At 37.7% G+C, this 144,179-nt stretch overlaps 1 protein-coding gene across 1 annotated transcript; it reads left to right on the forward strand.

The window, feature by feature from the left end:
- Positions 1 to 614: 614 nt before the first annotated feature.
- KIF20B (kinesin family member 20B) lies at positions 615 to 69,852 on the forward strand (the record flags this gene model as incomplete). The annotated part of the gene is made up of 31 exons (XM_079712601.1): positions 615 to 761; positions 6,730 to 6,816; positions 6,918 to 7,034; positions 7,805 to 7,943; positions 8,862 to 9,046; positions 10,827 to 10,863; positions 11,327 to 11,554; positions 13,107 to 13,218; positions 14,238 to 14,309; positions 14,398 to 14,544; positions 15,201 to 15,363; positions 15,919 to 16,209; positions 20,057 to 20,196; positions 20,480 to 20,618; positions 21,708 to 21,936; positions 22,953 to 23,005; positions 25,957 to 26,110; positions 35,292 to 36,528; positions 36,869 to 37,007; positions 44,006 to 44,125; positions 46,392 to 46,452; positions 51,330 to 51,455; positions 52,092 to 52,219; positions 53,952 to 54,107; positions 58,024 to 58,200; positions 59,980 to 60,090; positions 61,717 to 61,914; positions 64,473 to 64,574; positions 64,981 to 65,131; positions 68,425 to 68,567; positions 69,718 to 69,852. 31 exons carry the CDS (start codon positions 615 to 617, stop codon positions 69,793 to 69,795), a joined length of 5,367 nt encoding a protein of 1,788 aa, XP_079568727.1. The 3' UTR covers positions 69,796 to 69,852.
- Between the last annotated feature and the right edge of the window lie 74,327 nt (positions 69,853 to 144,179).

Here is a 144,179-nt window from a genome sequence, read left to right on the forward strand (position 1 = left end):
ATTTTAATGTTAATATTTTATCAGTGAAGGTTACCCCTAAGTTTACCTTTAAATTTAGTGACTTGATGTTTAATTTAGTTGTAATAGTTTACTGATGCATTATTCCATGTTCACCTTAATTTTTAAGACCTGTGATGTATCAGGTACTGTTTTGAATATGTTCACATACGTTATTTCAGTTTTTACTTGCATTATTTGGAAGAATTCAGTTGAAAGTAATTGTCCAGAAGACACTAAATAACTAAAATAACACAAGGTTATAATTTACTCCGCCCTTACTGTTTGATTTCTGAGAGGATTTCAGGCAGAGTCTGAATGTTTTATATTCTCTTACTTTATGGGTTACCTTTACTCATGAAATCTCTTTGGTTGCAGCACATGAATAGTAGTGGTAGGCTGTATCCAGTATTATTTGATTTAAATCTGTAAATAATTGTCTTTTGTCTTTTCCATGCGTCATCATGTTATAGATGAAATAGTCTAATGTTTTCCTTTTGGAAATGTAGTTACATGGCAAGAAGTAGTGGGCTGGACTCACAGACTTTATAAACTATGGATAGCTTATATGCTGATTTATTAAGGTTATCTAAGGAAGTTACTGTTATTCTTGCAGAATGGAATCTAATGTAAATCAAGATGGGGTGCCTAGACCATCTTATGTTTTCAGTGCTGACCCAGTTGCAAGGCCTTCGGAAATAAATTTTGATGGCATTAAGCTTGACCTCTCTCGCGAATTTTCCTTAGTTGCTTCAAGCACTGAGGTAAGTACAAGAAAAGTATTATGTTGATTATCATGATTGAGAGCAAATGGGCAAACACACACATACACACACACACACTTGTGGACAGGTACAACTAGAGCAGAGCTTTCCAAACTTTGTAGCTTTAAGGCAAACTTCTATCTCAGCAATTTTTTCATGGTGCCCTAAATACATAACAGTTCCTTTTCACATAGTAGGTGGAGACATCTTAATGACTATTTATGCCCTGACCTAGTAGCCATTTGAGAAAAAATAACTTATGAAATTTTTAAATATTAGTTTTCAATAACCACGGTTACTTACTAATGGGCTATGTGTGCATTTTGGGTGCTGCACAACTTCTCAAGCTTTGGAATCAAATTAGACACTGCCACCTGCATTTCCTGTTCTTCATTGTTTTGGGGTCGTACTTGCTTTTTATCACAACCACCACTGGAAAATCCAGCTTCACTAAGATATGACATCATCAAAAGAGATAGTGTGATCTAAGGTTGAAACTGAACTTTTTCAAGCTAATAGTTTGTGGTGTTCAACATGTGTCAGGTACTGCTGTGGTTCCCTCAGAAATGTAAAATATTCAACTATGCTGCTAGGAATTTCAGGCCTTAGTTTAAAAAATAATGCAGATTAAAAAAAATTAACTTAGTAGTGTTTAAGAAATAAGTCTTTCTACTACCCTACCTACTGTCACTGTTTGCTGTGTTTATAGACTTTTTCTTATACATTTACTTTCAATCCATTTATATTCTATTTATTACAGATTAGATTATTAATTTCGATATCTTAGAGAGATGGACTAACCCATTTTATAAAGAAAGATGGAGGGGGAAAGAGGAGTATAGGAAACATAGATAAAATGATAATAATTATTTAATACCCATCATGTGCTAGGCTCTTTTACTTTAGCTCATTTAATCATAGATAAAGAAGAGAGGAAGGGATAAATGCCTCTTGGTGTATAAATGGAATTATACATTACTAGACTTTTGTGTGTGCCTTCCTTCACATAATACAAGGGTTGGTAAATAATGGCCTGGTTTTGTATTTCCTGTTTTTGTATTGCTTACAAGCTAAGAATGGTTTTTATATTTTTAAATGGTTGAAGAAAAAGAATCAAAAGAAAAATCATGTTTCATGATGTAAAAATTATATGAAATTCAAATATCACAAGTCATATTCATTGGTTTACTTATTTTCTTTTTTTTTTTTTTTGTTTTTTTTGTTTTTTTTGCGGTATGTGGGCCTCTCACCGCTGTGGCCTCTCCCGTCGCGGAGCACAGGCTCCGGACGCGCAGGCCCAACGGCCATGGCTCACGGGCCCAGCCGCTCCGCGGCACGTGGGATCCTCCCAGACCGGGGCACGAACCCGCGTCCCCTGCATCGGCAGGCGGACTCTCAACCACTGCGCCACCAGGGAAGCCCTGGTTTACTTATTTTCTAGGTCTGCTTTTGCAACAGAGTGGCAGAGTTGAGTAGTTGTGACAGACTGTAGAGCCTATAGAGCCTAAAATATTAAGTGTTTCTTTACACACAAAAAAATTTGCTGATCCCTACTTAGCACGATGTTTCTGAGATCCATCACGCACCATGTGTCAGTAATTTGTTACTTTTTATTGCTGAATAGTAGTTCATTGTACAGATATGCCACATATCCATTTATAGTTTGATGGACATATGAGTGATTTCCATTTTGGGGCCATTATAAATAATGCTTCTGTGAACGTTTATGTGCAAGCCTCTCTGTGAACTTATGTTTTCATTGCTCTTGGGTAGATACTTAGGAGTAATTGTGGGTCACATGGTAAGTGCATATTTAACTTCATAGGAAAACTGAAACTGTTTTCCAAAGGGACTGTACCAGCACCAGCAACGTATGCAGGTTCCAGTTCTTCCACCTCTTTGCCAACCCTTGGTAATTTTATGAGTGTGTAGTAGTACCTTGTTGTGGTTCTAGTCTGCATTTCCCGAAATGAGCACTTTTTCAAGTATTTCTTGGCTATTCCTATACCTTCTCTTGTAAAATGTCTCTTCAAATAATTTCCCTACTTAAAAAAATTAGGTTGTTTGTCTTATTACTGATTTGTGAGAGTTCTTCATGCATTGTAGATACATATCCTTTATCAGATCAATAGTGTCTTGATTAATAGAGGTTTTTAATTTTAAAGAAGTCTAATTTAACTTTTTTTTCTTTTACAGTGATTTCTTTTGTAAGTCCTAAGAAATCTTTGCCCAAGGTGGTGAAGGTTTTTTAAAACATTTTCTTCTAGAAATGGTTAGAGCTTTTGTTTTAATGGTTATATTTGTTATCCATCTTGAATTAGTTTTTGTGTATAGTTGATGTAGGGATCCAGGTTGATTGGTTGGTTGATTTTTTTTTTTTTAACCTCCATTTATCTAGTTACTTTAACATTATGTGTTGAAGAGACTTTCTTTTCCCCATTAAATTGTTTTGGTGTCTTTATTGATAATCAAATGGCTGGGTATCTATGTGTGGATCTATTTCTGGATTATTCTCTTTCATTGACCTATTTGCTTATCCTTATGCCTATACTTCACTGTCTATTTCTATAGGTTTATAATAATACATGAAATCAGGTAGTATGAATTCTCTAACTTTGCTTTTCTTTTTTAGGAATATTTTGCCTTTTCTAGGTTCTTTGTAAATATATTCATAAATTTTAGAATTGACTTACCAGTTTCTACAAAACAGCCTACTGGGATTTTTGACTGGGTTTGCATTGAATCTATGAATCAGTTTGGAGAGAATTGATAGTTTAATAATATTGGAGAGTTTTTTTTTTTTTTTTTTTGCGGTATGCGGGCCTCTCACTGCTGTGGCCTCTCCCGCCGCGGAGCACAGGCTCCGGACGCACAGGCTCAGCGGCCATGGCTCACGGGCCCAGCCGCTCCACGGCATGTGGGATCCTCCCGGACCAGGGCACGAACCCGTGTCCCCTGCATAGGCAGGCGGACTCCCAACCACTGTGCCACCAGGGAAGCCCATATTGGAGAGTTTTAATTCATGATTGTGGTATATTTCTCAATTTATTTAGTTCTTTAAGGTTTTAGCAATGTTTTATACTTCTTTTGTTGAAGGCCAGTGTAGGAGCCTTCAATATCTTTTGTTAAATATATTCTTAAGCATTTCATGACATTTGATGCTATTGTAAATTATATATTTAACAGCTTTATTGAAGTAAAATTAAGATACAATAAACTGTACATATTTGAAGTATAGTCTTTGACAAGTTTTGACATAATGCATATGCTTGTGAGACTGTCACTACAGTCAAGATAGTGAATATTTCCATTACTCCTAAAAGTTTCTTTGTGCCTCCTTGTAATCCCTCCCTCCCATCACACCTCCAAGTAACCGCTGATCAAACATTAGTTTGTACTTCTAGAGCTTTATATAAATGTAATCATAAAGTATGTACTCTTTTCTTACTAAGCATAATTATTTTGAGTTTTATGCATGTTGTATGTATCAATAGGTAATTCCTTTTTATTGTCCATTATTTAGATATGCTACAATTCGTTTATCCGTTTATCCGTTCACTTGCTGAGGGACATTTGTGTTTATAGTTTCTGGCTATTACAAAACTTCTAGGAACTTCTGTGTACAAATCTTTATATGGACATATATTTCCTTTATTTTTTTTTCCCTTGGATAAATACCTAGGATTGGAATGGCTGGATCATTTTTAAGAAACTATCAAACTTTTCCCAAGTGATAATAGCATTTTATATTCACAGCAGCAGTGTAGGAGAGTTGAGTTTCTCCACGTCCTCACCAACACTTGGTGTCATCAATCTATTTATTTATTTATTTGTTTTTGAACAGACTATTTTTTAGAACAGTTTTATGTTTACAGCAAAAATGAGCAGAAGGTACAGTGAAGGTACAGTAACCTTCTGGTTACTTGTGATTTATTCTACACTTCTGTGTTTTAGTGACTTAGAGCCTTGTTATTTGTATTGTTTTTGGTTTTTTTGCTTCACATTGGTGTATTACTTTCTGCTTTATAACAAAGTGAATCAGTTAGACATATACATCTGTTCCCATATCCCTTCCATCTTGTGTCTCCCTCCCTCCCACCCTCCCTATCCCACCCCTCCAGTAGGTCACAAAGCACCAAGCTGATCTCCCTGTGCTATGTGGCTGCTTCCCACTAGCTACCTACCTTACGTTTGGTAGTATATATATATGTCCATGCCTCTCTCTTGCTTTATCACAGCTTACCCTTCCCCCTCCCCATATCCTCAAGTCCATTCTCAAGTAGATCTGTGTCTTTATTCCTGTTTAACCCCTAGGTTCTTCATGACATTTTTTTTTTCTTAAATTCCATATATACGGGTTAGCATACGGTACTTGTCTTTCTCTTTCTGACTTACTTCACTCTGTATGACAGACTCTAGGTGTATCCACCTCATTACAAATAGCTCAATTTCGTTTCTTTTATGGCTGAGTAATATTCCATTGTATATATGTGCCACATCTTCTTTATCCATTCATCGGATGATGGACACTTAGGTTGTTTCCATCTCCGGGCTATTGTAAATAGAGCTGCAATGAACATTTTGGTACATGACTCTTTTTGAAATATGGTTTTCTCAGGGTATATGCCCAGTAGTGGGATTGCTGGGTCATATGGTAGTTCTATTTGTAGTTTTTTAAGGAACCTCCATACTGTTCTCCATAGTGGCTGTACCAATTCACATTCCCACCAGCAGTGCAAGAGTGTTCCCTTTTCCCACACCCTCTCCAGCATTTATTGTTTCTAGATTTTTTGATGATGGCCGTTCTGACTGGTGTGAGATGATATCTCATTGTAGTTTTGATTTGCAATTCTCTAATGATTAATGATGTTGAGCATTCTTTCATGTGTTTGTTGGCAGTCTGTATATCTTCTTTGGAGAAATGTCTATTTAGGTCTTCTGCCCATTTTTGGATTGGGTTGTTTTTTTTTTTTGATATTGAGCTGCATGAGCTGCTTGTAAATTTTGGAGATTAATCCTTTGTCAGTTGCTTCATTTGCAAATATTTTCTCCCATTCTGAGGGTTGTCTTTTGGTCTTGTTTATGGTTTCCTTTGCTGTGCAAAAGCTTTGGAGAAGTTTCATTAGGTCCCATTTGTTTATTTTTGTTTTTATTTCCATTTCTCTTGGAGGTGGGTCAAAAAGGATCTTGTTGTGATTTATGTCATAGAGTGTTCTGCCTATGTTTTCCTCTAAGAGTTTGATAGTTTCTGACCTTACATTTAGGTCTTTAATCCATTTTGAGCTTATTTTTGTGTATGGTGTTAGGGAGTGATCTAATCTCATACTTTTACACGTACCTGTCCAGTTTTCCCAGCACCACTTATTGAAGAGGCTGTCCTTTCTCCACTGTACATTGCTGCCTCCTTTATCAAAGATAAGTTGACCATATGTGCGTGGGTTTATCTCTGGGTTTTCTATCCTGTTCCATTGATCTATCTTTCTGTTTTTGTGCCAGTACCATACTGTCTTGATTACTGTAGCTTTGTAGTATAGTCTGAAGTCAGGGAGGCTGATTCCTCCAGCTCCGTTTTTCGTTCTCAAGATTGCTTTGGCTATTCAGGATCTTTTGTTTTTCCAAACAAATTTTGAAATTTTTTGTTCTAGTTCTGTGAAAAATGCCAGTGGTAGTTTGATAGGGATTGCTGTATTGGTTTTAAAGGTTAGGATCTTATGGCAAAGAAGCATATTGTAAACTTCAAGTATAAATATAGAAGACAGAGGAAATTGAGTCTTTTGTGGTATTTTTGTTTTTTTAGAAACAGATTTGTTTTTCTTTAAACATATAAAATGGTTAAAAACAGAAGAGTCACTGTTTGCTTAGAGGTTTTGTATAATCTCAGATTGTTTTATAGCAATCAGCCACTTTAAAGAAAGATGATCTCTGAAAAGCCATATTTTTCATTTTTTAAATATTTTCTCCTTTTAAGGCAAACAGTTTGGAATCCAAAGATTATCTCCAGGTTTGTCTTCGACTAAGACCATTCACACAGTCAGAAAAAGAACATGAGTCTGAGGTTTGTGTTGAATTTAATATGTTTTACTTCCATTAAATGGGCAAAATACCATTGTTTTAATTTACTTATTGTTAGTTTTTATTTATTTATTTGTGTTCTAGGCCTGCGTGTATATTCTGGATTCACAGACCATTGTGCTGAAGGATCCTCAAAGTATCCTTGGTCGCTTAAGTGAGAAAAGCTCTGGGCAGATGGCACAGACATTCAGTTTTTCCAAGGTAGGTACCCATGTGAAATGGAAGATTTTTCTTTTCAGGAAAAGAAACTTGGCTTGGGCTAAATTGCTACCTAATTGTATATAATGAACTATATACATCTTGTGCTTATGAAACTTAGATCTTAGGTACTGGTATTTTTTTCTTAATGGTAGGACTCAAATTTCAGGTGTGTACATATATAATTGGAAGTGAGAAAATCTTTGTAGAGTTCTTGCAATCTTTTTTTGGTGGAGGGAAGTATCCTTTTCAAAATCTACATGAAAAGTTATTGGTTGGGGGCTTCCCTGATGGCGCAGTGGTTGAGAATCTGCCTGCCAGTGCAGGGGACACGGGTTCGAGCCCTGGTCTGGGAAGATCCCACACGCCGCGGAGCAACTGGGCCCGTGAGCCACAACTACTGAGCCTGCGCGTCTGGAGCCTGTGCTCCGCAACAAGAGAGGAAGCAACAGTGAAAGGCCCGCGCACCGCGATGAAGAGTGGCCCCCACTTGCCACAACTAGAGAAAGCCCTCGCATAGAAACAAAGACCCAACACAGCCAAAAAAAAAAAAAAAAAAAGTTATTGGTTGAGTCAGATTTCTATCCTGAAAGCTTTCTGAAAGTAGTTAAACTAGCAGGTGTATTTGTGGGAATTGGGGATATGGCAACTATTTTAAGAATGAATCTTGTAGGACAAATCTTTTAAATATTAAAAACATGAAAGGGTAGAACTCATTGTGAATATTAACTTGAATATTCTAAAAAGATTTTATTTTTTAAATGCTTGTTTAGGTTTTTGGCGCAGAAACTACACAGAAGGAATTCTTCCAGGGTTGCATTCTACAGCCAGTTAAAGACCTCTTGAAAGGACAGAGTCGGCTGATTTTTACTTATGGGCTAACCAATTCAGGAAAAACTTATACATTTCAAGGTAAATAGTTTTATTTTTGCTAGAAAGGAAAAAAGAGGCACTAATAATGTACTCATTTTCATAATACTTCTTATAGTTATGTTTCCATTGCCTAGCACATTTGCTCCATTTTTAATAGTAATAGCATATTGAATGTGTATTGCCAATGGCTTTTAATTCAGATCGACTACTTTACCCATATGTAGAGAATTACATGATGATAGAAATTCAGAAGGGGGCTTCCCTGGTGGTGCAGTGGTTAAGAATCCGCCTGCCAATGCAGGGGACACAGCTTCAAGCTCTGGTCTGGGAAGATCCCACATGCCACGAAGCAGCTAACCCTGTGTGCCACAACTACTGAGGCTGCTCTCAAGAGCCCGTGAGCCACAACTACTGAGCCAGTGTGCCAGAACTAAGGAAGCCCATGCACCTAGAGCCCATGCTCTGCAGCAAGAGAAGCCACTTCAATGAGAAGCCCACGCACCACAGCGAAGAGTAGCCCCCGCTTGTAGCAACTAGAGAAAGCCCGTGTGCAGCAACGAAGACCCAACGCAGCCAAAAATAAATAAATAAGTAAATTTTAAAAAAACCTTAGAAAAAGGGTTGATGTGACATAGGGAACTAAGCATGGATAACCAGGGAAACACTTTATATTTTATTTTACTTTTATACTTTGTGATAATGAATGATAGCCAATCTTAAAGCCTGATCTGAATGTAAAATTTCAGGTTTTGCATCAGAATAATAGTTGATAAAATGTCAATTATACAGTGAAGACCAAAATGATGGAAAACCGAGTAATCCTTCAACTTCTCTCACTTTTGTCTCAGCTTTTTACTCTTGCCTGTTAGTGGTATAAAAGGAGCCTTGGTAGTTCAAGAATGTTTTTTTCCTCTTTTCTTGTACTCTAAGAGTATAAAACAAAAATTCTTTTCATAGGCACAGAAGAAAATATTGGCATTCTACCTCGAACTTTGAATGTATTATTTGATAGTCTTCAGGAAAGACTGTGTACAAAGATGACCCTTAAACCACATAGGTCCAGAGAATACTTACGTTTATCACCAGACCAAGAGAAAGAAGAAGTAGCTAGCAAAAGTGCATTGCTTCGACAAATTAAAGAGGTATGGGAGTATTTTAGTATGTAAAATATACATAATCCTGACCTTTGAGTAGCTCTTTAGTTTGTTTCAGCCTGTATTGGACTGTTTTGTGGTGCTTGTGGCTATTGTCTTTTCTTTTTGAGAAAAGTATTAAAAGCTTTTTTGAAGTCATCTCTTCTTATTTCATACTGTACAAACAGCAGAAATGTTTAAACAATACAAATGTAAATGGTTCTTAAATCTTTTTTGGTTGCTGTAGAAACAGCAACTTTCTATATAATGATTTTTTAAAATTCTTTTTTTTAATTGTAAAAGTAATATGTATACACAAAATCTAAACAAGAGGATGTGAAAAATAAAAGTGAAAATTTCCTATAATTCCATTCCTGAAGAGAAAACCAATATCAGCAGATATGAACATATCCTTTTTGATCTTTTTCTCTCTGTACACACAAAAAAATCTATGTACAGAGCTTTCTGTATGTGTCTATATATACACACACAAACATAGTCATATATAGTTGCATATATCTTCATATCTTTTTCTCTATATGTAGGATATGGTCTATTTTTTTTTTTAACAAAAATGAGATTTTATTATACAGACATTCTGTAACTTGCTCTTTCATTTAACATGTCGTAAATCTCTTACTACCTTAATTCACGTGTCTTATCTGTTAGGTTATGTTTTTTCCTCTTTTCTTTCTTCTTTTTAATGGTTTTTTATTTAAAAAAATGTTTTATAAAGTATACTTGTCTATTCCTTCTTTGCCTTGTGGATTTTGTGTTATGCTTTCAGATATTTATCTATTTAAAACTGTTAAAAACTATTAACAGTCTTTATAAATATATTCAAAACACTGATGGGGATTTTCTTCTTAAAGTAATTTAGAAATCAGTGTTTCAAGGTAGTAAAATATTGTTGCTCAGTGGAGAGCAAAGTTCAGAATCCATGATCATGGTCTCTGCAAGTAAAATAATGAGTATTTCAAAAAAATTTATGGAGATTGGTGGATAATTGCATGGATAATTCATAGAGGAAATTAAAGTCATTAATAATGAAAAAAACTTTCCCTAACAAGTTACCTAGTTAAAACAAAATATTATTTTGCCTATGAAATTATTAAAATTTTAAAAACTTGAGATATGCACTTTTTTTAAAAGTTCTTTTTATTGAGGCATAGTCGATGTACAATATTATAGAAGTTTCAGGTGTACGATGTGAGATACACACTTTCACTTTCATATATTGATTGTAAAATGTGTCTCTCCAAAGCAATTTGGCAATACTATACTAAGAGTGAGAACTTTAAAAAAAGTTCATATTTTCATCCACCAATTCAGATTTAGGTATATAGCCTAAGGGAACAATTAAATTACAGAAGAAAAAAATAATATATTAAGATGTTTATCTTAGTATTATTTAGTTAAGTCATTTCACATCACATCTCTTCAGTTAGGCAGCCACCAAATGTTTACAAATAATTTTTAATTATAGAGAGAAAAAGCTTACAATGGAATAAGTGTGGGGAAAAATATAGAAAGGAATATATTGAAAGTTTACTAGTAATTGCCTCTGAGTGGCAGTGATTATATATGATGATATTCTTTTTAATATTTTCTGTAGTTTCCCAAATTTCCTATTATTAGAATGTATTATTTCACTAGGAAGGAAATTAATAGAGGTCGTTGAATTGAGTAGATGAAAGGCAGGTGACTTACTTGGATAGGTAATTAATAAACTGGTTATTTAATCTTAACTAACAATGTTTTTTAACTTTTTTAAAAAAATCTTTTTCAGGTTGTTATGCATAATGATAGTTATGATACTCTTTATGGTAAGGTTTCCTTTCTCATTTACTTTTAAAATGTTGATTATTTGGAAAGCTTTTAATTTTTGAATCACTTCTGGTGATTTAATTTCTTTAATAAACAGTAACACTTGGAAAATGGTACATAACTATATGAAATATCAGTCATTGTAAAGTTTTATTTTGACAATAAATAAGTCCCTTTCACTGGTTAACTTTCATGTTGTTTCGAGAGAGACACTATTTTTCCTTTGTCCTTTATGTTTAATTTTTACGTAAAATTATTTTTACGTTTATTAGTGTATTTGCAGAAAAGAAAAGAAAGATAAGCAGATTTTGGTTAATACAAATATTTATATCTGCTTTGGTCCAAAAAATTTTTAACATTGCTGGTCAAAAAATTAAGGATACTTAGTTTTTCAAGTCTAGGAGTCTTGATCTATCCTATTGTCTCATTTAATTTTGTGATTATCTTTTTTATTTTCTGTAGGAAGTTTAACAAACTCTTTGAATATCCCAGAGTTTGAAGAGTCCATGAGAGACTGTGAACACGCGAGCTTGAATATGGATAATAATATAAAATTTTCTGTGTGGGTTTCTTTCTTTGAGATTTACAATGAATGTATTTATGATTTGTTTGTTCCTGTCTCATCTAAATTCCAAAAGAGAAAGATGCTACGCCTTTCCCAAGATGTAAAGGGCTATTCTTTTATAAAAGGTATACTAATGAGTATTTTTTACTTTATTGCTCTGAAATTCCTTTCTAGGCTTTGTTATAGGAAAGCAGACTGGAAATTGAAAATTTTTATACTAATTATTTTTTATTTTTTTATTTTTTATCTATTTATTTTTGGCCACATTGGGTCTTTGTTGCTGTGCACGGGCTTTCTCTAGTTGTGGCGAGCAGGGGCTGCTCTTCGTTGCAGTGCATGGGTTTCTCATTGCGGTGGCTTCTCTTGTTGCAGAGCATGGGCTCTAGGCACGTGGGCTTGTGTAGTTGTGGCACACGGGCTCAGTAGTTGTGGCTCGTGGGCTCTAGAGCACAGGCTGAGTAGTTGTGGCGCTCGGGCTTAGTTGCTCTGCGGCATGTGGGATCTTCCTGGACCAGGGCTCGAACCCGTATCCCCTGCATTGGCAGGCGGATTCTTAACCACTTCACCACCAGGGAAGTCCTGTATACTGATTATTAACATCAAGATAATAGTTTGTGCTTTGAAAGTATGTTTTGGTATGTTAATTAAACTTGAAGGTAAAGGGGTCTAGTTTAATGTTGTATTTGCTAGAGTATTATTGATTGGATTTTAGGGGATGGGAAAAGCTGTGTGTGTGAGTATTCACATTATTCTGCTGCTTTGTAACAGTATTCAAACTTCGGAGCCATGTATCAATAAATGTTTCTGTTCCATAGTGCTGTTTTTCCAACCTTTTAAAAATCACTACCCCACAGTAGGAAATACATATTAATAACATCATGATCCTGTACCTGCATATGTATATATATATGTATATACAATTGAAAAGCTTCATTAATTATACTTACCCTTACTACAAGGAATGTACTTTGTTGTTTTCTATATTGTACTTCATTTTTACAAAATGCTAGTTGTGACTCAATAAATTTGACTTCATGGCTCACAAATGAATTGCAGTCTATAATGTCTCATAGCTAGGTAATTTTCTAGGTTTAATCTGTAATGTATTTTGTCTTTTTTTTTTTTCTGGATGTCTAATTCTAAAGAATCTTACCTATTTTTAATTTTCCCTTTGGCAGATTCTGTTGAAGAACATTTACTTTCTGTGTTTGTACTACTTAAATACTGGAAAATCATTATAATATCCTCTTCTTGCGTACTTCTTTTTATATATATATTTATTTATTTATTTGGCTCCATTGGGTCTTAATTGCGGCATGCGAGATCTTCGTTGCAGCGCGTGGGCTTCTTTCTAGTTGGGGCGCGTGGGCTCTAGAGCGTGCGGGCTTAGTTGCCCCATGGCATTTGGGATCTGAGTACCCCGACCAGAGATCGAAACCATGTCCCCTGCATTGGAAGGCGGATCCTTAACCACTACACCACCAGGGAAGTCCCTTGTGTACTTCTTTTCTAATGGAGTATGGAATAGCTGAGTTGACTATACCTAGGGCGTGTTATTAAAAGAAAGATTTTATTATATGTCTTTGGAAAAGAGATTACATATCTTCAAAGAGATTACATTGTACTGCAAATGCTGTGTTTTTATAAATTGATATGTGTCCTCTTTATTTTTTAAAGATCTACAGTGGGTTCAAGTATCTGATTCCAAAGAAGCATATAGACTTTTAAAACTAGGAATAAAGCACCAGAGTGTTGCTTTCACAAAACTGAACAATGCTTCCAGTAGAAGGTAAGGAGTAAACCCTGTGGTGTAAGCCTGAGGTGTGCTAATTTAAACACAACTAATTTAAGATTAAAGTGGACAGTAGGTTCTCTGATATATTAAATGAATTCATAGGCATAAAAACATTCTGTAAACTGAAGAGCACTAAACACATAAGATTATCAGGACTGTTTCTTGTTCTAAAGTAAGATTTACTAATTTACACTCAGTCTGAGGTATTTTTACTCTTTCTGTATGTGAATATCTAAGCTCAGTATTTTAGTTACCTCAAACGGTGGACTTGTCTCTGTGTTTTTCCTACTTACCCCATGAACACAGACACTGTATGCATACTGAGTTGGGCCAGAATCTCAAAGGGCTAAGGTAGGATTTTTTTTTAATGTTTATGATATATGATATGATATACATATCATGTATCATATGTGATATACATATCATATATATGTATGATATATGTTTTTGTATAGCTAAAAAAAAGGAAGGATGTTTTTGATGGAAGGGATTGGTGGATGGGAGACAAAAGAAAATAAGTGTAAGTTTATACTTAAAACAGGTTTTCTCTTAAGGGGGAAAGAGCCCTGTCCCCCATGTGTGTAGTGAAGGTAATATATAATCCAGATAAGCCTGTATTTAGGCCAGATATATACTTTGCTTTAGCTATATATTCAAAGTAGATTAGCTGTAAATAATACCATTTTAATTAGTAATATCTTTGCAAGCAAATTGAGACTTTATTATAAATGATTTCATTAATAGAAATAAGAAGAGGAGTAGGTTTGAAGGATTTGGGGCTAAGTGCAAGAAAGATAAGATATTTGGTTTTAGGTAGTTGGGTGGTATGTAGGGGATAGTGGAACACTGAATTGAAATATCTGACAGCTAGTTGGAGAATGCAGCGCTGGAGCTGTGGCTAGTATTAGGATATAAATAGATGTTGATTTAGATGCTTGACGCTTGACTCTCCTATTTAGAATGCAGAAATTAAAAGTGAACGATAATATTTGATCTTTGTTTACTTCTTTTAGTCACAGCATATTCACTATTAGAGTATTACAGATTGAAGAATCGGAAATGCCTCGTGTAATGCGAGTCAGTGAGTAAGTTGAGCATTCTTTAAATCGTAATTATTCTGAATTGTTTTGTTTTGAAGAATTTTTTAAGGTTTTTTTTTTTTTTTTTTTTTAGATTGTCTTTATGTGATCTTGCTGGTTCAGAACGAAGCATGAAGACACAGAATGAAGGCGAAAGGTTAAGAGAGACTGGGAACATCAACACTTCTTTATTGACTCTGGGAAAGTGTATCAATGTTTTGAAGAACAGTGAAAAGTCAAAGTAAGAGTTACTGAACATGTTATTAGCATATTAAGTATTATAATATTTAGACCTTCAGCTTTGCTGGTTTTAGAAAGTTCTCTTGTTTTTAACTTGCTTCTTATGACTATATATAGATTGTAATTAAAATTACTTAGAGATCTTGGATTAAAAAAATGATAGAAATAAAAAAAAAAGTCAGTCAATGCCAATGGCTCATCAAGTAAACACAATATTTTCCATAGCAAATATATATCAACAGACATCTTGGATAGTAAGCTTCTGATGATGCTGGTTTAGCATCGAAAACCATGTTATTCTTATTAATGCATTCTGGTTTTCTAGATGTGATAGATTTCTGCATTAATTATGAATCAGCCTATACCATTTCTGGTTAAGATGTATATATTGCATAATTGGCCTACACTAGAAAACACAACCCAATTCAATGTGACTTTCTTTACATTTTGCCTAGTATTAGAATTACTATTATAACTAGTAGTAGTATTTAAAGAAAACAACATGAATAAACAGAAAATGATTATTATAGGTGGAACTAATTATTAACCTAGAATTTAAGTCCATGATAGCTATATTATTTCTTTGTAAAATTTATCAGCATACTGACTTCATGAGATTTGTTTTAACTTACAGTTTTTTGAAAAATTTTTCCATAGGTTTCAACAGCATGTGCCTTTCCGGGAAAGTAAACTGACCCACTATTTTCAAAGTTTTTTCAATGGTAAAGGGAAAATATGTATGATTGTCAACATCAGCCAATGTTTTCTTGCCTACGATGAGACACTCAATGTGTTGAAGTTCTCAGCCATTGCACAAAAAGTAAATATAATTAAATTTCTGCACAATTTATTAAGCTTCTTATCATTAGAGTATTAATTATTTTTTTCTTGGAGTAGGTAATGCATTTTGCACTAGCTCTAAACCTAGAAAATAATTGAAAATTTAAAATGTAATATTTGATCAAGTAGTAGGACATAGGAAAAATATTGAACGTAACCCCTGCTTAAGAGTAAAATGACCTCAGTAATAAATAAATGTACCCATTACAAATTTCGACTAATTCTTGCAGCAAATTGTCAGCTCTGCTGTCCATCTGGTTCATTTAGTGGCTAATCAGGAAACCCCCTGCTAGGAATAGTACTGATACTAAGAACTTAACCCAGGAAAGTAAATTTATCTGTAGTATACATGTGTAATTAGCTTTTTTCTTATCAAATATTTATTTAAGGATGCTAATTCCTTCTTGCATGTTTGTTTGCATTGTTTTTGTTTTTTAATTCTCAAGTTGTCATTTGACTTAAATTTATAAAATTTTTGTTTTGTGTGGACAGTTCTTGCCTTTTCTGTTTTAAGTTACATTGCATATTTTAACAGGTTTGTGTTCCAGACACTTTAAATTCCTCTCAAGAGAAATCATTTGGACCTGTCAAATCTTCTCAAGATGTATCACTAGATATTAATAGTTCAGATAATAAAATACTAAATGAAAAAAGATCCACAATTTCATGGGAAAGTAGTCTAGAAGATGTGGTGGAAGATGAAGATTTGGTTGAGGATCTAGAAAAAGCTGAAGAAAAGCAAAATGTGGAAAGTGAATTTACTGATGAAGATCTAGATAAAACATTAGAGGATGATAAGACTTTCAGTAGCCATGAGGAGAAGAGAGTATGTATTAAGAACTCATACTTCTAAAGTTGGCTTATTTATTATTCTGAAGTTAGGGTTAATAATTCTTAAGGCTGTTTCTCTCATTTTTTTAACAATACACTAATTTTGTCTTTCATCTTCATGTTTTGAAAATTTTCACATCCACAGAAAGAATAATACAATGAATACACATTTGCACTTCACCTGAATTTGCCAGTTGTTAACATTTTATTATATTTACTTTAATTCTCTTTCTGTGAGTGTGTGAATACACGTCTTTTTGGTGTATCATTTGAAAACAAGATGCAGACACAATGGCACCTTGCAAATAACTACTTCAGCATGTTTCCCAAGAACATGGACATTCTCCTCATGATCAAAAGACCATTTTCATACCTAAGCAATTTCACATTGATACATTAACATAATGTTATATTGTCCATATTGAGATTTATCCAGTGGTCAGTATTTCCTTTATAGCCACTTTGTTATTGATCTGCAACCAAAGTTAATACATTGCTTTTGATGATCATGTTTCTTTAGTTAATCTCTAATCTAGTGTCGATGTTTTTGAAAAATTGTGGTTAGTTGTCTTGTAGAATATCTCCAGTCTGGATCTGTCTTATTATTTCCTGATTCAGGTTTAACACTTTAGGTAAGCCTATTATATAGGTGAAGTTGTGAATTTCCCATTACATCACATCAGGAGGCAGCTGATGTCTGATTTCCCCATTTTTGGTGATGCCAAATTTTGCTCATTTGGTTAAGGTTTTGTGTTTAGATCTCTTTTCATTGTAAAAGCGTATCATCTGTGAAGATGCTTTGACACCATGTGAATATCTTGTTCCCCAGTATCCTTTCAGCCAGTGATTTTAGCATACTCCACCAAACTTTTACTTTGCGGTCTTAAGTACAAGTGTTCAAAATATCTGCCCAGTACTGATTATCCTATTTATTCAAAAACAAAAATTGTTTGGTTGTCTTATATTTATGGCAAACAAATAAGATTTAATGGCGGTTCTTTTATTTATTTTTTTAATTTTTGGCTGCGTTTTGTCTTGGTTGCGGCACGCGGGCTTTCTTTAGTTGTGGCGAGCGGGGGCTACTCTTAGTTGTCGTGTGTGGGCTTATTGCGGTAGCTTCTCTTGTTGCGGAGCATGGACTCTAGCCGCGCAGGCTCAGTAGTTATGGCTCACGGGCTCTAGAGCACAGGCTCAGTAGTTGTGGCTTATGGGCTTAGTTGCTCCGTGGCATGTGGGATCTTCCCGGACCCGGGCCTGAACCGGTGTCCCCTGCCTTGGCAGGCGGATTCTTAACCACTGTGCCACCAGGGAAGCCCAGTGGCGGTTCTTTTATCCTCTGTCCAAATACAATTCACACATATATTTAAGTTGTATTAATCCTGAAATGTAGATCATGTCCACAGTACCAGTTCCCCTCATTAACTGGTCATAACTATTACATATGTATACATGGAGTCTTCTTACCAGCGTCACAGGAACACTAGTAACCCTGTGCTCATGGATGTGCTTCAGTGGTATTGCCACATCTGACATCATAGTACTCTTTTGGACTGTAGAAGTCTTAAGTAGCTGGATGACGTATTGAGTTAAATACTCTCATTTTAATAGTTTATTTCAGTGTCCCTGAAAGCTATAGTTGTGCCTGTGTTGTTTGGAGATGAAAATGAAAGCTTCAGATGCCACTAGTCTCAGTTTATCTGGTTACTATGGGATTGGACCTTGTTTACCTTGGATCTCTGTAATGTAGTACTTCCCTCAGTGACAAAATGAGCCATTGATAGTCCTATGTTAGTTTTTATTGATCTTCTCAAAACTGAAGTCTATATAGAATATCCATTAAACTTAAAATGTTAGTAGAATTTCAGAATTTATTAGGGAAAAATAATGTTGTAGTTTATAAAGGATTATATAGTATAAATGCATATCTTATAATGTTGACTAGGTACTTTATTTTTATTTATTTATTTTATGACTAGGTACTTTAAAATTAACATTTCATCAAAGTTTTTTCTAATATTTTTAAAAATGAAAATGATTATAGACTTTGCATGCTTTACATTATTAGCGTTTTAATTAGAGGGTTGTATTAAAGATCATTATGAAATATATTGATATTAGCATATTTACACTTACAATTCATTTAACTAGGCTAACCAGCCAGAAGTTTTTTCACCAAAAACTTTATCAGATGCTAACAATGATAGAAAACTAATTGTTGTTGAGAATTATTGAAAGAAACCAGTTTTCCAAGGTATTCCCACATTCATGCAGATTTCTCTAAGTCTCCCACATTTCTTCTTCAGTAGTTATTATTTATTATTTGAAACAGTGGGAAAGTCTGTGGTTATTTAAAATTATAAAAGTATTATATAATCATGGTGGAATCTAGAAAAAGAAAAAGAGGAAAATAATTAAATATAAATCTCTCTCTAATCTGCTCACGTTAGTAGGTTTTTACTATACATTATACTATTGTAACCTAATTTTCTTCACTTAAAAATAAATTATGAAAAGTATGAATTATAAATATCTCATCATAATTCATTACAGTAGTTTACTGTATGATGGTACCATAGTTGAACCCATCTCTTTGATTGTTGAGCTGGGTTTCACTTTTTCTTTATTTACATACAACCACTCACTGTTGCAAAAAACACAATGACCATTCTTACAGCCAAAACGCTGGGTCCTATTATATAATTAATTCCTCAGTATAAGTTCTTAGAAGCAGAATTTCAAAGTCAGGATATCTATAGAAATATTTTCAAATACAAAATCGAAAAACTGAAAGATTTGTAACTTTGAGAGAGTTTATTAATTATTATTGAGAAACTTTAATCAAAAACCTTAAAAAAGAATATTAGGCTTTTTTCTTGAATGCTATAATTTATTACATATCTATACAGGCTATGATGTCAAGTTGTAATTGCCTTATTGTTCATTGTCTGTATTACGTGATTAATTATGTATGTGCTTTCAAAGACAGAGTTGTTGCTCACATTTGAATAGTTATAAAAGCCCAATAGGATAAGTTTTAAAATTTATTTTATTTATTTATTTTTGGCTGTGTTGGGTCTTTGTTGCTGTGCGCGGGCTTTCTCTAGTTGCAGTGAGCGGTGGCTGCAGAGCATGGGCTCTAAGCGCATGGCCTCAGTAGTTGTGGCTCGCGGGCTCTAGAGTGCAGGCTCAGAAGTTGTGGCGCACGGGCTTAGTTCTGCGCCATGTGGGATCTTCCCGGACCAGGGCTCGAACCCATGTCCCCAGCATTGGCAGGCGGATTCTTAACCACTGCACCACCAGGGAAGTCCCCAATAGGTTAAGTTATGTAACATCCTCTTTGTCATTTTGGAACGTGTTTGGGGGTTCTTACTAACTACTCCATATAATACTTCAACTTTATATTTTGACAGACTAATTTTAAACTCAAACTTAAGCATGTACCACAGACCTGGTCTTTACTTTCTCCACCTAAGAAATGTGGATGCTGCTACCAAGCTTACAGAGGGTTGTGTGGATTAAATGAAATAAAATATGAACTCCCCAAAGGAGTTTCCAGTAGATAATAGATGCTCAAATTTTATTTTCTCTTCTTTCTTTGTGTAGCTAGACAGTGAGACATTCGAATTACTGTATATCTGTTTCTAAAACGTGGAGAGGCGTACTTGATTTTTCAGATTAGTGAATCTCTGCAAATACATAATTTTCAGTGAAAATATCATCTCTAATAAAAGGGTGCATAATTACAGTCTAAATGAAAAAAGTTTTATTTTTGAACACTTGGACAGTCTTTCTCTTGGAATATATTTGTTTTTTTAATTAGAATTTTAATATTTATATTTTAGAAACTTTTGGATTTAATAGAAGACTTGAAAAAAAAACTAATAAATGAAAGAAAAGAAAAGTTAACATTGGAATTTAAAATCCGTGAAGAAGTTACACAGGAGTTTACTCAGTATTTGGCTCAACGGGAAGCTGACTTTAAGTAAGTTTTTTTGTTCATGTCCTGGTAAAAATTGAGAATTTTATTTACTTGTTTAAATTATTATTTTTTGGCTTTTTATTTTATATTAGGTGACTTCTGAATTCTGACCTTCATGCAGGCTTGAAAATAGCTGTTACTAATCCCCATGGTGATTGTGAATTATACACAAATGATTATTTAAACTGACTTTTAATTTATAATGTACTTAATCTTAGAAATTTAAAATAAAAGCACAAAGTAGTGCTTTTTCTGTTTCTTAATGGGATTAATTTCTGTTATGAAGGGAAACCCTCCTTCAGGAACGAGAGATATTAGAAGAAAATGCCGAATGTCGTTTGGCTATCTTCAAGGATTTGGTTGGTAAATGTGACACTCAAGAAGAACCAAACAATGAAGATAGTGCCGTGAAAGCTGAAACTGAAGTATGTTAACTGAAATATTAAATCCATGAGGTTTAGGTACCAGGATTTAGTATACCACATCAATGATGAGAAACATTAATATACTTTAGAATTAAAACAAAAAACTTAATTTGTAGCTTTATTATAATTAAGCATGCTTTGTTAAGAATGTAAGCACAAATAGTTTAAATATAGCTATTGAACTTAGAAAATATATATATCTGTTACATTTATATCTCAGTTTGGTGTTGATTGAGTCATTGTGTTGATTGTAGGTAGATTCCTTTTTGTCTGATTATGGGATACCCCTCTCAGATTTGTCTTAAACTTAAAGAATTTTAAATGGCTGAGAGACCTAAAGGGTCATTTAGTTCTGTTCTGATTAAAACAAAAACATTTATATATAGAAAGATCACTCTTGCTTGGCTGACTGACCATTCCCTACTGTTCAGGAAACATTATTCTTTCCTGCTGCTCCTACTGAAGCTGAAATTAATCTCATCTTTTTGGAAAGTTTGTTTTTGTTTTCCTTTGCTTTTTAATTACTCAGTTCAGGGGGTCTGGGATGGTGATGTCCAAGCTCTTGCTTTCAAACCATCATTATGTGTCCTTGACGTAGTTTGGGATTTGGTCTGAATTATGAAACTGGAAATTTGTTTCCTCAGCTAGCTGAAAAAAGCCTTTGAAGGCTCATTATATAACTGAAAGTATACCTGAAACATTATTTCTCCATAAAAACAATGTCATAAACTATGATAAGTCATTACAGAACAATTACGATTACCTAGTTCAGGTATACTTTCAGTTATATAATGAGCCTTCACAGGCTTTGTTCAGCTAGCTGAGGAAACAAATTTCTAGTTTCATAATTCAGACCAAATCCCAAACTATGTCAGGGACACATAATGTTTCATGTTCCATAGAACAGAAAATGAGTAATGGAGCACAACTTTTTCATACTTGGAGGTAGTTCTATATAATCTATTAAAAATTTTTTAAGTTGTGAATTTTTTTGCTGTTTATTTTTAAAACTATCTCAAACAGATGATACCACACTGAAATAGTGAAAGCCACTGTTAACATTAGGTATGTGGTTTTTGCTATTTTTAGGAAGGACAGAATTATGTAGGAATTGAAGATATTATTGGTTCTCTTCAAGATGATGTCACTGATATTAAGAAACAGGCTGAAATTGCTCACTTATGTATTACATCTCTTGCTGACCCCCAGGAAGCTATTGCTTGTTTAGAATTAAAGTTTAATCAAGTTAAAGCTGAATTAGCTAAAACCAAAGAAGAATTAATCAAAACCCAGGAAGAGTTAAAAAAGAGAGAAAATGGTAAGTAGATGTATTTTACCCCTATGTAGATGTTATAAATTCATAAAAAGACAGTTGGTAAGTATGAGATTTATGCAGCTTATTTACCAAGTGGCCAGAAAATGATGGCGGTAATGTATTTAATATTTTACCATTTGTATGAGTTTATAGTAACTTACTAGTAAAAATATATATATATATATATTTTTTTTTTTTTTTGCATTACGCAGGCCTCTCACTGTTGTGTCGTCTCCTGCTGCGGAGCACAGGCTCCGGACACTCAGGCCCAGCAGCCATGGCTCACGGGCCCAGCTGCTCCACGGCATGTGGGATCCTCCCAGACTGGGGCACTAACCCATGTCCCCTGCATTGGCAGGCAGACTCTCAACCACTGCGCCACCAGGGAAGCCCCTAAAAATATTTTTTTGCTTTTCTTTACTTTTAGACCAATATTACTAGAAAACGGGCTTCTCAAAAAAAAACAAAAGCTGAGTATAGCTTTATCAGCAAATTAAGAGATATCATAGAAAATTGTAAAGCTGTAAATTTTGTTTATATATATATTATATATATATATGTATTATATATATATTTTTTATATAAATATATATATATTTTATATATATATATAATATTATATATGGATTGTTTGTCACATCTGAGTTTCAAGTGTTAGATGAAATACTCTGCCCTTTTCTGTGTGAAACAAGATGGGTGGAAAATAACAGGTAAGTGATGTCTCATTCTGAAGTGTATCAGAAAGGTACCAGCTAATTCTTTTCTGACATTATACCAGAAATTTTTTACTATTGAGCATACGTCGTTCATTTTTACCCTGAGTTTTGAAAGTGGCTTTTTCAGAAACATTACTCTCTGGTGGTAGAATTTGTAGCTAAGTGCTTAATGTGCTTCTAGTGCTGTGAAAATTCTTTTTCCTGAGTATAACAATAAAGCGTCTACTATAGCAGCTTATGTTTCATGATTATTCAGTGATATATTTTTTTAGGTATTTATTTTTAATATTCTTATTTTTTCAGAATCAGAAATTAATTTAAATTCATTGGTTCAAGAGCTTGAGAAATCTATTAAGGTAATACTTTTAAGCTTTGTCTTGATAAGGAAATTAATAATTAAGTAAAATAAGCAGTGTGAATTATGAGTAGGTATGTCTACTTTAAAAATAAAGTAATAAATGAATATGATAAAAAAAATTGACGAGCATAAATGCCTTCACCCTCATACCTCTTTCCAAAGATGGCCTCTGGAAAGTTTCTTTAGTCTTTCCAGAAAAGATTTGTGTGTGTGTGTGTGTGTGTGTGTGTGTGTGTATATATATATATACATATATATATATGTGAAACAAACACACTTTTTAAAAAATTTGTACAAATGGGATTGTGGTTCTGTGTCTTGCTTTCTTCCCTTAGAAGACATCTTAGAGATAATTCTATGGCAGCACATACGGATCTATGTCATTCTTTTACTAGGTGCATTGTGTTGACTAGATATATTTAAATGGTGTTTATTTTGTCTGAAGTTACTGAGTGTTTTAAAATTTAGGATATGGCCTGAGCAGTGTGCAGCATTGGAATCCTGAAAATCTCTAGCACTTTGTACCTTCAGATCAGATAATTACTCTAAATGGTTGTAGATAAATTTGACATTGATAGATATAAATATAAAATTGCAGGTATACATAGAGGTGAAGTGAATTTAAAATTCTAAACTTAATATTTTTCCTGACCTTCTCTTAACTTACACTTGTCCTTCTAAAGAGCTGGATATTTTAATATATGATCAGATATAAATAATTCAAGATCTTGGTATCTAACATCCAGTACTTAAAAAGGTAACCAAAATAATGTACTTAGTACCAGACATTACAGCTATTGTTTAGACAATTCGTGATCTTTTCCTTTTCCTTTATTTTTTCTAGTTACAAAAATAGCTGCTAGTTGTAAAAATTCAGCTATATTAAACTATGTAAAGTAGAAAGTACAATAGTACCCCATAATGTCTCTCCTACATCAAAAACAAAACAAAACCAACTTGGCTGGTAGCCCTTTGAGACTTTTATATATATATCCATTTTTATAGAACATTTACTATGAACTCTTTTAAGTTCTTTACATATATTTACTTGTTTAAATCTCAGAACAATCCTATGTAGATACTGTTATTTTTTATTTTTATGGAGGTGTCAAATAACTTGCCTAGGGTTAAGAGAACTACTTAACCTCACGGTGCTGATTAACTGTTGATCTAGGGTCACTGTTCCAAAGGTTGTTTTGAAAGCAGACTCTTTTAATGATTAAAAGTTTGTTTTGCATGGTTCTTTAGCATCCTTCCTACCAAGCATACCCTAGGCAGAAAACATTCCTTTGAATAACTGAGATTTGTGGAGGATGGATTTTCTTGGTGAAGACTGTATAATTTGAAGGAGGAAAAAAATGACTAGGTGATTATGATAGGTCTGAGAGTGGAAGAGGAGACAAATTGTCATGGTCTGTTTGAAAACTCAAACTTTGTCAGAGGTCTGATCCCTCTATCCCAGAATTTTGTCATTTATCAGCGACACCAAGGGACTAATTGTGAAAAAGCATGGAGGTTGTTCTTCATGATATTCTTTGTTTAGGGATATCTAAAAAGACTTTGCTTTTTTTTTTTTTTTTGTAATAATCCATTACTTTTTGACTTAAAGTCATTTTATCTATATCTCTTAAGAACATTTGCTGATTTTACAATGTAAAATGATGTTTTGTTTTCTCATATAGTCTTTTTTTTCCCCCCAAAATGGATTGCTACCAGTATGTAGGGATTTAATTAATCTCTGCCTTTAAAAAAACTCTGCCTTTACCATACTTTTAATTACTTTATAAACATACACTTAACTGCCAAGATTTCACCCTTCCTCTTTCTGGTTACCTTTTCTTCTGCTGTCCTTTTAGGAAGGCATAGTCTTTGCCTTAAAAAATAAAAATCTAAATGGCTTTTATCATCTAGATAAACTAGGAGCTCATTTTTTTTTTGTTATTTCTTTTTGTTTGTGTCCACGTGCAGAAGGATTCACATTTATTGGTTCAAATACAGTACCTAACATTTGCTAAACGTGCATTTCACACTACTTGGTCACATTTCCACAGGTAGTCAATGCACAGAAGAGGCCCCATCCCTTGCCAGATGGTAGGGTGGGAGGTAGCAGAGGGACTGGGTAACAGAGCTTGCCAGCTATCACTTGGTCATGCAGGGTTGATGGAGCCAGGTTGGCGGGCAGCCCTTGTCCAGCCCGCTGGGGACAAGGGCCCAGAGACATCCTGTTTGCTCGACTCCTATACAGGACTGTGGGTAGAGGTGGGCCTCGGGTAGGCAGCCCAGGGGTAGGCTCACGGATGCATGTGCCACTGGAGCTCCTGAAGGTGCTGTTATGGGAGGTAGTGCTAGGAGTTCCCTTTTAAAGCAGTGTGTAGACTGTGTATCTTTGATATACATAAGCTAGAAGCTAAGGCTAGAACCTTTTCTGCGACTTGTGAACAAAGTAACAAAGACGTTACTTTGAGAAGCTTTGGTTGTAAAACAATTGATGAGTTTCTCCAGTTACTCAAGATTACTCAAGATTTTAAGTAAAAGTACCTGTAAGAAACAATTTTGTCATAGTGTTTTCGTATTTTTCTTTTCAAAGCACATTTTGTTTATGACTTAGGGTAAGTGTTTTAGGGTTCTGTGGTTATCTGCAAATAAGTCTCTAACCCACCTGATTCCCTCAGAAAATCTAAAGATGAATTTGTTTTTAGTATCGGGGTGAAACTACACACTTAACAAGGTTTTTTTGTCCTCCTTAGTGAATGTACAAGTTAGTTAATATTGCTCACTTCCTAGAGTCATTGGTTATTTTAGGGTGAGATTTAAGAAATAACTTAGAAAATCTTTCAATAAACTTGAAAATAAAATTTCTATGATACAGTATTGAATCATAATTTATATAGTTCTTAAATGTATTATAGCTTTCTATATGTGAACTAATTTTAATTTATTTTACTTTAGGACAATGCTGGTACATCTACTTTAATAATAAACAATAAATTGGTTTGTAATGAAGTGACTGAAATGTCTAAGGACAGCAAAACTAAAACCTATTCAGGAAGAAAAAGATTAAATGAAATTGAACTTCAACAAGATGAACCACCAGCAAAGAAAGGTACTCTTCAGCTGCTAGCTGGAGGCTTTTAAGAAAGCTAACTCCTAAACCAGGAAACAGAAGAGTTGTAAAGAGAAGGAAATTTACTTATCTAAGGAAAAAAAAAACTGAGAAAATATAAATGTCCCTAAGTTTTACACTAACATGTTATAAACTGTCTAGAGGATGGGTATATTTAAAGCTGCCTTTATTTTAATAAGTATGTTTTTAGATATTGTGCTTTTATCACTTTAACATGACAATAATTCTTTTATTTCTGTGCCTATAGTAATTAAAAGTCATCACTTTCATCTTCATGATTATAGTACATTTTCTGCCAGAATTTCTCCACATTGTTTTTTCATTTGAAGAAAAAGCCATTTGACAGTAAGACTTTGAGCTAAACATTACTAAAGACAAATGTGGTCAAGTTTTGTTTTCTATAAAATTACCAAAAAAATAAAGTGGGCACATGCTTCTCTATACTATGCATCCCTGGTTATATGGAAGAACATGGCAGCTTTCACCTTGTCTCTAAGCTATTCATTCTGTCTTTTGGAAAACTTTTACAGTCTGATACAGGGAGGGAGGCCTTTCTAAGAGAAGGTGCATTAGCTTTAGAAACCTAATTAGCAGAAAGAGAAAAACAAATATCGTATATTAATGCATATATGCGGAATCTGAAAAAATTGCTATAGATGATCTTATTTACAAAGCAGAAATAGAAACACAGACGTAGAGAACAAACATATGGATACCAAGGGGGAAGGGGTGTGTGGGATGAATTAGGAGATTGGGATTGACATATATACACTACTGATACTATATATATAAAACACATAACTAATGAGAACCTACTGTATAGCACAGGGAACTCTACTCAATGCTCTGTGGTGACCTAAATGAGAAGGAAATCCAAAAAAGAGGGGATATATGTGTACATATAGCTGATTCACTTTGCTGTGCAGTATAAACTAACACAATATTATAAAGCAACTATACCCCAATAAAAATTTTTTTAAAAGATGGATTTAGAATGTTATTAATATTTATGAGTAATAATATATTATGAATTATGAACCAAAAAAGAAAAGAAACCTAGTTAGCTGCTTCACCTTGAGAAAAATGGATAAATTAAGTCTTTCTTTGGTCATTAGTAAAATAAATTAAATATGCCTGCCTCCTGAGGTTGTTAAGAATAAAAACAATTGGGTAATACACCAATATAATAAACACCTCATAGAACCTCAGTAAAATTAATGTTTTCAAAAGTAGATAACTTAAAGGATAATATAGCGCTAGATATATTAATCCAATAAAGTGTGAGCTAATAGATTGAGACTAATATGCATAGTCACCTTCTGTTATCATTGAAGGAGTGGTGCCTTAGCTACAGGGAGTATAACCTTGTTATGATTTCCAGAGCACTGTTCCTCTATTTTTTCACCTTGATCGGTGCCACAGAGTAGTTGAGAATATAGGGTAGTTGAGAATGCAGGAACAGTAGATCACTAGGAAGTGGAAGTGAAAGTTGGCAGGGCGAGTGATCTACATGGTATGACTAATCCTAAGGGTAACCCATTCATGAAGAAGGTGATTGTATAATAACTCTAGTTGTTAGTGACAAATAATTTGGACGTGGGTAGATTTAAGTAAGTTTAGGTAACATAAAGTATTTTTTTTCCTCCTTAAATTTGTAACCACTGTGGCTATTTCACAATTATTTGTTGTTAGAGACTAAAGGGACTACATAAAGGATCATAAGAAAATTGTAGCTATAACCACCCTTCTTCCCCTCTTCCTGCTACTAAAAACTCTCCAGAACAAAATATGTGACTCCTATAAATACTAGGATAGAATTAGGGGGTTGATAGTTTTACTGGATGTATGTTTTCTGTTCTTAAAGGGAATGCAAAGCCATCTCCCTATGAAAGTGAATTTACTTGTTTGAGGTCACGGTATCTGTACTTTGGGAAGCTGATAACCATGTAAACCATTCAAGAAATAAGCCTTCAGAATAGTGATAAAGGAGACAAACCAGAGATACGCTACAATCTGTTTACCTGTTACTTTTCAACCAGAACTAATTTTTGTAGCAAAATATAGGTAAGCAGTATATGTATAGGTTGAATGTGATAGAAATATTGAATTAAAGTAATTATCTTTCTGTTTATGTTTACTTTTTATAAGTTAACCTATATTAGGTTTATATACAGTAAAACCTATTTCATCTTTATGGCTAGACTAATGCTTTAATTTCTCACTGACAAGGCTGTTCTGAATATTTTCTATGAATCTTTTGATATAAAACATAAAAATTTCTGGAAGAATAATATGAATATCTGAACAAGAAAATCAGGTGCAAAACAAATTATCTGAAGTACCTTATGTTATGTAATTATCCTACTTATTTTTTTTTAAATGAATTTATTTATTTTTGGCTGCGTTGGGTCTTTGTCGCTGTGCGCATGCTTTCTCTAGTTGCAGTGCATGGGCTTCTCATTGCGGTGGCTTCTCTTGTTGCGGAGCACAGGGTCTAGGCGCGCAGGCTTCAGTAGTTGTGGCACACGGGCTCAGTAGTTGTGGCTCGTGGGCTCTAGAGCGCAGGCTCAGTAGTTGTGGCACATGGGCTTAGTTGCTCTGCGGCATGTGGGATCTTCCTGGACCAGGGCTTGAACCTGTGTCTCCTGCATTGGCAGGCAGATTCTTAACCACTGCACCACCAGGGAAGTCTTATCCTAGTTATTGAAATATAGTAAAATTAAGAGAACAATATTACTTGATCACAAAAGCTTTATTGCACTTACTGTAATTCACTTCAGGGTTTAGGGACTATATCCATATAGTATGCATGACTCAAATCTCTTCTCTCAGGATTTATTTGTGAGCTCTGAATTTCTGATTGTTGTCATTTTTAACTTGCTTAGATCCCATCTTTCTTTCCTGATAAAGAGTTCAGACATCTTTATAACTTGTCTTCTTAAAGGGCAAAAGGATTAGTCATTTCCACTGATGAAGTCATGGGTGAGAAAATTACATCATAAGTTCAGAATTACTTAAAGGGAAAGTAGAACAGAGGTGTGAATCAGTGGAAAAGCCAGTTATTCCACTTTGGGATGACTTGCCACAGCTTTGTGAGATGTTAGGAGACAATCTGATAAAAATAATGCACTGGTTGAACATTATTTTTAAAAATTCATAAGAGTAAATGGGCAAGTTTGTTGTAAACATAAATAAGGGTAAATCTCTAAGTCTACAGAGTAGGTGGAATCCTTAGAATAAGCTGAGAATCTGAAGGAACTAAATTAGGAAAATATAACTACAAACATAGGAAAATCATCAAAAATAAACTCATCAGCTTTTCAGAAAGCAGGCTATAGAGCAGGGGTAATGCCATGTTTTTCCTCTCCTTTTTGAGGCAGGAGAGACAATGTAAGTTATAGGTAATAAAACCTTGTCCACTGAGCTTTTAAAGTTAGTCTGTTAAAGAGATCTTGGAATCCTGTTATGGGATTACACAATTATTGCTGCCCAAGAGCATTTAAACAATCAGGTGAAGGAAAAGAATATGGATTGTATTTGAAAAATGGAAACTTACAAATAAAGCTTTTACATGTATACTACTAAATGTAAAACTGGATAAATTCTTGGATGGAGTAGGGAGGTGAGATTCCCAGATTATATAGTGATTTTGGGGTGAGGGGATACTCTCACTGGGACATCAGTATCTTGAGAGGACTGGGATTTTTTTCTCAGCCTTATTGAGGTACAATTGACCAATAATTTTGTAATACATTTAAAATGTTTAACATGAGTTTATATACATTGTGAAAAGTTTCCCATTGTATCACCATTAATTAATACATCTGTCACCTTACTTATTCACCTATTTTCCCCCTCTTTTTTCTTTTTTGGTGAGAACAGTTAAGTTATACTCTCTAGGCAAATTTCGCTTATACAATACAATGTTATCAATTATAGTCACCGTATTATACTTAGATCCTATGACCTTATTCATCTTAAACTGAAAAATTATACCCTTTTACAAGCCTCTCCCTATTTCCATCACCCCTCATCCCCTGACAACCACCATTCTACTCTCTGTTTCTCTGAGTTGGATCTTTTTTTCTCCTCATATTGATACCATACAGTATTTTCCTTTCTCTGTGTGGCTTATTTCACTTACTTCACATAATGCCCTCCAGGTTCATCCATGTCATTGCAAATGGCAGGATTTCCTTCTTATTTAGGCTGAATAATAATATTCCATTGTATACATATTTATTCCACATTTAAAAAATCCATCCATCCATCCATGGACACTTAGGTTGTTTCCATGTCCTGGCTATTGTAAAAAATGTTTTAGTGAACATAGAGCATGAACTTGCATGAACTTTGAGATAGTAATTTCATTTCCTTTGGATATATACTCAGAAGTGGGATTGTTAGCTCATAAGATAGTTCTATATTTAATTTTTTGAGGAACCTTCATACTGTTTTTCTAGTGGTTGTACTACTTTATATTCCCATCAACTGTGTGCAGATTCCCTTTTCCCCTCATCCTTGTCAGCATTTGTTATCTCTTTTTGATAATAGACATCCTAACAAGTGTTAAGTGATATCTCACTGTAGTTTTGATTTGCATTTCCCTAATGATTAGTGATGTTGAACACCTTTTCCTGTACCTGTTGAATATTTGTATGTCTTCTTTGGAAAAGTGTCTGTTTAGTTCCTCTGCCCATTTTTTAATTGGATTGTTTGGTTTTTTGGCTGTTGAGTTGTATGAGTTCCCTATATATTTTGGATATTAACCCCTTGTCAGATAGATGGTTTGCAGATATTTTCTCCTATTCCATGGGTTGCCTTTTCATTTTGTTGACTGATTCATTTGCTGTGTAGAAGCTTTTTAGTTTGATATAGTTTCACTTATTTATTTTTTGCTTTTGATGCTCAAGCTTTTGGTGTAATATCTAAAACCTGTTGCATAGTCCAGTGTCAAGGAGCTTTACCCCTATGTTTTCTTCTAGGAGTTTTATGGTTTCAGGTGCTATGTTTTAAGTCCTTCATCCATTTTGAGTTAATTTTTATAAGTGGAGTAAGATAGGAGTTCAATTTCATTCTTTTACATGTGGATATCCAGTTTTCCCAACACAATATTGAAGAGACTGTCCTTTTCCATTGAGTATTCTTGGCTTTCTTGTTAAATAAGTTGGACATATGTGTATGGGTTTATTTTTGGGCTTTTGAAACGATTTCATTGGTCTATGAATCTGGTTTTATGCCAGTACCATACTGTTTTGATTGCTGTAGCTTTATAGTATAGTTGAAATTAGAAAGTGTGATGCCTCCAACCTTGTTCTTTCTCAAGATTGCTTTTGCTATTCAGGGTCTTTTTTGGTTTCATGTGAATTTTTAGATTGCTGTTCTATTTCTGTGAAAAATGCCATTGGAAATTTGATAGGTAATTGAATTTGTAGATTACTCTGGGTAATATGGACATTTTAATAACATTAATTCTTCTAATCCATGAACATGGAATATCTTTCCTTATCTTATATGTCTTTTTTCATTTTCTTTCACCAGTGTTTTATAGTTTTCAGTGTATAGGCTTTTCACCACCTTGGTTAAAGTTATTCCTAAGTATTTTATTCTTTTTTATGCTATTGTAAATAGTTTTTTTTTTCTTATTTTCTCTTTCTGATAGTTTGTTGTTAGTGTACAGTTTTTTGTTTTGTATAGTGTTTCTTGTATATTGATTTTGTATCCTCCAACTTTAGTGAATTTCTGTATTCTAAAGGTTTTCTGGTGGAGTCTTTAGGATTTTCTATAATATAAAATTCTGTCATCTGTAAACGGACAGTTTTACTTCTTCCTTGCCGATCTGGATACAGTTTGTTTCTTTTTCTTGCCTGATTCTCTGGCTCAGACTTCCAGTACTAATGTTAAATAGAAATGGTGAGAGTGGACATACTTGTTTTGTTCTTGATATTAGAGGAAAAGCTTTCAGGTTTTCATGGTTGAGGATGACATTAGCTGTGGGTTTGTCATATATGGCTTTTATTATGTTGAGGTATGTTCCCTCTCCAGTCTGTTGAGAGTTTTTATCATGAAGATGTTGAATTTTGTTAAATACTCTTTCTGCATCTAGTGAAGTGATCATATGATTTTTATTCTTTATTTTATTAATAGAGTATATCACATTTACTGATTTGCATATGTTGAACTATCCTTGCATCCCTGGGATAAATCCCCCTTGATCATGGTGTATGATCCTTTTAATGTGCTATTGAATTCGATTTGCTGATATTTTGTTGAGGATGTTTCCATCTATGTTCATCAGTGATATTGACCTGTAATTTTCTTTTTTCTAGTGTCCTTGTCTAGCTTTTTTATCTGGGTAATGCTGGGAGAGAGCTGTGATTTTAATTTATCAAATGGGGTCATAAGATTAAAAATCTTGTACAGTCACTTAAGTTTTTTCCCCCACATTATATAATAGTATCTGAAAGACCTTTCATAAATGCTTGTGCTTTTTCTTTATTTTTCTCACAATGCCAACTGTGATTAGCATATGGGAAGATAGAAACCTATTTGTATGTGGGATAGTAGATTTAATTTTAAAGATCTTTTTATGATCTTGAAAATGCCTTCTTAATTGAACAGATTCATTACATAGGGTACTATCATCTCTCATCTAGGATGCATGAGAGCTTGCCACAGACAGGAGGAAAAACTTAAGGGCTTGTATGTCATTACTATGTGAGATTTGACATTTATCTCATGGAACAGTTACATGTAGGGCTGCCATATAGGGGCTTAGTAATGATGCAAACTGATATGTTTAGATCCCAAATGTTATTACAGGGGTGAGTATCAAGGTCTTCCAGAAATTTAGAAAAATAAATTCCTGGAGCAGTGTGCATGTACCCTCAAAGTGTTTGCATGTACAATACATTCCAGATTTATCAAGTCAGTATGTTTGGTATTTGTTCTCAGGAATCTACATTATAAGCTCTTTTGCCAATTCTCTAAAACTAGAGAGCCACTGTTATAAAAAAAGGCACTGTAAAGAGAACAGCTTAAAATTTAAAACATAAAATTGCACTAAAGTAACCAAGTTAATATAACTGAGGCATGTTAGATTATAAATTTGCACATATCTAGAACCAGAATAGCTTACTGATGACAAAAGTTATGTTTTTCTGATATAATGATATGTCTTAGAGATAGAAAAGGAGAACATAAGCGATGTAGCTAAATTTCAAAAATAATTCATTTACGGGGACCTCCATGGTGGTCCAGTGGGTAAGACTCTGCAGTCCCAATGCAGGGGGCCTGGGTTCAATCCCTGGTCAGGGAACTAGATCCTGCATGCATGCTGCAACTAAGAGTCCACATGCTGCAACTAAGAAGCCTGCATGCTGCAAATAAGACCTGGCACAGCCAAAACAAATAAATAAATATTTTTAAAAATTCATTTAAGATTATTGTTCATGTATATAAAGATGCATTAGACATAGAGAGTCTGCTCTCAGGAAGTTTGGAATCTAGTAAATGACAGTGACAAGTAAACATTATTTCAGTATAATCTAATGTGCTCAGATGCATAGGATAATATGGTGGCACACACTAAAAAGAAAACTATAAAATACAGTTTTTAAATATTCATTGGACAGTTACCAACTGAAAGTAACAGGTTTCTTAGTGAGGAGAATTTCAATCCATCTCTCCCTTATAACTGTCTTCTGCTCTTATGGATTTCATACTATATCTGGGGCCTTTAAGCATGAGGAATTCGATTCTCAACGTGCTTAGTGAGACTACCAAATAAAAATATAGGTGAAATTGACAGATAAGTGGCCAGTCAGGGAGTGAATGAAGGTCAAAGGACATGTTGAGTTGATTATATCAGTACAGTATTGTGTAGAAAATTCATAAAAATTGTATTAGAGTTGTGTATATAAAGTTCACACATATAAACATCAAACCATGAAGTGAAATAGAACAGAAAAATTTAAAAACCAAAGAATCAGATTCTTATATGTTTTGAAGTAATTTTCCTAGGATATGAGACAACTCATCAGATCAGTTATTATATCAATGGAAATTGTATGAAGACATAAAAAGATAAATTTGGTATCTGGAGAATTGAGAATTATGTTTCAAGAGTTAATCATGTAATCTGTGAGAAAAATTTGAACATAGTTTATACTGGACAGTTGTGTGAGATGAGTGAATTTGTCAAATATTAAGAATTAAGTTTTAGCTAATAGTGCGTCTTCTCTGGACATAGTTTAATCTATACCAACTATGTTCTTGTACTTATATAACATTTACAAAATGCTTTAACATACATTACATATTAACTTATTTGGCCCTCTTAACACTACCCTGTAGTAAGTAGGGCAGGTAGAAATATCCTTATTTTAGAAATGTAGATATTAAGCCTGAAAAAGACACATTTTTATTTATTTTTAATTAGCTGAACTCTTCTGTACAGATTTTCAGCTTCTAATAATATTTAACTATATCCCAAGCACAGTGTTCTAAGCTCATTGATTATCTTGATCTTCACAATAACTCTGAGATAGGTGGTATTATTGCTATTATTTTCCATTTTCCATTTGAGGAAGCAGCCATGGGGTCAAGCAGTTTATTGACAGTTATGCAGCTAGTGAAGGGTAGGGCTACATTAGACTTGGCACAAATTTAACCATTCTTCTCCTAATTTTACCTGTGAAAGTATAAGGTACTTAGTTTGCAAATCACTAATTTCATAGATCTATAGTATAATTGTACTTTAAGACTGTTCTTTAGTCTGCCTTAGGGTATAATTCCCTACCTTCTATCTCATAGTAATAATAAAGATTTGTGGTAGACAATTTAAATAACATAAAAGCTATAAAAAGAAAGTAGAAGTAACTAGTATTCCCACTCAGAAGTAGTTAGCAGGATTTTCTTACACATCCTTTGCTAACTTTTTCCACTGTGACTTAATGGAACTACAATTTTTACATAAATTGGTGTATGCTATATATGTTTTGCAACCTGATTTTTCTTTTTTACTCAATAGCTTATTTCTGTTTTTCATTAAAAGTGTGCTTTCATATGTTTCCTATGTTTGAATATTGGCTTATATGGTAACTTTTTGATTTTTATTAAGGTTTGCTAGATTAATAATAATTTTTTTTTATTTTTAAAGGACCTACACATGTTAGTCCAACCATCACTGAAGACCAAAAGAAAAGTGAAGAAATGCAACAGAGCATTTCAGAAGATGAGGAAAACATTAGAGTTTTGCAAGGAAATAATGAAGAGCTGAAAACACGTTTACTCATTGTTGAGAATGAACTTAAAAATGAAAAGGAAGAAAAAGCAGAATTAAATAAACAGATTATTAGTTTGCAGCAGGAACTCTCTTCCTCTGAAAAAAAGAGTTGTAGTTTTAGTGTAGAGGTCCAACAAATTCAGTCGAATTATGACAATGCGATTTCTGAATTACATGTGCAGAGAGGTATAAATCAAGAACAGGAGGAGAGGATCATGAAATTGTCAAAGGAGATAGAAACTGCTAGAAGAAACATCACAAATAATGTTTCACAAATAAAATTAATGCAAGCAAAAATAGATGAATTACGTACACTTGATTCAGTTTCTCAGATCTCAAGCATAGATTTACTCAATCTCAGGGATCTGTCAAATGGTTCTCAAGAGGATAATTTGCCGAATACACAGTTACATCTTTTGGATAATGATTATTTGATAAGTAAGCAAGTTAACGAAAGTGGTATTCAAGAACTTGGTAGGGAAAGGTCTTTCCACTCTACTGTTGAAGCCATTTGGGAAGAATGTAAGGAGATTGTAAAGAGTTCCTCCAAAAAAAGACATCAGATCCAGGAACTGGAACAACAAATTGAAAAATTACAGGCAGAAGTAAAAGACTGTAAAGATGCAAACAATAGACTAAAAACAGAGGAGAGGGAGAATAAAAATCAAGATCTACTAAAAGAAAAAGAAAGTCTTATACAGCAGCTGAAGGAAGAATTGCGAGAAAAAACTGTTGGTCTTGATATTCAAGTACAGTATGTAGTTGAAGGAAAGAGAGCACTTTCAGAACTTACACAAGATGTTACTTGCTATAAGGTGAAAATAAAGGAACTTGAAGCATTGTTAGAAACTCAGAAAGATGAATGTAGCCGTTCAGCCAAGTTAGAACAAGAAATTATGGAAAAGGAATCTATCATTTTAAAGCAAGAAAGAAATCTGAAGGAATTTCAAGCAAATCTTCAAGATTCTATCAAAAACGCCAAAGATTTAAGTGAAAGGGAAGTCAAATTGAAAGAAGAAATCACAAAATTAACAAACAATTTGCAAGATGCAAAGCATTCACTTCAATTAACGGAAGAAGAAAAAGAAACAAACTGGCAAGAAACAGAAAAGTAAGCTAAAAGTTATTAAAATGTTTGAAAATATGGAAAGCATTTATTGATTTTTCTGTGTAGCTTTTAAAGAATCTGGTTGGGCATATTTTAATCTGGTTAAGTATAACATGTATGATGACTGAAGAACTTCAATTTTGTTTATATAAACTTTTGGAACCAAATGTTATATGCAAAGATCTGTTTATAAAATCTCCTGAAATCCTCCTTGAAGGATTTCTTCATGGTTTGGACATTCCAAATTTGTGAAAAGATCTAATTTTGTAGATTATTAGTAGCTCACACATGATTCTAAGTGATTAGTGATATGTCACTATAGATAAGTGATTTTTTTTTTTAGGTTGAAAGAGGAGCTCTCTGCAAGTGCTGCTCTTACCCAGAATCTGAAAGCAGATCTTCAGAAGAAGGAAGAAGATTATGCTGAGCTGAAAGAGAAACTGGCGGATGCCAAAAAGCAGATTGAGCAAGTACAGAAAGAGGTAGGTTATTTGAAAAGGTGTGTGGCCAATTTAAATGATAAAGATTGTTTTCCTTATATATCAAGTTTAGACACTAAGTTTAATATTGACCAGAACATTTGTCAACTCCATAATTTTTCTTAAATGATGAGAAAAGTTATTTCACAAAAGAAAATTTCGTCAGATTAAACAAACTGAAGGATGTCTAATATTAAGAAAAATATGTGCCTTATGTAAGATTAGAACCTTTTTTTTTCTTTTAAGGGCTGCTAAGTTCAAGTCCTCCCAGAAAAGTAAATAGCGAACTTTTGTTTGCAGATAGTATTTAGGAGAGTATGTAGTGCAATTGTAACAAGTTTTCATTATAATTTGATTTAAAAATAGGAAATATAATCACATGATTCCAAATTTAAAATATATGAAAATATGTATAGTGAGGGAAAAAACTGCCTCCCAGCCATCAAGATTCCCTCCAAAGCGTTAGATGTTACCAACTATTTTTTTTCTCTTCACTTCTCTTTCCTTCTCTTCCTATAAAAAATGAAAACATTCTATAAACACTATGTGAACCTTGGTTTTTTTCACTCAATGTTTCCATCTCAGGATATAAGTCTCCAAATGAGCTTTTTTTCTTTTTTATGACTCTGAACATTTATTTACCATTAATCAGCCCCATATTGTTGGACAATTAAGGTAATTTCCAGTCTTCTGTTAATCATGTAGTGATGTCATTTTGAACATTTGCAAGTCTTCCTCTGGTATAAATTCCTAAAAGTGGAATTTATGGGTCACTGGTTTGTACATTTGTAATTTTGATATTTATTATGCTTTTTAGAGATTATGCTAGTTTACTCACCAGAACTAATGTATGAGAACAAGAGAGTATTTTTCTCTGTACTCTTATCCACAAAGTAGTATTTTATCATATTTTTTTGATATTTGCTAATTTGACATGTAAATAGTGTATCTCAACTATAATTCTAACTTGCATATCTCTAATTAGGAGTGAACATTTTTGGTTTAAAATTCATTTGTATTTTTTTTTCCTGTGGTCTGTATATTCATATTCTTTGTATTTTAGTTTGGGTTATTGTTTTTCTTTTTATTATTGCTTTGTGGGGGCTTGTTACATACTTAGGAAATTAACTTTTTTTTTTTTAATTTAAGGGTGATTTATTTTACTTAAGGGTGGCAGTGGGAATAGTCATAGATTTCTAATGCAAAGCAAATACAAAAATCAAACAACCATAAGAATAATGAAAATCTAAATATGAAAAGCTAATCTTTTAGGAGAAAAATAAGGAGACTATCTTTTTTTTTTTTTTGCCAGTGGTAATGGATATGTAAGGATATTGACAACAACATTGGAATAGCAGAGGAATTGAAAATGCTATACATTGATCAATGGGAAACTAGCTAAATTAATTATATTGCATATACACAATAAAATACCATGAAGAAAGCAAACACACACATATATATATAGTCTTTGGTTGAACCATATACCATTCTAAGTGCTCTACATTACATATACTATCTCACATAATTTCCCGACAATACTACTACTATTCCATTTTACATATGAGACAAGAAGTTAAATAACATGCCCAAGATGACACATATATATATATATTTTTTTCCTACGTCATAATATTGACATTCAGTCCAGTAATCTTCCACTGTAACAGCTCCTTTACTTTGCAGTGAAAATTAATTTGTATATTTTCTGGAAATTAACTTTTGAAGGATATTAATTGTAGATATCCCCCTATCTCTCCCCCACATTGCCATTTTTCTTCATTTTGATTATGTTCCTTTTTTTTTGCCTTGGAGCAACTTATTTTTCTTTTATGACTATTGGATTTTGTATCATAATTAGACTTTTTTAAAAAGCTGAAGTAATTTTAAATATTTTTTATTACCTTGAGTTAGTTACAAAAGAATACTTAAATGTGTAAGGTCTGAAGAATATTGATACAACAAATGCTTGTGGGTCTCATCCATTTTCTATGTTTCCTACCCCCACTGAGTTTACTGTAATGAATGTTTTGTGTTTATCTTTTTTTAATCTTTTAAAAATATAAGTTAAATCATATTTTTTTTTATCTCTAAACATTATGTCATGTTCTGAGACATTTTCACATCATATTCCTGACATTTATATATGGTTATAATTAATCACTTTCACTGCTGTGTAATACTCCATGTGTGACTATACAATTTAGTTATCTATTCTATTGACCATTTAGATATTTCCGTTCTTTGCTCTTAGAAACAGTGATCCTATTTAATACATGCCCTTGGTACACATGTGTAAGAATTTATATAACAAGGGGTGGAATTGTTGGGTCAGAGAATGTAAATGGGTATCTTATGGTTTTAAGTTGTATTCCTCTGATAACTAATGAAATGGAGTGTCTATTTGTGTTTTTATTCACTATATGTCTGTTCCAGTTTTCACTCTGTGAAATCCATTTGTTCATATTTTCTTTTAATTTTGCTGTCCTTTAAAAAATTATTATTGTGTTGGATTTCTTTATTCTTGGTTCTAATCCTTTGTCAGTAAAATATATTGCAAATACCTTCTAGTTTACCTGTTGAAAGTCAGGCCTCCTCTTTCTATGAATGTCCTCAAAATAAAAGCCAGTTAGTGCTCCACTTATTTCTGTGATTCTTTTTTCACTTAATTTTTTTGTTATCTCAGTATTTCCTATTTTTTTGTTAGTTCCTCAGTGCTTTTAAAAAGATTTAAAACATTTTTTTTATACAGCATTTTTTGTTGTTTTCAACAGAGGATTGGTTACTTTCTTCTAAACTACCTGACATTGAAGTCCTGGAATAATTTTTTATTTAGCATAAGAAAACTCTCACAATAGTATAGCATTAATGTAAATTAAAAATGAATGGAAAGAATGAGTATGAACTTTTTGATTAAATAAATTATAATTTTCATGACTATTAGGCCTATACTGGTAAAGGAGACGCTCCTGCTGTGGACCTGGTACCCTCTGTGTCCATTTTTTTTTTTTTGTGGTACGTGGGCCTCTCACTGTTGTGGCCTCTCCCGCTGCGGAGCACAGGCTCCGGACATGCAGGCTCAGTGGCCATGGCTCATGGGCCCAGCTGCTCCACGGCATGTGGGATCCTCCCAGACCGGGGCATGAACCCACGTCCCCTGCATCGGCAGGCGGACTCCCAACCACTGCATCACCAGGGAAGCCCTCCATCTCCTTTTTCTGTGAGCAGAGGTTCATTTTTTTTTTTTCCCTGCCAGCTTCTTAAGCACTCTGATACCTGGAAGCTTTGGCCTAAGACCTTTTGATCATTTATAATGATTTGTACAGATATTTAAATTGTGTTTTCCACTGCTTTATTAGTGGTTAAGTTCCCTGATTCATTGTTAGTGTATTTATTTAGCAGGATTTTGATTTAAGTGCAGTGATAAGTACTAAGTTTTTATGATAATATGGGAAAATGCTTGTGTTATAATGTTAAGTAATAGAAACCGGACCCAATTTTATATATATAATAGGATTAAAAATTTACAAACAATTCGTATAATAATATAGACTGCAAGGAAATATAAAAATATATATTTTGATTATTTTAGGTAATGGCATTCTAGGTAATTTTTTAAAAGGTCTACTTATTGCATTATTTCTTATAATAGATATGAATTCATTCATAATAAGGGAAATGTAATAAAATTTTTGATTAATGGAAGAAAAATCCAAAAAATACCACCATACATAAAATGCAAAATATATGTTGTTTCTGATAATTATACACAGAAAGTTTCCAGGCCACGCAACAAGTATTTCAAAGTGGACTAGATTAGAAATGTAAGACAGTAAAGATGACCTAAACTGTAATTAGGCATAGGAAAATGTTTAGTCAGATCAGCAAGTTAAAAATCATAATTTGGAAAAGCACTTGTTTGTCATTCAGAAGCCTGAATAATTTGCTTTCTAGGAATGTAATTTTTGGATTGTTTGCTTTCTAGGAATGTAATTTTGGCCAGGGCAGCCTTTTTTTCTCCCCTCATTGGATATAAATTACTTACCTTTGGATTTAGTGTAGATTCTGAACTTGTAAAATAAATTTCGAATGACATTTCGGTTTTAACACCTCAGGATCAAGACTAGAGTTTCTGTAGGTGGTAGACAGGCTTGAAAGCTTTATAAATTCTGGGCAAATGACAGGTAAATGGATTAAATTACTCCAAAATATAAACTGCAGTCCTAGCCCTATGCACCTTATTGCCTTTTGTTAGGTTCCTTTCACTTAGCTAAGTAGTCCAGAGGGAACTTCGGATTTACATTCCTATTATCAGTCCACATGTTGTTCATAGTATCCTCAACAAAACAAATAAGGAAATAACCATTAGGCTGTATTTAAGCCTTCATACAATTTCCTCATTTCTATCAAATGTAATGTATGAGCAAGGCTTGTGTAGTTTGATTTCGAATTACTGGTTGTGAGATCTGGTCTACCTCTCTTGACTTTACTACAGGATAGGCTGGAACACCATTCCTTTGTCTTTTCTGATCTATTTAAAAAAGATTTTTTTTTTTTTTGGCTGCGTTGGGTCTTCATTGCTACGCACGGGCTTTCTCTCTAGTTGTGGTGAGTGGGGGCTACTGTTCGTTGCTGTACGTGGGCTTCTCATTGCAGTGGCTTCTCTTGTTGCAGAGCTTGGGCTCTAGGCACGTGGGCTCAGCAGTTGTGGCTCACAGGCTCTAGAGCACAGGCTCAGTAGTTGTGGCACACGGGCTTAGTTGTTCTGCAGCATGTGGGATCTTCCTGGACCAGGGATGGAACCCGTGTCCCCTGCATTGGCAGGCTTATTCTTAACCACTGCACCACCAGGGAAGTCCTCTTAAAATGTTTTTTGTTTTAGATTGTTATAATGTAGGTTGTTTATTTCTATTAAATGATATCCTGGCTGAAGATTCTTGGAGTATAGAAACTTCCTGGTTTAAGATACTATTTCTGAACACCATGATTATCAGTAAGCATTATCAAACATGGTATAATTGACTTGTGTTCATAATGGAGCTAGTTACTCAGTTCTTTAAAAATGGCTTCTTTTTCCAATTAAAAACTTTTAATTATAATACATTATTAGGAAATTTTTTTAAATTAATTAATTTATTTTTGACTGAGTTGGGTCTTCCTTGCTGCACGCAGGATTTCTCTAGTTGCGGCGAGCAGGGGCTACTACTTGTTGCAGTGCACGGGCTTCTCATTGCGGTGGCTTCTCGTTGCGGAGCACGGGCTCTAGGCATGCAGGCTTCAGGAGCTGTGGCTCACGGGCTCAGGAGTTATGGCTCGCGGGCTCTAGAGCGTAAAGTGGCACATGGGCTTAGTTGTTCCATGGCATGTGGGATCTTCCTGGACCAGGGCTCAAACCCGTGTCCCCTGCATTGGCAGGCGACTTCTTAACCACTGAACCACCTGGGAAGCCCGGGAAATATTTTTTAAGAAATGAAGGTAAAAGTGAAAGGCTTCTCCCCAGTCTCATTTCTCTCTTCTTAAATATGACCACTCTTGACAGTCAGTCCTTCTGTGTTCTTTTAGATCTTTTTATATGCATTTTACATAATAAATACATGTAAGTAGTGCTTGTATGGTTTTACTTTTATAAATGGGATCAACTATATATAAATAATTGCTTTTAAAATATAATTTTAAGATTTTTTTATAGCAGAATTTAGGAGGTATCTCCTTTTAAGTAATGTTTTATTATATAGATGACTATTTAACATTCCTTGAAGGGTGGGTATTAATAGTGTTTTCTGTTTTTCAAAATAAACAGTGTATCATGTCAATGCTAATAATAATAGGAGCTTAGTCTGGATTGGTTGTTCTGAGTTTACATGTATCATCTCATTTAATTTTCACACAAATATTAGGGATAGGCATTTTTTTAACTTCCATTTTATGACTAAGGAAGTAGGCATTGAGAGAGAACTTGTCCAAGTTAGAGCCAGGATGGAAACTGAAGCAGTCCTTATGTGCATCTTGGTGCAACACGTAGTTTCTATATATTATTGGCAGACAGTTTATATCTATAAAATTGATGAAGATGGTGTTTATTACTGGAAGTCCCATATTTTTGAACAAAATAAGCCAATAAAAATAAATATTATTAATGTATGATTATAAAAGGAATATATATTTATTGTAGTAAATTTGGAACATACAAAAAGCCTAAAAAGAACTGTAAAAATCACCTGAAACCAAACCCCTCAGAACTACTATTATTTTATTATAATTTATTTTTATTATTTTATTATTATAAAAAGCATGGAGATACCATGCTTTTTATGAAGGGGAACTTTGTTCAATTAACTTCCTTCAGTTTTTGAGATCTCTAGGATTGGTATCATGGAAATTGGACTAAAGGTGTACATAGATTACCTGCTATCTCTCCTCCCTTCCCCTTCCCTTTCCCCTCCTCTCTCCTCTAAGATTTGCATACTAATTCATAGTGCTTTTTGATTTCTTTAATAGGTTTATAGAATTAAGTTACCAGTAATACCAAAAGTCAATTGACCTTCACTTGCATGGGTACCTTATGATCTTGTAATTGTTCCATTTTCATTCTCTATGTGCCATTATTAGCTTTTAAAGTATTTCTTATATTACTGGATCACATTACTTAATAGATCTTGGAAATCTGAGCCAGTGTTTTTCCCCTAGAGTATCTCTATTGATTTTTCCATGATAATGATTTTGCTCTTGCATGCAAGGGTCTATGTTGTTTCTTTTTTGAGAGCACTTACAGGGTTTGAGAGTCTTAAAATATTGTAAAAAGAAAATGGCCTCTTCATATGTATCTCCCTTGGAGTATCAAGAAATTTTCTGGTAATCTGAAGCCATATCATGTATGTTAGAATCTGTAATTTTTCTAATGTGATTTAAAGGACATGAATCTTTGAACGAGTGGCCATGAATCTTAAACAAAAAACGATTAGTATTTCTAGAAATATTTAATTTGATTTATTACTTTGTAGGTATCTGTAATGCGTGATGAGGAGAAATTGTTGAGGATTAAAATTAATGAACTGGAGAAAAAGAAAAACCAGTGTTCTCAGGAAATAGATATGAAACAGCGAACCATTCAGCAACTTAAGGTAACAGTTTTGTTTTTAAAGGTGATCAGTGTTTAATTAAATGTATCAGTTCTTTTTTTTTTTTTAAGTAAGAAATGGATAGTTTTATTTGAGCCAATCTGAGGATTATAACCTGGGAGACAGTCTTTCAGAAAGCTCTTAAGACTGTTCTACCCATTAGAGGTCAAAGCTGGGTTTACATACCTTTTGAGACAAAGGGTTATACATCAACTGGTATATTGTTGACAGTTTACACAATCCAGATCTGCAGTACAAAGGGAGTAGTTGGTAGTCATGGCCCCTTTCACCATAAGAAGGAAGGTTATCTCCTAAGGCTTTATCTTGCTGGCACCAGGAGAAAATAGCTCTTTACAATCCAGCAGGCATTCCTGTGTCTTCTAAGGAAGGGTTAATGCAGATGCATAATGCACACTAAAGTGGGGTAGGGGGTGGGCACAGAGAGAACTTTATATTTGAAAAAAATTTTTTTTTCCCTTATCCTGCCTTAAAAATGTTTTGTTTTATCACAACTTAGTGAGAACTCTCAGGTGGTAAACCCAGCCCAGTTGTCTGGTCAGGGTGCGCAAGCAGCACTGCTGGGGTTGCAGCGGAGGTGTGTTTGCATTTGTGGTCAGGGAAGGGCCCTGCGGGGTCAGGGTTAGCTGGGGAGCCCTGCCCGCAGTGCCCGAGTTCGAGGCCCCCCTCCCCACCCTGGATTTCGGTGTCCTGGGCACCGTCTGGACAAAAGGTGGCTGCAAAGTGTGGGCTGCGACTCCCAAGCACCGCACCCTCTCCTCGGTGGAGCCGACTCCACAAACCCCTGCTTCTGGGTCTCAGACCAACCCTCTCTCCATCTGTCGCTGCAATAGGACGTCCCAAGGTTTAGGGAGATTTCCAGTCCTTGGGAGCAGGGTTTCAGGGGGACTGTCTCCTGGTCTGCCTGCATGTTCCCCTACACCCACAGAACAAGAGTCATGATGTTTTCAGGAGACTTTTTGGAAGCCTTTAGGAAAAAAAGCTGTTAAAAAAATCCTAGGGACTTAAGGGTCCAGTAAGATCCCACATGCAGCAGAGCCCGTGCTCCATAACAGGAGAAGCCACCGCAATGAGAAGCCCACACACCGCAAGGAAGAGTAGCCCCCGCTCGCCACAACTAGAGAAAGCACGCGCACAGCAACGAGGACCCAATGCAGCCAAAAATAAATAAATTTATTAATTTAAAAAACTCCTACTTTCAGGAAGACAATTATTTCATGATTCCAACACCTTAGGGGACTTTGGGGAACAGCTGTGAGTACTTGGTGATAACAGATGATTTCAGTGTCAACCCAAAGGTATAGTGAGGTTTCAAAACAGATTGAAAACCTGTTACACTGCACCCCTATGGAGCCAGACACCATCTGTTGATAAGTTCTTTCCATCACTGTCCGAGCACCTCCGTGGTTCTCTGTCTGTTTCCGTCCCCTTCCTTCCACCTCCATCGCTCTCAGTCTGTTTCCCTCCCTGTCCGTCCATCTCTGTCGTTCTTCGTCTTTTTCCGTCCCCGTCCGTCCACCTCCTTCGTTCTCCGTCTGTTTCCGTCTCTGTCCGTCCACGTCCATAGTTCTCTGTCGTTTTCCTCCTTCATTGTTTGTCTCTTCACCGTCTTTCCATCTCCAGCTGATTCCATAATAGTATTCAGAGATTTCCAGGTTCTGTAATGATTATTCTAAAACTTACAAAATGAGAAGATATTGCTGAAGTTAGGTGAGAGAAGGAGTGCAGGTTGGATTACCTGGCAGGTTAAAACTAGAACGGAAGGATTTCCAATGCCCAGAAGTTAACCTTGCGTCCTTTTCAAACCTCCCAGCTACTTTTTACATATAGGGCATGTGGGGATCCTATTTTTTCTGCATTTTGAGTTTACTGTTAAGGAATTTATTTATGGTTTTCTTTGTTCCTCCCACATTAAATACATAGTAAACTTTCATATCTCTCTCTTTATGCTTTTTGTGTTGTGTAAGAGAACATACATGCTAACTTGAAATGTTGAGTGAAGAAGATGATTTGGCATTTTGGGGGTAGATTAAAGGTTTAAAGTTTGGAGGTTTTGTTGTTTTTTCTTATTACCACTCTCACCCTGCCCTTTTCTCTGAGGTGAAACAAACTCGGGAGCTTGAGACTATTAGTCAGCCTTCTAGGAGACAGATTTCAAACAATATTAAGCCCTGTTTTCAAGTCCCACTATTAAATAATGGGGTGTAGTTAAGTTACATTTGCATTTAATTCATATTCTTTCATTTTGCAGGACCAGTTAAGTAATCAGAAAGTGGAAGAAGCTATACAGCAGTATGAGAGAGTATGCAAAGGTCAGAAACAAACCTCTACTTCCAGTACTAAAATGACTGCAAAATAAGTAGTTAGAATAACAATTGGTTTAATATTTTCCTTTGAAAATTGTAAAGTTAAATAAGGGCAACATAAGATGTAACTTTATTAAAAGAGAAAAGCATCGATTCTAAAGAGTAACTTACCACCGTAAAGTTTATCCTTGGAGAAGTAAAACATTAAGAAATATTCAGTCAAGGCTTCCCTGGTGGCGCAGTGGTTGAGAGTCCGCCTGCCGATGCAGGGGACACGGGTTCGTGCCCCGGTCTGGGAGGATCCCACATGCTGCGGAGCGGCTGGGCCCATGAGCCATGGCCATTGAGCCTGCACGACTGGAGCCTGTGCTCCGCAACAGGAGAGGCCACAACAGTGAGAGGCCCGCATACCGCAAAAAAATAAATAAATAAATAAATATTCAGTCAAAGCAACATTGATTTCTAGGTAATGGCCAGTATTTTGTGAAAAATAAAATTAAAGTTATATAGGTCACAATGAATGGAATGGATTTCTAGTCAAAATAATATAAAGATTACACTTCAAATAAAGTATCTTTAAAATTAAAAAATATTTTTTAAATGTTTTTAAAAACTATTTAATACTTTAGATTCAAATTGTATGTGCTAATTTTTTTTCTCAATTTGGATTGATTTTTTTAATTTGAAATATTACAAAATTATCTTTGTAGATTATATATACATATTTCTGTTCATAAAATTATGCAGATTCCTCTCCTTCCCATCAGTCACCCCTTAACTTCTTAGTTGTGTGAGTAGTAGAGCTGGGATTTGAACCCATGTCTGTTTCAGTCTTAAGTTCCAGACTGTCTTCACTAATTCATGCCTTTTGTACTTGGCCAACTAAAGAGCAGGGTGTAAGACAACAAGATTATTACTTATTTAGATGACTTGGACTTTTGTGGGGTTCAGTTGGATCAGTAACTTGGATGTGAAAATATATCTCTGCACACAGTCCTATTTTCTCCTACCTTTTTAGGCCACTGTCCTCTAACATCTCCTATTTCCATAATCTTTTTTGAGTTTCCCTTTACTTTGGTTCCTTTGTCATTGTTGGTAGATGTGAATAGATATTCTGAAAAGCATTCTTTGGACCATGATATAGTTTTTATCGTATTTTAATTTTTTCTTTCTTTGCCAGGTACTGAGATGTGTGGCATAGGCCCATTTTGAGTACTTTTAATCTTCCATCTTCTCCATGCTCTTTAAACTTTCTCCCAGATCACTTGTAACCTACGTATTTTCAAATCTTATAGCTTTTTGCAACCTTTCCTTTATTTTTAATTATTTTGAATTATTGTCTATTCTCTTTCATTTTCATTTTTTAAATAGTATTTATTGTGTATGAGCATATTTTTTCTAAATATAAAGGTAAGGTGTAGCTTGCCCCCTTTTGAAACTCTTACCTCAGCTTTTGTGATCTATTCTTCGGGTTACTGCCTTTCTCTCAGAGTGAGCCTCAGCCACTTCGACAAATTTCCTGATTAAGCCATCATCATTTTTTTTCTTTTTATTTTCTCTCTTGAGAGTTCATTCACTCTTGTGATTTTAAGTATGTATGAGACATTCCCTGACAAACAAAAAAGTGCATTTTTAGCTCTTGAGGCTTTCCCTGGCTTCTCTATTTCTATTTAAATACTGAATGCCATTCATTTAGCTATCTTATTTATTTTTTAAAATGGAGATATACATAGCATAAAATTTACCCTTTAAAAGTGTACAGTATGGTGGATTTTAGTAAACTCACAAGCTCGTACAACCACTACCACTATCTAATTCCAGAACATTTTCATCACCCTAGAAAGAAACCCTGTACCCATTAGCAATCACTCCCCATTCACACTTCTGAGATAACTCCAATCTCTGCCTCTGTCTTAACATGGACATCTTCCCTCTGAATGTGTCTGTGTCTTCACCCTATCTGTCTCTGTCCAAATTTCCCTCTTCTTATAAGGACACCAGTCATATTGGATTTAGGGCCTACTCTAATCCAGTATGACCTTATTCTTAACTTTCCTGAGATAAAATGTAAGTTATTGGAGGCAGTGACTGATATAATAATGCTCTTGTTTCTTTTACTGTTCCTACTTTTCAAATAATAGGTGAATAACCATTAGCGAAGTTAACATTGGTATCCTGGGGCTTTACTGATTGCTATCTAGATACTTAAACTCCTTCTTTTGAGCCCTCTAATTTAGAGCAAAAGATAGGGTGTAAAAGGAACAGATTCTTTGAATAAAATTATAATTAATTGTATAATCTGAATATATTTGCAAATCATGCTTTTTGAAAGAAAAAGTTTTAGATAGAATACCAGTACTCCTTTAATCCTAAAGAGGAATTCTGTTTCATTAGCTCCCCTGGCAGCTTACATTAATGAACAGAAATACTGAAAATTACTCGTTAAAATTTTTTCTCATTGTTTCGTTTTAAGCTTACTTTATATTAAGCATTTTTAAGGGAGCCATCTTTTGATATTTGTGTCATTTTTTCTGTCACTTTTAGTGCCCTGAGTTTGAGCTATGCATTTATAGATTCATCACCTCCGACATTCATAGCAGTCTTGGTAAGAGGTGTCAGAAGTGAGCCCTGCTACCATGTGTCTATCACCAGAGACGATAAACCAATCTTTCCTCATTATCTCTTTCTATCAGGCAGGATTAGAATAGATTGTTTATAAGCCATTATTGTAGTCATTTTTCAAGGGCCAGAAACAGTTTTGGTAAGGTTATAATAGTACAGTTATTCCTGATGAGCTGGTTTTAAAAACACTAGGAGTAAATATTTGGCTTTGAAAATTTTTCTAGAAAAAATAATTACTTGAGATTTAAAAATTAAATTTGGGATTGAGAATTTATTGTTTTTAGGAGGTAAAAGTTTTAGTTTTGGTTTGAGAATATTAACACTAAAAGTAAGTGTTTTGACAAATAATGTTTTTTTCTAAATCCCAAGATCTGTGTTATTAGTATGGGCATACCTCAGAGATGTTTCATACTCGGTTCCAGACCACCACAATAAAGTGCAGATCATAGTTAAGCAAGTCGCACAATTTTTTTTTGGTGTCCCAGTGCATATAAAAGTTATGTTCACACTATATTGTGGTCTGTTAAGTGTGCAATAGTATTATGTCTAAAAAAACAGTGCTCATACCTAATGAAAAAATACTTTATTGCTAAAAAATGCTAACCATCACCTGAGCCTTCAGGGAGTTGTAATCTCTTTGCTGGTGGAGGGAGGGCCTGGCCTCGATGCTGAAGGCTGCTGGCTGATCAGGGCGGTGGTGGCTGAAGGTTGGGGTGGCTGCAGCAGTTTCTTAATGTAAGACAACAAGGAGATTTGCCGCATCAGTTGACTCTTCCTTTCATGAACAATTTCTCTGTTGCATGCACTGCTGTTTGATAGCATTTTACCCACAGTAGAATTTCTTTCAAAATTGGAGTCAGGCCTCTCAGACTCTGCCACTGCTTTATCAACTCAGTTTATGCTATATTCTGAATCCTTTGTTGTCATTTCAACAGTCTTCACCAGGAGTAGATTCCGTCTCAAGAAACCACTTTTCTTGTTCATCCATAAGAAGCAACTCGTCATCTGTTCAGGTTTTATCATGAAATTGCAGCAATTCAGTCACATCTTCTGGATAACTTGCTGCAGCTTCTACATTAGCACTTGGCTGCTTCACCTTGCACTTTTATGTTTTGAAGACAGCTTCTTTCCTTAAACCTCATGAATTAACCTCTGCTAGCTTGAAACTTTTCTTCTGCAGCTTCCTTACCTCTCTCAGCCTTTGTAGAATTGCTCTAGATTAGGCTGTGACTTAAGGGGATGTTGTGGTTGGTTTTGATCTCCTATCTAGGCCACTGAAACTTTCTCCATATCAGCAATAAGTCTGTTTTGCTTTCTTATCGTTTGAGTATTCACTAGAGTAGCACTTTAAAGTCTCTTCAGGAACTTCACTTTGCATTCACAACTTGGCTGTTTGGTGCAAGAGGGCTAGCCAGTCACGGCTTTTGACATGCCTTCCTTACTAAACTTAGCTTAATCCTCTCATTTCTAGCTTTTGATTTAAAGTGAGAGACCTGTGACTCTTCCTTTCACTTGAACGCTTAGAGGTCACTGTAGTGTTACTAATTAGACTAATTTCAATATTGTTGTGTCTCAGGAACAGGGAGGCCCGAGGAGAGGGAGAGATGGGGCACAGCTGGTCATTGGAGCAGTCACAGCACACACAGTGTTTATGGATTAAGCTTGCTGTCTTACATGGGTGTAGTTCATAGTGTCCCAAAACAATCACAGGAGTAACGTAAAGATCAGTGATCATAGATCACTGTAACAAATACAACAATAATGAAACAGTTTGAATTATTGCAAGAATTACTAAAATGTGATACAGAGGCAGGAAGTGAGCAAATGCCATTAGAAAATGGCACTGATAGACTTGCTTAATGCAGGGTTGCCACAAACCTTCAATTTGTAAAAAACACAGTACATGTGAAGCACAATAAAGTGAAGTACAGTAAAATAATAGTTTTTATTATTTTTATTAATAGTTTAATTATATTGAAAATTTTTACTTTAATCTGAAAAGATTCCTTTTCCATCCATTTATTCTTGCATTCATCCAAGCATCCATCTGTACATCAGTTATTTAGTTGATCCTTCATATATGCCAGTACTGTTCTAGACATTGAAAATATAGCAGTGAACAGGACAAAGTTTCTACGTGGAACTCATATTCTATTATAGTTAATAAAAGTGTATTTTAATTTTCGAAGAACTCAAAAGAAAAATTGGATATCTAGATGTAGATGTTAGTAATTTCTAAAATGTTCTTTCCAAATTTTTAGATCTAAGCGTTAAAGAGAAAATAATTGAAGACATGCGAATGACCCTAGAAGAACAAGAACAAACTCAAGTAGAACAAGATCAAGTGCTTGAGGCTAAATTAAAGGAAACTGAAAGACTGGCCACAGGTGAAACAAGATTGCTTAAATATCTCAAAGCATACTCTTTCATTTTCTTTATTTTCCTAGATTTCTTTCCTTTTTAAACATAGTTTAGTGTTTATAATAATTCATAATGAAAAAGTATTTGGTGTGTTTTTGGAACATCCTGTCACTTGTCATTTTGCATGATGATGAAAATTGTTGTACCTAAGTCAGAGAAGGAATAAGGACACTTTCATAATAACCGGATGATAGCTTGCAGTGCTCCCCAGATGTTGAGAATAAACTTTCAACTGATTTTCACCTCTGTATAGCAACTGGTATCATCTTACATGTTTATCTCAATAAATACTCTGACTCTATCCTTCAGAATACCATCAGTGGGTTGTTTTTGTTTTTAATTTTTGAGAACATGGAGTTTCCTATATATTGGCATGCATTTATACTGTATAGTCAGAACACTATTCAGTGGGTTATTGAGAGGTTTTTGTAGTTCTTCTCTAAGAATTTGGTAAGCTCTTAGAATGGTCTCGGTTCTATCTTGGTCTGTGTACTTCTGCTTCTGGGCTCTGCTGATTCTTGTCTGTATGCCATGCCACATACAGCTCTATGTGGTATAACTTTTGCATGTACTTTAAAAATAATTTTATGTTTTCAAACCAGAATTGGAAAAATGGAAGGAAAAATGCAAAGATTTGGAAACCAAAAGCAATCAAAGGTCAAATAAAGAACTTGAGGATAACACAGATGTACTTAATATAAAGCTCAGTAAGCTTCAAGATGAGTTACAGGTATGATTTTTATCTATATATGTAATTGTATCTTTATATATATTCATTATATTTCTCATAAAAGGATAATTTAGTAAATATTTTATAATTAATTTAGATATGGATGAACCAGTAGCTGGGAAATGTTAATATATAATTTTTCAGTATACACTCAAGTGACACAGGGAAGAAATTCCCAAGATACAAGCTACTAAGTAAGTGCCAATGAAAATGCAGTGGTTGGGTCTTCAGTTTTACATATTTAATTTTTAAATCATCACTTCTTATGTCTTTGTACTTATTTTCTATGCTTTAAACTTCTAACTCATCAAATACTGCTGTGGAGAAGATGACTATTAGGAAAATTATTTTGATTATTGTAAATTTAATTATTAAGCTGGAAAATAATAGAGTTGAATGTCTGAACCCTGGAATACATTTGAAACTATACTACTACAGAGAAGATATTCTGTTTTGTGTTTATATGTTTTTCCATGTTTAGCTTTCACATACTATGTGTAGAATACAACATATGGGGGAAATATATTTTTAATGGGACTTAAAAATACTATGAAAAATTTTCTACATTTTATTTATTAGAAGTTGCAATCCAACTGTAGTTTTGGGATTGAAGAAAACATAACAGTGATTTTGAAAAGACTGCATCTACATTATTTTCTTAAATTCAGGCTGTATATAATCAGATACTGAACAAATACAAAAGAAATCAGTTACTTTCTTTTGTAACAATTATATACTTTAGAATTTACCCTTTCCACTCCATTAATTATGAAAAAAATAACATTAATTTCATTGAGAATGTTCATATTAAGGAATACCAGTATGTTCTACGTTGTTCTAAAATAATGTGATCACATATCTTAGATAATAAACGGGATTTTTAAATACATAGCTTTTAATGTATTACTGTTTTTGTTTCAAATGAAGTTTTACTTGAATTTTGAATGTATAAATCTGACATTTTTGAACCCAAAGGATCTATGGAAACCTCTTTGAAATTTACTGATCAACTATATTTTCTTTTTTTTTTTCTTTTTTCTGTTTTTTTGCGGTACACGGGCCTCTCACTGTTGTGGCCTCTCCGTTGCGGAGCACAGGCTCCGGATGCGCAGGCTCAGCAGCCATGGCTCACGGGCCCAGCCACTCCGTGGCATGTGGGATCTTCCCGGACCGGTGCATGAACCCATGTCCCCTGCATCGGCAGGCAGACTCTCAACCACTGCGCCACCAGGGAAGCCCCAACTATATTTTCTGTCCAGCTGTTCCCAATGTTCCTTAAACTAATAAATGTTTGCCCTGTTGCACAAGTTATTCTTTATTTGGCATCCTGTATACCTAGGAAAATTTTATTTTTGGAACCATACAATTAGAAATGACTACCATAAATCAATTTTTTTTTAATCTGGCATTTAAGAAGGCTTGGTTCTCTGTAACTCTTTCAGAAATTTCAATTGTTTCTTCTTAAGCTCACTGATGATGGAAAGTCCTCAAATTCACTTTATAGCAAAATAAAGTTTATAAACGAAATAACTATTTAGGATAGCAAACCAACAGTGTTCTTTTGATAATCTGAAATAGCCTCAAATCTTGTCATTATTTAAAGAAAAACACGTTTTTAACTTTTTGAAGAGGTGAAATGAAAAGTGCTGGATTACATGGAAATGTTATAAATACAGATTTATTAACTGCTTTTGAAGCATACGATAGTTACTTATGCTATTTATACATATAGGAATCTGAACAGAAATATGAAGCTGATAGAAAAAAATGGTTAGAAGAAAAAATGATGCTTCTCACTCAAGCAAAAGAAGCTGAGAATCTACGAAACAAAGAGATGAAAAAATATGCTGAAGACAGAGAACATTGTTTGAAGCAACAAAATGAAATTGTTGGTAACAATTATACTTTCTCTTCTATGTATTTTGCCTGCTTTCTTTGGTTTCTTAAATTTTTCGCTGGGATTCTTATATTCTTATCGGTATCAACTTGGTTGCGTGGTTTTGTTTTTTGTTTCTTTTTTTTCAAAGGCAGTTTGTCTGTTTGTAAGATGACTTTTCTAGCCCATTTTATCTTGAAGTTCTTATTGTTGGGAAAATAATTATATCTCAATATTTAGATTCAGAACTTAAAAATCTCTTCTTTTGACTGCCACAGGGTTATCCCTACTGTATTGTAAAACATTTACATTTTGAACTGTAGATTCTACTAACATGGTGTTTATATTTTACCTCATAAGCTGACTTTATCTGGTCTTTTTTTTTAAGTCAACTAAATAGTTTCTAGAAGACAATAGGTAGAAATAACTTTCAGTTTTACATTGACTGGCTCTAGTTCTTAAGTGATTCTATCTTAGCTTGTTTTTTTTCCTCCTATTTAAATCTACAACTTAATCTGTTTGACACTCAATCAGAAAAAAGAAGTTTAAAGTCATCATTGATCCAAGGAAAGCTGTTGAGTAATACATTAACATTATTTTTAAATGAAAAACGAGTTCTCTATTTACAGTAATAGTAACGTGGCAGTATCACATTGTCATCTATTGGCATTTCCTTTGTTAATGACAGAATTTTACTTATACCAGCTAAACTTTCCTATACAAACAGGAATATTAATTTTCAATAAATTATGGATGATTTTTTCCAATGATTTTTAAAATTTTTTTATCTTTTTATTTTGAAATCATTTTATTTCCAGAAAAGTTGCAAAACTAGTACAGGGAATTTCTATATACCTATCACCCAACTTCTGATGTTAGATCTTACATAACAATAGTACAATGATCAAAACCAACAAATCAATATTATTATAGTACTGTTAGCTAACTTATGGACCTTACTAGAATTTCACCAGCTTTCCCACTGTTTTTTTCTGGATATAGGATCTAATCTGGGATACTACGTTCCATTTAGTTGTTGTGTTTCCTAAGAGTCTTGACTCTCTTGGTCATGTGACAAGTTATGTGAGACTAATACTTGTCATTACTACAGCAGTGAGATGGCAATATATTTCACTTCATGTGCGAACTCCACATGACTGGAGGTGCCTTCAGGAAGTTCTGGGTTGAGCCAGATTGTAATGCTGTGTTTATCTTAACAGGAAATGTTGCTGCTGGTTCTCGTTCTGTCCATAGCCCATCCAACCTTCCTGGACAGTAATAAGAGGCAAGAAGTGAAATCAAAGCTATTGGCTGTCATAGTCAGTCACTCTGCCTCCAACCCAGGAACGGGCCTACTTTCTTTTCCTAATCAGTAGTCCCTTTAGCAGCAATGCCAGCAAGTAAACCTCCTTTGAGTTTTTAATCCTAGAGAAAGCTAGCTTTCTCCTTTCTCCCATATATTTCTTTACAATCATACCTAGGATATGTGTCTATGATATTTAAGAAATAAATTGTTGATTTTTTTTTAAAGCTTTTAAAATTGTAACATACATAACACAGTAAGTAAACAAAACAAACATATAGTTCAATGAATTATTATTATAAAGCCAGCCCCCACTTACCTACCACCGAGTTTAAAAAATAGAACCCTCTTCTGAATGGTAATAACTGTTCTGTCTTTTAATGTTAAACTTTAGTTTGGCTCATTTATGAATTTTATATAAATGAAAACATATAAATACATAGAATGCATTTATTGTGTCTGGCTTCTTTCACTCAGTATTATGTTTGTGAGGATCATCTTTACTGTTGCAGGTAGCTGGAGTTAGTCTATTTTAATTGCTGAATATTTCAGTGTATAAGTATACCTCAGTCTGTTCAATTTAAAGTTGAATATATGTGGATTGTTTCCTGTTTTGGGCTGTTAATGTGTAAGATCTCCTGTTAACATTTTTATATATTTCTCTTAGTGCACGTGTGTATACATTTCTATTGCCTATATAGCCAAGAATAGAATTGCTAGTTGATAGGGTAAACGTATGTGGAACTCTAATAGAATGCCAGACTGATTTTCAAAATAGTTGTATCCATTTATACTCCAACTAGTATTGTTGGATGTTTAGCTTATTGGCTCTGCCTGTCCAAGTCCCCTTGCTTATCTTCTATTGGACTATCTTTTTTTTTTTTTTATAGGAGTTCCTTATACTTTCTGGATAGGAGTGTGTTGCAGTTACCTTCTTTCAATCTCTGGTTTACTTTGCCTTTTTAGAACAGAAATTCTTAGGTATTGTAATTCATTTTCCCAATCTTTTCCTTTATGAACCTCAAGGGCATGAAGATGTTTTCCTACATTATTCCTGAAAGGTTTGGGGTTTTACCTTTCGTATTTAGACCCTAGAATTAATTTTTGTGTTGGAGTGAGATGGGGTAAAAGCTGTTATTGTCATTGTAAATGTGTATTAACGATCGACCTGGTAGTACATATTGAAGAAACTGGTTTTTTTTTTTACTGCTCTGCAACTTTTGTCATAAATCAGTTGTCCAAGTGTTAACTTTCATACATTGTGTGAGATTAAGATTAAGGTTTTTTCTTTTTTTCCATTTGGCTATTCAGTTGTTCCATCACTCTTTGTTGAAAAGACTGTCCTTTCCTCCATTGAAATTCTTTGGCATTTTTATAGAATATCAATTGACCATAACATTTGTGGACCCTATCCTCTGCTTTCTGATGTCTGTGTATCCTTACGCCAATATCACAGTCTTGATTATTATTATTATAGTAGGCTTGAAATGATGTAGTGTGATTGCTCCTACTTTTTTTTTTTGCGATATGTGGGCTTCTCACTGCTGTGGCCTCTCCCGTTGTGGAGCACAGGCTCCGGATGCGCAGGCTCAGTGGCCATGGCTCACGGGCCCAGTTGCTCCACGGCACGTGGGATCTTCCCGGACCGGGGCACGAACCCATGTCCCCTGCATTGGCAGGCGGACTCTCAACCACTGCGCCACCAGGGAAGCCCACTCCTACTTTGTTCTTCATTTTCAACATAATTTTGACTGTTATGTCATTTGCATTTTCCTATTATTTTTAGAGTCAGCTTTTTCATTTCTATCAGCACACACACACACACACACATGCATGCACGTGCACGCTTGCTTGGATTTTGAAGTTGCTTTGACTCTAGATCTTTTGGGGGAGACCTGGCATCTTAACAATATTGAATCTTTTGATCCTTGAACACAGATTCTCTCTGTTTATTTAAGTGTTTTTTTATTTCTTTCAGCAATGTTTTGTAGTTTGTCATGTTTAGATCTTGCACATATTTTCTTTAATTTACCGCTAACTATTTCATGATTTTTGAATCCAATGAAAATGGTATTTTTAATTTTCATTTCTCTATTGTTTGTTGCTATTAGTTTGTCATTTGTTTTATTGTAATTTTACCATCTCATTTCTCAAATATTGGGGGAAATGCTAGAATTAGTTTAAAAGCTGTAATTTTTTATTGAAAGAAGTGCCCAATGTGAACATTTAAGATATATGAAGGGGGCTTCCCTGGTGGCGCAGTGGTTGAGAGTCTGCCTGCCGATGCAGGGGACACGGGTTCGTGCCCTGGTCCGGGAGGATCCCACATGCCGCGGAGTGGCTGGGCCCGTGAGCCGTGGCCGCTGAGCCTGCACGTCCAGAGCCTGTGCTCCACAACGGGAGAGGCCACAACAGTGAGAGGCCCGCGTACCGCAAAAAAAAAAAGATATATGAAGGCATTATGTGTTTGGCTTTATAAGTAAATATTTTATCGAAACTTGACTACGTAACTTGTTATATATCCTGTTCACAGTTGTATTTATTGTGTTATTTAGAAATTCAAAAATTTCTTAGATTCATAATTTTGCAAGGTTTATTTTAACATTTTGTCCATATTCTGTTTAGGAAATGCTTGAAGCACAGTTGGCTGAGAAAGATGGTAACCTCCAACAGTGGCGGGAAGAACGCGATCAGCTGGTTGCAGCTTTAGAAATACAGCTGAAAGCACTGATCTCCAGTAACATACAGAAAGATAATGAAATTGAACAATTAAAAAAGATCACATCAGAAACTTCTAAAACAGTCAGTAGAATCATGTTCTTTCTATGCCTTTTTAAATTAAACATAGGAAGTATTCAAAATTATTTAATTGATTAACTTTTAAAGAATAAAAATGTAAGTAGATCAGTGGGGAATCATAGTTTGAAAAAATTGTTTGGATATTGGTCATGAATTTTGAGTTTTCAGAGTTTATCAATATGGTTGACTCATCAATGACTAATTGAGAAATAGTGACTAATTGAGAAATAGTACTTTCTCCAATATTTTGGTCATATCTCTCAGATAGAATAATTAGAAAATAAACAACTGATGATTTAGTCCCTAATCTGCCTTTAAAATGTGGAAATGTGACTCAGCATGAACGCTTGGTGATATTTAAATACTTGAACCCATCCTAAATTTATGATAAAGATACAAATTGTTTTTGAAAATAAGCATAATGGTGAGGAGATGTGAGTCATTCAGGAGCTACTTTCCCCCCCCAACCCTGGCTGCACCACACGGCTTGCAGGGATCTTAGTTCCCTGACCAGGGATCGAACCCAGGCCCCGGCAGTGAGAGCACTGAGCCCTAACGACTGGACCACCAGGGAATTCCCAGGAGCTACTTTTGTAATATTGCATTGGGGCTAGGAACCCTAGATAAAGAAAGTATTGCATTTCACAGATAGTTATTTCCCAGTTAAATTGAATCAGGGTACATCTGAAGCTAGTCTTTCCAGAGTAAATAATCTGCATTTGAAAATCTGCTGTTCTGCAACCTTCAGACAATTAATAAAATTAAATGTGTTTGTGTGTATATGTCTCTTACATCAAAAGACTTCATGATTCTAAGAGAAAGACTGCTCAAAACAGAGGTATTAGCATGTGGTATAAATTGCACAGAATAGAAAGTTAGAAAAACTAGGTATCAGCTGCTTTCAATGTGGTTTTGGGACCTTTAGGAAAATTACTTAACATTTCCAAACTTTAAAACAGAGATGATGATGTCTTTCTAATAGAATTGTGAAAATTAATCGAGAGCATTTGTAAGACAGTTAGCACCGTTATTACCACAGTGGAAGTCAGTACATGCTAGTTGCTTTCCCCATTATGAATGCAATAGGATCTTTTTTATTTGACAGTTATGGGTAGGTGACATAAGAGATGTATTTGACTTTTGATTTTGATGGTAGTGATTAGAAGGTGCACGTTGGAATTTATCAAGTTTAAAAATGTATTCTGATTTTTTAAATAGATCCCTTAAGTAGGGTTTAGGAATAGAGCATACCCTGTGACTGATTAAGTGGGATGAAGAGTGTGCAGCAAGGAAAGGTTTAGTTATCAGTATGGTCTTTTCTACTCTAATGCTATAGTTGCATTCCTAAGACACCTCTAGTTTTTCAAAATTGTGTTATCAAAGTGATTTGGGGGGTTCAAACTCCAACTCAGTACAGACAGTGGTCATGTTGTTTAACTTCTATTTCTTCATCTGGAAAGTAGGAATAACAATTCTTGCCAAATCTCAGAGTTGCAGTGAAAGTAAAATGAGAGAATATATGTAAAACACCTTGGAAGTTGAAAGTAATCTTTCAAATTTCTCTTTAGATCAGATTCAGAAGAGTCTGGAAAGTTGCCCAGCCTTTCCTAACTCTCTGAGGATGAAAAAGAAGAAGAAGGAGAGTTAGTTGGTCATTGAAGAAGTCTTTAATTACTTCCACTATTTAATTCACCCAAATCTTGATATTATATTCTTTAGGTGAAGTATTTTAATGTATATTCGGTTACGGTGGCTTGTTGCTTTAATATTTCCTTACTTTAGGAAAAACAGACCATGGATATCCAGCCCAGACATATGAGTTCAATGGATCCTGAAAGGGTTGAAACTGAACCTCAGTCAACAAGTTTTGAAATTTCCAGGGATGAAGTAGAAGTGAGTATTTGATAACACAGTCCACTTTTTTTTTTTTTTTTTTTTTTTTTGCAGTATGTGGGCCTCTCACTGTTGTGGCCTCTCCCGTTGTGGAGCACAGGCTCCAGTCGTGCAGGCTCAATGGCCATGGCTCATGGGCCCAGCCGCTCCGTGGCATGTGGGATCTTCCCGGACCAGGGCATGAACCCGTGTCCCCTGCATCGGCAGGTGGACTCTCAACCACTGTGCCACCAGGGATGCCCACACAGTCCACTTTTTAACCCTCTTTACCAATGACCATTAATTACTAAATAACACTTGCAAGTATAATTTAATCAGTTGTTTTAGGTATCTTGCTGTACAGTTAGCTGTGTGTGCTCTTGGCTATGGAAAGGAAAATTGAAGGCTTTTGAGGGGAGATGCAATTCTTTTGGGGAAATTTGATTCCCAAATGGTATTAATTTCCTCTCAAAATGATACTGATCTCAAACAGATCTTTGATTATAAACAAATTTGATGGTCAGAAATAGGAAATCCCACAAAAGATAAAATATGGATGACTATTTTCCCTCATAAGCAGTCCATTTAATAAGCATTCTAGTAAATAGTATTTTTTGGAAATTTTACCCATTTTATAACTTTATCACCAAATCCCAGTAACCTCACAATGAGTTTCCTTAGTTTGAAGTGGGCTTAGGGTTCTGTGACTTGCGTTGGATAATGTAGTTTCTCAGATTGCCTATGAAATAGATGAAAATTCTATGTCACTTTTTGAAAATAAAATTACTTTTTAAATATTTATTTTAAAAACACATTTATTGGGAGCATTCATTGTTGGGAACCTTGCACTGAGGTTAAAGACATAAGTAAGATATGATCGCCATCCTTAAGGAATAAGAAGTCTAATAAGACAGGTATTTAATGACTATCTTTTTTCACCTTATGGACTAAGTGTTATAAAGAGAGTGCTCAGAAGGAACACTGATGAGGAGTATATGATGAATTTTGCCTGAGTGGTTGTGGACGTGGATTAGAAAAAGTAACACCGTACTGGGTCTTGAAGGTGAATAGAAGTTTACCAAGCAGAGAATGGGAAGAGAAAGGCATTTTGATCTGGGGAAATAACACAAGCCATTCCTTACAAGGCTTCAGAAGAATCATGTTACTTCTACCACATGCTATTAGTCACGGAAGCCATTAAGGCCAGCCCCAATTCAAGGAAGGGGAATGAGACTCTATCTCTCAATGGGAAGAACAGAAAAGAATTTACAGCAAACTTTAGTTTACCATAACTAGGGTGCTTATTAAAAATCCTTGACTCTTTCCTTGGAGAGTTCTGATTTAGTAGGTTTGTGGTAGGGTCCAAGAATCTTTTAAACAATTTCTCTAGATAATTCTTATGATGACACAGGTTTGGGAAATACTGATCTCTAAGTTTCTCTCAATTTTAACATACCGCGTATAAACCTGGAGAAAGTAGATGATAACTCAGTCTTTCTGTCCTTGCTGTAGCAAATTTGATCCAGCAAACTTTTTATCTTTTCCAATTTATTGTTTTTAATAGGTATTTGAGAGAGTTAATTTTTGGCAATTTAGAAATTCATATTCTGCAAATAAGATTTGTTTTCCTTTTAAATTCTCTTGTAGGATGGATCTGTAGTCCTTGACTCTTGTGACGTGTCAACAGAAAATAATCAAAGTACTCGATTTCCAAAACCTGAGTTAGAGATTCAATTTACACCTCTACAGCCAAACAAAATGGCAGTGAAACACCTGGGTTGTACCTCACCAGTGACGGTTAAGATTCCCAAGGCCCGGAAGAGGAAGAGTAATGAAATGGAGGAGGTAAATACTTAACTATTAAGTGAATTAAACAAGTAAACCTTATTATTATTAAGCTCAGTGATAATATATAGTTAAACTCTGTTACACTGCCCTCCTATTCATAAGCACTGCCATTAGAGACCAAAACCATAGTTTATAGCATATTTAATACTGTTTTAAGAATATTACTGTGGTGAATAGTCCTCAAACAAAAAGCTTATAGATTTTAAAATATATAGATTATTCCTTCTTTTAGTGAAGCTATGACAGGTCAAATGGTGGTGAATTTTAGTAGCGAGCTATTTCAGTATACCAGTCCTGTTCAAACATAGTCACTTTCCCTCCAATGGAAGAGAAAAGGGGTTGATAAAAGGAATTAGAGAAACTGAAACGATTAACTTGCTTAAATATAATCTTTGTCATTTAACTAAAATCTTAGGTCTCTATGATCATAGTAGGTTTCAGAAGAGAAATTCTTTTTCTATGAGCCAGTATTAAAATTTGGGTCTCGATTTAGTGGTAGGCCAAGAACAATTTACTTCTTCCTGCTGCAGCTTTCTGATCCTGGGGTTACCAAACCTTCTATCATATTCTAGCCAGTCACTTAAACTTTCCGATCCTCACTTTCCTCCTTTTGGAAATAAAGAATTAGATATAATATGTTTAAAATGTTTTGCTTTTGTTCCACATATGGTAGATACATAATAAATGGCAATATTTATGTTAACAGAAATATTTATGTTTAAAACTATAATTATAAACTCTCTAGCACAATAACTTTTTTTCCAACTTGTCTTTTTCACTCCTTTAAAGAGTAGTGTATTTTCAAGTTGGTGGAAGAGCAGAAATAATATTTACCATACTCCTGAGGCTCTCTGTCAGGTAATACATTTGCTGAATGAATATTATTTAGCATATTTCCTTCTACACATAGAACACCTTTAGCGATTGTTCTGGAGAGCCTTAGTTAACTTTTATTCTATATTTATTTAATTTATATTTATTATGCTTTAGATACCATTAAGATACAGTTGACCCTTGAACGACACGAGAGTTAGGTGCCAGCCGCAGTGCAGAAAAATCTTGTGTAACTTATGGTCGGCCCTCAGAATGTGAGGTTCCTCATCCACGGATTCAACCAACTACAGATCATGTAGTAATGTAGTATTTACTATTGAAAAAAATCAGTGTATAAGCAGACTCATGCATTTCAAACCTGTTTTGTTCAAGGGCCAACTGTACTAAGTTTAATTTCATCATCTTTGTTAACATGGTGACTAACATCTATGTTGACTTGATTCATTTTTTTCAGAGGAAAAGGAAAAATTGGTTGTCTACTCAGAGGGTTAAGATAAAATTATTTTATTCATTTCACTGCCGGCATATACTCCCAGTTTCAGGATAGATACACAGATTGTTGTAGGGTAAATCATGTAGAAACTTAAAAGTTTTAACTGATTTTGCTAGCTCTTTACTGCTGTAATAAACTGAGTGTTGTAAAGTCCTCAGGAAAATAATTTATGCAGTGCTATATTCTAATCTAGTGAAGACTCCAAAGAGCTCTTTATTGAACACTACAAGTATGATGGAGTTACAATCTTTCTTCCTTTGCTTCCCCTGATTACCATCTATCTGTCTTTCCTCTTTTACGAAATCTTCTTCTTGTGATCCTTAAGACTTTACTTGGTAACTTGAATTCTGAGGTTCAGTCATGATCTCTCTGCTTCTGTTCTTGCTTTTTTTTTCCTTTTATGCTTATAATCTTTAGTACGATTAGTATTTGCATAAGTTCAGTTCAGTTAATGTACTACAAAAGACTTTGTCTTAAGATTAAGTGGGGAAAAGAAGAGTGAGATGTCATGCCTTTTTAGTAGCAAAAACAGATTGTATTTCTTAACTTTCACATTTTACCTGTGCTTATACTGCAGATTTTTGTTTTGTTTTCAGTGTCACTAAGTATCAACTAGAGGTTATGCTCAGCATGATTTGGGAGTTGGGAAAAGGGTAGATAAATATATTGCTATGTTGTACTGTCAAGATGGGGTTCAAATAAAAGATGTTATCCCTTCATTTAACTAATGTAATTTCATCATGACGCATGTGAAAAATTCATACCTTCAATCATTTTGCGATAAAAACATGTATTGCATCATCATGCTGTGCACTTAAACTTAGTTATGCTATATATGAGTAATATTTCAATGAAGTTGGCAAAAAACATTGTACCTTCAGTCAGGGTTTCTCAACTTCAGCGTGATTGACATTTTCAGCCAGATATTTCTTTGTTTTGGAGAGTTCAATGCCCTATACATTTTAAGGGGTTTTTAGCAGTATTCCTGGCCTCTACCCACTAGTTTCCATTAAACCTGCCCCTTATCTCCAGCAGTGACAACCAAAAATATCTTCAGACAACGCCAATGTCCCCTGGGGTCAGAATTGCCCCTGGTTAAGAACCATTTTCTTGTTTTGTTGTTTGTTTGTTAGTTTGCTTTTGTTCTTTTTTTTCCTCCCCTGGAGTCTAGAGAGAGAAAGAAAACACTGTCAAGAAATTAATCAGTGCTGAAATTCATTATTTTTAGGACTTTGTGAATTTCGAAAATAAGAAGAATGCTACACCCAGAACTAATTTGAAGTCCCCTGTTTCTGAGCATAGAAATTCTTCTGTCAAAAAGGAACAAAAGGTTCGTCTTCTAATTTGTCCAAAATTGACCATTTTCATAACTTACATTTATAAAATGGAATATGAAAATAAAAATGTCAAATTTGATTAGTAATAATTATTCAGAAGTTGGGTTTTGTCCAGTTATAACTTATTTATCTTTCATTTTCTGTTCATCTAATTCAGCTCTGAATATATAACCTTTGGCATTTGGCACGTAGCAGGTACCCCTTGATGTGTTCACCTCTGACTTATCATTCTATCACACTCATTCTCTGGCCCTTTCATCCCTCTCCTTATATTCTTAATCCCAAGTTCCCTGCCTGAGAATTCATAACCTGTGCCTGGCCTCTTTAATTCAACTATGGCTATAACTGTTTCCTTCTAACATTCCTCATCAACAATAACAAGAAGTGTTTGTTTATTAGGTTTCCACACGCCCATCATCTAAGAAAACTTATTCTTTACGGAGTCAGGCATCCACAATTAGTATAAACGTGCCTGCTAAGAAAAAAGAAGGAACGCTACAGAAATTTGGAGATTTCTTACAACATTCTCCAACTATTCTTCAATCAAAAGGTTTGCAGAATATTAATTAAATGACCTTTTACGTTAGATATATGGTGTTTTCTAATATCTGATTGGTGTATAAACTCAACAACAGTGACTATTATATTTCCAATAGACAGTGTCTTATGTTAGGTATTTAAGGAGGAAACATGAAAGGATGATCTATGCCTTGGTGTTCACTGTGTAATGGAAGAGAAAGATCTGTATTTAAGTAATTGATGCAGAGAAGGCTGCTTAATGTAATAGTTGTAGAGATGCAAGGAAAGTGCATGGTAGTATTGGAGGAAGAGAGCTGTTTGTTTGGGAGCTATGGGAAGATTTTATAGAAGAGATGGGATTTAACCCAGGTGTTGAAATGTTGGAAGATTATACTTCCTAGAGATAACCACTGTTAGTATTATGGTATATTTTCTTCTACTGTTTTTTTCTCTGCATGTATAAACATTACCTAATCATATATATCAAAAGCATATATTTCTATAAATATGTATTGAGTTTAGTTGCTTAATGCTTTTTTCTTTATAATATAATGTAGACATACTGATACTTTTGTATTAATATGTGCTAAGATATATATTCTCTCTATACACGTATACATAAATATATATTTATATACACATCTACCAGAGGGAACAGTTTTAACACAAATAGAGTACCAGGAAAGTGTAGGGAATGTGCAGGCAATTACAGGTAGCAATATGCATCTGGCATCTAGAATGTGGAGAGATTGTTGGGAGGAAGGGGGCAGGAAGGAGTGAGTTTTCATTAGAGTACCTGAATGGTAGCAATGGGATAAATTGGAGACTAGAGGTGGGGAGAATGAGGAAGGAAAGGGACTGAAAGCAGGGGCAGTTGAATTTAGTCAGATTGGTTGTGTAAAAGTACTTTCTGTAAAAGCTTAACCACAGAGCTTCCCAAACTTTCTTGGTTCACAGTGCCCTTAATGTCTCAGTAATTTTTTTCATGGTGTCCATGTACCCAAAGAAACACCTAGTAGTTCCATCCGTTAATACTTAAGGCCAAACAATCACTGAAAATTCAGCTCCTGAAAATCCAGGTTGCCAAAATATGTCATCATCAGAAGGAAGGTAATGCGATATCTTTTTGAAACTGAACTACCCTGAGTTACTGAGCGTCACTGTTTTCCTCAAAAATTTAAACTATTCTGAGCTGCTCTTGTGAATTTGCTGCAGCATGTCTTGGTACACAGTTTGGGAACTTCAGACTTAGACCCATTTGTATATATTTTTCAAAAAATATATACATTCTTTGAAAGGTATAGTTTGTATAAGCATAGAAAATATCTAGAGAGACAAACAGCAAACTGTTAAATGTCTAAATTTGGAGAGGTGGGACTTGTTATTTTAGATGCTTCTGTATTTTATTTAAATTATGTTGACCGTTGCTTATATATTAAAAAGAAATATGTTTTCAAGGAGAGGGAGGTACCCACCTGGTAATGACTCCCTTGCTTGGTTGACTCAGCTCCTTAACGGCTTCCCTACCTATATACCCGGTGTGGAATTTTTAAGAACTTATTTCTAGTAATATAAAGTATCCCTGTTTGGGATTGTAACTGCAATACATGTCTGCTGTTGATCACTTGGAAATAAAGGGAGAAAAGAAGAAAACAGAGATTAGTGCTTAAAATTCTGCTGCTCTGATAACTACTGTTAATCCATTATTCAGTAACCCTGGTTTCCCAGTTTATCCCTTTTGTCTATCTCTTATCCACTCAGTACATGGAAGCCAGAGTGATCTTTTCAAAGTGCAAAATGAATTATTTAAATTATATAATTTTTTGTTTTCTTATTATCTTTTCCAGTAGACTATAAGCTCTACAAGTGCAAAATGTCTGTATAGTTTACATCCTCAGCTCTTAGTATAGTGGTTTGCACACAGTAGGGAGGAATTTCAAAGCTCCAGGCCAAAATCCTATGTGTGATTTGTTTCAGGCTGACCTTAGGCAATTACAAAGGTTTTACCTGTTAGGTCTCATGAGGGAAAGCTACCATCCCCACATCAAACTTGATACACAGCCAATGCATCTCAGTCTGTGAAGGGAGTTAGTCAAAGACTCAGGTCTCTTGCCAGGCATACTCTTACACATATCTGCATTCCTAGCCTAGGTGCCTTCATTTGTATACTATTAATTGGGGGCCTTCAGTGGAGAATGTCCTCAGGCATCTCTGCCAAAGACATTATGACAGGGAAGTGGAGGGAAACTTGAAGACACTTTTCTCCACTCTGACTCTACTTTTCCACTCCTAGCCCTCCCCCCTGGTCTCCAGCACCAAGGTCCATAAAACTGCAAGTGCAAGAGCCTTTTGTTTAGGGCTCACTTGGCAATAAGATCACCCCAACTTCTGTGCTGATCCCCCTGACCCAGACTGTGCATTATTCCATGGGGGAATGTAGAAGGGAGGTGGGAGTTGGCGCTTTCTCAGGTTTAGCCTCTTGCTTATTCAATCGCAGTTAGGTGGTTAAAGGCTTTAACTTTCATTTTGACTTGTTGTCTTAATTAGCCACTCTGACATCTGGCAACTCAGCTCTCAGGCTCAGCTCAGCCCTTGACAAGTAGACCTCAGTTCAGCATATTTCCTTAAATGTGTTTTCTATTTAAAAAAATATATAGTTGATATCATATGTACATGGATTTTCTATCCAGAAGTTTTCCCAAATGGAAGTATGTTTTCTATTAAAATCAATATGTGTCTATTAAAAAAATAAAGCGTGTGTACAAAGTAAGAAATTTTAAAATTCCTATTCAACTTACCAGAAGCAATCAACTGTTAACAATTTGGTTTCTTTTACTCTATGTGTGCATGTGCACGCATTTGTTAACTAGAAGTAAAGGGCTCACAAGTTACTTTCACTTGATATTCATTGTGAACATCTTTACGTGTGAGTACTGAACTAGCTCTACCACCTTATTGTTCTTAGTGATGCATGGTCCACTATATACATATCCTGATCTTTTCCTTAATGTAGTATAAACCTCTTCCAAGTCATTAAAGATGCCTGAGTTTTACTGGTTATACTATAATTTACCAAACCTTTTCAAATGTTGAACATTAGTGAAGTGATATTTTATTTATTTGCCCTTTTATTTTTGCCGTTGATCATTAATTTGTGTGTTTATTAGGCATTTAATTTTTTTCTTTGTGAGTTTTCTATTCGTGTCCTTTTACCATTTATAAATTGCAATGCTTTTCTTTTTAATATGGTTCTTTATTAAGGATTTCAAATATTTGCAGTTAGAAAATTATTTCAAGATTTAACTAATGTATTTTTTTTCATAGCAAAGAAGATAATTGAAACAATAAGCTCTTCAAAGCTCTCAAATGTAGAAGTAAGTAAAGAAAATGTGTCTCGACCAAAACGGGCCAAACGGAAATTATACACAAATGAAATTTCATCTCCTATTGATATATCTGGCCAAGTGGTAAGCTACTATTTAAGTTTTCTTAAAAGTAAAACTGTTTATGTTCTTTTTAATTCTGAAGTATTCATAACAATTTGAATTATATAATGGTTTGAACTTTCATTCTGTAGACCATATTTCTTGAAACACGCTTTAAATGTACTTTTGGTACTGGATGTGTTAAATTTATAGTAATTGAATATAAATGTTGCATTAATGTATACAAGTGTTGCATGCATCATCTGCATTTATAAACTCATAAGAGGAATTTTAATTCCATCAATAGAATTATCACTATTTAATAATTTATTGGCTTCTAACATCTGTTTTTCTTATTATCTTTATCACAAGAGTTGTACAAATCTGGGCCTAAGTCTGCCTGCTAAAAATATAGAATTGACATTCAGTCATTTCCTCCCACTTTCCCTCTAAGGCTTCCAGGTTTCCTTAAGAAAAGACTATATAGTTTGTCACCCTGACTTTATGACTCATTCTCCTTACTCAGAACAGGCTGTTCTATTACAAGGAAAGTTCTAATTTTCTATCATGCTTGCATCTGCCTAGTGGATGGAAGTGAAGATAGAAAAGGAATTAAAGAAAAAGCTTTCAACAGAAAATGGCCAAGAAAAATCGGGAGAGACCCTTTGCAACAGTAGCTATCAGATGTAAGATAGACACTTGAAGCAAGTAGTAAAGAATTAGGATCATTAGGACATGCTTTTGGAAGTACTGTTCTCTTGGTTACTTTTCTCCATCTGTCTGATAAGTACATAATTTTCTCCCTTGGCTGAAGTTATTTCTTTTCTTAGTTGCAAAATAATGCTCTTTCTACTTTCTAAGTTATATACTTGTTACTGCAAAAAATCATTTCCTAAAAATTATTTGAGGCACTTGTCTCCAAATATTTTAGTAATTATTTCAAGCTATGAATTCAGTAAAAGTGTGGATTATTTTAATTCCAGAATTAGGTAGTGTTGAAAGAATCTTTTATAAAATCCACTACCTTAGGCATGCTTTTTAATAGAAGATTATATATCTGCAGTCCAGGAGGACAAAAAGTACTGTCATGTACTTATTTCCATTATTAAGAACATGAACATAGCTTATTAATTGTAAGTAAGCTTTCATTTTTATTTTTATTTATAAAAAATTGTGAAATTGTTAATTTCAGATTTTGATGGACCATAAACTGAAAGAAAGTGATCATCAGATTCTCAAACGACGACTTCGGACCAAAACAGTCAAATAAATCACTTATGGAGAATGTTTTAATATAAAATTTATATTCATAATCATTATAACTTGCATCCTGACTTTTTAAAGATAATTGTATATACTGTGATACATCAAATCCCTTTGTATGTACATTGCTATTTTATAATAGTGTGATTTTAATTCAATAAAGGAAATAAGTCAGCAGTAAGTTTGCTTGTCTACTTTTCTAAGGCTTTTAAATAATAGCTTCTTTTCAAACTGTATGTATTTTCCTGTTATCCCAGGCACGGGACCAGTGAGGAACCTAGGAAAGATGCTGTTATTTTTTGTTTGTTTTTCTATACATAGATATCACAGGTCAGATATTTGGTTTACTTATACTTAACAGTGTTTTAGGAATTGCTTTTACTGTATCTATTAGGAAATACAGGTAATTTTACATATCTGTTTGGATTATAGCTAAGATTCAGGAAGTGAGTGTGTACAGGTCTTCTAGTTGCTAAAATATGTATGCACATAATTTAGAAAAGATCTCAGGCCTTTAATTAGAATGTATTTTATTTTTAAATAATTGAATAGAGTTGGTTTTCTGATTTTTCCAGGACACAGAAGATTAGAAGCAAAAAGTTAGAAGGGAAGAGGCGATAACATCTAGAGGCCAAAAAATTATACTGTTATCTAGGGAAGATAGAATTTTAGACCTGGAGAGACCTTAGAAATACACTTTCCTCATTTTATAGATGAGAAAACTGAGGCCCATAAAATTTACTTTTTCAAGATCACACAACTAATGTATATTAAGCTTTGGTTTAAAAAAATACCAACAAGAAACAAAAAACAAAGCAGAGGCCTCAAGAATTGTTGCCAACTGGGGCTTTTTAAGAGCACACATTTATGCATCTGAAACCTTTAAGGTTTCATTGGATTTTAGCATTGTTTACTATAATCATGCCCCTGAGACAGGAATAAAAGTTATCTTTGGTGTCTTGTTTAGGAGACACTTATATGTGTTCGGGGAAAATTTCCATCAAAATAGTTAATTTAAAACTGAAACCTCTTTAAGCATGAACATGTTTTTATTATGCTACATGGTTTCATGCTAAAATATATATATATATATATATATATATATATACACACATATATATATAATTGATCCTCATTATTCACAGATTACATGATTACAAATTTGCTTATTTGCTAAAATTTATTTGTCACCCCCAAATCAGTACCTAGGCACTTTTGTAGTCATTCTCAAATATCCCTAGAATGGCAAAAAATTTGAGTCACCCAACATGCATGTTCCCAGCTAAGGTTGAACAAGACTACACTGGCTTCTTGTTTCAGCTCTCATACTGTAAATGAGTCTACATCCCAGAATGTAGACTGAAATCAAGCCTCAACAACATCTGCAAAGGAGACAGAGTTTGACAATTGGAAGGGCTTGAGAAATACCTTGGGCTTTCCACACGCTTATACTAACAAAGTATAACACTAAGTCTGCATAAGTTGAAAGCAATCAGTCAGTAATCAAAATGCCTACTGGAACAAAAAGCAACACTTCAGAGGAAGATATAGCACAGATTCTCTTTAACATATCTTGTATAATGTGTGACATACAGTCAAAAATTAGTATATATGGAAAGAAACAGGAAAATGAGTCCTATGGTAAAGAAAAAAAATGTGAAAATAAACCTTGACATGGCACAACTGTTGAATTTTGCAGAAACTTTCAAGCAGCTGTTGTGCGCATGTTCAGATTTAAAGGAAATGCTATCTCAGTGAGTAAGGCAAAGGGAATCTCAGCAGAGAGATGGAAAGTATAGAGAAAACAAGTGGAATTTTTAAAACAAAAATAACTGATGTAAACAATCTGGATAGATTTAACAGCAGATTAGAGGTGTCAGAAGAAAGTATCAGTGAACGTGAAAACAGATCAATTAAAATTGTCCAATCTGAGCATAAGGGAGATTGGAGAAAGAACAGAGCCTGAGGGTCCTATGGAACAATATCAAATGGATTAACAGGTGAAATTGGAGATCCAGAAGGCTAAAAGAATGAAAATAGGGCAGAAAAACATACTTGAAGAAATAACGGCCAAACATTTTACAGATTTTATGAGGAAACATTGGCTTTGAAGCACTATAAACTCCAATTAAGATAAATCCAAAGAATAGTACACCTAGGAAAATCATAAACTACTAAAAACCAACAATAAAGAGAAAACTTTGATAGGAAAACCAGCAAACTCTTGAGAAATACAACAGGTTGCAGATAAGCCGCTGACCTGGAGAAAATATTGGAGTATGTACAGGCAGAGCACATATATATATAAATATATTAAAAACTCTTAAAATTGTAATGAGAACACAACCAACCCAAAAAAAATCTGGTAAAAGACTTGAATAGGTGCTCCACTAAAGAAGATACAGGCAGTGATCAGTATACTGTATGTATATTGTATATTGTCACTATACATATGAAAAGATACTCAAGGTTATTGGTTATCATGGGAAGACAAATTAAAGCCACAAGTAGAAGGAAAACTGCAGTGAGAGAAGGAAGGTCAGTGATTGCCTTGAGGCTGCGGTCAAGAGATGGGATCCAAGGACATGAGGAAACTTCTTGGGGAAATGGCTATATTCTATGCCTTGATTGTTTTGTATTCTGTATGCAATTCCTAAAAATAAAATTGTCTTTGAAATGAATGAATTTTATGTATGAAACTTTACCTCAATAAAAAGCTGGAAAAAAGGATTAAAAAAAAAAACTTGCAATGAGGTACCATTCCATGGAGACCAGAATAGCTAAAATTAGAGAGATGGACAATACCAAGTGAAAGATTTTGGCTTCTAGCATGATATTTAAAAGAAAAAAATTTTTTTTTCCCTGTAGAGTAACTGCACTCGTTCTTTATTGTGGCAAGAGATCATACTTTGGAAAAAGTTTTGGAGGCATATTTTGACAAAGAACTGTAAGGTATGGTGACTTCAAAGTAATAGAATTATAATTGAAGCATTTTATTAAAGCTTACTTTAGAATACAGGTATTAATAATTCCACTTGATGAAGTGGTTGATAGCAGATTTGGGGGACAGTTTGAAAATCTGTAGATGGAATTCAAAATGGAATATAAGACAAGTGTAAGTTGAATTAATTCTAAATGCCCTAGGGGAGATCATTAGAGGAATCTTATTGTGAAGCCTTTTGTAAAGGAAATAATAAGTATTAATACTTAGGGTAATCACTGTCTAATTTATGTGTTTTATAAGTTTAATTTTTTTCTTATGTAAAGTTATACCTGATTTGTGATTACAAGTCAGGTTAGCAAATGCTTATCAAAAGCTGATGATAAATACTATTTAAAAGCATAACAGAAGAAAGCCAAATGTTGTATATCTAAAAATGGAAAGAGGATGTATACTGCTGAATTCTCCTTTGGTTACAGTTTTTTTCGTCTTCAGTAGCATTCAAGAGAAATAAAGACTTTATATTAAAGTTAACGGAACAACTTCAAAGAAATTTAGTAAAATATTATCGGTAGCATGTTAAACAAGCCTGTTATATTTTGTCCCTATGGCTTTCAGAGGTTTGTTCATCACTTGATCCAATTATACCAGTTTTTGCAAAGTCATAGTCCAATATTCTGAATATTCTCACTGATCTGAGTCTCGGATCTCAGCCAGAAGGAGGAACCCACGAACGTGATGTTCTGATTACTATAATCCACCATACCAAATTGTGCTTCACTTCCCAGCTGCCCAGCTTCCCTAATCTTGGTCGTCTTCACTACTTTGGAGCAAGATAAAAGTACTGTACTTTACGTATTTGATCTCCGCCTACAACCATCACTGCAGATGTAATTGCTATGATTGCAGTTTGGTCAAGATGGGCATTTTCCTGCCCCTCCACATATTTGGTAAAGCATAGTAGCTATCAGTATATCTGCTTTGGCCAAATCCCAAAGAATGACCAGACTGGGCACTAGACTGGAATTTTACTGGCTAATTTGAATCTTCAAAGCTTTTCATTTATTATAGGCGACTAGCAGCTTTGAACCAATATCTGAACTCTGTCTCAGTGTCACACACACAGTCAAGTCCCTAGTTTCACCAAATATGGAACTAATTAAGGAACTACTATGTATAAAATAGGTAACTAATAAAGACTTACTGTATATAGTACAGGGAACTCTACTCAATACTCTGTAATGCCTATATGGGAAAAGAATCTAAAAAAGAGTGGGCATATATATAACTGATGCACTTCTGCTGTACAGCAGAAACTAACACAACATTGTAAATCAACTATACTCCAATAAAAATTTTAAAAATTAAAATCAGTAAGAAAATATCTACATTTCACCCCCCCCAAATAAAAAGGAGGTTTAGGCTTTGCTTAGACCTGTTTCATGGCCAAGTAGGCTAAACTTTCATAAATGGGAGGCTTCATTGTGGCTTTTTGAACCTAAGGCTTGAGCTAGCAGAGACTAGTCTAATTAATAGCTAAACATTTGGTCTTTGGTTCTAAAACTCAATTTTTATTTTCTCTGATTATACCTTCCATGTGCATCAAGAACATAAGTTTATGTAAAATAGCAGATGAGTCTCATGGTATGGACTCGGCATGACTAGGTTCTATATACAATCTAAATTGAAATATATAATTTCTGTGCAATGTGTACACCAATTCAGCAGTATGATGACCGATGGCTAGTCCCACGAAACTAGTGCAGTTAGGCCAGTAGTCTAGCAGTGTATGCTTCAAGAATACAATTTATATATTAACACTTAGCCCCCCTGTATTATCATTCTGTTTATCATTTGTTTGGGGATTCTGCTTGTCCTTAGAAGACCATTTTAAAACTTATTTAGCAACGAATAACCATGAATAATCATTTACAACACCAAAATGATGTTCTTGAGATAAAATATGCACATGGATTAGTGGTAAAAGTTAAAACTAGTTTTTGAAAATTTTAATAGAAAACAAATGAGAGATTTAAAATATTCTCTCAGATAACACATTAAGTGGAAAATTGAAGACAAGATACATATCGTTGACCAGTGATCCAGTAGACCAGGGATCTATTTAGTAGACCACAGCCATACCCTTCACTTATATATCTATAGTTATATTCATACTATAGTGACAGAGTGGAGTGGTTGTGACACCTTGTGGTCTGCAAACCCTAAAATTTTTACCATTTGGCCCTACACAGCAAAAGTTTGTTGGCTCTTGTAGTAGACTGTCAAACATACCTAACGCCAGTTGGTAACTGGTACATATCCAGCAAGGTGCCAAACATGTTTGTTCATCATAAATAAGAGGAAGAGCCTAAAAGTGCTTAGTGTTATTTTTAAAAGTAAATTTTGATTGAAAATTTAATAGTTTTAATAACATCTATAAATGATTTGTGAAGCATTCCTTTTTGAGGAACATAGTTTGGAAGGACTGCCCGAGGTCCTTGTTACTTAAAGTGCAGTCAACGGCCCGGCAGCCTGGGAATCACTTGGAAGCTTGCTAGAAATACAGTATCTTGGGCTCCACCCTAGACTCCTGGAAAAAAGCTGCCTTTTTAAACAGGATCTCCAGATAAGTCATGTACAGTAAAGTTTGAGGAGCACTGCCGGTTACATCTCATCAATTAAAACTCCTTCACTTAAGGAGAAAAGCACAAGGAAGACTCTATTCTTAACGAAACTATTTTTTAATATCCTGGTTTTAAAAAAATCTTTAAAAATTTTGAAGTACACAAAACTGTATATAGCTCAATGAATTATCACAAAGTGAATACATCTACCTAATGAAAACTCAAAGCAAAAATTCTATCATTACTCTCTTTCCCCATCCCAGGCATGACATCTCCCTATTACTGAAAGGTACGCAAGAGAGAGGAGATATGGGGATATATGTATAGCTGATTCACTTTGTTATAAAGCAGAAACTAACACAACATTGTAAAGTAATTATACTCCAATAAAGATGTTAAAAAAAAAAAAGGTAAAAGTAACCAACTATCTTTTTTTTTGGCTGTGCCACTCGGCATACAGGATCTTAGTTCCCCAACCAGGGATCCTCGAACCCAGACCCCCTGCAGTGGACGTGAGGACTCTTTTTTTTTTTTTTTTTTTTTTTCCGGTACGCGGGCCTCTCACTGTTGTGGCCTCTCCCGTTGCGGAGCACAGGCTCCGGATGCGCAGGCTCCGGATGCGCAGGCTCAGCGGCCATGGCTCACGGGCCCAGCCGCTCCGCGGCATATGGGATCCTCCCGGACCGGGGCACGAACCCGTATCCCCTGCATTGGCAGGCGGACTCTCAACCACTGCGCCACCAGGGAGGCCCAACGTGAGGACTCTTAACCACTGGACTGCCAGGGAAGTCCCAACTATCTTAATTTCTAACAGCATAGAATGCAAAAAAAAAATTATGCATTTGTTCTGTCTGACGCCATTTGTGCTAAATTATACTTGTCAGATTTATCCATGTTTTTCTTTATAGTTTTTTCACTTTTATCGCTATGTGGTATTCCATTATATATCACAATTTATCCATTCTACTATTGATGGACATTTAGGTTTCTAGTTTCTTGTTATTTACAAATAATGCTGCCATAAACATGCATATCTATGGGGTGTACCGAGGAATTGAAATTGCTAAATCATAGGATATATTTGTATGTTCAACCTTAGAAGATACTACCAAACAGTTTCTCAAAATGTTTGTAGAAAAGTACATTATCACCAGCAGGGTATGAGAGTTGCAGTTGCTCACAATCGCTTAGTATTGTATGGTTTTATTTTGCATTTCTTTGATTACTAATGAGGTTGAGATCTTTTCATATATTTTTTGACTATCTCCTTTTACTAAGTCCTTTTCCCATTTTTAAATTGTGTTGTCAGTCTTTTTCTTATTTATTTTTAGGAATTCTGTATCTTCTAGATATGAGCTCTTTTGTCATTTACATGTGTTGCAAATGTTTTTTCTCTTTTCACTCTTTTAATGATACATATTTTGTATAATTTTAAAGTAGTACTTAGTGAGAGAGTTGATCAGAACCATCTAGTCCAGTATTGCCAGAAATAGAACTGGTCTCCTTTTTTTTTTTTCGGTACGCGGGCCTCTCACTGCTGCGGCCTCTCCTGTTGCGGAGCACAGGCTCCGGACGCACAGGCCCAGCGGCCATGGCTCACGGGCCCAGCCGCTCCGCGGCACGTGGGATCCTCCCTGACCAGGGCACGAACCCGTGTCCCCTGCATCAGCATGCGGGCTCTCAACCACTGCGCCACCAGGGAAGCCCAGGTCTCCTTTTTAATAACTAAATTTTGTACCAATAATGCATGTATTATGATGAAAACAGCCATTATCAGTGGGAATTAGTTTGAGAAGATTTTAAAAAGACAGCAACCAGTTTCAATCTATATATCTTCATTTGAAATCTTCTAGGATATGTAAAAAGGAATAAATAAGATGTAGCTTCCATGTTATATGTGTAAGAATGTCTATAGTTGTATATATGCCTTTAAAAAAAAAGAAATTTATTTATTTATTTTTGGCTGTGTTGGGTCTTTGTTGCTATGCACAGGCTTTTTCTAGTTGTGGTGAGCAGGCGCTACTCTTCGTTGTGGTGCATGGGCTTCTCATTGCGGTGGCTCATCTTCGTTGTGGAGCACAGGCTCTAGACGCACGGGCTTCAGTAGTTGTGGCACGGGGGCTCAGTAGTTGTGACTCATGGGCTCTAGAACGTAGGCTCAGTAGTTGTGGTGCACGGGGGCTTAGTTGCTCCATGGCATGTGGGATCTTCCTGGACCAGGGCTCAAACCCGTGTTCCCTGCATTGGCAGGCGGCTTCTTAACCACTGCGCCACCAGGGAAGTGCAGATTTAAATTTCTCATATGCTTAACAAGTCCTTGGTGATTTCCCCTCTAGAAATTGTAAAGGGGCTTTTGGAAGATTATAGAATTTGCATACATAGATTGCTCTTTTTCCTTTGTGGCAATCTTAGAGGAGGAATGAATGTCCAGTATTCATCATTGATTTAGAGTTTCTTTTAACTCAGTGGTTCTTAACCCTAATTGCACATTAAAATTACCTACGTATCTTTTAGAAAAAATACTGATGGCTGGGTCCTATTCCAGACCTGATTGAATTGGTCTGGGATGGGGCCTAGCTATTGGGATCATTGCAACCCTGGTGATCCTAAAGTGTACCCGGGCCTGAGAACTACAGCTGACGTTGCAAAGATAAGTTTGTTCACCAGAGGGAGACAAAGCACTTCTTTAGGAAAAAGCCCCCACGTAAACAAAATCCATTCTCTGACTTCACAGCTGCATCAACTCCAATTTATGTAATGTGCCAAGCAGGGCAAAAATGTGGGAAGATAGGTAAAATTATCTTTGGTACTGTTGCTTGCCAACCAAAGAAGTTCTTGCTATCACTGAGGAAAATTCCAGGAACTAATTTTAAAAGTAATGTGGTTAAAAATATATCTTATTCACCCAATTACCTGGACTAGCATCTAGAAATATTTTCAATCCTTTCCTACCTCACTTTGATAAAATAGACTATATGATAGAAGAGGGTAATATTCATATAAAGTGGGAAATTTTGACATAAGATTACTCCAAGAATCTTGCAAATAGAAATCAACATCAGCAAAAATAAATTAGCTTAAGATATGCTTGCAAGATTTTAGGAAATATGCAGATATAATAATGTGACTTAGAAATATTTTTAAGTCTACAAGTACTTGATTGGCATCTCCCAACTTTCATTTCTCCCATCTCATACCTACTTCCATCATAGAAGCCATAAAAGCTACAAACTTGATCTCTGTCCTCTTGTAGCTGGAAATGGTCAATGAGATGGAGGTGAAAATCACTGGGGAGGGCTTCCCTTCATGAATAAAATGACAAAGAAGTTTCTTTTCTCTCTTTTCCTCACCCCATTTTCTCCATCTTCTTGGGGACATTAAACTTGGAGGTGGAGCAGCCATCCCCGTCCAAGAGATGACAAGTGTGAGGATAAAGCCAGTATTGCTAAGGATGGCAGAGCATACAGGCAGGAGGAGCCTGGGTCTCCATCGGTCCTGGGCAGCTACTATGCTAGTGAGGGACTGCCTATCTTTGAACTTGTTAGGGGGAAAAGGGCTTCCTGTTATTTGCAGATAAATTCAGTCCTAAATGACCCATCACTGAAAACTTATATAGTGGTACATAGACATAAATATATTTATTGTACTGACCTTGGGTATGATCCTTTCTAGTTATTGTTTTTTTAAACTCAAGTTAAAGAAGCCCTGTGGGCTTTAGACAAAGCCAGGAATTTAGAAGCCCAACTTCCTTTTTCAGTTGTTATTTCTAAAAAGCATATATGTTTCTAAAAAAGCATAAAAATTATAAATACCAGGCAATTTACCAAGCATTCCTGCCCCAACCACCTTTTCTGAGCCAAAATACATAGTTTGACGTATCACCTGGCTATAGGGTGAATATTTTTAATAGGATGGTGCTCAAAAATCCAGGAGGTCTGGTCACCTTAACTGACATAGCCTGTGATTTCTTAGGGTCCAAACTAGGTCAAAGCACACAGACCCCTGCTGTGGCCAAAAACAGTCAACCGACTAGAAGCAATAAACCAAATAGTAATAGACCAACAGGACATCAAGACAGGCTGAATCTGATATTAAAGGTAGATGTCAAAAAAAGGTATCTAATTTGAAAAAGAACTGGGAAGGAGTAAGATTTCTACATTTTGATTAAACACAGTGGTGGGACTTCCCTGGTGGTGCAGTGGTTAAGAATCCACCTGCCAATGCAGGGGACACAAGCCCTGGTCCGGGAAGATCCCACATGCCGTGGAGCAACTAAGCCCATGAGCCACAACTACTGAGCCTGTGTGCTGCAACTACTGAAGCCTGCGCACCTAGAGCCCATGCTCCGCAACAAGAGAAGCCACTGCAATGACAAGCCCACATGCTGCAACTAAGAGTAGCCCCCACTCTCCGCCACTAGAGAAAGCCCGCGTGCAAAAATGAAGACCCAATGCAGTAAAAAATAAAATAAATTAAAAACAAAGAAAGCAGAGTAGCAATTTGCTATTTGATGGCCAGGATATTCAGGAAAATTGCTTTTCTATGGTCCAATTTGGGAGGATTTCATGGAAGAGGCTTTCCAGGAAATTGGGGGTTGTTTAAAGAATTTGGGAGAACTGAGTTGCAAAAAGGTGGGAAGATATTATAGGCATATGAGGTCTCCTTGGAAAGGTCATAAAGGTTGGGCCCTCCCTGGATCACAGCACAGAACCATGTCCCCTGGAGCTGCCATATGCTCCCTCTGTGAGCTGCCTAGGGGACAGTGACAGTGTACTTCCAGAAGACAAATGCAAAGGTAATTGACTAAGAAGTAGGAGGAAGGAAATCCCTTTAAATGTTGAACTTCATCAGGTCTGCTCCTGATGCCCTTCTCACTTTTAGGCTTTTATTATATGTGGGTATCTCTCAAGTCTTTATCTCCAAACCTAATCTCCCCGAGTTTCAAACTCATTTCTAACTGCTTCCTGGTTATCTACACCTGGAGTTTTGCAGTCATTTCAAACTCACGGTGTCCAAAAAGGAACTCATTAAAAGTGTCTTTTTTCCTATATATTCTCTCTCATTCTCTATTTTTTGGCAACTATTTATTTAGCCTTATTAAAGTATAATTGACAAAGTTCTAAGATATTTAAAGTATACAACGTGATGATTTGATATATGTATACATTGCGAAAGGATTCCTCCCACCAAGTTAATGAACACATCTTTCATCTCCCATGTTTACCATTTTTTTTTCTTGGATGAGAACATTTAAGTTCTACTCTCTTAGAAAATTTCAGTTATACAATAGTATTGTCAACTATAGCCACCATGTTATACATTAGGTCCTTAGACCTAGTTTTTCTTATAACTGAAGGTTTGTACTCTTTTATCAACTTCTCCCTATTTTCCCTACCCCCGCAGCCTGATAACAACTTTTCTATTGTCTCTTTCTAGGAGTTTAGACTCCCCTCCTTTTTTTTAATATACCACACATACAATACCATGCAGTATTCAGTATTTGTCTTTCTCTTTGACAACTATTTATTGAGTGCTGATTATGTACCACTCACTTTGCTAGCACTGGTGGTACAAGGATGGGCAAAACCAGACCTGATTCTACCCCACTGGGTTTTCAGTCTGGAGGGGTAGACTGCCACTAAGCAAATAAGCACACAAATGAGTACATATTTCAATCTGTGATGACAAAGGAATGGACACCAGAGGGATATCTGAGAGTCAACAGGGGGACTGCTGTCTAATCAGACAGAATATTACCCACCTGGTCACCAGGATGTCGTCCTCTCCTTTCCCTCTCTTACCATTTACATACAGCCAACCACCACATCTTGCCTATTTGACCTCCTAAATATTTCTCAAGGCCATCTTCTCTTTCCCTTCCTCATTACCCTAGCTGAGACTGTCTCCATCTTCAATGTAGACTGGGCATGACTCCTTGATGCCAGGCTTCATACATTTTCCTTGCCCTTCATCCCACCCTGCATCCCTCTCTATACTGCCTCCAGACAGCTTTACCCAAAACCTATACCTGACCATGTCACTTTCCTGCCTAAAGCTTTCCTAGTGGTTTTCTATCTTATGTTATAAAGTCAGGTCAGATTTTTAACCTTGTCATTTTTTCTCATCTTGAACTTTACGCTTGAGCAACACCAAAGTACTCCTAGTTCCTTGAGCACACTGGCATTTCATGCCTCTGTGCCTTTGATCATGCTCTCCCGTCCCTGTGGTTGCAACTCACCCTCTCATGTTTGCCTAACTTCCAGTTTGCTTCTCTCACGTCCCTCCTCTGCTCATAGTGGTTCATGCTTCTTTACCCTCATTACAGCACTCAGGATCTACATTATATTTCCTGTTTACCTCCCTTTCTAAAATGTTGGCACATCAAGGGTGGGGGAGTCTTACTTTACCTGTCTCTACGTCTAGCAGCATGCTTGGTAAATGCCATATGTGATGGAGCTCATTATGGGATGGAACCAGAGTGAAAAGATATTTGTTTACCTGGAAAGAAATGTATTGATAATTTGATGCCCAAGACAAGGAAGCAACTGATGATTTATGGCTTGAGTGTTTAGTTGGCCCTAAAAGTCAGCAACACAGATATTACAACTCCCTTACACAAACATATATTCTCATCAGTCCCAAATGGGCACATCTTCTGGATCCACTGAATTGTGAACATGTGGAGGGCATTATCTTTAGGGTAACACTGACCAGTTGTGCCATCCACTTTCGACAGGAAAGCCTTCATCTACCCTAATGAAGGTCAGGATTGTTGGGGCAGTGGCTGCTCCATCCATAATAGCGCATGGAGAGTACGATTTACGAGCTGGGTTTTTATTGTTCAAACTGGGAATTAAAGAATAGTCTTTCAACAAATACCATATGATATCACTTATACGTGGAATCTAAAACATGACACAAATGAACTTATCTACCAAACAGAAACAGATTCACAGATGTAGAGAACAGACTGTGGTTGCCAAAGGGGCGTGGGGTGGATGCAGGATAGATTGGGAGTTTGGGATGAGCAGATGAAAACTATTATATACAGAAAGGATAAACAAGGTTCTACTGTATAGCACAGGGAACTATATTCAGTATCCTGGTAAGCCATAATGGAAAAGAATGTGAAAAAGAATATACCTATAACTGAATCACTTTGCTGTACAGCAGAAATTAACACAATGTAAATCAATTACACTTCAATAAAATAAATTAAAAAAAAGAGTAGTCTCTTGATAGCGATACACTGAAAGCCTTGGTGCTGTAGCAGCTTCAAAGATGAAGCATTTATGGACCCTGGTGTTTGGACAGCTGGACAAGTGCAGCTGTATTTGAGACATACTAAAAAAATTTTGTGTTGTTTATCTGATATTCAAATGTAATGGGCATCAGGTGTTCCATTTGGCAACTCTGCATGGAAATGGCTTGAAAAAACATACCCCAAATTAGGGGCTCATTTGATGTGCTAGGGAGAACTTTGGGGAAAGTGTCAGAAGAACTGTTTTCTAGCCACAGCTCTGCATCTTTCCTCTGCTGCTTCCTTACCTTATGAAATGAGAGGGTTTCAGATTCAGTGATTCTGAGAATTTGCTTGTCTTCAAAAACTTTGCACAAGTGAAATTTTATTCAGAAGCTCAACATATAAAACAGATAAAAGCTGAGTTGCTCTGATTGATGCTGAGTATGAGTCATTCCCCATCCCAAGGTGGTAGAAAACCACTGGACTTGATTTCTAAAATTCCTTCTACCTGCGACAGTCTGTGAGTCCAGGTGAATTCATTTTACAGGGAGCAATCATCCAGTTTGTGGTTAATCATACCTTGTCCTTTTCTTTGGCACTTAGGAAGGACAAACTAGAACTATTAACTGCCTTCAGTTATTCTTTCCACAGACATTTGTTGAGTACTTACTACAGGCAAGGCCATGTATTAGGCACTTTGGAGTGAGACTACGAAGAGAAAACTTTAGAAGGACCTCTTAATTTAGTAGGAGAGCTAAGACTTGTGACAGGTAACTATATCTGCATTTATTAACATTTGCTATGTGATAGGCATGTATTGCTTCCAATTTTAAAAAGTATTTCCGTGAACATTGGTCTGACTCACGATTCTTGTTCCTTTCCACCTGCTTTCATCACAACCTTATTTCCTTTCAAATATTTTTCTAAAACTAATGAGGAGATGATTCCTCTACTTGTTTTTTTTTTTTTTTTTTTTTTTTTTTTTTTTTGCGGTACGCGGGCCTCTCACTGCCGTGGCCTCTCCCGTTGCGGAGCACAGGCTCCGGACGCGCAGGCCCAACGGCCATGGCTCACGGGCCCAGCCGCTCCGCGGCATGTGGGATCTTCCCAGACCGGGGCATGAACCCGTGTCCCCTGCATCGGCAGGCGGACTCTCAACCACTGCGCCACCAGGGAAGCCCTCCTCTACTTGTTTTATCTCTGAATTTGCCTGCCTGATTTAGGATATTTCTAAGAAGCCCTGCCGTTGCTAAGTGTAGGATGATGAAGTTATAATGTGTTTTTTTTAAAAAAGGAATTTCAGAGACCCAGCCTCCTCCCATAGCATGCCGTGGCCCGGGTCTGTAATAGAAGTCATTTTGGACTTCCTTCTCATCTTCACCCATCCACATGCTGAGGCTCTTATCAAATTTCGCCATTTCTTGCTTTTTAGGATTCCTGTCTTTCTCCTTCCTTCTTCCTCTGCCGGGCCTGCTTCCTCTCCTAAGTTCTGGTAATCTCGCATTGACCTCATGGCTATTGTCTTCTCCCAAGTCTCTTTCTTCCTCTCTTTAATATTTTTCATGGCTCAGCAAAAGTTCTTCTTGGCCACCTGAAGGCAAGCTGTTTGAACCCACTGCTTTGTCCTTGTCTTTCTGCTACTGAAAATTCCCAGGTGCACATCTGAACAAATGTCAACATTTTGACATGGCTCTCAATGGCCAGGTATTATTTTTCATTTGCTTTTGGTATTTAAAAAACATTTTTGTTTTTCTTCCATGGATTACAAACTATCTGTTGATAAAATTTAAGCATGTGCCGATTTTCTAAAAAAGTAAATGAAAATCATATGTAATTCTACCTCCCCAGGTCGGGAGGAGAGGTGGGGGGTTGAACATCTCTAAGGTATATTTTTTTTTGGATTTTTTTCCCTAGGCCTATATATATTTTTCCTCAACAAAAATAGAAAAAAATATACATACTGTTTTGTAGCTTGCTTTTTTTGGTTTTTTTTGCAGTACATGGGCCTCTCACTGTTGCGGCCTCTCCCGTTGCGGAGCACAGGCCCTGGACGCGCAGGCCCAGAGGCCACGGCTCACGGGCCCAGCCGCTCCGTGGCGTGTGGGATCTTCCTGGACCGGGGCATGAAACCGCGTCCCCTGCATAGGCAGGCGGACTCTCAACCACTGTGCCACCAAGGAAGCCCCTGTAGCTTGCTTTTTCATTTAACAATATATAGTGAACATCTTCTGATTTTATTAAATATTTTTCCCTTGATATCCTTAAAGACCGTGTAGTGTTCCATCAGACGGATGTGCTATGATTCATTTACCCTACCCCACTTTGTTGGTCATCTGGGTTTCCCAGGTTTTCCCTGTTAAAAACATGCTGCCGTGAACAGTATTGGAGCTAAAGTTTAACATACATCAGTGAAATGTATTAAACTTTTTTTTCCCTTAGGTCAATTCATAGAGGAGGTATTTACACTTAACCCACCTTATAGCCAGATTTCACTCGGTGTTTCGGTCAAACTTCCTCGTGGTGCAGCTACCCAATTCCTGGCTCGCTCCCTCTTGGCCGCCTAAGACCTGCTTCCCTCCTTGTCAGTCACACATCTCTCACTTTACACCACACCCGTGTTAGCAGGTTTCACCTGATGAACACTGCTCATTTTTTCAGTTCTGCAGGTAGAGGGAAAGTAGAGCCACCCACTCCTTTGTCTTTCCAATGTTACTGTTATTCTTGTCTCTTTCTTAGGAAATAAAAGGATGAACAAGTCCCCTAACTACTTGAGCTTCACGTTAAGATGGTGCTGGGGAAGCCTCTCCAATCGCTGCGTGACTCATACACACACACACACTGCACTGCTCAGACCCTCACCTCAGCTCCGAGTCCCCAGCGATGCTCGCACAGAGAGCCAGTCTGGATCAAGCACTGTGGAGCTAGTTCCTGTCTCTGGCTGTGAGAAGAAAGTCAGGCACTAAGGGGTGTCATTTCAGGAAGTCTCAAGGCTCATTTCATGTTGTGACATAAAAATTCTTTGGTGGAGGAGGGAAAAACTGTAGTTTTTCCAGCTGGGTTCTGTGAGACCCTTGGGTTCTACCTCAGCATAGTAGGGGTCATCCCAGGTGGGGAGCAGAAAGCAAAGTTGAGGAGACCTGAGCTGGTTTGTCTTTTTGTCCTGCCAGAGAAGAAGACGTGAAGATTGCTGGAAGGAAGTGAGGGGCTTTCTGAAGTAAGCAGAGGTGATGTCTTAACCCAAAGTGCCCAGTCTTTTTCTCTTTCTTGAGAAGAGGCAGCTTCTGGGCATGGGGAGGGCCCAAGAGAATCCCCCAGATGTTGGGAGTTGACTTGGAGATAAGGGCTGGTGCTTGCTTCTGATCTGGAGCCCTGTAAGTGCTGGACGGGGAGGACCATGCAGAGGCACAGCTGAGAGAGCAAGGGAGAGAGGGAAGGGGACAGCTGTGTCCCTGCTGCATGACGTGGCAGACACACTTGGGTTCTCCTGTGGGCCCTGAATGATCTGGGAAGTGAGAGGGGAGCAGGGACTGTTTGGTCACTTTTCCACTGCTGGAGTCCTGTGCTGTCAGTGGGTCAAGCCAGGGCCGCTCCCAGGGTTTGATGGGGGAGGAAACAGGCCTGTCTCTGTAGGTTCACCCATGACACCTCACCAGGTGGGAAAAAATTAGCAGAAGAATAACCAAGAATCTGATGAGTAATGTCTTATCACCTCTGTGCACCCGAGTGTTTGGATTGTCCTCCACAGGACTTGGACTTGTGGGATGGGGGTCAGGGGTGAGCTCCCTGGATGCTGACACACAGACTGGGAGCGGTCAGGTGTGGTGGCAGAGGACTTAGGAGTCCATGGTGGCTGATGATAATGATGTCACTTAAGAAAGCAACATTTTAAACCTGAAATGATAGAAAGAAAATGACTAGATTGAGTCGAGTTTTCCAGATTGGCCTAAATTTAGTTTCATTTTTTCTGAGAACGAATGAGAACTCATAAAAGAAAAATTCAAGTATTTATAAAAATAAAGTGAATCTTATTCTTGCATATAGTTATTTATGGCTGTCTAAGTCACATCTGCTCTTCTATCTTTCAGGTGAGAAATGAGGCCCAGAGAAAGGGAGCGATTTATTCAAGGATTTAGTTATTGAGCAGCAGTGTTGGTCCTGGAACCCCTGTGCTCACTCAGTGCTTCCAGTGGAAAGTCACAGGAACACACTGTTGCCAAACAGAATAGGGCTTATTGACTTGCAATGAGGGAGAATGAATGTCATGGAGAAATGTGGCAGGGCAGGGTGGTAGAATGGACTTATAGGATTTGGTTTGTGGTACGTGATTTGGGGGCAGGTTTAAGGAAGTAGGCCTTTGCCATCTTTGCTGAATTGGATGCTGTCTGAAATAAAACATTGCTGTCCATTAGGCAGATGATGTCTCTGAGGAAGGAATTTGTAGATCAAGTATGCCTTGGGGCATCTTCTACTAACACAAACAATCAGCTTTAATAAAGATGTAATTGAGTTAAAAAGAGAGGCAGATAATTTATAGTGAACATGTAATTTGATGCCATTGTTCTTCCCAAGTGTTGAAAGAGGGAAGGCCAGGTTGTTTTTTAGAAATTTGAACAATGTGAGTTAAGAGTTAGATTAGGTTTAACATCTAGTTTCCAGCCTTATCATGTTATCACAGAAAGTAAACTGTCCACAAACAAAGAGATCTAAAATACTTGTTTCTTCTCTATTTTTGCCAGTAGGGATTTATCTTGCCTTTCTTCTCCATGGCCCTCACAAATCAGAATCTGAAAATCTCCACTATCCATCTAATTATATAGCCCAGGATCTAACCTGGACAGAAAAGAGACCACTGAAACAAAGACCTTGTATATATATTTTGATTTCATTGTAACTCTGGTAATAATTAAAAATAAATATTTCTACTTACCTGGGGACAATAAGCAGCTACTCAGAGCTCCTCCTTCATTGCATTATGCCTCAGCTTTTTGGAGGAAGAGGGATATGGAACATCTGAGGTGGAAACATTTTCTAGGTTCCTTAGTGGGTATCTGAGTTTGGCTTCTGGCTGGAAGAGGATAAGCTCCTTGGAGAGTGTGTTAGTGAACCCAAAGTTTCAGAGTTGGTGGACAAAAGCTCTACCTAATGAAAAGCCAGGGAAAGCTTGTGCATGTGGTGTTTGTGGGGTTGCATAGATTAATTCCTGACTAAACTCTAGAGCCTGATGAATGGTACATGGCTTGTGAGCTACAGAAAGACCCATCAGCTTCTCTACACATCAGTCAATTAGATAGAAATGCCATTTTGTTCTTAAGTCTTATGAAAAGAAGAGGCATAATGGATGGGGAGCCTCTAAGTGAGTCATCTCAGATGCAGAGGAACCGTGTTAGAACACTCTGGAAACATCTAGCTGCTGAAAAAGCTAGGAGAGCAGCTGGGGGTCATGGGGGGAGGAAACTAAGTCTGGGAAAGGGGAAGATCACCCTGTGAGAAAGGCAGTGTGAAGTCCCTGTGGAGTCAGGAAACTTCAGCGTCAAAATGGGCTGCTGCTTGGGAGACAAAGTTGAGGGTGTGCATGCTGCCCAGCTCTCTAAGGATCCACGTGCTGCACAGAGGAATTGAGGGATGCTGGGAGCTTCCACTGTTGAGATAAGGGTTTTGAAAAACTTCTTCCTTGCCTGCTCCATGTTAATTAAACTGAACATGGGAAAGGAGCAGGAACCCTGTAGGGAGAAGCAGAGTGTGCCAGGTGAAGGAGAAGCTGTTGCTCAGTCCAATTCCACTGCTTGGATCTCTACTCCATACCTTCTAGCTGTGTAACCTTGACTATGCTCCCAAAATTTTCTGTGTACTGAGTTCCTCATTTGTCAAGGGGAACTGTATTTAAATGCCTTCTTTCTGGGTTCATTTGAGGATGAAGGGAGATGGGCTTTTAAAAGAGCTACGGTGGGTCCTAACACGTAGATGGTTCTCAGTGACTATTGGCTTATTTCTTCCTCCTTGAGCAGAAACTAACACTGTCCCTCTGGATAATCTAGCAAGCTTGGGGCTCTCAGGGGCTGCACTCAACTTGGAGGGAAAGGGATTTCACATAACCCTCTTTCTAATTCTTGCTTTAACACAGATTACGAGGAACGGAGCAGTTCTCTGCAGGAGGACTGTGGGGTAGGATCTGATGCAACCCTTCAAGCTACAGGCCTGAAGACACATACTTCTAATTATCTGGAGCCAGAGAGAGAGAGGGAGCTGATTGGGTTGACTGACAACACTTATGAACATGGACACTGGTTTATTAATTACTGTCCCCCTTTAAACAGCATGAGGGTCAGGTAAAACTTGGCATTTCCAAATCTGCAGGCAGCCAGCAGCTAAAATTGGCAAGAGAGTTTCAAATTCTAGTTCTATTTCCATGGAACTAGGTGGAAGTTAGATGGATGAAAACAAAGAAAGCTTAGAAATGGCTGGGGTGAAGAAACCAGCCCTACTAGGAAGGATTAACATTTTTTTTTTTTTTTCACATTTGTAGCCATTCTAGCTCTTCAAATGCACAGCTGTTTATTGAAAGCCAAGCTTCTTGCTACAATGGCTAACTCATCCCCATCTACCTGGATGGACTTTTCCTGGCTATATCACTGAAAGTTCCGAGTTCTAGTAAACCTTTCTGTCCTGGACCAACCAGGACAGTTGGTCATCCTCCTGGAAAAGACCAAGAAAAATCACTGAGAAAGAGGCAGCCTCAGTGAACTACAGAGGTATGGGCTGGGGTCAGGAGTAAGGGAAGTCAGGTAGGGGGTTGGCTGCTTGAAGTTGGCCCCCAGAGTCACAAAGTTCAACTCTTCAATTACTGGGGAAATCCAGAAGTTGGGGCAGTCACTGAGGCCACTTTGAATAACCAATAAGCAAAATAATCAAATGCCACCGAAACACAGAAATGAAGAAAATCTACTCCCCACCCGAAGTTGAAATATAGGCTAGGCTCAAAGACCTCCTCTGGACTTGAGGCAGAGAAAAATTAGTTTTTTAGGGAACTGGTCTGCAGAACAGGACTCACCAAAATCACCTGGAGTGCTTATTAAACAGTTTCCTGGACCTCACCCCAAATCTACCAAACATAATTATTAGGGGTTAGGACTGGGAATCTGTCCTTTTAATAAGCACCTTGGGGAATTCTAATATGAAGTGAGGTTTGGGGATCATTTGCTTTTGGGCAGAGTCATCAAATATTTCTGACCACTCTCCCCTAACAGTGAAAAACATTTTTTTAATATATATCGTCGACATATGTATACGATATTTAAAAAGTTCTCTCCTTCTAGTATGCCTACTCATCTTTTAGGTTTCACATTTCACACCTCTGGGAATGGTTTAATCGGATTGGTTTATGTTCTTATCATACCTTGGATCTTTCTTTTCAGAACACATTCCAGTCTGCTAGACTGGAGTTTCATGAGGGCAAAGGACTATGTCTATATATTTTCTTTCTTATTTATTTATTTATTTATTATACAGCAGGTTCTTATTAGTTTTGTATTTTACATATATTAGTGTATATATGTCGATCCCAATCTCCCAATTCATCCCACCACCATCACTACACGCCCACCCCCTGCCCGGCTTTCCCCCTTTGGTAAGGACTATGTCTATTTCATTTACCTTTGTACTCACAGCAGCACAGTGCTTGGCCCATAGTAGGTGTTCAGTAAAATATTGGTTTGAATTGAATTTGGGACTCCTCTTTATTTATTTATTTATTTATTATTCTTTTTGTGTGTGTGTGTGTGGTACGCGGGCCTCTCACTATTGTGGCCTCTCCCGTTGTAGAGCACAGGCTCCGGACGCGCAGGCCCAGCAGCCATGGCTCACGGGCCCAGCCGCTCCGCAGCATGTGGGATCCTCCCGGCCCGGGGCACGAACCCGTGCCCCCTGCATCGGCAGGTGGACTCCCAATCACTGCGCCAACAGGGAAGCCCGGGACTCCTCTTTAAAAGAGCGAGAGAGAGCTTGTCCATGGAACAGTGCTGCTTAATGCTAACATTGCTTGTCCAAACTGCTACATGTTTCCATGGAAATTCTACCAGTAGTCCATGTAGCCACCTCTACCTGTCAGTGCCAGGTACCCAAAATAGTTTAAAATTCCATTTCCTGGTCTCCAGCCAGTTTTCTCCTGCAATGGCAGAACTCCTGCTATAGGAGAAAGGACCCTCTCCGTTCAAAGAGCAGCAGTAGACATCAGTAAGAGGCTTTCAGTCCAGACAAGTAAAAAGGAAAGGAGTGGAATGCTTCGTTCTTCAAACAACACCTCCCCTTGGGAGGCGTGACTTGGGGAGAAGCCTCCTTGGACAGGTAGAAGGGAGAATAAATGCACTTCACTCTCTCGGGGGGCCTTATTGTTGAGTTCCAGTGACTGCTAACATCAATTATGTCATCATTACTTAATAGCACCTTTGAAAATAGGGACTGCTGGTTTTGGAAAAAAAACTAGTTTCTTTACTTTGATGGAAAAGATCAACATGAAAATGAAGATCGAAAGACAAGGAGCACTTTCATGGTTACATAACTGCTTCCAGGCATGGGAGGCAGATGCTGTGCATATTTCAGGGAAATTGTGAAATTGTGGAATGTTGTAGCTGGAGAGATCTTTGAGATTCTGACCTTCCCTCAATCTGCATCATCACTGAGGTAGGTGTTGTGAAATGACCCAAACTAATTTGCTCTGATACAACCATTAGGTTTTTTTTTTTTTGGCAAATGTAAGTAGTTCTCAATGATTAGAAGCTCCTGCACATAACTTTCTACTAGATTATGATGCAGGCAAGTTTCAGACCAAACCTGACACACATACATTTAGTAGCCAGCAGGCCCCCAAATGATCAGATCTGATCTTTGAGGTCTTTTGACTATTGTTAAAGAAAAAATTATTCGTGATACTTGTTAAAACAGTAAGGCAGAACTTATTCAGGACTATCAAGGTAGGTATAGGGACTAGTGTAATGGGACTTTGCTGTAAGGGAGACAGATTGGGCTTAACTCTTTTTTTTTTTTTTTTTTTGCGGTACGCGGGCCTCTCACTGTTGCGGCTTCTCCCGTTGCGGAGCACAGGCTCCGGACGCGCAGGCTCAGCAGCCATGGCTCACAGGCCTAGCCGCTCCGCGGCATGTGGGATCTTCCCGGACCGGGGCACGAATCGTGTCCCCTGCATCGGAAGGCGGACTCTCAACCACTGCGCCACCAGGGAAGCCCTGGGCTCAACTCTTAAAACAACAAGGCAAAGTGAGAATTTATAGCCAAGAAACAGTGTGTGTGCAGGACTTGGTGAGTGGAAAATTATTAAGAGGAAACATCAAGGGGAGGGGAGGGATTCTGGCTAAATTGATCTAGTGGGATTCTTGCTGAAGGCAGGCTGGGTTGATCAGATGTCACCTGGGGAATGGTGGTGACTGGATACCCTAATTAGGTATGGAGATGTGGAGGATGGGGGATTCTGGCTAAACTGACTTAGTAGGATTCTTGCTCTTGAGGACATGCCCAAGGATGGGGCTTAGTTGAAAAAGATCTCAGAGGATACCAATTAGAGTTTGGTCAAGGAGAAAATCTTTGTCACCATACCTCTGTGAGAGGAAAATGTGGCTAGACTCAGGTAACTTTACAGTTATACCCTGACAACAAGAATCCCCTGAATCAGTAACTGTTCTGTCTGGAATCAAGCTAGGGGTACATTTCAAAGGACACAGACTACTGCACTTGCTAGATTTGTTTACCGTGCTCCTGCTAGGGCAGGAAGAGATTCCATAATACTTTTAGCCACATCTTGAAGACCATTCATACTAGTGGAAAATGATACCTCATTATCACTACCGGGAATTGATAAGTATGGTAGAGACAATCGTAGGAGCCACCTCTGAGGTGTCACTTTCTGTCACAGTAGTTCAAACACTAGCTGCCAACTATGGAGTGGTGTTCCCTTTAGGGTGATGGACCCCTCAGGATTGTAATGCCAAGCACTTAATATAAATTACAGACTGCAGGATAGTGGAACTCAGGATTTAAAAAAAAAGTCTGTAATCATAACTGGAATAAAGCAAGGCATTCTTGTGCTTCTTTCTGGTGTAGTACACCAGTCATACATGGTAGTGATTTTAAGAAAACCCATATCAACAACAAAGGCATAATTTAAAAAAATTTTCTCAGTCTAACGAGGTGGCAAAGAACATTCCTAATGTATAGAAGAACTTAAAATATTTGTCCCAGTCATTGCCTCTCTTGAAATATTCCTCATGGACAGAAGTTGCTTCCAGAAGCTCTCATTTTCTCTCAACTCACAAGTTTAAATATTCTTCCAAACCCAGACTCACTTCTGTGTCTCCTCTCTTTTCTTTTCTCTCGTCATTATTTTTTTCCTTTCTTGTGGAAATCTAGGCTTTCCTGATGATTTCTCACCATTCTTGCCATCAGCATAATGAAGCACAGAAGTGAGAGGTAGGTGGGAAGTTAGGGAGAAAGGCAGGGCCATGGTCACAGTTGTTGGGGGAGGGGAAAAGAATGTGAATATATTTTTCCCCACCTGTTATATAACTTAAACCCCAGTTTCATGGATCAGTAAGACATCTCTATATACAGATTATTCATTTTGGATCTCTTATTGCTCTTAATCACTCCCCTCCCATTAGTATACATAATACTACTACAATTAAAAATATTTTTGTTTGGGCTTCCCTGGTGGCGCAGTGGTTGAGAGTCCGCCTGCCGATGCAGGGGACATGGGTTCGTGCCCCGGTCTGGGAAGATCCCACATGCCGCAGAGCGGCTGGGCCCGTGAGCCATGGCCGCTGAGCCTGCGCGTCCGGAGCCTGTGCTGCGCAAAGGGAGAGGCCACAACAGTGAGAGGCCTGTGTACAGCAAAAAAAAAAAAAAAAAATTTTTTGTTTTAGATTTACTGTAGCAATAACATATATGCTAATGGCATTATTACAAAATTTCAGCCACTAATGGAATTACTATTTTTCTTGTGCTTAGAAATGATAGCAAAAAAAATTATTCTCAACTCTACCACTGCAATGTTTAAACACACACAAGATGATAAATAGAGCAACAGGGGGCCTGTAACTATATAAATATCCTCTTCAGAGAGAGTTGGCTTTGGTTCCTCTCACAGTAGGAGTCACTTTATTTGACCTGGTAATTAGTGGGAATACGAATGACGAAAAATGGAGAATCCTCCGTCTCCTTGTGCTTCTTTACTATTCAGAGGAATGAATATCTGGAGAAGGGCGAAGGTTGTCCTAAGATTAAACCAGCTGGTTAGTGGCCAGAATCTGGTGCTCTTTCCTCTTTTTCATGCTGTCCCTTTGCCAGATTTTGGCTGGCAGAAAGTGGTTTGTTTTGACTAGGATATAGGAATGTAGAAAAGGAATTTTATTTCTACGCATACGCAAAATTGAGCTTTGGGTAACTGGAACAGTTTGGATAAAAAGAAATAAAGGAAGAGTGCATCCTCATGCAGCATAATGCAATTTGGCATATGTTCTCCAGTTTGCTCATAACAAAAGGAACTCAAGCACATCTCCTAGGCTGTTGCTGTTAAGTTGCAAAGTAGCAGCTGGGAAACATTGCTATGATTGAGACTTCCCTTGGCCTGCTGCGAACAGGCTGGGGGATGGCCAGTGCCTCAAAAGGAGGGAGTCTACTTAAAAGAGAAAAGGTTGGCAAAGAAAAATTGCAGTGGGTGGAGTTAAACAGGCAAGGAAGACTTAATTTGAGACTATTGCAATAGGGGTCAAGACTATGCAACAAGGGAGGGAACTCAACTCCATGGGAAAATAGAAAGCCTGGAGGGCTTTTAATATTGAGGTGTGCCAATGGGAAAGTACTGGAGAGTGTTAGGAGAAGGTTGGTTGATGTGATTAGGCCACCTGTGTTTGCTTGTTGAAATTAACCTCCTACCGCCCATAGATTAGGGCAATAGAAGCCCAATCTTTTTTGATGATTACATTTCCAAGGGTTGCTCCCTGCTGCCCCCGTTCCCGCTTCCTAGAGAATGATTCCTAGGTTGCAGAAGCTAAGTGGCAAAGGGGCAGAGAGAGAATTTACAATACAAATTTTCTAAAGTTAATGCTCTAAGAAAAGGGAGGTCAGTAATGGGTCTATAGTCAGAAAGTAACCAGTCTAAAGATTAGTCAAGCTGAGGGGCAGGTTAAGGCCTTCTTTGTCAGGGGGTTGAGGTCTGGAAGCAGGTAGATGCAGGTGTGTCAACTGAGATAAGCTGGGTTGTACTGGGAAGAGTCCCTGTTCAAAAATTTCCTGTCACAGGTAAGCCACCTATGGAAATCACACGGAAAGTGATTTATTCCTCTGGTGTAGGCTTACCCTCCCCGCCCAGTTCACTTTGCAAACAAAGCAGTGAATGGATCTAAGGGAAGGTGGAGAAAGAGCCCCGCACAAGTGGCCACGTCAGGGAAGCTGGGAGGGGAAATGTTTGAAGGGGTAAAGGAAGATTTTTTTTTTTTTTTTTTTTTTTTTTTTTGCGGTACGCGGGCCTCTCACCGTTGTGGCCTCTCCCGTTGCGGAGCACAGGCTCCGGACGCGCAGGCCCAGCGGCCATGGCTCACGGGCCCAGCCGCCCCGCGGCACGTGGGATCCTCCCGGACCGGGGCACGAACCCGTGTCTCCCGCATCGGCAGGCGGACTCCCAACTACTGCGCCACCAGGGAAGCCCAGGAAGATGGTTTTAAAACATTTTTGAAGTGTGATCTTAGTGAAAATTTGCCTTCAACGTAGAGAAGCCTAGAGCAGTCCATTTTTTTGCACACCTGCATGCAGATCCAGTGAAACTCTTCCCTCTCCTAGGTGTAACTCCCTTATGTTTACCTTGGTATCCACAGGCACAATGCTTAGCACCTGGTGGTGCAGTCACTGCTGCTGCAAAGCTCTGCATTGCGCAGGACCTACAGGGGTCTGGGTCTCAACCCTTTTGGCACAGAGGAAGCCCATGGCTTGGCTTCTCTGAGTCTTGGTGGCCGCCAGCTTTCCTCTGCAGAGCAGCTGTACTCCTCACCCCAGGGGCTATTCCTCGTACTGCCACAAGGGGGTGCTGTGCGCTTAGAGTACAACAAGAATGATGTCCCCTGGAGCTGTTCAAGGTGAAGGTTGCAGCTCTTCATCTCTCCCAACGTCTACTTCAACCTCCCCCTCCTCTTTGGCCAGTGGGTGTGTTTCCTGCATACTGAAGAGTGTGTGGAAGGAAGACCTTTGCTGTCCTGGCTCTCTTGACCTCTGAGGTAGGTGGTCTTTCTGAATCCCAGAGCGACTGCCAAAAGCTGTTCCAGAAGGTAGACTGGGCAGGATTTAAAATGACATGCTAAGCTCAAGAAATCTATTTCTGGAGCATCTTGTTTTCCTCTACTTGGAAAACTCTGATTTTGCATGACCCAGCTCAGATGTTACCTCCTCTGAGGCACTTTCCCCTCTTCCCCAGGCAGGATTAGAAGGTTATCGGGGTGGTATCCCCTGTAACAGGACTGACCTCATTTACTGAGCACAATCCTCTGTGTCAAGTGTCTTCCTGGGTGTTTTAAATGCATGATCTGATTTACCCATCTCTGGAATGCACTGAAGTGATGTTATTTTCCAGTTGAGGACGGACGTCAGGAAGGTCAGTTTGTGTGAAGTCACCCAACTAGAAAGGAGTGGAGCTAGGATTCAAACCTGGGCTAATCTGACTCCAGACATGGGCGTGCTTTTCCTCCTATGCATCCTTCATCCTCTGTGGCTTCTGCATCGCTCCGCACTGTAATCAACTATCCGCAGCCAACACAAGACCAGATCTGTGAAGTCAGAGACCACATCTTATTACCTTTGAATCTTTGACTCTTAGCAAGCCGCCTGACCCACATAGGAGACCCGCAGTAAATGCCCAAATTGCTGCTAATTAGTAATTCAGTTGCATTATCCCACAACTCATACCTCCTTAAAGTTTCCTGAACACAGTAGCAAGAGTGATCTTTTCCCCTCAGGTTGATTAAGATATAATTGACATATAACGTTGTGTAAGTTTAAGGCACACAACGTGATAATTTGATACACATATGTTTTATGAAATGATTACCACAATAAGATAGTTAACACCTCCATCACCTCACATAATTGCAATTTTTTGGGGGGAGTGAGGTCATTTCAGATTTACTTTCTTAGCAATTTTCAAGTATATAATACAGTATTGTTTACTATAGTCACCATATTATACATTAGATCACTTGGAACTTATTCCTCTTGTAACCGCAAGTTTGTACTCAGCCAATATTTCCCCTACGCCCCCAGTACCTGCCAACCACTCTTCTACTCTTTATGAGTTGGGTTCTTTTAGATTTCCCATGTAAGAGAAAACATACAGCATTTGTCTTTCTCTGTCTGACTTATTTCACTTAGCATAATGCCCTCAAGGTCCATCCATGTTGTTGCAAATGGCAGAATTTCCCTCATTTTATGGCAGAATAATATTCCATTATATATACTATTCCAATGTATATGTATTCCACATTTTTTTATCCATTAATTTCATCCATTGATGGGGACTTATGTTGCTTCCATGTCTTGGCACTTGTGAATAATGCTGCAGTGAACACCGAGGTACAGATATTTCTATGAGATAATGATTTTATTTCCTTCAGATATGTACCTAGAAGTGGGATTGCTGGATAATATAGTAGTTCTATTTTAAATTTTTTGAGGAACCTCCATACAGTTTTCCATAGTGGCTGCACCAATTTACATTCCTAACAACAGTGCAGAAGCGTTCTCTTTTCTCCTTATCCTCGCCAACACTTATCTCTTGTCTTTTTCATAATAGCCATTCTAACAGGTGTGAAGTGATATCTCACTGTAGTTTTGATTTACATTTTTCTGATGATTAGTGATGTTGAGCATCTTTTCATGTACCCATTGGCCATTTGTTTGTCTTCTTTGGAAAAATATCTATTTAGTCCTCTTCCCATTTTAAAAATCAGACTATTTGTATTCTTTGGCTATTGAGTTGTATGAGTTCTTTATATATTTTGGATATCAACCCCTTATCCGATATGTGGTTGCAAATATCTTCTTCCATTCCATAGACTGCCTTTTAATTTTGTTGATTGTTTCTTTTGCTGTGCAGAAGCTTTTTAGTTTGATGTAGTATCACTTGTTTATTTTTGCTTTTGTTGCTTGTGCTTTTAGTGTCATATCCAAAAAATCATTGCCATGACCAATGTAAAGGAGCTTCTTTCCCATGTTTTCTTCTAGGAGTTTTATGGTATCAGGACTTATGTTTAAGTCTTTAATCCATTTCAAGTTAATTTTTTGTGTGTGGCGTAAGATAGGGGTCCAATTTCATTTTTCTGCATGTGCTTATCCAATTTTCCCAACACCATTTGTTGAAGAGACTATCCTTTCCCCATTGCATGTTCTTGTCTCCTTTGTCAATATTAGTTGACAGTATATGTATGGGTTTATTTCTATGCTCTCAGTTCTGTTCCATGGTTCTATGTGTCTGTTTTTATGACAGTATTATACTATTTTGATTACTGTAGCTTTGTGATATAGTTTGAAATCAGGAAGCGTGATGCCTCCAGCTTTGTTCTTTTTTCTCAGGATTGTTTTTGCTATTTGGGGTCTTTGGTGGTTTCATACAAATTTGAGGATTTTTTTTTTCTGTGTAAAATACCACTGGAATTTTGATGAGTATTGTATTGAATCTAATAGACAGCCTTGGGTAAAATGACATTTTAACAGTATTAATTCTTCCAATTCATGAACATGAGATATCTTTCCATTTGTGTCTTTTTTAATATCCTGTAGTTTTCAGTGTTCAGATTCTTCACCTCCTTGGTTAAATTTATTCCTAAGTATTTTATCTTTTTTGATGCTATTGTAAATAGGATTGTTTTATTTTCTTTTTCCAAATAGTTCATTGTTAGTATATAGAAATGCAACCGATTTGTGTATGTTGATTTTGTATCCTACAACTTTACTGAATTCATTTAGAAGTTCTGACAGGTTTTTTTTTGGTGAAGTTTTTAGGATTATTCTATATACAAGATTATATCATCTATAGAGACCATTTTACTTCTTCCTTTTTAATTTTAATGCTTTTTATTTCTTTTTATTGCCTAATTACTCTAGCTAGGACTTCCAGTACTATGTTGAATAGGAGTGGTGAAAGTGGACATCCATGTCTTGTTCCTGATCTTACAGGAAAAGCTTTCAGCCTTTCACCATTGAGTATGGTTTTAGCTCTGGGCTAGTCATATAGGGCCTATATTATGTTGAGGTATGTTTCTTCTATACCTAACTTGTTGAGAGTATTTTTAATTGTGAAAATATGTTGAATTTTGTCCAATAATTTTTCTGCATATATTTAGATGATTGTATGATTTTTATCTTTCATTCTAGTAATGTGGTATATCATGTTTATTGATTTATGTATGTTGAACTATCCTTGCAGCCCAAGGATAAATCCCACTTGATTATGGTGTATGATCCTTTTAATATGCTGTTGAGTTTGGTTTGCTAGTATTTTGTTGAAAATTTTTACATCTATATTTATCAGGGATATTGGCCTGTAGTTTTCTTTTCTTGTAGTGTCCTTATTTGGATTCATATCAGGGTAAGACTGGCTCCATAAAATAAGACTGGGAATGTTCCCTCCTCTTCAATTTTTGGGATTAGTTTGAGAAGGATCAGTGTGAATTCATCTTTAAATGCTTGGTAGAATTCATCAGTGAAATCATCTAGACCTGGACTTTTCTTTATTGGGAGGTTTTTGATTACAGATTCAATCTCTTTACTTTTTATTTGTCTGTTCAGATTTTCTATTTCTTCATGATTCTGTCTTGTATGTTTCTAGGTTGTATGGTTATATGTTTTGAGGAATTTATCCAGTTCTTCTAGGTTATCCAATTTGTTGGCATAAAATTGTTTAGACTAGTTCATTATAATCCTTTGCATTTCTGTGGTATCAGTTATAATGTCTCCTCTTTCACTTCTCACTTTATTTGTCTTCTTTTTATGTTTTTTTGGTTAGTCTAACTAAAGGTTTGTCAAATTTATTGAAAAACCAGCTTTTAGTTTTGTTGATCTTTTCTAATGTTTTTCTGGTCTCTATCCATTTATTTCTGCTCTGCTCTTTGTTTTTTTCCTTACTTCTGCTAACTTTGGACTTAGTTTGTTCTTTTCTAATTCCTTGAGGTGTAAGGTTATATTGTTTATTGCAGACCTTGTTCTTTTAGTAGTGTAGTTGTTTATAGCTATGAACAGCTCTCTTAAAATTGCTTCTGTTGCAACCCATAAGTGTTGGTATGTTGTGTTTCCATTTTCACTTGTTTCAAGATTTTTAAAAATTTCTCTTTTGATTTCTTCTCTGATCCATTAGTTATTCAGGAGTGTGTTGTTTAATTTCCACATATTGTGCATTTTCCAGTTTTCCTCCTGTTACTGATTTCTAGTTTCATACCATTGTGGCTGGAAAAAATACTTGGCATGATTTCAATCTTCTTAAATTTTTTAAGGCTTGTTTTGTGACCTAACATATGATCTATCCTGTAGAATGCTTTGTGTGCACTTGAGAAGAATGTGTATTGTGCTGCTGTAGGATAAAATGTTCTACATATGTCTGTTAGGTCCATTTGGTTTAAAGTGTAGTGAGGTCCAATGTTTCTTACTGACTTTCTGTCTTGATGATCTATCCATTGTTGAAAGTGGGATACTGAAGTCTCCTATTATTATTGCATTGTTGTCTATTTCTTCCTGCATATGTTAGTATTTGCTTAATATTTATATTTAGGTGCCCCAACGTTAGGTGCATATGTATTTAACAATTGTTATTTCATCTTGATGAATTGACTCATTTATCTTTATATGATGACCTTGCCTCTTGTTACATTTTTTTGACCTAAAGTTAATTTGTCTGATATAAGTATAGCTACCCCTGCTATCTGTTGGTTTCCATCTGCATGGAATATCTTTTTCCATTGGTTTACTTTGAGCTTACATGTGTCTTTAAGCTGAAATGAGTCTCTTGGAAGCAGTATATAATTGGGTCTTGTTTTGTTATCCATCCAGCCACTCTATGCCTTTTGATTTGTGGATTTAATCTGTTTACATTTAGAGTAATTATTGATAGGTAAGAACTTACTAATTTCACTTTACTAATTATTTTCTGGCTGTTTTGTAGTTTCCTTGTTCCTTTGATCCTCTCTGGTTGCCTTCCTCTGTGAGTTGATGATTCTGTAGTGGTGTGCTTTGAGTCCCTTCTTTTTTTTTAAAATTTGTTTATGTACTGTAGGTTTTTGCTTTGTTGTTACCACAAAACTTACATAAAATACCTTATAGACAGAACAGTCTGTTGTATGCTGACAACAGCTTAACTTAATCACATATAAAAATTCTACCCTTTTACTCCTTCCCCCTTTTTATGTTTTTGAGGTCACAATTTACCTCTTTTTATATTGTGTATTAATTAACAAATTATTATGGCTCTAGTTATTTTTAATACTTTAATCCTTTAACCTTTGTACTACAGTTAAGTGCTTAACACTCCAACATATTACAGTATTAGAGTATTTTAAATTTGATTATATACTTACCTTTACCAGTGTGTTGTATATGTTCATATGTTTTCTTATTACTAATTAGCATTCTTTTATTTAGCTTGAAGAACTTCTTTCAGCATTTCTTGTAAGGCATGTCTAGTGGTGGTGAACTCCCTCAGCTTTTGTTTGTCAGGAAAAGTCCCTATCTCATCTTTATTTCTGAAGGACAGTTTGGCTGGATAGAGTGTTCTTGGTTGACAGTTTTTTTCTTTGAGCATATATCTCTATATATTTATATCTATCTATCTATCTATCTATAGATAGATAGATATGAAACAGTCCATTTCATGCTGATAAAAACTTAACTTTGATGGCATACAAAAACTCTACCCTTTTACTACTCCCTCTTGCCACATTTTATGTTTTGATGTCAAGCAGGATCTTTTTTTTTTTTTTTTTTTTTTGCGGTACACGAGCCTCTCACTGTTGTGGCCTCTCCCGTTGTGGAGCACAGGCTCCGGACGTGCAGGCTCAGCAGCCATGGCTCACGGGCCCAGCCGCTCTGCGGCATGTGGGATCTTCCTGGACCGGGGCACGAACGCATGTCCCCTGCATTGGCAGGTGGATTCTCAACCACTGTGCCACCAGGGAAGGCCAAGCATGATCTTTTAAAACAAAAGTTAGATCAAGTCATTTATCTATTCAAAATCCAGTTATGCTAAAAGTAAAAGTCAAGGGGCTTATAATGGTCCACTCCCACCTCTTACCTCCTTGACCTCATCTCCTACTACTCTTCCTATCTCTCTCTCCAGCCACACTGTCCTCTTGCTACTTCTCCAGTCCTGGTATACACTGTCTGTGGCTCTTTGCCTGGTTGTCTCCTTTGCATCTCTTCACACCCAAGATGTATGCTTGGCCTAATCACTCATCTTCTTCATGTCTACTTGAATATCACTTTCTCAATAAGGCCAAACTGGACCAACCTATTTAATACTCAAATTGCCTCTTCATTCCACCCTCGACCTCCCTTACCTGTTGTTTTTTCTTTTCTTCAGGGCACTTACAGCTTTTAACATATTGTGTAATTTACTGTGTTTATCAGTTATTGTCTGTCATCACTATCCACCGTGGCATTTCCCCAAGATCAGGTATTTTTATTTGTTTTATTTACTGATATATTTCAAAGGCCAAGCACACAATAGGTATTCAATAAATATTTATTGAATGAATGGATGCAAATGGACTAAAAAATGCCCTGAAAGTGGGAGCTTTGATTTGGTTTGGGAGGGAACCCTTTGATAGGGGGAAAAGGGTAAGAAGTCATTCTGGAGCCCAGGCCACCGTGGGGCTACAGTTGGGCATGGGGTGGTTATGGACTGAATTTGTCCCCTCCATATTCATATGTTGAAGACTTAATCCCCATTGTGTCTATATTTTTAGATAGAGTATTTAAAGAGATAATTAAAATTATATGATATCATGAGGGTTGGGCCCTAATCCAATAGGACTGGTGTCATTACAAGAGGAAGAGACACCAGGAAATGTGTGCATATAGAGAAAAGGCCACGTGAGGACACGGTGAGAAGGTAGCCCTCTTGCAAGCCAAGGAGAGAGGTCTCAGGAAAAACCAAACCTGCCAACAACTTGATCTCAGATTTCTAGCCTCCAAAACTAGATGTGAGAAATACATTTCTGTTATATAAGCCCCCCAGTCTATAGTATTTTGTTGTGGCAGCCCTAGCAGACAGGTAGTATTTGGCACGAGAGGTTTTGCTCCTGTCTTTGGTAGAACTGGCAGGAGAAAAGGGGAAGTGGGCAGAAAAATGGGCTTGGAAATTTAGTCATGTGCTAACTGGGATTTTTGCCTAGGTCCCTGTGCTCTTTCCACTCTGCAGGAGTGAAACACATTGGCTACTTGCCTGGTTTCCTTAATAAGCCTTGCTCTCATTTCATAGCTCCCATTTCAAGTAGAGTGGCTGGGGATGGGGAAGAGTGCTGTGTGGCTTGTTTTGTTATTCATTTGTTCATTCATTCACTCATTCAAGGAATATATGGTAGGCACCTACTATGTGCTAGGCTCCTGTGACATAGAGATGAATACGATGTGATCCCCACTGTAAGTCAACTCATGTTCTGGTAGTGGAGAAATATATAAACAGATAATTGCATTACAGTGTGAGAAGTTTAATGATAGAGAGGCATTCTTGTTGCCGTAGGGGTAGAAGAAGGCTCTGAACAGGTGGAGCTCTCTGAGTCCTTCTTAGTGATGCCTGAAGTTAACAGATGTTAAAGTTAGCATAGGTGCAAACTGAGCCAAAGAGAGTAATTTTGGCTCATGGATATTAAGAATTTTAAGTTCACAAAGAGCCCTTCAAGGTTTCTGTGAAACAACTGACAAAGCCTCATTTCAAAGGTAGCAACATTCCTAAATGGGCACATCTTCATGCTGAAGTCTTCAGGATTTGGAAACCCCATCTACTAAATAAATGCTCTTGATGAAATGTGGGTTTCAAATATTCCATTGCACCTCAGTTCTGCTGGCCATCTGTTGTGCTTGAATTTCTATGGGGACAGCATTTAACCTTTGGGTTAAATAGTTCTTAAATGGCACTGTGGTGAGGATATTGTCATATTGGCAAACTATGAATTGCCTGTGTCCCTCAGGTGATATTCTGTGCTTTGTGAGACCCCAAAGTACAGTTTAATGGGAACTGTTGTCACCATAATTGGGTAAGTGTATTTTGTCTCAGATTCAGTACTGGCTTAGAGACGGGAGGCAAACTGAGTAGGGAGTAATGCACATTTGTTTAGAAGGAAAAGGATAAGCACAGTGGGGTTCCTCAGGGGTTGGTTTGAGTCAGTCTTATTTAATACCTTTATAAATGATCTGCAGAAGGGTTTGTACTGTGAAATCTCCAAGTCTACAGCTAATGCTGCTGAACTATTCTGAATAGGGAAAAACCAAGTTGATGAGTACCAATTCCCTGGTGAGCAGGGAAGACTTAGGAGGCTGTGCTAATGGGCAGGAAAGTGGTAGATGAGTTTAAGTGTGGACAAGTGCAACGTAATGCATTTAGAACAGTAATATTCAAAAAATTTATAAGGATGATTCTAAAATGTGACAGGAAGAGGACTCTAGAGTCGTGATAAATTTTTGCCTAATGACATACACCCACAAGCTTCTGCAGCCAAATATGTGCATTATTGAGAGGGAAAACAAGGACAATTGTTATCATAAATATGACGTTAGATTTTCTAAAGCTCAGGCTCTTGATCATGCATTAATTTATGTGTTTATGGAGCACTTACTATGCGAAGCGTGTGTTTGGCATTGTGCTGAATAGGAACAGGCCTCCAAGGGAGATGGACTGATAAGTATGCCTCATCTGATAAGTGAAAGTGTTGGGAGGAAACCAGTGAGGGTCCTCGAAATTACCAGGAGCCTGGCAGGCAGCCTAGAGTGAGAAGGAGCCAAGAACCTCAGGCACTGGTGGGAACAGCTACTGATAAGGAAACAGTGATGGTGTCTTAGGAAGGATACCCTTTACTCTTCTGTTGATTTGATACAACAATTGCTGCCACTTAGAAGGGCCTACTATGTGCTCTTAGACTTTGTGCTAAATGCTTTATCTACTTTATTTTGACAATGTGGAATTTTATCTGAGCCCCGTGTTCCTGGAGAGCAGCACGGGTAGAGAAATCCCCCCATTCTTGTGTTCTGGGAAATGGCTAACTGCCCTCACATATGCCAAGGTAAGACCTGTCTGCATCCTTCTTCCTGAGACTTGAGGATGATACCCTTGTCTATCTAACTCTGTAAAATCCCAGACCCTTTCTTTGACAAAATGAGCATTCTCCCTGTTGCAGTAACCTAGATAAAAATCATCATCTCCTTAATTGTCCAGTACATTTTGTTTTTCATGATTTCAAGTAATCAACTGAAATTTTTATTCAGTCACCTATCCTCTGTACATTTGCTCATCAAGTGTACTGGCTCTGTATTGGGCTCCAGATGTATAGCAGTAAGCAAGGCAGACATCGCTCTCTCTGGAAGCCCCAATTCACAGTCTAGTAAGGGCATCAGATGATTAAACAAGGAATTACACTAAAGTGTGGTGATTACCAAGATAGGTGATGTAAGTGCATTCTTGATTGTAAAACAGAAAAGGTTTAATCCAGCATTGAAAAATGCAATGTTTGCCTTCCCATTAAATGCTTCTTTAATTTACATCTTAAAATACGGACATTGCTTTTGCCAAGGAGCAATATGACTAATCATACAGAGGCCTGATGTATTTGAGGGGGGGCTTGCCATGCCTCTGTCCTGGCTGCTCAGGGGGCTCCCAGAATGAATAGACAAATGACTAGATGAATTCCCTTTGTTCCTTCATGCTGGAGAGGACTCCACTGTTGAACAAGCAGGCCACAAAACCTCAGGTCTGCTGCAGTCCCCAGACACAAGTTTGTTTGAAGGTGGAGAAGGTGATGAAGGTATGTTTCCTTATGTGATGTGTAAACCTGAATTGCTCTGGATTTTTGACAGAGGGCAACAGGAACTTGCTGATGGTCCATTTAGAAGACTAGATCTCTGAACCAAGGCCTCTGAACAAGAAAGCATTAAAAATATTTCCTTTGAGCCTATTTTATTTAGTGGATTACCATAGCAATGGGCTATTGGGAGGAGACAGTTCTACTTACAAATTTGTGTGTGTGAAAACTTTGCTCAGAATTGGATTTGGTCTTGGAATTTGCCTGATTCCCATAGTGTGGAAAACTCAGTGTTCAATATTCCCTAAGATTCTGGTGTCCAAATTTTCTAAATTTTTAAAAGTTACCCTGAGGCCTTGAAAGGGGCCATGGTAGATATAAACACAGGTCCTGGTTGCTATGAAGACTTTATAGTACTAATAAATATTATTGTTTATGATAATGATGATTATGAAAGTGATCAATATAAAAGTGATTAATTATAAACAGTCAGAGAAAAAATAAGAATAAAATAGTCTTTATTAATATTCCCTTCTCAACGAAGTAGTGATTATCACCTTCATTTTGCATATGAATAAACTAAGGTTTAAGGTTGAATACCCAGGTCCATCTGTCTGCAAAACCCACACTCAGACACCCCTCTGCTATACAGCTTCCAATTCTTAACACTGTCACATGAATTCCCATGGCCATTATCTTTAAACACGCTGGCTACTATAAAAGAGAAGTTGCCCCAAACCTGGTGTAAGAAAGAATCTTTGTATATGACATAATAATTTGCAATCTCCTTTCTGGGAAGAAATGAACATTCTCAATAAAATGTTTAAGTAATTTTCTGGTAAAAATTAATGGAACAAATGCTTGTTCTGGGAAACCTGTCACTTATCCACCCTGCTGACTGACCCTCAACAATCTAGCATCTTCAGCAAACATTCTTTTCTTTTTGTATTTCCTTGTAACATTTTCCTATAAAGAATGAATTTTTGACCCCCTTACTAGAGACTTTTGCCCTTGCAGCAAGATTGTAATAAACTGTGACAGTGCCCATAAGTAAATAGCCTGAAGGGTTTTCATGAACACTCTAGACTCACATCTCTGCTGTGGAATCTAGTTTTATTATAAATCCAATGGATGAAGATTCTTTCAACTGACTACTGCTTACCAACCCCTTTCCTGCTTCTCCATTGTCTCCCTCACTGCACAGTGATTTCTGTTCCTAGCTGATCTGGACCAGAGACACTGAGATAGCTTAGTCTTTGCCTCTATTGGTGCCTTGTCTTGGAGCATGCTTTTCCTTAAATGATTATGAGCCATATCTCAAATGCTAAGTGCATTTTTTCAGAAAAGATGTCATGGGAGGATGGCTCATGATGATGAGCTTAACTGCTCAAGATCTAACCTGGAAAGAGGAGAGGTGCATCGGGAAGTAAAATCCCAGCTAATCTATAAGATCAACAGTCTGATTTGGGTGTCAGTAGAAACTGTCTCACCAAATCCTGAACACAAGAGAGAGCAGCCTCCTTTGGAGCTTAAGTGAGACATGCTTAGGATAAAAAAGGGAGATACTACTTCCTGTGGTGGACAGTGAGTTGAGAGAAATATTACTAAGAGATTAAAAATATTTTGATACATTCACCATTAAAAGAGCCATGATTAAAGGACCCTGAAATGCTTGGGAAATGTTGTTCTTGTTAAAATTGTAATCAGGGGCAAATTACATCCCAAATGTATTGCTGAAGATGCTGTTGGACTAAATGGACCATTGATCCAATCCAGAAAAGTTATCATTTCTTGTTTTTGTTTTGGCTGTGGGGTTTTGTTTTTATCATTTTGATAAAAATTCTAGAGAAAGAGGCATACTACTTATTTAGCATCTTGCTAAATTTCCCTGCGATAAGGGAAGCAGGGCAGTGGCCATGAAGAGGGCTCAAATAGCATTATATATCGTTCCCTAAGGTCTTCAACATCAAGAAGCTTTAAGAGTACAGTGGCTCAGAGTTCAGACTTGAGAGTCTGAGTCCCACCCAGCTCTGTTATGTGCCAGACTTGAATTTTTCAGCAAGTAACTTCACCAAACTCAGCCTGTTTCCTCTTATACAAAGTGTAAATAACCTTTTCCGTAGTGTATGTACAGCAGATCTACTCCTGTTTTGTTTTTCTTTGTATCACTTTCTGCTTTTTTTTTTTTTGGTAATAAGTTTCCTATAGAGAATAATCTCCCCTTAACTTTGATCCAAATAGTTCAAGACTGATCTCACAGAATGAGCTTGAAGTGTCAGCAGGTGACCCAGACGCAGTAATAAGAGAACACTCACTGCAGTGATTGTTTCAGTGGTGGACTGTGACCTGAACAAGACCAATCGGAATCAATTCTGGGACTTTTGCTGAGGTTGCTGGGGAAACCCTTCGAGGGCTGTGCATTAGTCAGCTAGGCTGCCACAGCAAAATACCATAAACTGGATGACTTAAATAACAGAGATTTATTTCTCACAGTTCTGGAGGTTGAAACTCCCAAGATCAAGATACTAGCAGGGTTGGTTTCTGGTGAGGATTCTTTCTGGCTTGTAGGTGGCTGCCTCCTCGCTGTGTCCCCACATGGTGGAGAGCACAAACTCTCCGGTGTCTTCATCTTCTCTTATAAAGACACCAATCCCATCAGATTAGGGCCCCAAACTTACAACCTCATTTAACCTTAACTGCCTCCTAAAGGCAGTTATATCTTCAGTATAGTCACATTGGGGGTTGGGGCTTCAACATATGAATTTAGTTGGGAGGGACACAAGACAGTTCACAGCAGGTTGTTTTGTTGATAGGATGTAAACATGGAGCTAATGGCATTCATTTCAAAATAACATAGAGACAGCCTGAGAATAGAACAATTTAGAAGGAAGTAGAGCTGAGAGAAAAAAGTGTTTGGATGATATCAGTGAGGCTGTGTTATGTCTTTAGCCAACTATGTTCCAAGACCTCCAGGTACGCAAGCCTATGCATTTTCTTTTTCTTAAAAATTTTTGAGGTGGACTTTTGCCATTTGCAACCCAAAGATTCTTGACTAATGGTGGGTTATTGAGAAGATAAAATGAGTCTGCACGTATAAAATACTTAACACATCACCTGGAGGAGACTAAGTGCTTAATAAATACTAGCTGTTATTATTATTATCAGTGATTGCATCAGTGACAGACTCAAATGATTTTGGATTTTCTGAGACATCTAATGGAAATATGGAACAACTTAATCATCTGAAAAATGTTGTGAGGGTATTTTAGAGAACTGTGGGTTTTGTGGAAACTCATTTTTGAAGGGCAGAGGGTGGTTGGAAAGATTGCTCTCAGCAAAAAAGAAACAGCTACAGAAGCACACAATCCATAACTTTTAGACAATGTGATTTGTCTTTCCAATGAGTTGAAGGAAGGCCCAGTAGAAATATTTTTAAATGGAGAGCTGAAATTACAGAAGATGATTACTTTTGGTCTTCAAATCAAAAACAGTATGAGTAGAAGGGAGAGGAAGAGAAATAGAAAAATATATCATGTTTCAACAAATCATTTAGCTATTTGTACAAACATAGAACAAAACTAGTGGTCTGATGTTTTGGTTTTCATACTTGGTGAGATATTACACTGATGAAAAAACAACTCATGACATCAGTTGTCCCATTTATGGTTGACTTTCATAACCATCACTAGATTTACTTTGTTTTAATGGTAGAAAATATTCTTACTATTTTGCTTATGGAAATATTTTCTATACAGATCTTTTAAGAAACTATATTCCATTTAAAATTTTGATTTTGAACATTATAAGTTTAAACTGATTTCTCTCTCTCTCCCTTCCTCCCCCCCTTCCCTGTACAGGGGAAAATTTTTTAAAGGATTCTGGTATTTTTATCTAGAGCTTAGATAACTCTACAATGCTTAGAGATATTAACAGGATTACAGTCTTCACCAAGTGAGGAAAACCTAACAAAATGTGTGTGTGTGTGTGTGAGTGTGTGTGTGTGTGTGTGTTAAGGTGGTATAAGAAATTTTCAGAGCAATGAAAATGCATAGTGATGTGTAGGGGTGTAGAACCTGGAATTATAATTTCTAGAAGTAACTCACCCCCAATGCTCTCTGTCAAAATGTAGAAGACCCAGGGCTTTAGAAGATTCTCTAGTTTTTGTAACCTCAAAAAATAAGAAAATAGGGCTTCCCTGGTGGCACAGTGGTTGAGAGTCCGCCTGCCGATGCAGGGGACACGGGTTCGTGCCCCGGTCCGGGAAGATCCCACATGCCGCGGAGCGGCTGGGCCCGTGACCCATGGCCACTGAGCCTGCGCATCCGGAGCCTGTGCTCCGCAAAGGGAGAGGCCACAACAGTGAGAGGCCCGCGTACCGCAAAAAAAAAAAAAAGAAAATAAATACAAATCCTTAAACTTTTGCCATTTCAAGGGATGAGGAAATAGAAAACATAAAAATAAAATATCTACACAGTAGAAGGATGTGTTATTCTGTATCTTCATTTTAAAACTATTGATATAAAGCAAAAATTCCTGTTTTGTGTTTAGCACCATGTTTGATGTGATAAGGATTTTCAGCAATGTGATCTGGATTTATTTTTGGTGTTGCCATTGGCAAGGACAGACTGTTTATAGAAACACACATTTCGGAGTATCTTGAGTTTAAAAAGCCAATGTGGAATTGGGTCACTGACATCCAAGTGCCTAACTCCTTGAGAGCAGAACTAAAACGGCCCAGATGAAATGTTCTTGTGTCCTTCTCAAAACTTTCAAGAGTGTAAATATATGATTTTACTTTCTATTTAGTCCACTAGTAGAAAAGAAGGGAAAAGTTTCTTTTAAATTTCAGAATGCTAAATTTGTTCAAAATTTGGTATGCAATAATTACCAAATGGATGCTTCCCACATTTATCTCCCTATAGTATGTGATATGAAAAAACAAAAGAAAGAAAAAAAAATATTAAAAATGGTGGCAAGGGTGGTTCATTCATTGCCTTCAATCATTGGACAAGGATTTCTATAATGCCTTAATATGTCCCAAACATATTAAGATAGAGGGCATAGAATGATGTGGAAGACAAGCACTGTCCTTACCCAAATGGAGCTTCTTGTTTAGTGGGGGAGACAGGCCAAAGATTCAAAAGCCTAGATAATAGAGGAGAGGGACCTAAGTCAGTGACATGACATGAATTGTTGCAACCTGTGACAAACCAAAAAGAGGATTTACTGACTGAAGTGTTTCAAGTTTAATGAAAAAGAAAGTGCTCTATGGGATGTACCTTTCTGTAGGCACTTTAGACCCATACACAATTTGAACCCTCTACATTAAAGGAAAATTGCACAAATAATGCTGTAGGTGGAAAGGAGAAAAAGACTATCAAAAACAGTGCAAAATGTCATGAGGAAGTGTCTCCTCACTATAATTGCTGAGGAAGTTTCAATTTGTCAGTGACCTGAAAGATTAGTAAGAGTTAATTAAGCAGTAGGGATTGGGGAGAGATTTACAATGAATGCAACAGTAGCACAGATTATGGGATGGGAAATATCAAGGGATGGGCTGAAGTTTTAGGGACCAATGTGAGATTGAATAGGCTGTCTTGAGAATTTTAAACTTGTCCTAAAATGAATAGGAATTCATTAAAGGATTGTAAACAAAAGTGATTTAATCATACATATGTTTTTATAGGAATACTCTGGTTGGAGTGTGTAGAATTGAATGGAGAGAGGTCGAGGTTGGATGTGGCAGGAACAGTTAGGATGCTATTGCAGTAGTTCAGGTGAGATGGGCTGGGCTTGGACCAAGTGGTTGATGGTTGAAATGGAGAGATGTTTTATCATTTGAAATTAGGAGTAGCTGTGACTGAAAACTCTGTATTATAGTAGCTTGGGAAGATAAGATGTTTATTTCTTGCTCACATAATTGAACTCTGCCCATAGTTAGCCTAGAATTAGACTGGTGGCTTCCCAATTGCCGGGGACTAGATCCTTCCATCTTGTTTTCCAACATGTAGTCTCTACCTCCTGGTCCAAGATGGCTGCTCTAATTCCAGCCTTGTTATTTTAATTACAGTCAACATGAATGAGGAAGAGAAGAAAAGGTTATGTCCCCTCCCTTTAAGGGCATTTATAGAAATTACACATGACATTTTAGTTACAGATCGTTGGACAGAACTTTGTCACATGGCCCCATGTGGTTGCAAGGAGTGTTGAGAAATAAAATGGTTATTCTAAGACTACAGGTCTAGTTGAAAACCTGGGGTTTTATGACTAAGAACAAAGGGAACAATGAACAATGGAGACAACTAACATCGTCTGCCACAGAAGTATACAAAGTTGAGATATGTTTTGGAGGTAAAATTAGCAGGATTTAATGATTGATTTAATGCAAGGAAGGTGACAGAAAGAGAAGGAAGAAAACTGATTTCCACTTTCCTGACATTATCAATGGCATAAGTGGTAGTACCTTTTTGAATAGGAAGAAATGAAAGAAGGGGCAAGTTTGAGGCAAAGAACTAGAATTAACTTTTGGGTGCTTGTCTACCCTGACTTCAACACTGTAGGGAAGCAGTTTATCAGTTTTTTGTTGCTGTTGTACCCTCCCAGATGTGCTCTGTGACCACACAGTTGTGTGGGTGTCAACATGTATACAACCTGTGTGTATACATACTTACTTAGACTCATATACATGCACATTCATTTCTAATTTTATTTTTATAAAATGGTAGTGTTCAATTATCACACCATTATACACCTTGAATTTTTCACTTAATATATCTTGGAGATATTTCCATGTAACTGTATGAAGAGGTGCCTTACTATTTTTAACCATCACAGAATATTATACTATATAGCTGTGCCATAATTTAACCAGTCCCTAAGTTGTTTCTAGTTGTTTCCTATTATGAAAAATGCTGAAATGCTATAATGCATGTCCTTACGTGTCATTACCACATGATTGAATATAATTGTGGGAGAAATTCCTTTAAGTAAAATTGTTGGGTATAAAGGCACATGCATTTGAAATTTTGATTTGCCTATTTCACTTCATGGAGGTTTAAGCAATTTATACTCCCACCAACAGTACATTAGAATGTCTGTTTTCCTATACTCTTGCCAACTCAATGTGTTAAACTTTCTGATCTTTGCCAAGCATATAGCTTAAAAAATCATACTTAGATTTGGTTTCATTTTGTGTGCTTCTTACTATGAGTGAGATCAAACATGTCAAATGTTTAAAAATCAGTTTTATTTCCTTTTCTATATATGTCTTCAATTTTGCTATTGCATTGTTAATCCTTTTCTTATTGATTTGAAGGAATTAGTGATATATTAAAGAGATTATCTGTTATGTTTTGCAAATATTTTCCTCAGTTTGTTTATTCTTTTATTGCTTCTGTTTTCCTCACAGTAAATTCCATTTTCTGAATTAAATTAGATTATTATTATATTTTAATTGAGATATAATTGGCATATAATTGGTTATATTAGTTTCAACTGTACAACATAATGATTCAATATATGTATATATTGCAAAGTGATCATCACAGTAAGTGTAGTTAACCTCCCTCACTGCACATATTTGCAAATCTTTTTCTTGTGATGTAACTTTTAAGATCTACTCTCTTAGTGACTTTCAAATAGACAATACAGTGTTATTAACTATAGTCACCATGCTGTACATTACATCCCCAGGACTTATTTATTTTATAACTGGGAGTTTGAACCTATTGAAGGCCTTCACCTATTTCACCCACATATTCCTGCCCCCCTCAACTATCAGTCTGTCCTCTGTATCTATGAGGTTTTTTCTTTAGATTCCACATATGAGATCATATTATTTGTTTTTCTCTAACTTACTTCACTTAACATAAGGCCCTCAATGTCCATCCATGTTGTTGAAAAATTCCAGGATTTCCTTCTTTATTATGGCTGAATGTTATTCTCTTTATTAGTAATGGCTTCTTATTACGTAGGTTCAATATAGGTACTTTCTGGGGCTTTGAACCTTATTTTCCTTTGCTTACATAATTTTACAAAACGTGCTCACACCATGCATACTATTTAGGTATCTGCTTTTAATCCCCCTTAATAATGGAAATCCTTCTATGTCATTCAATATTAAAAAAATCATTTTTAATGGTTGCATGTATGATTTTGTCACTTGGAGGTACCATAATTTAACCGATCCCCTTACTGTTGTTTAGGTTATTTCCATCTTTAGAAACCAATATTTAGCTACACATTCATGGTAATTTCATTAGGATAAAGTCTCAAAATAATACTTGTAGGTCGTAGTGCAAAAGTCTCTTCTGGCGCTTCAAGGCCTCTGGCAACTTCGCCAGCCCCGGGAGCTGCTGCTCCAAGTGCAGCCTTGGGGGCGTGGACGCGAGGCTAGAGGCCTGTGGACAGCCCTGCAGCCCTGCTGCTCGCACCCATCGTGGCCATTAAGGATGCTGGTACGTTACCAAACCGCTGTCTCGAAAGCCAGTCACGATTTGAACTTCTTTCAGAAAAAAATCAAATATTGCGGGAGAAGAATTGGTTCTTTATTTGGGTACCTACTTTGCAAATTATGTAATACCGACTTTTTCTTTTTTTCCACCCTCCATTCTCCTATTAAACATAAAATGTGTTAACAGTAGTTCAGCTTATCTCATAGGTTATTAAAAGGGAGTGTGATTTATCTAGAAAAGGAATGGACATTCCCTAAAGATAAAGTAACCTGTGGGACTTTATATCCTCATCTGGGGAGAGGCTTAGCGTGCTTTTGGTTGCATCAAGAATAGCTGCATCCTCTTGGGGGAAAGCTAGATTTTGCTATTGGAAGTTAAATATAGCTAAAAGAGGTGAGTAAGATGCCAATTTGACAAGGGGTGAACAGTGCTGGTATAGTATGGTCAACTGGCCTAAGCCGGAACTACATTGTCCTTAAGGTTCCGTGTCCGAGTTGGCAAGAGAGATACTTGTGCGAGATTTAGGAGGTGGAAGTGCAGCCGCAGCCGTTAGTGGCTGTAGGTGGAGCTTCATTGTAGTGAGAGGTAGAGGCAGATGTGCTAGCGGGTTCTAGCTTGTTCTCCGTCTCCTCTGTTTTGCTTCCAGCTTCTTCCTCTCAGTCTGCCCTGCTGGCCAACAGCAACCCCAAGTCCAACATCAGATGCAGAGGCCACAGCCTTCATGGGATTTCTTCACCAGCTCTGGTCTGTGTCCCATTCTTACCGCTGGATGTGCTGTTCCCCAGATTTTCCTGCGAGTTCTGAGTTGCCCCTCACATGACTACGTTGGGAGGACTCAACAGTGGCTTTTCTCTGCTCCTCTCCCTCCTCAGTGTGGACTTTCCTTCCTCAGCTCCTCCTGTTATTGTGTAAGTTCTAATTCTATAAGTTATTAGACTGTAAACTCTGGGAAAGTAGGCATAGTGTCTGTTTTGTTCACAGCTATAGCACCAGTGCCTGGCATCTAGAAGAAATTCAATAAATATTTGTTGAACTAGTAAAGGACCTAATACGTGTACTTGGCCCACAGTTAGCACACAATTAATGATAGCCTATTATTTACCCAGTACTCAGATTCTCAAATATGAGGGTGTGGCCTGAGAAAGAAGGTACATAAGCAACTTGCTTTTACTATCTGGCTTAAAAAGTTATTAAAGAAAACTACTTTTTAATATTTTGGTCAGCATTTGAGGGTCTCCTGGGCCTCTAAATTCATTCCAGTCCCTGGGAAACCCCAAATTGCCTTGAGTGCTGTAGGTAGGGTGGTCTGAAAATTTCTGGCTTATACCTCACTGCTCACTGATACCTTCATCATAACTCTTCTCTGCTTTTCCTAGATTTTTTCCTCTTCAATATGCTATGGTCGACAGAATTTTCTTTCCCTACTTCCGTAAAGTGGCGTGGACTTCTTTAAACACTCATTATTTTATACATAACTATTTATTCATGTCTGAGAGAAGAACCATTTTCTTTGCTTTTGTTTTGGCTCAGAGTATCTTTTTTCCTTATTTCCTTTTCAAAATCACACAGCTCACCCATCCATGGATGAGTGCATAGCATTGTGATATGAACATGCTGTTGTTGGAAAGTTAAGTACTTCAAATAATCCATGAAAGACACACTCTGAATTTTGGGGGGAGGGTAATTTTCTGGGAATAGATTTTCAAATATCTTCAAGGTTTTTGATATACTATATCCTACCTAATATATGCCATTTTAACAGACCATAATAGTCATTCATAAAATATTAATGGTATTTATTCTCTTGTTTAGCTCTTCCCTCAGTGTCTTGTTATGGGGAGCTCATATTTATAACCTATTTTATATTCTTCCATACTGACTATAACATATTGGCTGTTTCTGGCACTTCTGTTTGATTAGGTTCAGCATTTTTCACTTTCCTCATTTTCAGTCATTTTCCTCTTTTTGAAGTATTTCTCTTCATCTCCATCATGTTAGAATTTCACTTTGGCCTCACAGTCTACTCAGTCTCTTTAATGTCCCACGAGCACATCTTTCATGGGTTCTAAGTGTTCTAACGTGCAATTCAGTCATTTTTGCACCTTCTAAACTTTTACAAATTTAAGACACAAATACTTAGAAAAATAGAAAGTTCTTCAAGTATATTAACACTCAGCAATGCTTATAGTTCCTTTAATTTTAATTTCATTAAAGTAACATATGTTCTCCATCATGAAGTAAAATGTTATATAAGTCATAATGCAAGCCAGCACCCTGTTCTAGTCTTCACCACCACCAATTCTCACTCCCCAAAGGCAACAACTTACACCTCTTTTAACTGTTTCCTCTATTATTTAGCTTCACATTTCTATAACATGTCTCTAATACTATTTATTTTTTAAAGTATAGTTGATTTACAATGTTGTGTTAGTTTCAGGTGTACAGCAAAGTGATTCAGTTTTATATATATATGTGTGTGTGTTTGTGTGTGTGTGTGTGTGTATATATCATTTTCAGATTCCTTTCCATTATAGGTTATTGCAAGATATTGAATATAGTTCCCTGTGCTCTATAGTAGGTCCTTGTTTTTTATCTGTTATATATATAGTAGTGTGTATCTGTTAATCCCAAACTCCTAATTTATCCCTCCCTCCCCACCCCCCCTTCCCCTTTGGTAACCGTAAGTTTGGTTTCTATATCTGTGAGTCTATTTCTGTTTTGTAAATAAATTCATTTGTCTAATACTGTTTCTTAATTTTTCCATTTATTTTTTCTCTTTCCTTCCTACTGTAGAAGATGAGGAGTTGGTTTTCTTACAGTTGGACACATCCCCCTTTCCTAATCTAGAAATGTATATTATATCAATTTTCAGTGCTTATTTTGACAATGTGTTGTTCATAGCTGATCTAGTATATATTAAGATTACATCTCCTTTCTTATAGACTTGTCTTCCCTTTACTATGTATTGTCTTATTTTTTCTTCACTTAGTTTTTTCTGTGTACTTATTACCAGTCCATTCTGCCAAATTCTGACTGAAGTCTAAATCACCATTCCATCTATTCAAATAAAGCTACCCAATTTCTTTTTTTCCCTGGAGGCCAGGGCCACAGTATGACTTTTGTAGATCCTAGGCAGTGTTGCCTTTGTGAGCCCCTTCCTCCATAAAAAATAAAAATTATACTTTACAGCTGCATTGGTATAACAATGAATATAATCTAGGCTGGATTCATTATTATATATTCACTGTTACTAAAATTTTTCATAATTTTAAAAAAATTAAAAAGAAAACATTTTTGTAAGTCCCTAAATGTATCATGGGCCCTTGGCACTGTGTCTATTGTGTCTAGTGGATGAGTTGGCTCTTCTGATGGCATCCATGGCTCCTGGAGCCTTCCTCTCTCTTGCTCCAATCTGGACTTCTTCTCTTGGCCCTGGCATCTCCCTTACCTTCATCCTGACAATTCCTTTAATTCCTCACATATATTGGATCCTCTATTTCTTTAGATCTCACATCTACCCCACCCCCGTATTACTCCCTCATTTTGATGGAGTGCAGCTTTCAGAAGTTTCCTGCTAAGTGATATCTGGGAGGTAAATTTACATTTCAGATCAAGGTTTCAGTTTGCCCTTATAATTGGTTGATAGTGTGGCTAGATATAGAATTATAGGTTGGAAATAATTCACCTCCTAAATTTTAACTACATACATGTCATTGTAAAGAACTCAAAAACATATAAACAGTAAGAAGAGAGTAAAGGTAGCCTGAAAGCTGCACCCTAAATTAACCCCCAATATTCAGGGAGCCTAGTGGACAAGAAGCTCACTGTTTGGTTCCCATTCTCACTTGTTCCCGTGTTTTCAGCACAGCCTTACTGCCTACAGGGGAGGCTGGGGCCCTAGAGGCCAGAGCTTTGTTGAATGAGCATCTCCAGGGAGTAAACCTCCAGTCTTCAACCAGTGGAGTGGATATGGACTTCCAGCCACTCTGTGTTCAGACTCACATTGACTCCCCTGAGTTTTCACCCATCTGATCCTCCACAGGGTCCCTGACACCTCTGGTCCAGAGCTTCTGAGGGGCCGCATCAGGGAAGAGCTTGCTCACACTCTGTTGCTGCTGGTTACATTTTGGCTTCCCACGTTTGCAGAAAAGTTACTACTCATACACGCATTCTTGCTTCCAAACTTTCATTGCTATTGTCTACCTGCCATTTCTGCTTATCCTTGTGGTTTGACCTTGTAAATTATTCCCTCTACTGTCATTTTAGGAGTTACAGGAGGGGAGTGGAGGTAAATGCCCTTGTTCATTTTTTAATGATTGGTGGGAAGTGTCTCATAAAATTCTTATACACATTTTTATACACTATTTAACTTTAGTGTCCTAGAACCCTTAGAGCAGAGTAACTGTTTTGCTGTGCACGCTGACGCGCGCGCACGCATGTGTGTGTGTATTGAGGATAAAACGGCATCAGATGGCAGATGAGCCTTAATTTTATGCTATTACTATATTTATTTAAATCACAAATTAATCTCCTTTACTCATTTTTTCCCACATTGTTATAAATAGCTTAATTTTTAAAATCTATTCTTTCTTTCACACACTAATGTTAAATCTATGTCAAAACAAGTTCCTTTCCAGGAGTGAATAGAACCTGTCTTGCTTGCAACTTAAAAATAATTTTTCAAGACACATTAGACCTCTTTGTTCTTTTTGTTAAACATGCTTGTGTCCCACCTACACCCATTAGGAAAAACTTTAAAAACTTTGGAAAAATTTAAAATATAAAATTTGTAATAGCTGTAGATATGAGGGTTATAAAAAGACAACTATAATCATTTCCGTTTTTATTAACTCATTTACTTATGATATTAAAGGTCTCTCATGTAAGTCCATTTATGTCTGTAGTCCAAACTAATAGAATCAACAAATGTTAAATACCAATAATATTTAAATACATACATTTTTTATTCTAGAATCTCTTGGGTACAAGTGATGGAAACTCATCTCAAACTAACTGAAACCCAAAAGGTAATTAATTTTAATGAATACTTGGGAATTCCAAGAATTTATTCTATTCACCTCTAGTTATAGCTAGATCAAAGAGGGTGTTAAAAGATATGTCAGGGTTCTAGTGTTTCTCTCTCTCTCTCTCTCTCTCTCTCTACATATATATATATATATATATATATATATATATATATATATATATATATGTATACCTATATCTATATGTGTATACAGATATATCTATATCATAAAAACATTTTACAGTAAAAATTTTATCACATTGTCAATAATATTCAAACAAATATCCAAATGAATGTTAATAATTTAAGGTCTTTTTTTTTAGGAGGCCAAAACAGTTACTAAAAGCAAAAGACATTTTTATAATTTTTCTTTTGTATTTCCTTCTGAATTAAAGCCACAGAAATCAGTCTGGTAATTTTATAATCATAGTTCATTCACTGGTTCCCATCTGATATACTTTCTCTTATGGATACTTGTGTATTGCATCTGTAATCCCTTGGATGTTTGGTCTTTCCCCAACCTTATTAGCCATAGTGGGATGGAGAGGTTGCCTCACCCCATGGGAGATGAAAATGCCAAACTCTTGCTTTCCTGATAAAGCATAAATCAGTTTATGTCAGTTCTCTGTGAAGACTCTCCAGTGTCTCCCAATTCCTCTCAGATTAAAAGTCTTTATAGAGGACTAAAGTTTTTCCCCTCAAAACATTCTCTTTACTACACATTTGATCCCTAGGAGAAACTAAGTGCAGGAGGGGATGCTGTGAGGGGAGGGGCCACTTGCTGGGGTCCCCCTGGCCCCGACCCCATTTGGGAGCAAAGCCATGTTTTCCTGGACCCCTCAGAGCATCCAGGCTGTTCCACAGGGCAGAAATAGGGAGTGGAGGGGAAGGGGAGCCCTTGGTCTAAGGGAGGGATGCAGCGCCATCACCAGCCAGCACCCATAACCATCTGTCTCCACACCAGCTGCGGGGTTAGCAGGCAGGGAGCCACTCTGCCCAGTCTGTCTCCCAGCCCATGGACAGGCGACATTGTCAGGAAGGGATGGCTGGGAGACAGAAAGCTGAGGCAGCAGGGTCTGGTGGAAGGAGCTCACTGCAGAGGAACTAGATGTGGTCCAGATCAGTGCAATCCAGGGAAGCGATGGGGAAGAGGATGGTGGGTGGTGGCATAGTGGTGCTTTCAGACAAAGGCTCTCCTAGAACAGAGAATGCTGTGTCCCTGTCACCAGGGAGACCAACGACCCAGGGGCCCCAGGGGGAGCCTAATGTCCCTGCAGCCCCTCCACACTCCCAGCCCCAGAGTGTGTGGGGGAGGGATGGCACAGAGCTGACAAGGAAGACAGCCACCTCTTGCCCAGCGCCCTGTGGAGAAACGCCAGCTCTGGGGAAGGAGGGAGGGCTCAGGGCGCACGGTGGAAGGAGACCAGAGCCCACCCCCACCCCCCACCTCTGCAGCCCAGGGGCCGAGGTCGGGGCAGGCTGCACTGGTGGTTTGCTTGGAGGGGAAAGTGGGGTGGAACGGGCAGAGTAGAAGTGGGCCCTGCTAGGGGCCTGAGCCCCTCCCGGGGAACTCCAGAGATCCAGTCTCGGTGTCCCAGTGGGGCGGGCCGCTGGCCAGCAGCTTCCATCAATGTGCCCCTTGCCTTCCCTTTCCACCTGGGAGCTTCCCACCACCCTGCCTGCCTGGGGTCCCCGACAGACGCAAGTGACGGTGGCCACTCCGCCGACTCTGAGTAAACAGCTGTGTGTTCTCACTGGAGTTGCATTTACTCAATACCAACAAACTAATTTAAAAAGAAGAAACTAAGTAAAATAAAGAGAAACTGAGAAAAGTAGAAATAAAAGAATAAAGAAACAAGAACAAAAAAATGAATAAAGAAAAAAAGGGAAAAACGAATAACAAACAAAACAAACAGAAAACCCACAGTGCCAAAGTGGAAAAAGCTAACTTTGGTCAAATCCTCCCAGGTCACTGAAAAGCAGCTTTCTGAGCTAGAAGGACTGATAACCTAGGCTCAGCTAGAGATTTATCTAGTTCTTGGAATTTGAAAACAATGGCTCCATTTGAGGTAACAGAAGAAATCGACCTGTCATGACTGAGATCATCCACAGTGATTTCTCACTTTTTGGTCTCCAGAATCCTTTACTCATTTTTTCAAAAAAAATTGAGTACCCCAAAGAGCTTTTTGTTTATGTAGGCTGGAGCAATCAGTATTTACCTTGTTAGAAATTAAAACCTGTAGGATGCTTCAGCAGCTTTTTCATTTCTAGTTTTAAAAGCTGTAATAATTTTTGGCTTTTAAAGAGCTTATTATGTGTACATTTAAAATATTTAATCATCTTTTCTTTAAACTCTAAGTGATTGCTCTCAAAATGGTGCCACAACTTAACTGGTATCACGATTCTATACCAAAATGTTCTATTGCATAAGACACAATAAGTTCCTTTATTAACATCTGAGGGAAGATAGCTATCATCATATTTCCATTTCTTGTTTATAGTTTTGCCCCGTTTCTTTGCAGTGGATTCCTCTCTTCCATGAGCCAAAGTTTCAGCATCTTTAAATGTAGAAGTTGCAGCTGTGAGTTGAGAAAATATATCTACTCTTTTTAAGCCAACAATCCACTGTGCTCTGTGTCCCTCTTATTTGGCTTGGGATGGCAGGTAGGGTAGCAGCATCTGGGTGTTGTCACCAGTAGCTTGGAGAAGGAAACCAAGATGCCCCTGCATGATTTTTTTAAAATGTTTTATTGACGGATAATATAGATACAGAAAAGTGCACAAATCATGTGTGCCACTTGGTGGCTGCTCACAAATTGAACTCACGTACTTAACCAGCATCCAGGTCAAGAAACAAGATGTTACCAGCTCCCCCCGCCACAAGCCCCTTTCCAGTCACTTTCTCCATGACAGTAATCACTATTTTGTCTTCTAACAGCATAGATGAGTTTTGCTTGTTTTTGAACTTCACATAACTAGAATCACACAGTATTAAACCCTTTGTGTCTGCTTTCTTTGCTCACTATTTTTGTGAGATTCATCTATATTGCTTGCTTTGTTATTCTAAATGCTGTATAGGTAGCCTACTTTTTATCCATTTTGCTGTCACTGGGCATTTGGGTATTTCTCAGTTTTTGGCTGTTAAGAATAGTGCTGCTCTGGGCTTCCCTGGTGGCTCAGTGGTTGAGAGTCCGCCTGCCGATGCAGGGGACATGGGTTCGTGCCCCGGTTCGGGAAGATCCCACATGCCGCGGAGCGGCTAGGCCTGTGAGCCCTGGCCGCTAAGCCTGCGCATCCAGAGCCTGTGCTCCACAACGGGAGAGGCCACAACAGTGAGAGGCCTGCGTACCGCAAAAAAAAAAAAAAAAAAGAATAGTGCTGCTCTGAACATCCTTCTCCAGTGTTTGATGAATATTTACATGGCCTTCTGTTGGATATACACCTAGAAATGGAATTGATTGCTTAAGAGGGCTGCATATTTTTGGTTTTAGTAGACACTGCAATTTGTACCAATTTATACACCCACCAATACTAATACATAGTATTGCCTGCCCTTTAATTTTAATCTTTCCGTGGGTGTGCGGAAGTGTAGCATAGTGGTTTTAATTTGCATTTCCCTGATGCCTAATAAAGTAGAACACCGTTTCATGTGTTTGCTGGCCCTTTCCTTTTCTGTGAAATGCAGGATCAAGTCTATTGTCCCTTTTTCTATTGAGTTGCCTGCATTTTTCGTACTGGTTTGTAGGTATTCTTACATAGTTTGGCGTGAATGTTTTGTTGGGTTTGGCCCTGGACATACATTTCCTCTCCTCCCCACCCATACCTTTAGCTCTCTGATACCACCTCCTACTATTTGACCAATTGCTCATCCCTTCCCTGCAGTTGAACTTCCTTCTTCCTTGAATATGCCCTACTAGGCACACTCCCACCTCAGTGATCTGCACTAGCTCCTACTTCTTCCTGGAATGTTCTTTCCCCAGATCCACTTAGCCCTCTCCCTTACCTCCTTCAAGTATTTCCTTCCAGTGTCACCTTCTTAGTGAGGCCTACCCTGATTTACATCTTAGGTCTTATAAGGTGTGTTGCAAGAACTATCTGCTACCCCCAAACCATTGCTTTCTTCCTTTTTTTAAAACTTTGTATTATGTAAAATTTTAAACATACACAAAATTAGAAATATTAGTATAAAGGCCCTTCCTCACAATCTTATTGCAATCTTATTTTATCCATAAATACTTCAGTCTGCATCTTTAATAGGTAAATACCTGTTTTTTAGAACACAGACATCATGCCACCAACCAATCTAACAAAAAGTAATAGTATCATATAATCCTAGTCCATATTCAAATATCCCATTTGTCTCAGAGATGTTTTGTTACAATTGATATGTTTGAATAAACGTCTAAACAAGATGTATCTGTTGCTCTATTATTTTTTCCCATAGCAACATTACCATTCAAATGCTACATATTTTGCTTACTTATTGGCTATTTTTCTGTCCCTCTCCCATTAGACTATCTATTCCATGTGAGCAGTGATTTTTGTCTGTTTTGTTCTTTACTGTATCTCTAGCACCTAGAACAGTTCCTGGTACATAGTAGACATAAAATAAATGTTTGTAGAAGGAATGAGTGAATGTGTGGGCAAGATGGATGTAATAGCCCAAGGGTTATGCTGTGTCAACAGGGTCACATCTGTTGTTTTCCCTTTCTAAAACTTGGGGCAACTTTTCTGAGCCTCAATTTTCTCATTGGTGATATGGGACCAATAACACCAACTTTTCAGGGTTATTTTGAGAATTAGACAAAAATGAGTGACAGTGCCTGGCAGCTAATACACAATGTAGCTACTGATTTTATTTTTCATTGTTAACTGCCTTAGTTAGCCATATCTGTAAGACATAAACAGATGAAAAGACTGTAGTGAAGAACTTGGCCTTTCCCAAAGAGAGGTCTGGCCTTTGTTCCTGGCTCCTGGGAGGTAACCTCTAAACCCTTGGAATTTTCTGAGTGATAGGAATGTCTTTTTAATTTAGTGTCACACTTATGCTAATGAGGTGACTCCTGGTGGGCCCCTTGGGCCCCTTGATATCAGCCCTATTTCTGGGGTAAGGGAGACAGCTGAATGCTGAGTTCAGGGACATGGGGCCAATCAATCAATTAATTATGCCTTCATAGGAAGTATCTATAAAAACTCTAGACACTGAAGATTGGGTGAGCTTCCCTGGTTGGCCATGCTCCATGCATATTGTCACATATCAGTGATGGGAGGGTTATCTGTCCTGAGGGTACAGAAGCTTTATATTTGCAAACTCCCAGACTCTTCCCTACGTGTCTCTTCACTTGGCTAATTTTTATTAATCTGTATCATTTCTCTGTAATAAACTGTAACCATGAGTATAAGCTTTTAGTTAACTCTGTGAGTCCTTTTAGTGTATGATCAAGCCTGAGGGTGGTTTTGGGAACCCGCTGGATTTACAGTTTGTGTCATAAGTGAGGACAGACGTGGAGACTGTGCCTTTTAACTTTACAGTTGGACTCTATCCTGGCAGTTAGTATCAGAAGTTTTGGGAGACTTGACATTCTGAAGGACTATACCCTCAAACCTCACCTTTGGGCTAATTGCAAGTAGTTGGTGTTAGGAGAAGTGGGATTCAGGGGAATGACCCTGACTCACTGAAATATGTGGTTTGGGAAGAGAAAGGATGAGAGAGCAGGGCTTGACAAACCTTTGATTCCTGGTTGGCCACAGGATCACCCATGGTATGGAATGGTGGCTGTGCTGTAATCAGTTACTAGAAGTAGAAAAAGTCACAAGTGGAATATAGAAATGACGAATCCAACTCCTCAGGAGTTAGCTCATTGGATGCATAAGGAAATGCAAAGTAACAAGAAAAAGGCAGAATACACAGTTCTTTGGTTATTGTTACTTATAAAGAGCTAATATAAAAGTAATCGAGAGGAGTGGTGGACCCAGTGACCAAGCTTGGATTTTGGCAGGACTGAGCTTCTGCTTCCAGCCTAAGGACCATTGCCACTGGGTAAAGTTCAACTGAAAGAAAAAAGTGTGTGGTACATCCTGACACTGGGACAAAATTGAATTCTGGCCATTCTGTGTTACATCCTCTAGCCTCAGGGCCCCTAGCGATGGGTAAAAAGAAAAGCAGAAGAAAGTCTTGGGTAGATCCTTACACTGGACAAAACTTGGATCCCAGCCTGTCCATGGTACAGGCTCTGGCCTCAGGGCTGCTGCCACCAGGTCAGGTTAAAATGAAAGTAAGAGTAAGTGAGGGTACTTTCTGATGCTGGGCAAGCTTGAATTCCAGCAGGCTGAGCTGGAGCGCCAGTCTCAGTCACTTCCAATGAGAAAAGTTATGATGAAACAACAGCACATCAGTGTATATGTGTACAAGGGTTTCATTTTACCTCTCTGAGTTCCTGGGAAGTGCAGAGCTTTGTCTAAAGTCAGGTCAGAAATGGCATTTAGTAAATACTTCTGCATGGTGTATTATAATACTAGACTTGGTGTCCAGAGATCTGCTTTTAAATCCCTTCCTTACCATTTATTATCTTTTTGACTTGGGCTGCCAAACAGAATACCAATGACTGGGTGGCTTAAACGAGAGAGATTTATTTTTTCACAGTTCTGGAGGCTAGACTAGGGTATCATCAGGATTGATGAGCGAAGCCTTTCTCCCGGGCTTGCAGACTGTGTCCTCACATGGCTTTCTTCTATGTGTGCACACAGGGAAAGATATCTCTGGTGTCTCTTCCTCTTCTTATAAAGACACCAGTGCTATAGGTTTAGGGCCTCATACTTATGACCTCATACAACCCTAATTACCTCCTTAAAGGCCTTATCTCCAAATACAGTCAGATTGGGGGGTTAGGACTTCAACATATGAATTGGGGCTGGGGTGGGGTGGGATACAGTCCAGTCCACTGTAGAAATGTTGCTTAATTTTAGTTTGTATCTCATATGTGTCTTGCTTGGTAGGCCTGAAGATCAAATAAGGAGATGTATGTAGTAGACGCTTAGTACTTGATTTTAAAATGCGTATCAATTTACTTTGTAGACCTCTGCTATGCACTAGACTATTGAGAGGAGGGGAGATGATGAAAGGAACTTACAATTTAGATAAGTAGATTGAATAGATTCCATGTAATTTGATTATATGTTGATTTTCAGCTTATAAATTGATTTTCAGCATTTATGAAAAACACGTAGGAGTTTTTGGAGAAAGAAAACATTCATTTCCTGGATTTATATGCATTCTTTTTACAATGAGCACAAATGTTAAATAAGCCACTTTTAGTCATGACTGGTGGGATTGAACATCACCAGAAAGTAATTGATGTTAGAGACCTTTGAAATCTATGAAGTGAAACACAAATATAAAGCATTTGTGTTATATTTACACCGTGCATCTTTCTCCAAAAGGCTTTGAGGTAGTTTAAAAAAAAAAACCCAAACCCCAAAATGCATTTGGTTGTTTCAGTTTTCTATGGCTTATTGACATCAGTCATGGAGTAGTGGGGCTAGCAGTTTGAGGGATTTGTCATTTGTGTGACTGAGAACAAGCCACAGCCAATTAAAAGAACTTTTAGGTTGCAGTTGGCCTGATACTTTTTGTGCAGATCTGACACAGGTAACATAGACTGTGTACATAACCAACTTCTTATTCTGTGCTTTCCAAACAACATTTGCCACACAATCCAGATAATTTTCACCATGTGAAAAACAAGGACTCATCTGGTGGTACACAAATCCTAATACAACTTTTTTTTTTTTTTGCGGTATGCGGGCCTCTCACTGTTGTGGCCTCTCCCGTTGCAGAGCACAGGCTCCGGACGCGCAGGCTCAGCAGCCATGGTTCATGGGCCCAGCCGCTCCGTGGCATATGGTATCTTCCCGGACCGGGGCACGAACCCGTGTCCCCTGCATCAGCAGGCGGACTCTCAACCACTGCACCACCAGGGAAGCCCAATACTAATACAATTTTACAGCAAACATTATGTACGTACTTGCCATGAGCCAAGGGTCAATGCCTACTTGCCAAAACCACCAGGAACACATCACTACTTGTACCATTTGGGCTTATTACTCACTGCAGCAAGGGAGAAAGCACATCATAAGGAACTGATGGACTTCTCAGTAAGAGGGTATTAGGGGGTGCCTATTACAGGATTTGGTTTCTTTTAGGTGATTTTGTGGAGGGCTTAAGGAAGCAGGAGTTTGCTTTGAATTGGATGTCAGGAAGCTGGGTTCATTCTATGAAAAAAAAAAAAGGCTAGGAGTGAAGCCACGTACGGTCAGGCCACTCAAGATGGCTGTTCTCTTGCTCTCAGTTCATCCCCTGCCGGACCAGTGCCTGCTTCTCCTATATCTTACTCACCTGACTGACCTTCCTACTTGCCCCATGCCCCAGCTGGTGATTGTTCTCATCAAAGGGGCCGTGAGGGACATGCCCCTCTGCTGGTTTCCCTGGTAACTAATGAGCCCACCTGACATCAATTCCCCTGTAACTCCCCCTGCCGCCCCAGGAGTGAAGACTGCTGCCATATCTTGCCGTGGTGGGGTGTCGCTCCAGGACCTTGCTTCAGACGTGTAAGCTCCCCCATTCATTAAGTCTCTGTTGCTGACTCCGGGCTCTTTCTTTAGTCAGGAAGCTGGGCAAGCACAGGCCTGGTAGGCCTGTGGGGTGCTGCTCAACAAGCCATCAGGAACGGCAGGAGTGGAGGGCTCACTGTGGGAGAAGGTAAACAAAAGTAATGAAGCAAAGAGTTTATCTAGTTCATTTGGGGGGTGGGATGGGCAAACAGTAGGCCCTTTGTCGGGGGTGGGTGGTTTGTGCAGTTAGTGGCGGTAAGAGAGGGCTAAGCAATAGGTTGGGACCAGATTATAGAAGGCCTTGAATGTAGGAAATGGGGAGCCATTGAGGATGTTTGGAAGGAGTGCCAAGAAATCATAAGGAATATTAACCAGCGCTCACAGCTCATCCTGATGTTCCTAACACGGAAGTGGCTTTCATACTCTTCTGACCACGTTATGGTAAGAAATACATTTTACACCAAAATCTAGTACACACACGCACACACACACATGCACACATGCACACACACGTCTGAAACTTAAGTTCAACAGAACATGACTCAGCCTCACTACATGAGCTGCCCTCTATTTCCCATTCCATTCGACTACTCTCCACCTCTCTCTGTGCTGCTTCGCTCTGTTCTATTTCATGCTGGCTTTTACTCACTAAATTGATTTTTCTTCCTACTCAGGAATGGCCCAAGGTTTGAAAACTATTGTTTTAAGGAGGTGAATCAATGTGGTGAGGGGAAATAGGAGTAGGATGGCTGTTCATAGGGAAAAGCAATAGTTCATTTACCAAAAATTCATTAATTCATTCCATCAAAAGCATTTATTAAGTATCTCCTACATGCCAAGCAGGAAGATACAAAGATACCCAGACCCAGTAGTGTTCTTGAAGAGCTCATGGTCAGCAGGGAAGACAGGTAGTCAATTCACTGTTGCAAGTCTTTAATAGATAGTTGAGAAAATATTGCAGCATGATCTAAACTACCTGAAGAAACTAGGGAACGTTTTACAGAGAAAAGAGCATTTGAGGTGCTTCTTGAAGACTGAGTTTGCTAAGGGGAGGGGACTGGTGGAGTGTATCCTAAGGGGAAGAGTCCTATGACAAGGACATGGAGGTTTGAAAGCACAAAGTGTGAGCCGGGTAGGGTTGCCAGATTTAGTAAACAAAAATAGAGCATGGGGAATTCCCTGGCGGCCCAGTGGTTAAGAGTCTGTGCTTCCACTGCAGGGGGCATGGGTTCTATCCCTGGTTGGGGAACTAAGATTCTGCCCTGCAAGCCAAGTGGCGGGGCCAGAAAACAAAAAATAGAGCGCAGCCAGTTAAATTTGAATTTCAGATAAACAATAATGTTTAGCAGAATTATATCCCATCAATGGCTGGAACATAGGTGAACCTGGGGGTGTATTGGGATCACGTTGTGAAATGTCATGAGAGAATAAGAATCTCCCCTCTAGACTCAAGCTCACACTGAAGGCTAATTTGAGGAATAGTTATAGAATGCTTGGAAAGAAATTTAAAAAATAAACACAGAAAAATATTCAGCCCTTGATTCTTTAGCTTATTAACAATAAAGGTAGAATCCCAGTGTGTGTGGGGGGTGATTTTTAATTATTAATGATTGTTCATTGCATTTGAGTAATTCTTTCTCACCTTCTATCCTGCTGATTTTAATTGTTTCCAAGAGGCCTTTGTCCCCGTGTTTAGTTGAGAAGAGGGAATGAACACATTTTGCCCTGTATACTGATTTCCTATTACATTCTAGCCTGAAGTCACATTTAGGTTGGTAACAGTCATGGAAAGAATAACACATGTGTGATCAGCCAAGTGAATCTTTGTTGTGTTTAAGCAATTTCCCAGATGTAATAGACACAGGTCATCTATATTTCATCCTGTCCCCTCTACCCGCCTCCCACCCCCATTTGTGGAAACGGTTCCCCTTAGCTACTCTTCAAAATGTTGGAAGGCTCGTTCCTGGCAGGCCGGGGGGCACGTGACCCAAGCTGGACCAGGCTGACTTCCGTCTCTCTTGTCATAGTTGTACTTGTGACTCTAAACTCAGGAGCTCATGGTAGCCGTGTTTTTCTGCCATAGGGGCTGGAAAATCAGAGGAAGTCAGTCAGTACTGGGAGGTGGGGGAAGGGGACATGGGCATCCATTCAGTGAAGGAAGGAGAGAGAACGTGAGCGTTTGTGTTAAGGCAAAAGCATACTAGAGTGAGAAAGTGAAGAACAAAGAGACCCAGAAAAAGAGGAGAGAGAGAAGGAGCTAGAGACAGAGACAGACAGAGATAGACAGACAGACAGACAGATAGGGTTGATTGCATTCCTATCTTTGGGTTTTGTGCCATTTTACCTTCTGATGCTTTGATGTTTAAGATCACTTATGGTGGATTCTGTGACTTGAAACAAAAGTACTAATTAAAAAATCAGATCACTAGGGCTTCCCTGGTGGTGCAGTGGTTGAGAGTCCACCTACCGATGCAGGGGACATGGGTTCGTTCCCCGGTCCGGCAAAATCCCACATGCCACGGACCGGCTGGGCCCGTCAGCCATGGCCGCTGAGCCTGCGCATCCGGAGCCTGTGCTCCGCAACGGGAGAGGCCCGCGTACCGCAAAAAAAAAAAAAAAAAAAATCAGCTCACTAAAGTTGTATTGAAAATCCCTGTGAGTCTCGTGGTTGAGTGGGGATTATGAGAGGGGTATTTACTCACTTGGTAGAAGCTGACCCCAGAACTCCTTCATGGCACACTGGAAGAAGTATAGTTTTCATTAAACTGTGTGCACTGCTGCACGTGACAAAAACTACCCAGGCACACAGTTTCTCTTTTCCTCCAGGAGCGAGTTCTGGATTTGTTCTAGGAAAAACCCGTGGGTTTAATTTGAAGCCAGTTTATTTTGGTTGGTTGGGTAGTTGTTTTGTGGTACTTTTAATTGGTGTTTCCCAGGGTGAGTTCTGTGTTCCGTGAAGCTGCTAGTTCAGCCATGGAATAAAGGGGGGAGGGTGGTTCTATGGTCAGGTCACACTGGGGTTAGGTAAACCACTTTGTAGTACCTTGCAGAGCCTTTGCTCTGCTCATATGCACTGTGAATTTCTAAAAGGGAGAGAGCTGATGCCGCGTTTCCTAAACTCACTTGACCACGGCATGGAGTATTTCATTGGACTAGCATCTCCCAGGACACACTGTGGGATAGGATGGCTGAGCATATATGGTGTGGCGGGGTGGCCATCCCTCCTCCTTTGTGTAAGAGGGGACGTCTCCCACCCAGTGCCTCTGGCACGTGGCTTTGCTTTCCAGGTGACAAGAAAATGATCTGACTGCCAGTGATTCTCCAGTACTTTTGATGTTGCTAAGAGAAGAACAGATTATTTAAAAAAGCATCACCCAATAGAAAGGGAAAGCTTGGCACTCACAGTGTGTATTTAGGTCAGGGGGTCCACAGACAAGAGATCCATGGAGAAAATTCAGGTGCTCTGTGAACATGGATAAAAAAGAAAACTGTGTGTTCATTTTCATTAACCTCTGACCAAAGTTTAGCATTTCCTATGGTTATGAATGTGGCAACAGACCCCAGTAGTATAAGCAGAACCTGTGACTTTGTCAGCAATAGAAATCATAGGTTTAATCATATTATGTCACAGTTGTTGCAGGTTTTTCAGAATATCATTTATGCTTCTTGCTAGTTTGAAATTATGGTAATTATTATGCCTGCTATTTGATCGATCTTGTTATTTAATGCATTACTAAAGAAGCACATATTTATCAAAGTGTTTTTTTTTTTTTGGCCACAGTGTGCAGCATGCAGGATCTTAGTTCCCCAACCAGGGATCAAACCCTGCCCCCTGCAATGGAAGCATGGAGTCTCAACCACTGAACCACCAGAAAAGTCCCTCGCTGGGATTTAGGTGCCTTTTGTGTAACCTTCACTGGGTTGTTTCAGACGGAAAGTGGAAAATTAGCCAGATGAGAATATAATCTGTAGTAGGTTAAATTGTGGCCCCTAAAAGATATATCTAGGTCCTAATCTCTGGTGTTTGTGAATGTGACCTAATTTGGAAATAGGGTCTTTCCAGATGTATTTAAACTAAGAATCTTGAAATGAGAACATCCTAGATTTAGGATGGGCCCTAAATCCAATGACAGTGTTCTTACACGTGACAGAGAAGGAAAAGACTCAGAGGCACATAGGGAATAGGGCCATATGAAGACAAAGGCAGAGGTTGGGGTGATGCAGCCACAAGACAAGGAATGCCAGCAGCCACCAGAAGCTGGAAGAGGCAAGGAACACATTGTGGGGACACAATGAAAATGTGGTTGTCTATGAACCAGGAAGCAGGCCCTCACCAGACACCAAATCTGCTGGTGTCCAGATCATGGGACTTCCCAGCCTCTAGAACTGTGAGAAATAAAGTGTTGTTTATAAGCCACCCCATCTATGGTATTTTGTTATAGCAACCTGACTGGACTAAGACAGACATTCTTATGCAGCTTCACCACATTTTCCATTGATTCAGAGTCCAGCCCCAATTGGTTTTGAGCTTCATTTATCTATATTTCTCTCCAGCTACTCTCTCTCTTTTCTTCTACTTTTATGATAGAATCAAAGGCACCAAAAGACCTAATAATTACTTCCTGTCTCATTCAGAGAGTTGTGTCAATGGCCCCAAATCAACAGGCGTGACTATACCTACCTGACCTGATTCTGTACAAATAGATTTTCCCTCCTCTTGTGAAGGTCAGGAGGCTGGAACGGTGAGAGACCTGGAAGGAGAAGATTGAGGGAGGTCCCACTCTTTCTCTGGGCATTGCCCTGCTCCCACCCCAAGAGCCTATGTCCAGACCCTGCCCCTCTAATTGTCCCTCTACTTTTACACACAGGAGCAGGTGAAGAAGGCTTTGCATGGAGGCAATTGTTACTGGCGTGTCACTGTATGGGGTGGTGCCCTTCCGGGGCCCATTTGCAGAAATGACTAGGAGTCTCCTGAGAAAGAATTTAAGGTAAGGAAAGAGAGAACGGGAGAACACGAATTTGGTCTGGGGAACGTGGCTCCGTGTGAAAGGGAGGGGAGACTTTGGGAGTATTTTGCGTCCCACGCCTGCCATCCCTCCCTCCCTGTCCGAGGCACTTGTTCCAGAGCCTCGAGGAGTGGAGATTGAGATAAAGTACATTAAAGCTCCTCTATCATTGCAGTTTCCATACGTGGTGACTCGGGTACATGCAGGGAGTCAGCAAACCTTTGTCTTGGGGAGCAGGTGGCCTGGCCAAGGACACCAGGCTCAGCTTGGGCTTTGGAGAGAGCAGTGGCAGGAGTGTCACCATGGCACAGGAAGCAGGGAGGAGAAGCCCCATGGAGATTCCATGGAGCTCCCAGACATATTTGGGAGTGGGGGGGTAGACTAGGGCAGGGCTGGATTCTGCTCTTGTGGCTGGAAATGGAGCCAGAGAAACAGGGTTTTACTTCTCTCTTCTGTTTCTCTTCTGGAGACTCTGGTTTTGACTCCAGGCTGGAATGACCTGGGAAACACTGGTGACCATAGGGGTATAATGCCAGTCACATCTGCTGAAAGCCGTCAGTGCTGGAGCTCATTGAAAAACAATAAGCTCACTTTTAAAAGCCAAAGAAAAGAACTTATAAAACTTGCAACTTAGTGAAATTGATCAATAAAGATAAGTTATTTTGTATAGATGTGGATAGTAAACTTGAATTACGAAATAAATCTCCAGGGTTAGAACACATTAAGGGCATCATATCCTTTCCTCTGTTTCCATCATAAACTTGCAGTCGTATGGCCAAAAGCTACACCTGCAGTGAGAGGGTAGCTTTGGTCCTTCCCCTTCCTTCTCTGCTCCCTGGGCCAGCTCAGTGATGAGGATGTGTAACGCTTCAGGGGGCTTCCTGGTTCTCTGAGTGAAGGTGCTGCTCCAAGGAGCTTCCAGAAAATGTCTCTGTGGCTCTCCTCTCTCCCCTCGGTCTCTCTCAGCCATCTCAGGCCTGTCAGTCAGGAGGTGTCCAGTATCTGCGAGCATCTCAGCATCTCCACTCAGGCCTCCACTCACCCAGCAGCTTCTCCTGGAAGAGCAGCTGGGAATCCTGGGGATCAGGGACTCCCACTGGGTAACCTTTAATTATGGGGAAGTGTTCTGGCTTTTCAACCGAGTGTTGTGGTTTCTGAACTACCATGGGCAAGGCGCCCTGTGCTAGGCAGAGTGGGGAAATCTGCAGGGCTCACATACTGCCGCCACCCTTAAGAGTGTTTAGGGAGAGAGAACACACACTGCAATTAGAAAAGGAAGAGAGAAGAAAGCTACAGGACGGTGTCATGTAATGGCTAAGAACTCTGAACTCCCAGTGGCCCTGGGTTGACCCCGCAGGTGCGGGTCTCAGAACTCCTTGTCACCCGGTCGACACTACCCTTATGTAAAGCAACTGGCATCCTGTCAGGTCCCAGGTGCTGGTGGGCGACCTAGAAAATTGTGAGGAAGTCCCTTCAGGAAAGCTCAGGTCCCCTGAGGTGTGGGACGGAGGCATGAGCACTTCATCTGCCTGTATCTGCTCCTGTGGTGCTGTGAGGATTACTAGAGCTCATTTATGAAAAGCAGTCAATTAGCACAGCTACTAACACATAATAATCTCTCAAAACTAGTGCTATTATTGTTTCAACAGGAAGAATTCCCAGACTCCTGAGGATGGAAGAAATTCCTGGAGGGATTTGCTAGAGGGAAGAGATTTAGGGAGCAAGAGGCTTCTGGAGTGGGGGGATCTGAGAAAAGGTGACGTCAGGCAGATGTGCTGTAAGATGGCCTTGAAAGTGTCATCAAGATATCACCTAGTGACTGGCCTTGGAACTGTGGAGGCAACCTTTATTAAACATCTGTGGCTTTGTTACTGCCCAGGGCTCTTGGCCTTCCTTAATCCATAGAAATTGATGAGAGGCCGGTGGAGAAGTTCAGGCAAGGCTTTAGTGGGGCCCCTGCTGCAGCAGGGGGGAGCGAAAACAAGGAACAGTTTCCTTGCTCGTTCCCTGACGGGGGCGGGGGCTTTTGCCTTACACAGGGTGAGGGCAGAGGTGTGTCCAGGGGTCCGGCCGGAGAGAGGGCTGAGCCCACCCCTTTGGTGGTGGCTGTGAGTGCAGGGGGCATATGCACAGTACCCTGCTTTTGCTCCCGGCCCTCCAGAAGTGGAAGTCGGATTTTTGGTCTTTTTGTATCTTATTGTCCATAATTTGCCCCAACTGTGCATGCACGCAGGTATTTTTAGTCCCTTATAGTTTCTTTGTATTCTGTTGCCGAAGGAGATGTTTGTCCAGGTGCAAGCACTTCAGCAAAGGGTCCTGGATCCCAGGTCCCAGCCTGTCTCAGCTTGAGTCCCACAGACCCAGGAGAGCAGGAGGTGTTTTGAGTGGCAGGACCTGAGGGGAGCCAAGGCCCGGAGGCCAAAGTTCAGGGGGTGTTGAGGGAACAATGGGTAAACCCCGCCCCTTCCCAGTTGGAGCAGAGGTTGGGTGCAAACTGTAAAATCGCAGAGAGCATCTTTGAGGCTGTGACAAAGGGAGGAGAGAGCTAAGGGGTGAAGAGCAGATACCCGGGAAGTCTAGAGCAGCCCCAGAGGGAAGTCACCTGCAGGGCAGTGCTGGGGTGTATGTGGGATGGGGTGCGGGATACCTCCCCAAAGCAGGACTCACCAGAGAACTCTCTCTCCCGGCCCCTCTGGAGTGTACACCCTCCTCCCCAACTAATTCGAGGCTACGCCCCCTTCCCTGCCCTGGGCTGCTGAGCGAGACAGTGGGGAGCCCGGAGGGGTGCAGCTTACTTTAGCAAACAGCGGCAAGCCTGTGCCAAAGAATCCTGAAAACGATTAAGGCTGCAAATTAAAGGTTAGGAAACACACGAAATGAAACAAGGCTTTTTAATACATAGCCCCAAATAGGCAAACTGCTCTCTCGGAACTCTTCAGCTGCTGTGATGCTGAGCTGCCTGCAGCTGTGCCCTTACAACTAAGGTTGAGCAATGCACGAGGTGACCACAGCCTATGAGGAAGCCTGCTCTGCATTGCGGCTCTCTGTCCTGCACCCTCCTGGACGCCAGGCACTCCCTCCTGGCTTTCTGTACACCCAGAATGCGACGGCCTCCCCCTTTCCTGTCAGTAGGGGCAAGCCCAGAAGGATGAGGCTGAGAAAAGGTCATTCATTGGCTTTGGAAGCTGGAGATTGGGTGACCTTTGCAAGGGCAGCTTTCATAGGCCCTGGAAAGCTGGGGGTGGCGACGGGCTCCCCCACTAGGGGGCGTGCTTGGCCGACTCATCAGCCCCTCGGCAGCCGGCCTCTGCGGGGCGGGGTGGGGTGGGGCTCCACCTTCCTCGCCCATGGAGGCCTTCACACCCTCTTCACAAGTGAGTACTTTAAACAACAACACCATTTTCCTTTTGTGTTTTTTATTTTAAAACGAATATATGGAAAATTTGGAAAATACCGGAAGACCACAGACAAAAAAAAAAAAAAAAAAAAAAAAAAATTTGCCCACAATCCCTGAACTAAAGAATTCCTCTGTTAACATTTAAGTGTGTAATGAGTTGAAGTTTTTTTTTTCTTCTTTTTTTAAATTAAGTAACAGCTGGCATCAGCATTCATCTTTGGGGTGAAATTCTTTTTTCTTTCTCTTTTCTTTTTTTGAGAAAATAAACGGGTACATTTTCTGGTTCTTTTCTTTTTTGAGAAAAATAAACTGGTACATTTTCTAGAGAACATCTTGCAAGAAGGAGAGAGATGGGGTGTGGGGACTGAGTGTCCTCTGACAAAGGAGATTCAGAGGTGGGAGGAGGCTGGATGACCTGGCTTTTTTTTTTTTTGCAACAAATTTAAAGAACATTTGTTGCACTGTGTGAATGGGTATTTTGGGGGTGTGGTGCAGAGGTGTTAATTTCAGGTCTAGATCAAAACAAGCAGCATAAATATGGAGTCTGGGAAGAGGGAACTCAGGAGGCCATGAGCACAGAAATCCAGGTGAAGCTGCAGAAATCCCAGGGTGGGCGTTTGGACTTATACAGTCTGTGGTGGACTGACAGGGGTGAGTCAGCTATATCCAGAAATTTGGGGAAGGAAAACATCCAGCTGGGTTATGTGTCCTGCTAGAAATTTATCATTGAGATCTTATTTGCTTTTTTTGATTGTAACGTGCCTGACATTAAGCTTTTGATTGCTGAGGCATCCACTTCAAAGACATACATCTCCAACAAACACATTGCCAGCTACACAGCTAGATAAAGAGCCAGACCCCTTCCACCCATGAAGTTCCCCCCTTTTTTAGAAAGCTCTGGTTGCCCTAGATAACTCACCTTTTGACTGACCACTTGCTTTTCCTTCCTGTGCTTTAATTCTGGATCTTATGGTTTTTTTTTTTTTTTTTTTGAAGGGGGGTATTGAACTTATTACTTATTTTTATTAACTGCAGGGACATAGAAATTCTTCACCTTTCCTTGTGTCATTAGTAGAAATGTTACCGACTTAGGTTTTTGGATCCTTTAATTAATAGAAATTGATAAGAGGCCAGAGGAGGAATTCAGGCACTCATGCTGCAGCTTGAGGGCGAGAAAACAAGAAACAGGTGTCCTTGTTTGCTCCTTGGGAGCTGGTTCCTTAAATGGGGTAAAGGTAGGGGCGATCAGTGGGTTGACCTGCAGGGGTGGCTTAGGTGTTCTTCCCACCCCCTTGGTGGTGCTGTGTGCAGGGATTATAATGCAGTACCCTGTTTTTGCACCTCAAAAGTGGCAGTTGGCTTATGGCCTTTTTGTACCTTGTTCATAATTTGCCGCATCTGCTCATGCACGCAGTTATTTTTGGTTCCTTATAGTTTCTTTGTATTCTGCTGCTCTAGGAGATGGAGGAGATGTTTGTTCAGGTGCAAGCACTCTGGTAAAGGATATCAGGTCCCAGGTCCCCGCCTATCTCAGAAATAATAACAAAGTTCAAAAATACAAGATTCTGGAGGGAGAGTAAGGTTCTTCTGTAGTCTTTTCTTCCACAAGTGAGTTGTTACTCTTGATTCACAGGGTCTTCTGGGGATTTTTGTGCTTTATCTCATTTTTTTTTCTTGATTTAGTTTTTCTGTTGTAGTTTTTGTTTTATTGAGTACCTTTATTGTTTTCTTCTTTCCTGTTTTTGTCATATGTTCTCATCTTTTCAAAAATTATGTCTTTCTTTTTTACTAGCCATTTGTTGAACGCTTACTTCAATTGCACCGTTCTTTGGATTTGCTCATTTAAGATATATTTATCTCTATTATTGTAGTTATCTCACAACTCTTTAAATGTAATGTGTTCTTTATCATCCTGTTCTAAATATTCTTTTTCCCCCAGTTTTATTGAGATATAATTGACATATACCACTGCATAAATTTAAGGTCTACAGCATAATGATTTGACTTCTATATGTCATGAAATGATTATCACTGGACATCCATCATCTCATATACATGCAAAATAAAAGAAAAAGAAAATATTTTTTTCTTGTGATGAGAAGTCTTAGGGTTCACTGTCTTAACAACTTTCATGGATAACATACAGCAGTGTTAGTTATATTAATCATATTGTACATTGTATGCCTAGTACTTATTTATCTTGTAACTGGAAGGTTGTACCTTTTGACTATCTTTTTCACCGTACAAAAATATTACATAATTATTGACTACATTCTCCACACTGCACATTTCATCCCTGTGATTCATTTACTTTGTAACTGGAAGTTTGTACCTCTTAATTTCCCTCACTTATTTCACTTATACCCCTTCCCACTGGCAACCACCTCTTTGTTCTCTGTATCTGTGACTCAGTTTCTGTTTTGTTATGTGTGTTCGTTTTGTTTTTGAGATTCCACATATAAGTGAAATTATACAGTATTTGTCTTTCTCTGGCTTAGTTCACTTAGTATGGTAATCCCTAAGTCCGTCCATGTTGCTGCAGATGGCATTATTTCATTCTTTTTTATGCGGAGTAATATTCCATTGTATATATATACCACGTCTTTATCCATTCATCTGTCAATACATACTTAGATTGCTTCCATTGGATCTTATGTTTTAAATTCACCAGTAAAGAGTGAACACATGAAACACTAGGCACCCCACTCTTGACCCCAATAAAGGCAGAACTCCAGGTCCTTTCTCCTTCTCTCTCTCTGTCTACCTGTGACCTCTCTGTGTGGTCTCAGGTGTACCATATACCTTCCAGGACGTGTGAGTATTAAGTCTTGAGTTTTCAAAATTCCCTGATAGTTATTGCTGAGGGTGTCTTGCAATTACAGTAAGAACCACAAGGGTCAGTCCAACCAAAATATTGGCTCCAAAAAGGAAATGTCTGTGGGGCTCGCCACATGTAGTACAGGCCCAGTTTAATGTTCCCAGGCATTTCTAGTCAGTAACATCACTATCAATAGGCTGAGACTGATCCAAAACAATATTGTTATTATACACACACACACACACACACACACACACACACACACACACACACACAGAGTTTTTATCCTGTTATAATTTTTCTTATTTTATATTCTTGGTTATTTTCCCTGTCCATTAAAAAATATATATATATATGTGTGTAGATATATATATATCTGTTCACACATGCATATATGTATATACACAACATATATGTGTGTGTAAATACATGTATGAAACTTAAAATGTTTAAAAAGTGCAATATATTCCATCATTTAGATGAAATTCTGATGCCTAAATTTTGGATGTTGAGTGTATTTGTACGGCAGTATTAAAGAAGACCTCCTGACCTGATTTTGAGGTCAGGGGTTGAATATTCACTTCTGAAATATCTTCCACAACTGTAGCCTTTTCTGCCCCAAGAGACCACCCAGGAGTGCCCAGGCACAGTGGCGACGATTCTTGCATTGCACTGGACTATTTCAGGTGTGTGTTTCTACTTCCTCCAGTACACTGGGAGCTCCCTGATCTCAGGACACCTCACGTCTCATCTTCGCAGCACAGCATCAAGCATACTGAAGGACATGTTTTAAATAAACGTGAATGTTGAGTTAATGAGCAGACCTCCCCGCCCCCACCGAGTCATGGGTGGACACCCACCTCCATCAGGCTTTTCCCATTTTAGTGAAGTGGTATTCTAAGCTGACAGTTAAATCTCCTCCCCCACAGTGCGTAGTTGAGCCCTGAGGAGGTGAGCTTTCACGATTCCTGCATCCAGGTAACTGGACTTACATAGATTCTTTTCATGTGTGACACCCAGTGGGTTTTCCCAAGAGCGTTTTGTATTGTCCATCGTTCTGCTTTCTGAAGCTGAAAGTGAGTGGTGGAGGAGATGGGGAAAGAGGGGACAAGCTGACATGCCTTGATATTTGGTTATTATTTTGACTTTCCATAGGTAAACACTAAAGATTGAATTCCAGTTCTGAAAGAACTTAAGACCTCTAGAGGAAAAATGTGAGAACCAAAACTCATGTCTTGCTATTTTGAATTTGAATGGTTCAAAGGATGTCCATGCACACAATTTCACCCAGTCTATGATTTTGTAAACTTTATTATTGTTTTTAACATTTCTGATACCTGAAGAATTGAGCTAACTAAAAGATAGTCTTCTTTTTATTGGCATCTGAGAAGGACCTTCCAGAACCAACACATCCTTTGTGTGGCAAGTGTTTCCTTTGCTTTTTTCCCCCCAGTAGTTTCTGTTTAGAAAAGCTGAGTCCTGGTGCCTGTGTCAAACAGGTCTCTTTCAGTGGCAAGTAGAGTAGATGGAGTGGCCACTAGGCAGCATGATTCATTTTTCTCTTTTCCTACACCACTTCTTGAAGATAATGCAATACATACAGCAAGCTCAGAGAAAAAGAAAACTATAGGTGTTTTTCAGACATTCCATTCAACAGAAGTTGACCTTCTCCAATTTTTTTTCCCTCTCTCTTCACCTTCTTATTACTGTAACAGAATTTCAATGAGTTAAGATACTTAAGACCGAATCAACTGCCTGGCTATTATACTCTTTGCAAAATAAAAAAGGAAACTAACTTTAAAAAACAGAGAAATAAATGATATCTTCAATAAAAACACATGCTTTTCAGAGTGCATGGAAGCTTAGAATCTAGAATCTTAGAATCTCAAATCACTAAAAGAGCCCATGGAGTTGACATAGATAAACCCCTGGGGAATATGTACTAGCACTCTTTAGTGGCCACGGCAGACATCTTTAACTGATCACAGTATTTTTCACACTGTGCAGAGACAGGACCTCAGAATTCTTCTCAGCAAACCATTCTGGTTCTTCTCTATTGATTCATGGGAGGTGGTATTCAAGATGAAAGCTCTTTGCCCATTGTGACTTAGGCATACTACCCACTGTATAAAGGAAGTTTCTCTTATAATGCCTTGGATAGGTGATTCAGGGTTTCCCCTTTCTGCTTCCAGTTGATCTCTGTAGCTCCCAGCAATTATATATACCATGAAGTTCAGACAAATGAAATGGTCTCTGGTTCCCAAATAAAGCCTTGGTTGTTCTTCTATTACTTTGTACATCTCCAGCATTGTTACTGCCCTAATAACATTCCAGCATCCTTCATTGATCCAAAAGCTGCCATTGCAGTAAAGACTTCTAACCATTTGTACCTCACAGAATTTTATGATTACTTCTTGCTTTATTTTATTTTTATTTTATTTTTTTTTGTTGCGGTACGTGGGCCTCTCACTGCTGTGGCCTCTCCCGCTGCGGAGCACAGGCTCCGGACGCACAGGCCCAGCGGCCATGGCCCACGGGCCCAGCCGCTCCGCAGCATGTGGGATCCTCCCGGACCGGGGCATGAACCCGTGTCTCCTGCATCGGCAGGCGGACTCCCAACCACTGTGCCACCAGGGAAGCCCCTATGATTACTTCTTTATTTTATTTTTTTGGCGGTGCCACGTGGCATGTGGGATCTTAGTTCCCTGACCAGGGATCAAACCCGTGCCCCCTGCAGTGGAAGCATGGAGTCTTAACCACTGGACCTCCAGGGAAGTCCAATGATTACTTCTTTAAATCCTCACAACACTCTGCATCTTTTAATAAAGTCTAGTAGGTGTTTTGTTTCCAAGGCTTTTTAAAATTTTATACTGGTTTTAAATTCTCTCTTGGCCAACATTTTTGGGTTTTAGAACATCTGGCTGAAATATAAAAAGATTCAGATAATCTTCTAATGTTTGGCTTACCCAGTGCCAAAGTAGTCTGAAAGTTTTTCCATTTCCTAGATTTAATTGATTGGAAATTTGATGTTTTTCTCTCCAGTGTGAAATCACTTATTCTTGTTTTCATTGCCCCAGTCAAATCTGTGTCTCAGCAACTATTTTTGAGGCTCTTTTCAGTAGCATATGTTTTTATGCAAAACTAGATAACTGTTTCTTTCCCAAAGCATAACAAATATACAGACAGCTACAGGCTCATTAGCCTGACAATCATGAATTTTATGGTAGAAACTCACTGACATCTCCATAATGTTACTCTTCACAGTAAAATAGAAGTGAGAATAAGGCAAGTCTCTCCTAAGGGTGCTCATTTCTCTACTTCTGTGTCTCAATTTCTGGTCTGCAAACTGGATCATCTGTACCATTTTCTAGGTTCCACATATATGCATTAATATACGATACTTGTTTTTCTTTTTTTAACTTACTTCACTCTGTATGACAGTCTCTAGATGCATCCACGTCTCTACAAATGACCCAGTTTCGTTCCTTTTTATGGCTGAGTAATATTCCATTATATATATGTACCACATCTTCTTTATCCATTCGTCTGTCAATGGGCATTTAGGTTGCTTCCATGACCTGGCTATTGTAAATAGTGCTGCAATGAACGTTGGGGTGCATGTGTCTTTTTGAATTATGGTTTTCTCTGGGTATATGTCCAGTAGTGGGATTGCTGGGTCATATGGTAATTCTATTTTTAGTTCTTTAAGGAACCTCCATACTGTTCTCCATAGTAGCTGTATCAATTTACATTCCCACCAACAGTGCAAGAGGGTTCCCTTTTCTCCACACCCTCTCCAGCATTTGTTTGTAGATTTTCTGATGATGCCCATTCTAACTGGTGTGAGGTGATACCTTGTAGTTTTGATTTGCATTTCTCTAATAATTAGTGATGTTGAGCAGCTTTTCATGTGCTTCTTGGCCATCTGTATGTCTTCTTTGGAGAAATGTCTATTTAGGTCTTCTGCCCACTTTTGGATTGGGTTGTCTGTCCTTTTGATATTGGACTGCATGAGCTGCTTCTGTATTTTGGAGACTAATCCTTTGTCTGTTGCTTCATCTGCAAATATTTTCTCCCATTCTGAGGGTTGTCTTTTCATCTTGTTTATGGTTTCCTTTGCTGTGCAAAAGCTTTTAAGTTTCATTAGGTCCCGTTAGTTTATTTTTGTTTTTATTTCCATTACTCTAGTAGGTAGATCAAAAAATATCTTGCTGTGATTTATGTCAAAGAGTGTTCTTCCTATGTTTTCCTCTAAGAGTTTTATAGTGCCCAGTCTTACATTTAGGTTTATAAATCCATTTTGAGTTTATTTTTGTGTATGGTGTTAGGGAGTGTTCTAATTTCATTCTTTTACATGTAGCTGTCCAGTTTTCCCAGCACCACTTATTGAAGAGATTGTCTTTTCTCCATTGTGTATCCTTGCCTCCTTTGTCATAGATTAGTTGACCATAGGTGCATGGGTTTATCTCTGAGCTTTCTATCCTGTTCCATTGATCTATATTTCTGTTTTTGTGCCAGTACCATATTGTGTTGATTACTGTAGCTTTGTAGTATAGTCCGAAGTCAGGGAGTCTAATTCCTCCAGCTCCGTTTTTTTTTTGTTTTTTTCTCAAGATTGCTTTGGCTATTTGGGGTCTTTTGTGTCTCCATACAAATTTTAAGATATTGTGTTCTAGTTCTGTAAAAAAGTGCCATTGGTAATTTGAAATGGATTGCGTGGAATCTTTAGATTGCTTTGGGTAGTATAGTCATTTTCACAATATTGATTCTTCCAATCCAAGAACATGGTATATCTCTCCATCTGTTGGTATCATCTTTAATTTCTTTCATCAGTGTCTTATAATTTTCTGCATACGGGTCTTTTGTCTCCCTATGTAGGTTTATTCCTAAGTATTTTATTCTTTTTGTTGCAGTGGTAAATGGGAGTGTTTCCTTAATTTCTCTTTCAGATTGTTCATCATTAGTGTATAGGAACGCAAGAGATTTCTGTGCAGTAATTTTGTATCCTGCTACTTTACCAAATTCATTGATTAGCTCTAGTAGTTTTCTGGTGGCATCTTTAGGATTCTCTATGTATAGCATCATGTCATCTGCAAACAGTGACAGTTTTACTTATTCTTTTCCAGTTTGTATTCCTTTTATTTCCTTTTCTTCTCTGATTGCCATGTCTAGGATTTCCAAAACTATGTTGAATAATAGTGGTGTGAGTGGACATCCTTGTCTTTTTC

Source organism: Hyperoodon ampullatus (assembly GCF_949752795.1).
Source record: "Hyperoodon ampullatus genome assembly, chromosome: 1".
Taxonomy (NCBI): Eukaryota; Metazoa; Chordata; class Mammalia; order Artiodactyla; family Ziphiidae; genus Hyperoodon; species Hyperoodon ampullatus.